Source organism: Myxocyprinus asiaticus, chromosome 15 (assembly GCF_019703515.2).
Source record: "Myxocyprinus asiaticus isolate MX2 ecotype Aquarium Trade chromosome 15, UBuf_Myxa_2, whole genome shotgun sequence".
Taxonomy (NCBI): domain Eukaryota; kingdom Metazoa; phylum Chordata; class Actinopteri; order Cypriniformes; family Catostomidae; genus Myxocyprinus; species Myxocyprinus asiaticus.
In genome coordinates, this window is record NC_059358.1 from 27900941 (window position 1) to 28036463 (window position 135523).

General features: G+C 38.6%; 6 protein-coding genes across 10 annotated transcripts; 2 read left to right on the plus strand and 4 right to left on the minus strand.

The window, feature by feature from the left end:
- Positions 1-27332: 27332 nt before the first annotated feature.
- Positions 27333-47916, minus strand: cd4-1 (CD4-1 molecule). The gene is made up of 11 exons (XM_051719510.1): positions 47787-47916; positions 37439-37554; positions 34389-34482; positions 34144-34296; positions 33901-34038; positions 33238-33495; positions 31675-32061; positions 30017-30274; positions 29824-29930; positions 29623-29669; positions 27333-28980 (listed from the first exon to the last, which is right to left on the minus strand). The coding sequence occupies exons 3-11, from the start codon at positions 34438-34440 to the stop codon at positions 28950-28952; spliced, it is 1431 nt and encodes a 476-aa protein (XP_051575470.1). The 5' UTR covers positions 34441-34482; positions 37439-37554; positions 47787-47916; the 3' UTR covers positions 27333-28949.
- Positions 47917-49093: 1177 nt separating this feature from the next.
- On the minus strand, positions 49094-61649 carry LOC127453274 (roundabout homolog 3-like). 2 transcript variants are annotated; one of them, XM_051719512.1, is made up of 10 exons: positions 61434-61649; positions 60344-60384; positions 59974-60135; positions 52268-52411; positions 51959-52180; positions 51557-51678; positions 51332-51434; positions 51071-51225; positions 50919-50986; positions 49094-49505 (listed from the first exon to the last, which is right to left on the minus strand). In XM_051719512.1, exons 1-10 carry the CDS (start codon positions 61613-61615, stop codon positions 49409-49411), a joined length of 1296 nt encoding a protein of 431 aa, XP_051575472.1. In that variant the 5' UTR covers positions 61616-61649; the 3' UTR covers positions 49094-49408. The 2 variants fall into 2 exon arrangements, with proteins under 2 accessions (XP_051575472.1, XP_051575471.1); XM_051719511.1 differs by having other exon boundaries at positions 51557-51804.
- A 550-nt stretch (positions 61650-62199) lies between these two features.
- On the minus strand, positions 62200-76911 carry LOC127453045 (ubiquitin carboxyl-terminal hydrolase 5-like). 2 transcript variants are annotated; one of them, XM_051719046.1, is made up of 20 exons: positions 76600-76911; positions 75994-76122; positions 75616-75679; positions 74976-75103; positions 73981-74126; positions 72777-72961; positions 72572-72666; positions 72225-72418; positions 70625-70696; positions 67768-67858; positions 67515-67640; positions 67252-67405; positions 66967-67141; positions 65622-65710; positions 65362-65490; positions 64475-64618; positions 64247-64389; positions 63928-64078; positions 63005-63089; positions 62200-62866 (listed from the first exon to the last, which is right to left on the minus strand). In XM_051719046.1, the coding sequence occupies exons 1-20, from the start codon at positions 76705-76707 to the stop codon at positions 62773-62775; spliced, it is 2502 nt and encodes an 833-aa protein (XP_051575006.1). In that variant the 5' UTR covers positions 76708-76911; the 3' UTR covers positions 62200-62772. The 2 variants fall into 2 exon arrangements, with proteins under 2 accessions (XP_051575006.1, XP_051575005.1); XM_051719045.1 differs by having other exon boundaries at positions 65305-65490.
- Positions 76912-78822: 1911 nt separating this feature from the next.
- LOC127453420 (prolyl 3-hydroxylase 3-like) lies at positions 78823-94301 on the plus strand. Its single transcript, XM_051719732.1, has 16 exons — positions 78823-79147; positions 79266-79450; positions 79723-79881; positions 80411-80597; positions 81394-81525; positions 82100-82242; positions 82407-82496; positions 82604-82656; positions 82740-82819; positions 87573-87700; positions 87820-87915; positions 88002-88152; positions 89362-89479; positions 90363-90438; positions 90583-90723; positions 93868-94301. The coding sequence occupies exons 1-16, from the start codon at positions 78844-78846 to the stop codon at positions 94033-94035; spliced, it is 2211 nt and encodes a 736-aa protein (XP_051575692.1). The 5' UTR covers positions 78823-78843; the 3' UTR covers positions 94036-94301.
- Positions 94302-98958: 4657 nt separating this feature from the next.
- Positions 98959-109008, plus strand: LOC127453365 (guanine nucleotide-binding protein G(I)/G(S)/G(T) subunit beta-3-like). Of its 2 annotated transcripts, none has more exons than XM_051719697.1 (9): positions 98959-99168; positions 101220-101346; positions 101647-101792; positions 102190-102253; positions 104387-104549; positions 104732-104798; positions 104906-105107; positions 105675-105891; positions 108217-109008. In XM_051719697.1, the coding sequence occupies exons 2-9, from the start codon at positions 101290-101292 to the stop codon at positions 108321-108323; spliced, it is 1023 nt and encodes a 340-aa protein (XP_051575657.1). In that variant the 5' UTR covers positions 98959-99168; positions 101220-101289; the 3' UTR covers positions 108324-109008. The 2 variants fall into 2 exon arrangements, with proteins under 2 accessions (XP_051575657.1, XP_051575656.1); XM_051719696.1 differs by lacking the exon at positions 98959-99168 and adding an exon at positions 100230-100376.
- A 2154-nt stretch (positions 109009-111162) lies between these two features.
- Positions 111163-116513, minus strand: LOC127453364 (cell division cycle-associated protein 3-like). 2 transcript variants are annotated; one of them, XM_051719695.1, is made up of 7 exons: positions 116367-116513; positions 115976-116121; positions 115384-115486; positions 112999-113588; positions 111811-112147; positions 111560-111639; positions 111163-111405 (listed from the first exon to the last, which is right to left on the minus strand). In XM_051719695.1, exons 2-7 carry the CDS (start codon positions 116111-116113, stop codon positions 111313-111315), a joined length of 1341 nt encoding a protein of 446 aa, XP_051575655.1. In that variant the 5' UTR covers positions 116114-116121; positions 116367-116513; the 3' UTR covers positions 111163-111312. The 2 variants fall into 2 exon arrangements, with proteins under 2 accessions (XP_051575655.1, XP_051575654.1); XM_051719694.1 differs by having other exon boundaries at positions 111811-112162.
- Between the last annotated feature and the right edge of the window lie 19010 nt (positions 116514-135523).

The following is a 135523-nucleotide window of genomic DNA, read 5'->3' on the forward strand; positions in this document are numbered from 1 at the left end:
TTTAGTCAAGTTCATGTTTATGTTTTATGTTTCATGTTTGTAGTTAGGGTTATTGGTTTCACTTTTGTAAATAAACTGCACTTGGGTTCTTCATCTTCACATCATCGTCTTCGTCATCATCATTGCCAGTGCCAGCACTCGTTACATTTCATTTATCAATTAACATCATACAAAGTCCAGTAAACATAAAAAAGCTAAATCGATATTTGGTGTGACCACTTTTGCCTTCAAAACAGCACCAATTCTACTAGATACACCTGGATACAGTTTTTCTTGGTTTTTGGCAGATATAAATTTCCAAGCTTCTTGGAGAATTTGCCACAGTTCTTCTATCTATTTCAGCTGTCTAAATTGCTTCTGTCTCTTCTTGTATCCCAGACTGACTCAATATGCTGTGGGGACCATGCCATCTGTTGCAGGGCTCCCTGTTCTTCTATTCTGTTCTATTCTATGTGCAAAAGTAATGTTTGGGAGTCTAAAATATGTATTTCCTATTGACACACTAAAGCTGAAAATATAAATAACCATCTTAAGACAAATGCTTTTGTGAAGCATCTTATGTGCCTAAGATTTTGCACAGTACTGTGTGTGTATATGCGTTTTATATATATGTGTGTGTGTGTGTGTGTGACCGAACAGAGGGCTTTCCCTTTACAGGAAATATAAGGAAGCTTTTACTCCAAATCAAGATTCAGTATGAAACACGTTTTTTTTTTTTTTTTTTACATCTAATCTAAATTCTTACTTAAGGTTTAATTGTAATCTTCATTTACAGCACAGTTTTTCTTGGCAGAATGGATTGTTCAAAACTACACAGCTGTGAATATATGAAAAAAAATGGACTGCAGGTGTTGGAGCTAGGTTTCATTTAATTTGAGGAACTGAGAATACTAAGATGGTAAATCATTTTCATGACACTGCCATAAAAAGACTCTCACTTGTGTAACAATTACATTGTCATGGTAATATTATGGAGAAATGTCAACAATATATCTGCACTCACAAGTAAATGCTCATTTTTAGGCACAAGAAAAAAAACCTGGAGCCTGGAGGATACACCAAGTGTGAGATGGTTGACTGTCAGTATGGGACTAAGTGCCTTTCTTTTTTTTTTAGCTGGACTTTATCTTGCTCCAAGGAAGTATATGGTAGATGTGAAATTTGGCACACTGATTTGAGTGGGTCTGAATAGACCATATTGGGGGTCTCGCAGTCAAACCCTCTACTGCCTCTAGCGACTTTTCTTTTGCTAATCATTTTTAACCCATTGATTTAGAAACATGATTTTTACCAGTTGTTTTCAATTTTGGCCATACTGATCATCATGTTGATGGTTTTTCCACTATCGCTTTTCCAAATCTTGTCCAATTTTGACTAAAATGGCTAAAAGATGATCTTTAGAACAAGCAACACAGAACTGACAAAACAGAATTTTGATTTTGACACTGTTTTAAAGTTGCACCAAAATTAATGGAACGATGGAGTCGCAATACCAAAAGTGTGGCTGCATGTTGGCAACACCTTGAGCTACTAAAGTGAAACATGGTAAGTGTTATTGTCCCTATGATCCAATCCAGTACATACTTTAAACAGAGTGACTATTTGCACTAGGTGTAAATAGCACCTGCCACACAGCGCGGCTATTTGCACTTAAATAGTCTGGTGGAAACATTGAAATTAAAGACAAACTGCGCCCTCAAATATTGCTTCAGTGCTGTGGTGTGGTAAGACGCTGATGTACTTTTCTCGTTTGAACGACCCAGGTTCGAGCCTCACTTTTGCCCCACTTTTTCCCATCCTGTTTCCTGTCTCCACTCCTAATATTTCCTTTAATACTAAAAATAATCGGTCGAGGGTTTGAGACAAGTTAGATCCAGGTAAAATTAACCATTGCTTTATTACAGTAATGTTGTAGTAACCATGTGTAGCAGGATAAGTGATTAACCATCCTATTAGCCCTGTTTGGGGTATGGCTTTGGCAGACCAATGAGGTGGGAGCTACCATACTATTTAAGGACCCTTATTTTGATGGGTGAATACTTGTTCTGGTGATTCTGGGTTCCTCACTCCATGGCGTTTCCGTTTCCATTCAATTAAGTTGAGGCTTTGCTCACGGTGTAATGATGTGAACATCTCAAGGCTAATGCTTATGTACAGTTTGATTAGAGCGGAGCTGGTGGCATGTGCATTGTGGCGAGTTGGCAGCGGAGGTCGCTTTCAGGTATGTCTTGTATTTATCTTAAATCTCTAGGTCGCATGTTGTGGGGGTATTTATTGTATTATGTTCACAGTAACCGCAACATTAGCAGGTGATTGAATGATGGCCGGTATACTGAGCCGCGGTACCTGTTGTGAGTAACCATACAACTTTGCGTCTGGTGTTTATTCATCCCAATCGTAAGTACGCCTCTCCCTTTTTCACATTGGGGCTCGGTAGATGTAGTTTAACTTTCGGTTCTTTTTGTTAAAGTAAGCGTGGGGAGTTGAACATCCAGATCTTCTCTAAGACAAATCCCTAGCCGAAGACGCTACATGTGACGCCGCTGCTGTTTTGCTTGCAGGCATTTGTTTCTGCTGTTTTGCTTATGGGCATTTGTTTCTGCTGTTTTGCTTACAGGCTTCGTCTTTGCTGTTTTGCTTTGCGGCTCGCTTGGGCTGTCTGTTTACCAGCCACGCATTTGCTGTGCTGCATATCAGCTTTACTTTGTGTAGTTTTGTTGTTTCCCTTTGTTTGCGCTGTGTCTTTTCTTTTTTGTTTTGTTATTTTTCGTTGCTACAGTGTCAGTTCATTTTGTTGCTATTTCTGTTGATTCGTTTTTGATTTATTTCAGGTTTATTATATTACTATTATGTTTTGCGACCACATGCAGTGTGAGAGGCTGTTTGCTAAATCAGTGCATTTCTCTGCCTCGAACCTGTTATTTCAGGTTCGTTTTCCCACACTGTCACCTTACTATTGATGTGGTGTGTGTTACTGTGTCATTGTTTCTATTGTATAGTGTTTATGATTTTCATTTTATTTTCTGCCAACAATCATTCTGGCATTACACAGGCGCTGTTGCATGTGGTGGCGTCAGTGGCCTGAGTGCTATAGCCACCACACCACGGTGTCTGTAAAATGTATTTTGTTTGTTTTCTTTCTTTGATTATCGTTTAGTGTTATTTCTGTGTAATCTCAGGTTAATTTGTGTTTCTTTTCTCTCCAGGAGCCAGTGAGGTCTCTGTGGGGAACAGGGGAGGCTAGCGGCCTTCATTCAGTGATGTGTGCTTCACAGGGTGCTGAGTGTGCTGCCACAACTTCCTTATGGTGTGTGGTGTTTGACAATTTGGTGTAAATTAAGGTGGGTTTGGATGACCTCCCAAGTTGCGGCTGGCCTGCTTTGTTCCCGCTAAGCTTGGCCCTGGAGAATTGTTAGTTTTAAGATTCTTATTGTGCTTCATGGGAGAGAGAATCTATATTTATGAAAAGTTTTTAATGATCCTGAAGCGTTATAATAAAATATACTTTTTGTATTGATACTCGCGTCTCACTTTCTCTTATTTCTTTGCCTTCAATTGGTAAAACTTACCTGTGTGCCCTTATTGGGAGTATTTCCCTGGCTCTCCCCCAGGGTGGCATAGTCAGATTTAACTTAATTTTGATTCACGTTTCCCTCCATTTGGGAATGCCACATGTTTTGTCGGCAGAAGCCACAGTTGTAATGCAATTAACCATGGTGTTAATATAGTAACCATATATAATTTTGTGTTTTCTATGATTTTACTACAAAATACCATGGTGATACTATGGTTACTGCAGTAAAACCATGGTTAATTTTTGTTAGGGAAGGTTAGGGTTAGGTTTAGGTGTAGGGGTTGGTATAGGGTGTCTGTGTGAAAGCTATTGATATTTCTCCACTTTCTGCCCTGGACTGTAAATCTCTCACAAGTGGTCTGTGCATATTGTATTCTGTACTTTGCAAGAGCTCTAAAGATGACAGTGACTAATGTGATGTTAGTAAAGATGTGTGTGCTTGTATGGCAAGCCATTTGAGCTTTTATTCATTCGCAGGATATGAATTGTTGAAATCAATTCAATTTTCACTAGGTAAAATTCTAATTCTTGATATCAAGAATGTAATTTTCACTAGTGGAAATACGAATTGTTGATATCAGTAATTATATTTACACTAGTAAAAATGTGAATTCTTGATATAAAAAATGACATTACTCGCAGAAATCACATTCTTGATATCAAAAATGGAATTTCAACTAGTAAAAACCACAATTCTTTATATTTGTAACTGAATTTTCACTAGTTGAATTTCACAATGATCTCTGATACTGTTGCAAGCCGAATTTACTTTTATTGATTCGCAGGATATGAATTGTTAATATCAGTTAAATTTTCACTAGGTAGAATGCTAATTCTTGATATCAAGAATGAAGTTTTTACTAGTGGAAATGGCAATTGTTGATATCAGTAATTGTATTTCCACTAGTAAAAATGTGAATTTTTTATCATAATGATGGCGCGTGGATGGCCGCCTCGGTGTGGAGCGCTTCTATTGTTTTGCTATTTTTGTTTGTCCTGTGTTTAGTAATCTTTTTTCAGTCAGTTTTACCAGAGACGAACTGCTGAACATTCCACAGCATACATCATTCAATCCTTTCCCGGATTTTGAATATTCGGACGTTTTGTTTGACATTTTAGTCGGAGGCGCGGCTGTGTTTAAACGCGCTATGAGACGCAGGCGAGGGAGACGAGCAGGCGCTAGTCAAACTCCATCGGCGGGCTTTCGAACAACGCTGCCGAGCATTCATCTAGCGAATCTCCGCTCTCTCCCTAACAAAACGGACAAATTACATCTCACCCACACAAACAAGGACTTCTCAACCTCTGCTGCCTTGTGCTTCACAGAAACCTGGCTGAGTGAAGTCATTCCGGACAGCGCGTTACATCTGCTGGGCTTCCAGCTGTTCAGAGCGGATCGCATCGGAGTTAACGGGAAAAACGAGAGGCGGTGGAACATGCTTTTACATCAATGAAAGTTGGTGTACAGATGTAACAGCGTTAAAGAAGATGTGCTGTCCTAATTTGGAAGCGCTCTTTATTAACTGTAAGCCTCTCTACTCGCCGCGGGAGTTTTCCTCGTTTATTCTGGTGAGTGGGTATATTGCGCCAAACGCGTGTTTGAATGCCGCGCTGCAACAGCTGGCTGATCAAATCACAAACATGGAACAACAATACCCGGACTCAGTTATTATTATTCTTGGGGATTTTAACAAAGCAGACCTCACACATGAACTGCCCAAATACAAACATTACGCACATTACATGCCCAACCAGATCCAGAAATATACTGGATCATTGCTACACAACAATAAAGGATGCATATCGCTCTGTTCCTAGAGCAGCTTTGGGACTAATCTGATCACTGTCTGGTTCATTTTCTTCCAACCTATAGACAGAAATTAAAATCAGCTAAGCCTGTATTAAGGACTGTAAAGAGATGGACCAAGGAAGCAGAGCTGGAACTTCAAGCCTGCTTTGACTGCACTGATTGGAGTGTTTTTGAGGCTGCAGACACCAATCTGGATGAGCTTACAGATACTGTTACATCATATATCAGTTTTTGTGAGGATATGTGCATTCCTACTAGGACTTATTTAACATTTAACGACGACAAACCATGGTTTACAGCAGAACTCAGGCAGCTTTGTCAGGCCAAAGAGGATGCTTACAGAGTTGGGGATAAAGTCTTGTACAATCAGGCCAGGAACACACTGAACAGGGAAATCAGAGTGGCTAAAAGAAGATACTCTGAGAAGCTGAAAAACAAGTTTTCAGCTAACAACCCTGCATCAGTGTGGAGTGGCATGAAACAACTTACGAATTACAGGACTCCTGCCCCCAACCCTGTGGTGGACCAACAACTGGCTGACGACCTGAATGTGTTCTATTGTAGATTTGAAAGGCCCAATCTCACACCCCACACCCACTCTGACCTTCACTTCACACAAAAACCAACACCTCCTGCAACCCCCCCTCCTGCTACTCAACCTGCACCTAAGATCTGTGAAGATGATGTGAGCCACGTCTTTCGAAAACAAAGGATAAGGAAAGCACAGGGCCCAGATGGCGTTTCACCTGCATGTCTTAGACCCTGTGCTAACCAGCTGGCCCCCATCTTCAGACAGATCTTCAATAGATCACTGGAGCAGTGTGAAGTCCCATGCTGCTTCAAACATTCCACTATCATCCCCATCCCAAAGAAACCAAAAATCACAGGACTTAATGACTACAGACCTGTCGCCCTGACATCTGTGGTCATGAAATCATTTGAGAGACTGGTGTTGGCCCACCTGAAGAACATCACTAGACCCTTTCTAGATCCCCTTCAATTTGCTTATCGAGCAAACAGGTTTGTGGATGATGCAGTCAACATGGGATTACATCATATCCTGCAACATCTGGACAGACCAGGGACATATGCAAGGATCCTTTTTGTGGACTTCAGTTCAGCTTTCAACACCATCATCCCAGCTATACTCCATAATAAATTACACCAACTCTCTGTTCCCATGTCTATCTGTCAGTGGATTACCAGCTTTCTGACGGACAGGCAGCAGCTTGTGAGACAGGGGAAACTCACTTCCAGCACCTGTACAATCAGCACTGGTGCCCCCCAGGGATGTGTGCTCTCCCCACTACTCTTCTTCCTCTACACCAATGACTGCATTGCCAAGGACCCCTCTGTCAAGCTCCTGATGTTTGCAGATGACACCACTGTCATCGACCTCATCCGAGATGACGATGAGTCTGCATACAGAAGGGAGGTTGAACAGCTGGCTGTCTGGTGCAGTCAAAACAACCTTGAGCTGAACACGCTCAAAACGGTGGAGATGATTGTGGACTTTAGGAGGAACACCCCAACACTGTCCCCCTCACCATTCTAAACAGCACTGTGGCAGCAGTGGAGTCATTCAGGTTCCTGGGCACTACCATCTCACAGGACCTGAAGTGGGAGACCCACATTGACTCCATTGTGAAAAAGGCCCAGCAGAGGTTGTACTTCCTTCGCCAGCTGAGGAAATTCAACCTGCCACAGACGCTGCTGATACAGTTCTACTCAGCAGTCATTGAGTCTGTCCTCTGCACTTCAATAACTGTCTGGTTTGGTTCAGCTACGAAATCAGACATCAGAAGACTACAAAGGACAGTTCGGACTGCTGAGAGCATTATTGGTTTTTATTCAAGACCTGGTTTTCCTATGAATCCCCTTTTGAAACCAGTAGCAGCAGGTTAAAAAAAAATGGAGGGAGACATTCCATGTGGGCAAAAACAGCTCATATTTTAAAGTTTTTATTTGTATGTTTAAGAAATGGAAAATGAGAACTTATTTCATTTTTTTATTTTTTGTTTACTGTTAAAAATGAAAACAATATTTGCCATATTTGGGCACCACTGCAATTCCCCTTTCATCTGATTGGCCAGCCCGTGCTGTCTTCTATACTGCCTTAATCCTTTTGGCCAGAATAACAGTTGGTACCGCTCTGCATATTTGGCTTAATTTTAAATATTTTCCAGAGACCACTCCAAATTATAAGTTTCTCTGGATTTACTATTTATAGGTATGTGTTGAGTAAAATGAACATTTTTTATTTATTCTATAAAGTACTGACAACATTTCTCCCAAATTCCAAATAAAAATATTGTCATTTAGAGCATTTATTTGCAGAAAATGACAACTGGTCAAAATAACAAAAAAGATGCAGTGTTTTCAGACCTCGAATAATGCAAAGAAAACAAGTTCATATTCATTTTTAAACAACACAATATTAATGTTTTAACTTGAGAAGAGTTCAGAAATCAATATTTGGTGGAATAACCCTGATTTTCAATCACAGCTTTCATGTGTCTTAGCATGCTCTCTACCAGTCTTTCACATTGCTGTTGGGTTACTTTATGCCACTCGAATTCAACAGACACTGGAATGGAATGGCTGCCATACATGTAGAGATGTTGATTTAAGAAACATTTGGAGTGGTCTCTTTGTATATATGTATATTTAAGTTTTATTATTATGCATTTTAATTTCATAACAATTTCATAATTTACTTGAGTAAAATTTAAGTTTTATTAATATTATCTAAATATCACTCAATTATTGTGTTATGAAATTGAAATGTGTAAATCTTTATATATATATATATATATATATGAGGTCTATCATTTTTAGTTAGATAACCAAGGTAATTGGTAATGCTGTCAACAGGGCTAAGAGACTGAATTCTAATATTTGCCTTAAATATTATCAAAATTCATGTCACCAGATTTTTAAATTGACGTTGTTTCTGAAGTCCACAAGATGGCGCAACTAGACAGATAAACCAGACAGCGTAGTGTTATTATTGAAAAGAACATTCCTGGGCCTCGTTTCCCAAAAGCATCGTAACTTAAGTAGTACTTGAAAATGCTCGTAGATTTACGACTGTTCTGGAGTAATGGTGCACAGCTGTGGACATTAAATATCACCTGATTTAAATGCCTATAGCTACACTTTATGCTTAAACTTTAATATCAGGATACCTATGTTTTATTTATTTTTTATTTTAACATACAAGTCTAATAATAATAATAAAAAATAATGAAATGCATAAAATAGTTGCATAAAAGAGTATATAAATGGATGAATAAATTAATTAGTAAACAAAGTTATTTGTGTGGACTAGTTGGTAACAGAAAAGTGGCATGATTGATGCAGACAACTTAATAAATTAAATTCAGAGAGAGAAGAAAAAAGTCAATAACTGCATGAAAATCGTCAGTGACTAATCCTCGTCTCCTCTTCCTATCTGACACCCAAAGGCACAATCGCCAGCACTACAAGTTGTGTAGCACCGCACATGAAGCATTGCTGTCACCGTTATCAGTGTTGGGAGTAAAGAGCAGACTTCCGCTTTATTGGTGAATGTCCCTAAAGCGCATCTTCTAAACGTCTCCTTATTTTGCGCTGTGTGATAACACGGTGAACCTCGTAATATTCAATGAATGCTTGTAATTAGCAGGATAACACACAGGGCCTCCGCTGTCTTCACTAATCCTGGAAGCTTTCATATCGAGAGAAATTTGTGAAAATTAAATATTACATATGCACGCCTGTTTATGGAAGCAGATTGTGTAAAAGAAATTGATCGTTCTGCACAAAATTATTGTATAACAATATGTAAATACAGTATGTAGTTAATTAGGTCGAATATTTAAGAAATGGTTTTAAACAAATATTAGCGAGACACATTAGGAATGATTGTAAAGTTACGCACAAATACAATGAAGTCACAATGACCAGCAGCACTATACGGTCACATTTCAGCACTTCACGTTTATGGACAGTGTCTCTCTTAAGTAGCACTTAAAGCGCATCCACGCTCATTCATGTTAAGTGCAGTTTTGGGAAACGTTCATAAAATCGCTCATATAGAAAATGCTCTTAACCGCTAAGATCAATCGTTATTGGGAAAGAAGGCCCATGTTAGTAACATGTTTGTTAGATTTTTATATCTTCTACTCCTTGTTCCTAATACCCAAACATTAATTTAGCCTTTGATTTTATGCAAAGCGATGGAACACGTTTTCATACATTTATCAACAGTACACAGATACAAGTATTTCTCGTTATTTTTATAGAAGCTTAAATTGGTTGTCATAATGAATATTATTCTGGAAACAGTTTGATTAGCAATTGAGTAGTTATTTTATTTATTTTTTTTTAAATGCTTTTGTTTTGAGTCACTCAAGCTTTTGTTGTTTAAATAATAATTTTAGTTTCATTTATTATTAATTTCTTATGTAATTTATTTTTATTTATTTATTTTGTATTTATTTATTTTTTTGCATTGTACATGTTTTGTTAGGCTTTGTAATTGAATGTTTATTTTGAATTTGATATGATTAAATGCCTATGACATTAAATGCCCATTCTTTCTGTCTTTAAGTACTCTTTGTAACATGAACAGGAAGGAAATCAAATGATCACATAATATAGTCAAATAGGTAACACCTTATAATAAAGTTTCATTTGTTAACATTAGTTAACTACATTTGTTAACTTGAAAAACAATGTGCAATACTTTTACAGCATTTGTTAATCTTGGTTAATGTTAATTTCAACATTTACAACTTCTAATTTAAAAAATATATTAGTAAATGTTAACATTAGTTCATAAAATATAAATTGAAAAAGAACGATGTTTTATCCACTAACATTAACATATTAATAAATGCTGTTAAAAAAAATGTCTTTGTTAATTCATGAAACCTACTGCATTAACTAATGTTAACGCATGGGACCTTACTGTAAAGTGTTGAAAAGGCTACCATTAAATGTTTTACATAGTAATCAAATCAAAACCAATGTAAAAACAGCACATTTTAAATCTACAAAAGCAAACAAACGTAAGAAATTATGCTCCAAACGGTAGATTATAGCAGTCTACAGGCATCGGGCCTGAGACTGTTGTGGCTCTGCAGATGGACATACCTCGATACACATCACAAAATCATACAATGTTATTAATATAAAAATAACATACACCTTGTGGTGTTGATATGAAAAATAAAAGTGTGGTTTATAAATGGCAGAGAAAACGGATTGTGGGGATGAATTAGCGGTTCTCTTTCCCCTTGCGTATCCCCTGCGAGGTTCCATACCTTTCTTTTTTAAATATTCATAAGGTACGTAAGGAACTCAAGTACTCCTTATTATTATGCACATATCCAAAAAGGAATTTATGATATCTGAACACATACGAATTCAATTACAGATATCAAGAATGACTGTTTCTACTAGTCAAAATTCAATTTTTGATATCAAGAATGTGATTTCCACGAGTGATGACGTCATTGTTGATATCAAGAATTCATGTTTTTACTAGTGTAAATTTAATTATTGATATCAACTATTTGCATTTCCACTAGTGAAAATTACATTCTTGATATCAAGAATTAAAATTCTAGTGAAAATTGAATCGTTAATATCAACCATTCATATCCTGCGAATGAATAAAAATGAATTTGGCTTGACATAGTGCTTGAGTTTGCATGCCTGCTACCTCTGCGGTTTCCTGTGCTGTGAAAGATGAAAACCTGCAGACATACCCCCCACACACATACTTTGGCTAATGTAGCACTCAATTATTTGACAGTAAAAAATACATTCGTTTCTGATTAAATTATTCATAAACTTCTTAATCTAACACTTTATTATTTTATTTATTTACTTCATTCTGGTGAACTCCTGAAGATCTACATTTCTGAAGAACATTGTTCAAACTCACCCAAACTAGTCAGCCTGGTAAATCTCCAGGAGCAAGACTGAAAAAAGACAGACTCATTATCTAAGGAATAAATGACGATGGACCGTTGAATTATTGAAAAATAATGCACACCCCAGGTGGTAATGCAGTCAGGATGCAGCAGAGTGACCGTTGCACCTTGGGTGTGCATTATTTTTCAATAATTCAACGGGCCAGAGTCAATTATTCCACTTATACCTGTAATGATGTGCTGGCAATGACAGGCAGTCGATGATGATGTGAAGAACCCAAGTGCAGTGTTTATTTACATCAACGTGAAATCCAGAAAAAAACGTGAACAGAAAACATAAACATGAACTAAACTTGACGACTATAAACTTGACATAGGACGCTGTACACCAACAACGATACATGCAAACAATACTTGACAATGGACAATGGCAAACATGAGGCTTAACTACATGGACAAGAGTAACAAGACAAACAAGTTAACCAATGAAAAGACAGAACTGATAACAAGATAACTAGACAATAAACCAATGAAAACAAGACACATGAACATGGAGGGAAACATGAAATCACATGACCAGGGGACCACATGACATGAAACACATGAACAAACACATTAAATATTACATATCCCCCCCACTAGGGGCGGCTCCCGACGCCCCAAAACGTGAACAACCAGATGAAACATGAGATAATCCCAAAGTTCTGTAGGTAGCTGGGGGGGAGGGTCTTGAGGCATGGCTTGGAAAGACAGGGCATGGAGCATGGGATCAGGGCAACACCAGTGGAAGGTGGAGCCATGAGAGGCTCAAGGGGCAGAGCCTTGAGAGACATGAAGGGCGGAGCCATGGAAGGCAGAGCCGTGAGAGACTTGAAGGGCGACACCAGGGAACTTGGTACCTGGAGAGTAGGCGACATTTCGAAGGGCCAGGGTGGAGCCGGAGGCATGGAGGACCAAGGCGGCACCAGAGGCTCGGAGGAGCAGGGTGGAGCTGGGGGGATCAGAAGACTGAGGCAGAGCCAGTGGGGCTGAGGACCAAGGCGGAGCCATAGGAATGGAGGTCCCCGGAGGAGCTGAAGGATCGGAGAGACGAGCTGTAGCAGAGCAAGGTGACCGACAGACCAAGGAGGAGCTGGAGAGACGAGGGACCCTGGTAAAGCCAACAGGCTGAAAGACCGCAGTGGAGCCGGGGGAACGTAGAGCTGAGGTGATGTCGAGGGATCAACAGGCCAAGGCGGAGACCAGGGCTCGGAGGGTCTAGGTGGGGTCGGAGGGTCGAAAGTTCCCCTTGCCTGAGAACTAAGGGTGGGCACAAGGGCGGGAATCAATTCCAGCTCAAATAGCCCAATGAGAGATGGCTCTGGAATGAACAAGGCCTGCAATGCTGGTTCGTTGGCCAGAGATGAGCCTGAGACCTTGCATGGAGCAGACTGAAGCTTGGCTGTGACATGGCATGGAGCACACTGTGACGTGGCATGGAACAGCCTCAGGCGTGGCTATGACGTGGCATGGAGCAGGCTCAGGCGTGGCTATGATGTGGCATGGAGCAGGCTCAGGCGTGGCTATGATGTGGCATGGAGCAGGCTCAGGCGTGGCTGTGACATGGCATGGAGCAGGCTCAGGCGTGGCTGTAACGTGGCATGCAGCGGGCTCAGGCGTGGCTGTGATGTGGCATGGAGCAGGCTCAGGTGTGGCTGTGACGTGGCATGAAGCAGGCTCAGGAGTGGCTGTGACATGGCATGAAGCAGGCTGAGGCGTTGCTGTGACATGGCATGGAGTAGACTGATTCGTGGCTGTGACATGTTATGGAGTAGACTCAGGGTCCGGGGCAAAAGATGGCGCTAGCTCAGCGACCATGAAGAGGAACTCTGGCTTGGCGGCCATGATGTGGAACTCTGTCTTGGCGGCCATGACCTGGAACTCTGGCTTGGCGGCCATGACGTGGAACTCTGGCTCGTCGACCATGACGTGGGACGCTGGCTCATCGACCATGACGTGGGACTCCGGGGTGATAGTTACACCTGTGGTGTAATAGTCAACGTGTATGTTTGCTGTCACCTCAGTAATATGTCAAGAGAAAGAGTGGGTGTTAAAATAACTTTTCACTGTTCACTTCTGAAGTACTCCATTGGTTCCAGTATCCAATTTATTCAGTTTAGCAGAAGAAAAGCTAAAGAAGATCATTTAGAATCTAATAACCTAAATTTGTATTATTTTTTCAATCATAAATGCAACTATTTTTACGTTAGACATAACCTCCATATTTGTGGTCTTCCACTGGCGTTTCAGTGTGATAGTTTTAAGAATGTGCATGTCATAGATTTAAAAACCTTCTGCATCAACTTCTGTCTTAGCTGGCATGACGCTCCTGTTCTACCCGCTCTGTAGGAGACTCAAACCCGCGTCTCCGGCATGGGAGGCGGGTGCGCTAACAAGGAGGATAAGGCTACAGCCCCTAACATCAGTCGCTAGTGCACCTCTTGAGGTCAGGAGAGTGAGGTTTAAACACATTGCACAGCTATCTATCAGCTGGCCACCGTTACACTGGCATTCATAATTCTTACTCCTCACAACATAGCTGATTTATCACTGAATTCTGAGATCTTAATCATATCGGGTTAGTATTTTGTTTGATAATTTTTTTTGTAGATAGTTCTACTATAGTTCATTTAAAGCTACACTATGTAACTTTTTTTTTGTTAAAAAAAATAACAAAATGTTATTAATCAGAGAGTGCAACAAAAATCCATTTTCCGAACCATGTCTTTACCCAAATTCACTTTGATAAACCTATAATAATAATTTATATTTTAGAGCTGTCGGGATGGATTTTGTGGGAAATTGCATAGCCTACATTCTCATTTGCCCTTTTTTCTTACTCAACAGGTAAGATATTTTATTGATATGGTTTATGTATAGTTGTGTAATCACTTCTGTGTGTGTGTAGTGAAATACAATAAATATACTGTAATCAGTGCAGAACTTTTCACTTGCTTGCACACGTGTGTATTTTTCTTTATAACTGCAATAATTTATATAAATAAGCACAACCAAAACAATGTTCTTCCGCAAGTAGAGGGCCAAAAGTTACATAGTGTAGCTTTAATGTAAGATAATATCAGGTATAGAATAAAAACTACTGAAACTGCAGTTTCCAAATTGATATAGTCTTAGAATGTTTTTGAAAATGCAGGCACTTCTCTACCTGAGCAATGAAATCAGTTTTAGTTGCTCTGCTGTCATCTAGTGGAGAGAACATTAACTTGCAACTAAGTTTATTTCCTTTGCCAATTTTGTCTTAATGACAAAAATCTAACCAACTCTACATGTTGTTTTTTTTTAAAAAAAAAGTAATCAAAGCCATATCTTTTATTTTTTATTTTTATACGGCCTCAAATGTGATAGCTGGCTTACTATAATCATCATAATGAAATATGGAAAATGAGTGTGTGTCTTACAACATGCCAAGCATTGAGTAATGTATTCAGAGTTACATATATAATTTCAGGATTTACAAATAGGTCCATATATTCAGATTTATAAATATATATTCAGAATACATATAATATTTTATGTAATTATGTCCTTATACACACATAAGTAATGGTTTATATATTTTTTTCACCATTTGTTTACATCTTCATGCATATAATAATGAATGTTTCATGCTGGACTTATATTGTTTAAGATTTAAAGTGTTGGTTTAGGTTACATAAAGGAATTTGAAAAGTAGCTGAAAACAGAACAGAAAACTTTAAAATGTATTTTTTTCAAGACATAATTTAACAGTCTTTTTAAAGTGTGTTAAAGTTTCCAAGACCGTTTTAATTCAAATAACAAAGAAAAAGGTTTTAATCTGTTTGTTTCATTTTATGAAGCATGTGCAATTTTTTTCACGATCATCATTCAAACGCAATGAGACTCGAGTCGCAGACATGAATTATAAGCTTCCTTACTGCTGCACAATCATAAATAATCATGTTGCGCCACTCGTTGCTGAAGTAACCTTTCTAATGTTCGTTCTGAACATAATGTTTTGACGAAGGTTTTACATTTTTCTTTATTTACCTTGTTTTTCAATGTAAATGACTAAAGCTTGCAATATGGTGAAAGCCTATATGAACCACATGCAACTTAGTTTATAGTGAATGTTTCTTTAACATTTTGTGAGAAGCATTGAATTGAAAAGAATAAACTGCTAAATTATATAAATAAAAAATATGATGACTGAGTAGCAGGCCTATAAGAGTATTGCATGAGTTCTAGCTAGAAACTTTGCATTTGACATCACTACAGAACCTATCCCTCTATGACGACACAGTGGTCAGTTAGAACTTCATGTGAACTGCAGGCTATATTGATGCTCACCTTGCACATACTTCTCAGTATATTTTTGATACATCGTCGAGTGCTAAAATGGATTTAGATTTGCTTTGCAAAATTTTTGCCAAACAGCAGGAGGTCAACAGTCTGCCACTGGCACCTCTGTCTGTACACGGAGTAAACCTACGCACACTGTGTACCCTAACATTGCCAGCATTTCAATAAGAATTCTCTGTTGCATCATTACTTTTTTTCTCTCTCTTTTTTTTTAATCCCTTTTCTCCCAATTTGGAATGCCCAATTCCCACTACTTAGTAGGTTCTTGCGTGGTTACCTCAATCCGGGTGGCAGAGGACAGGTCCCAGTTGCCTCCACTTCTGAGATGGTCAATCCACACATCTTATCACACGGCTTGTTGTGCATGACACTGCAGAGACTCACAGCATGTGGAGGCTCATGCTACCCTCCACGATCCACACACAACTTACCACATGCCCCATTAAGAGTAAGAACCCCAAATCATGACCACGAGGAGGTTACCCCATGTGACTCTATCCTCCCTAGCAACCAGGCCAATTTGGTTGCTTAGGAGACCTGGCTGGAGTCACTCAGCACACCCTGGATTCGAACTCGTGACTCCAGGGGTGGAAGTCAGCGTCAATTCTCACTGAGCTACCCAGGTCCCCCTGTTACATCATTTCTAAATGAAAGGTGATGTGTGTGTTTTTAAGACAGAAATATATTACTATTGTATACAACAAATCCTCAAAATAATAATAATAATAATACTGTATCATATTATAATGACAAACTGGACAACAATAAATAATTGTTGGGTTATAATATTAATACTGTAACAACGGAATTCCAAAATGTCACTGTTTGAAATAGTTTTGCACACCCTGTTCACAAAAAAAAAAAAAAGAAGAAGAAAAAAAGTGTTATATATATATATATATATATATATATATATATATATATATATATATATATATATATATGTAAATATTGCTTTTTTATCACTGTATTGTGGAAAACTGGAAAACATACATTATCTTTAACTAGATTTTTATTTCATTAAACATTTAGAATACTTAACAGCTGATAGGATGAATTTAAAATTATGTTTTAAAATCAATTTTATATAATTCTTTAAGCAAATATTTTCGAAATGAGGCTCCAGGTTGGTCGGTTACTGTGCGAATTAACTGTCAATTTAAGAGGTTTAAATGCAAGTTTATTATAAAAATAAATTAAATTAAGACTAAATTAAAATATTTACATTTAAGTTAAATGAAAACGTTTGAATTAAGAAAGCATAATGTAAACAAATAACTGCTGGGGTTCAAATATGTAATGATTACAATTTTTGTTGTTGTTGTTTTTGTTCTTTGTTTTTGCCTTCTGTGTACCATGGATCAGAATCCTGCAGAGATCTGCCAGGATCTGTATCTCATGAGCGGTAGCAGACTGAGCATGGTAAGTTACAGACATGGGCTGGGTTTCCCGAAGCACTAAGTAGAACGTTAGTAGCACTTAAGTAGTACTTAATCTCTAAGGCATGTTTCCCAAAAGCATTGTTATCTAAGTAGTTCGTAGGTTCGTAAATTAACGAGAGCTTTGAACCACTCTAAAGTCAATTATGTGCAACTTAAATGTATTTTTGCATCTTATAATGCCAGAAAATCTTATTTTCCCTATAAGCAATTTATGAAATGTCTATTATATTTGCCTCTCACTCTCTTTCTGTACAGACCAGAAAACCTGTTTTGTGCACTGTAGATCTTACACACACTGGTTCCTGACTTCCAAGGTGATTTCTTTGCTAAGAAGAAACCAAAGCCAAGGAAAGCATAAGTTTCAGTTGCTATAAGTTTGTTATCTATCTGTCACTCACTCGACATTGTGTCAATGTAGTGACACTAGGGGTCACTCTTGGGAGCCCCAAACACCTCTGCTTTTTTGAAAAAAGGCCAATGAGAATTGGCAAGTGGAATTTGCATGCCACTCCCCCGGACATACAGGTATAAAAGGAGCTGGTATGCAACCACTCATTCGGATTTTCTCTTCATCTGCTGGATTCTATGGCGCATTTCAGTGGTTTCTCCCCCTCTGCACCTGTGGAGTGCAGAGAACGCCCCTGGGCGCTTCGGCAGAAACAACTAAAAGAGTATATTTTAAAAAAGAGTATATTGTCTTTCTAAAAGAGCAGCACACACGGAACGTCTTTTTAAAGATGCCTTTCCTCTGTGTGTTATTCCTGGTTGCGGTCGATATCTCTGCTTCTGATGGCCACGATCGCTGTCTTACGTGTCTGGGTGCTGCCCACGCGGAGATATCGTTCGTGGATGGGTCTTGTCCTCACTGCGAGAACATGACCATGGCATTTGTAAGAAAGCAAGCCACCCCAGCGGCTCCCCGCCTCAGTCCTTCTACCTATGGGTATGAGGCCGTGCCGGTTAGCACTGGGGGCGATTTGGGGAACTCAATGGGACCACCTCCGCCGGGTATCCCCCCCACATACCTCCCATTCCCCAGCACGCTCGCTTGCTTCAGTCGGGCGCTCGGACGAGACCACCGGCTCATCTCAGGGCTAGTTCGACATTTCGTTCGGAGCCCGGGAAGAAGACGAGTTATCGAGCGCAGCATCGGAGAGCAGGCTCATCCAGTCGGATGCAGCAGCTTCGACTTGGCTTCCTCCTTCGGGAATGGTCGCCTAGTCCCAGGCCAACACGGAAATGACGGACATGTTTCCCGGGCGGCCACAAGCGTCGGGCTAGTGTGGAACCCTCCGCTCTCCCCTGACCCCTCGCGGCTCGACGATTGGTTCCTGGGCTCGGGGCGCCACCCACGACCACGCCCCGCCCCTGTTCTTTTCTTCCCGGAAGTGCATGAGGAGCTGACAAGTTCATGGGAGGCACCTTTTACTGCCCGGTCCCAGTCTTTCAGCTCCCCTGCTCTCGCTACCCTCGATGGCGGAGTGGCCAGGGGGTATTCGGTGATCACCCAGGTGGATAAGGCACTCGCGGTGCACTTGTGTCCACAGCGCCGCCACCTGGCGTGGGCACCCAAAACTCCCGTCCAGGGCCTGTAGGTTTACGTCGTCCCTGATGGCTAGATCCTACGGTGCCGCTAGACAAGCCGCCTCCGCCCTGCACACCATGGCTCTCCTGCAAGTACACCAAACCAAGGCGCACTAAAAGAACTGCACGAGGGTAGCTGCAAGCGCCCCTGTACTGAGGTAGGTGCTCCACATGTGCTGGTTCCCCGAAGGCGACCCATGTGATATCTTCTGCAAAAATTGTTTCCCTGACAGCAAACTGCATCTTCCTTGGGCAGAGGCCCCTCTGCCCCAGTCACCATGCTCTGTAGAAACTCCTCCCCCTTCGGGTAGGACCTACCATGGGACCTCTCCACATGACATACTTCCGACAAGACTCGGTAAGACCATGTGACATATTCCACTCAAAATACCCCCCCCCCCTTTTTGGGCGGGATGTGGTCTCCGAGGTATCTTCCCCTTGGGAGGGACACCCCCTGATGCAGACACTTATGGCTCCCAGTCAGTTAACAAATTCCACTCTTTTTGGGGAGAAAAGAGAAGAGGCCTCGGCTGGGCTAGCCTGTCCCTGTAGTTGGGCAGTCGACTTGATCCTGATGGACCGTTCGACGCTCATAAGAGTATTGGGGGAGATTACGTGACGGCCTGGTGCGCTGGCTACGAGGCACACAGCAGTCTGCCCATCACACACCGCCAGTTCATGCATCACAGTTCAGCTAGTTGTGGTGTTTTGTATAGGGACCCCTAATGTCACTACATTGACACAACATCGAGTGAGTGACAGATAGGGAACGTCCTGGTTACTTTCGTAACCTCCGTTCCCTGATGGAGGGAACGAGACATTGTGTCCCTCTTGCCACAACGCTGAACTACCTGCACAAAACCTGAATGGGTGGTTGCATACCAGCTCCTTTTATACCCGTATGTCCGGGGGAGGTGGCATGCAAATTCCACTCGCCAATTCTCATTGGCTTTTTTCAAAAAAGCAGAGGTGTTTGGGGCTCCCAAGAGTGACCCCTAGTATCACTACATCGGCACAACGTCTCGTTCCCTCCATCAGGGAACGGAGGTTATGAAAGTAACCAGGATGTTTTTCTATAATCAGTTTACAAACTGTCAATTAGATTTTTCTCTCTAGTTAATTTTGACTAGAAGATCTTCCTAGTGGACAGCAGATTTTTCACTCATCTCTTCCTAACTCTGAAGAGGCTGTCACCACTGAGAAGAGCGTCTTGACAAGACCAAGGAAAGCGTAAGAATTTTTTCATTTGCAGTTTAATTGTTTATTCAACATGTCAAATGTTCTGACATGCTTTGTTCTGCAAACCACTCCAGTCACATTTATTTATTAGAGTGATATATCGTCAGATAATGTCGATTTGTCTGTCATTAACTTGCGACTCGATTCTTTTGAATTTGTTCACCAAAATGATTGATTCACTGATTTGTTAAGTGACTGTTTTTGAATATTCTCTCATTATTTACTTGCACTCATGCCATCCCAGATGTGTATGTCTTTCTGCAGGTCCATACAATGCAAGTGAATGGTGATGAGACCCTTAAAGGTCCAAAAAGGACATAGAGGCAGCATAAAAGTAATCCATATGACTCCAGTGGTTAAATCCATGTCTTCAGAAGTGATATGATATGTGAGGGTGAGAAACAGATCAATATATAAGTCAATTTTTACTGTAAATCTACACTTTCACATTCTGGTGTGGAAGTGACTTCCACACATTCAGCCACATACTGGTTGGGGCTGGTCAAAGGTGGTGATTTATTGTAAAAAAAGGATTTAAATGTTGATCTTTTTCACCCACACCTATGATATCGCTTCTGAAGACATGGATTTAAACACTGGAGTCTTTTATGCTGTCTTTATGTCTTTTTTGGACCTTCTTAGTTCTGGTCATTATTCACTTGCATTGTATGGACCTACAGAGCTGACATGTTCATCTAAAAATTTTAATTTCTGTTCTGCAGAAGAAAGAAAGTTATACACATCTGGAATGGCATGAGAGTGAGTAAATGATGAGAGTTTTCATTTTTCTATCCAACTATCCATTTAAACCACTGACAACATACTGAGTTTTTCATGACCGAATCAAGTGTAATTATACTTTATTAATATTTGCGTCTACAAATCTACCAAGAGAATTTATCAGTGTTTAACCTCTTAAAGACGGGTGGTTCAAAAATGACCCACTAGCGTATTTACATTTAATTTATGTTTAATGCATGTTTAAACTGTGAAATTGTAAGTTAATATTGCTTTTACACATGATGTGCAGTTATAGCGTGTTACTACTTTACTGTTGACAAAGAACTCGGCTTTTGGATCTACGATCTGATCCACCCTCCTCAGCTTCAGTCACCATCGCTCAGAATTTGGAGAACATATGCTCCCAACTGCATTTTTTTTATCATTTCTGTTCAACTGCACATCCAGGGGCTCGGACCTGTCATTCAAACCGAGATGAGCCACCCTCCACAGCTTCGCTCACTGTGAGTTAGACCCTGGAGCACACACGCTCCCAATGCATTGACTTCTGCATTTTTCGCTGATTTTTCTTTTCCGTTCTCCCAGGGCGTTTAGCCTCTGCCTCAAGCCGAGAGGCACCACCCTCCTCGGCTTCAGTCTCCATCACAGAGGGCCTGGAGGAACGAATGCATTTTTTTCATCAAACCCCCTGTACAACTGCACATCCAGGGGCATTGACTTAGTCATTTTTTTCCACTGCTTTTCATTTAATTTGCATTGGGAGCAGGTGTGCTAAGTCAGTTTACATTTATATGGGGGAAAAATGAACAGAAGCATCTTTATTGTAAGTAAAAGTTTATTTCCATTGCAACATTTCAAATTGTAATGTTCTTTTCACGTTGTTGATAAAATGCATAAATATATATGGAATGCATTAAAATATATTCCCAGATAATAATAAAAAAATTATATCTTCATGTATATTTTGGTTTGTGTGGTATTTTTTACATTGAAATATAAACAAATCGTGTGTTTTGAACCACTTTGATAATTGGTTTACGTAGTTACTACAAGTGGTCTATTGGCACCTCCAAGTGACCTTTTTTTGGAAGTACACTTACATAAATAATTATGGAACAAAGAGTTTTGATCATATCGACTTCAAAATTGTGTCAGACCTTCATCAGACATGTGGCTTTGTATCAGATGTGTTTTTGGGCACTGCGCATAGTCTTGCATATTTAAAAATAAAAAAGTACTTTATAAATAATATTTGCAGTCACTATTCAAAAAAATATTTAAATGGCTCTAATTTTTTTTCATACAAAAATGATACATATTTACTTTTTAACAACAAATGTTTAAGTGTCTACTTTCAAACGAGCCCAAGTTTGTGTTTGTAGACCAAATGGTTCAAGAACTGGAAGAGTTTTACTTTGGTTATGTCGTTTTCAAGCTCATGCACAAAAAGAGTCTGAATGTTAAGACATTATAAGAGTTTTTCCCACAAATCAAAAAGCATATCTTTCATTTTGTGAACTGCTGTGCATGACTATACAAAAAAGACAACAATATGGCCCAAAAATGATTCGAAGTTCAATTATGTCCTGATGTCATTGTAATGTCATAAGTTACTTTTACTCATAATTAATCCAGCCCCTTTCTCTTGCTAAACAAAATTGCTGAACTAAAAGAATGGCAAGCCATCTCCTCTCGTTCAGATGGTCAGCAGATCCTGATCTTTGCTCGTCCTGCACTCGACCCTGCTGAAGCACCCCTAAATAGTATCTAGCGATGCCTGTTTGATTGGTTTGTATTTATTTTTTCATTAATTCTGTGTTAAAAAATCGCCTAACATGCAACACTACCGACCAGGAGACTGAGGTTAATGTAAAGAGATGGCTTCAGTTTGCCCCTGAAAGAGACTGAGGAAGGAGGAAGCGCTTGAGGAGAAAAGAAGGGCAGGACAATTTTTACTTACTTGTTTAGGACAGTTCTGACTAGACTCTCTCTCACACATACGCAGATAGAAATAAATGCAGCTATTTGGGTGGGCAATAAAATAACTACTGTGATCATATAAATGTATTGTGCTTTTTTAATCTGTAATTTGATCCCTTTAATTTGTTTAGAATGTGCATGTATATTGCATTAACGCGAGGCTTTCCTTTGGTCCTTTCTGCAAAATGTAGAACTGTGATACTTGGAAAACAGTTGGTATATTTACTTTTAGTTAACTGAACAAAAACACAAAATTAACAAAATTGTAATTTGTCTAAAGGACCTGATATTTATATATATATATATATATATATATATATATATATATATATATATATATATACAAAAATAAAACCTATTCATGCAATAGTTGTTTTGTGGTTTATTCTACATGTTTATGATTTGGGGATATTATGGCTGAGAAGAAATTCTGTGCAGAAATTGGGTTAGATGAGGCTTGGGTGTGGCTCAGTTATGGGGTTTCTGGTTAAAGGCTGGTGTTGATATGGTTTACATAAGGTTGAGATTCGGTACTGATATTATACATGTTCTGGCCCAGTGCAGGGCCGGTTATGGGCTGCTGATCGGCTGAGATTTAGGCCAGTTATGGGCCCATGCGTGGCCCTTGTCTGAAAATCCGGATCTGGGCCACTAGAGGGCCATAATCATTGATTGCTGTATGTGGGCTGAGGGAAAAATAAATTCATGCCACAGGCCAGTTCAAAAAGATGTGTTTTCAAATGTGACTCATTTCAAAAGAGACAAACAAATGTGAAGGGGAACATTATTCCATAATTAACATTTTAGGGGGACCAGAGATTGCCCAGTTACCCTTTGATTTTTGCCTGGACTGAGGGGCAGGCATCGGCATTTAGCCTAGTTTGTAGATCTCAAAGGCCTTGAAGAAGTACATAGGCTTAGGAAATCTGCAATGTAATGAGGAGACTGACTGTGTAGTGCTTTAACAACAAATTATACAATCTTAAAATCAATCCTGTAGTGAACTGCACAAGCTGCAGGTGGGACAAGTACCACTGATAGATTCCGTAATAAAGTGAGATACAATAGTCCAGGTGGGATAATATAAAGGCATGAACAAAAGTCTCTTTAATCTTTAAAACTGATAAAGAGATTTAGTTTAAAAATCATTCTAAGCTGATAAAAGCTGCCTTTTACAACAGAATTTATCTGTTTATCAAAACTTGAGTCAATTATGACACCAGTTATGACATTTCTCACATTGTCTTTCACATCATCACTAAGGGAGCAAGTATACAGTCCTGGCAGTCTTGTCTTTATATTAAGTTGAGCTGAATATAATAATCTCAGATTTAATTTCATTAAACTGGTGAAAATTATTGGACAACCAGCATTTAAAATTTTCCAAACAGTCCATAAGTGACTTTAGAGACTGATTATTGTTTTACTCTTAATAGAGTTTTTTCAGTTCTTTGAGAACTTTTATTTGTTTGGTTCAGTAAAAACAGTTACAGAGCCTGTGGACATCAAGAAGATAGGGATGGGCAATACCACTTATATTCTTTTCGATCCGATACCAAGTACTTTTAGGCCAATATCGCCAATATCGATACCAATACCGATACCGCTTTAAATTGAATTTTATGCATTCTTTGGATAAAATGAGTAACTTTATTATTACTTAATTTGTTTTTATATAATTATGGGCCTAAACAGAAAATGATTAGGCTGCTTTGTTTATCCTTTAAAAATGTGTTAGTATAAGCCACATATAAAACCTCAAAATTAACCATAGATATTATTATATGGTTACTATTACTAAAACCAAGTTACCATATGGATACTACAGTAATGCTGTAGCAAAACCATGGTTAATTGTATCAAAATCTTGGTTAGGCTACTGGCAAAAAGAAAAGAAAAAAGTGGTTACTACAGTCGTGGTTATACAATATTACTAGGGTAAATCCATGGGTAGTTTTCATAAGGGTATCATTTATTAAAGATCATTATCAATGTTTTAACAACTCTGAATTTAAATAGACCTGTAAAAACTGTCACACAAGCCCATTATAATATATGTCATGTCAAGGTTTGTCATTACTTAGTATGAATAACTCCAGATGCTGTTTTTCTGTCATTACCTCAGGAAAACACAGCTCTATGACTGAAAAGGGTGAGCGTGGTCTCTGGCTGATAGTGTATTTTAGCATTTCTGCGCATCAAGATGAGCGGAAGAAAAAATAGTTCCGGTGCCATGCAACAATTCACTAATAAAATTCTTTTTTTTCTTTCTTTCTTTTTTTTTTTTTTTTTTGCTTTTGAAGCTTATGAGATGCATTAATATTCATGTAATCTAAATAATAAGATCACTTGTAAAAAAAATTAAATAAAATAAAAAATAAAAAAAACATCAGAATCAATATTTTTATGTGAGGATCGATATTCTTGATACCACATCATTATCAGAAGTATCGATACTTTAGTATCGATCCGCACATCCCTACCAGAAGACGAATAACTCTGCCGAAAAGGCCACCCCTGTGTTCCACATCAGAGAGGAAATAAAAGTACAGGAAGACATCAGGGTTATAAAGGTGCAGAAAGACATCAGAGAAGTTAAGGTGCAGAAAGACTAGGAACACAGTAAACTTCTATTCAGTCCAGAAAAGCTCTCCAGCTGCTGAGAACAGTCAGCCAAGAATGGTAACAATATAGATAAAGAAAGGCTTTAGGGTTAAAGCAATAAAGTCTTTCTTTAGATAAAGTAGTAAAGAAGGCATTCAGTCAGTTAAAATTTAAAACAATTTGTGTGTTTCAAAAACAGGGAAGAGAAGATGGAAGGTTTGTGTCAAATGCGTGTCATGGCAGAACATCAGCAGGGCATTCAGGTGGAAAATCTTGACGCTATCTGCCTTGCCATTTCGAAACAGGTGATTGACAGTATTTAATAGTACTTCTCATTAAATAATTACATAAAATTACATTCTCAAAGATATGTGACAAAACTTATTGAAATACAAAAGGAAATGCTTAGGAGATTCAAGTTGCCTAACTAAATCAGACACCACCATCTAGGTTAAGAACCTTCAAGTGTGCTACAAAGGGAGGCTATTGCAACACTGGGGCACCTCTATCAACACCTAAAGAGTGGCATGAACTCACAATTGAGGCTCACTGCCACTGTCCTACTTCTGAAGGCTGGGGATAGCAACCAGTTCATTCATGATGATGTCAGCAGGGCCCTCCACAAAATGGTGCAAAACTGTGGTCCCGCAGGGGTCCTGAATGCAATCCTGGAGGAGGGGCTGAGGTAAGAGTTTTAGTAATCGAATAAAACAGGTGATAATCAATATAATATATTAATCAAATGGTCATTTTTTACATCTTTTTTTGTCAAAAACTATGACTTGTTAAAGTTTTGATGCAAGGGCTTGGTAATTCCAATAAGCAAGGTGAGCACATCAGAATTATCTGTTGTGCATTAATTGTTCTGGATATTTGTCTGCTCTGTCAGTCAATTTAGCTGTTAGGGAGTGTGATGCCCGCTGCCTAAAAGAAATGGCAGAAGTTTTGGGACCTTCCCAGTTTGTCAGTTCAAAGAAGAACTTCAGTGGTCACTTTATTGATGCCATCTCTAGATTAGCTGTTGATTCAGCTTAGGAAATCAGGTATTATTTTGTATGCTCTCCAAAATGTAATAGAAATGTTAATATTATATACTAAGTAATATGTAATCACAATCATACATTAAGTCTTAAGTGAATATATTCATATATTGTGTTTTTTCTGTGTTTCTCTGTGTGCATGATTGAACTCACTCCCTGCACCTGTGGAGACAAGAGTAGCCTTGTACAAAACCTTGCTTATCTAACGAGTAACTCAAACAGACAGTGTTGAGGAGGTTAGAGCTGTCACAAGGGTGGGGGCGCTAACCACAGAGAGAAACAAATTATACTGTGTGTGCTTCAGCATGTAAGAGGTGCAGAATGATTGAATGCAGCTGCATCTTGAGGCCTATATACGCTGAGGAGGTTGTAGGCTCGTTGCTCATTACCTGAGAGAATTCTCTGTATGTTTTTTGAGTCCACTTGCAAGTGTGTTCATTAAAAACTTATTAGAAAGGCACTGCAGTCTTTGAGTATTTATTACAGAATTTCCTCCACAAGGACTAAAAATAGACACATTTGGAGCACTCAAAAAACAAAAGCATCGGGAGGATAAAAAAAAAAAAACAAAAAAAAAACATTTGGAACACTAAAAAAAAAGCATCAGGAGCACTCAAAAAAACATTGGTCATAAAACATGCACCCTGTCTCTAAAATTCTAATATATTCATTTATATACAGTACATATCTAAAATGTGTAAATATATAAAGAAAAAAAAATCCATAAAAAAAAAAATATTGGCTGTTGTAATTATAGTCCCACATGATATTCAAAATGTATATCAGGGTATATTTCTTGCTGGCGTGGTGCACAGAACATCTAAGAACCATGGTATGGTAACTTGATGTTAAATATGTAAAAAAAAAAAAGAAAGAAAGAAATAGCACGGGTGCAATAACATGCAATATTTTCACAAAGCATATATATATATATATATATATATATATATATATATATATATATATATATATATATATATATATATATATATATATCAGCATTAGATGCTGGAAACGTCCCGCCCCTTACTGAAACAGAAAGTATGATTGGTTAGCAAATATCTACTCGCGTCTGAAATGAACGTTCTGATTGGTGGATCAGCTTAGTCGGACTGTCTGTCTTGCCCGTTCCATCAGTTGAGCTCCCGCCTCCTGCTGCTCCATGCGCGTTTAGAGATAATCTCTTTACACTTTATAAAATTATTATTATAATAATATTCACTCAACGGTGCTGCTGCATCGCGTTAGTAGATAATGGCAGCCATACGTATCATCACTTATTTTAGGTGGGCATACAAAAAATCCTAAGAAAGAGGGCGTTTAGGTGGGCAAACGGCGTATGCCCTAGACGACACTGCTTATGGTTACCATGGTAAAATTAGGAGCAAAGCCTGACAGAACATTTAACAATGGTAGACAGATCTGTAGATCCAGCCTATGAAGTGACCATGAAGAACATAAACCCCGAAGCAAGGTACTGTAAATACTGAATGGGTACATAAGGACAAGGGATAGTTAAATGGTCCCAAACCAGCTTTTGGAGGTGAAAACCAAAAACAATGAAATGGAGCAAAAAAAAACCAACAAAAAAAAAACATCTGGAGTATATTGTGAATATAGTCATGGCTGAAGAGTGTTGTTAGGCACGATGTGAATCGACACAGAATGTTGCAAAGCATCAAAAATCAGCTATGGGTGCTACACAGTGATACAAATAGTAGCTTAGTGGTCATAGCTGTGCTTTATTGTGAATAAACATAGCTACTGACCATCCAGGACCGGACCTGTCAGTTTTATAATAGCTGATAAGAGTCAGCTGGGATGTTCCAGGCCTGAGATGTTTGAGCAAAGACAGAAGATTACTGCCAAAAAATCTGATCATCCTGTCAGTTTGAGAACTTCACAAATTTAAACACCTCTTCAGTCCAGCAGTGACCATCATTGTCCCCGTCATCCAGCAGGCATAGTGTTGAGTAAAGGTCTTCTCATGTGTTAGAGGAGGGTCAAATGTACAAAACTCCAGGTACATCCATGCACAATTATTTTTTTCATACAGTAATTTATTGTACATTATTAGTATTTTTCTTTCTTTTTTTTTCTTTTTTATTAAGAATTACCAGAAAATAAAATAAAAAAAAAAAAAAGTTAATATATACATTTCATAGACTATTCAGAGCATAGGAGATAAGTAAGCAAGGTGGTCATCTTAAAAAAAAAAAGAAAAAACAGCAGTATATTCAAGAGATTGTAATGAGGTATGTTTGGCATTGTGGACAAAGTTGTAATCTAAAATGCATAGCATATCACAATGCCTAGCTTCAATTACATTTTATTGAATGTTTTTTTCTAGTGGTTCAATGTTCTAGGACATAACATCACATACTGTATCATGTTATTTACACCTAAAGAGATCAAGCATATGTTTTATCCTGCCTGTTATACTGCCTCTTATCAAGTATGTTCAAATATTTACAATGTGGTCATGAGAGTATGATACAAGATTAAAAAAAAGAAATACCACATCATCTGCACAATGAAGGCAGTCACTGGCATGGAAGGTTGTATTCAGACAGCTATACATCAAAATGGTTATTTATAACATCAGTTATAAATATGAAAAGTAGAAGATCCTCAGGTCTTGTAGAATCCTTTTGGCTGGGGACTGAGAGAGAGGAAGATAATCAAATATGATGATGATTTATATTTACATATGCGTGTTGAAAGGATAGCTCTCCCAAAAAAAAATCTGTCATTATTTACACACCGTCACATTGTTTCAAACCCGTATGCCTTTCTTTCTTCCACGGAACACAAAGCCCCTTTCACACATACAGCCTTTTCCAGAAAATTACCTGCAAATTTCAGGTTAGAGGTCATGTGTGAACATGACCTTTTTGAAAATACTGGTAAATTTTGCTCTGGCAATTTCCCTTAATGTGAAGTTTTATCATTACCTATTCATTTCCATACTGATGATATGTGTGAGCAGCACATGTGGTTCATTTACCAGTAAAGGCGTCCCATTGGTTTTCCTGTAATTAACCTGGTTGCATGTGTGAACAGGGCAGGGACTGACAGCTTCAGTCACCATTCACTTTCATTGGATGAAAAAAGATGCAGTGAATGTCCATGGTGTCTGAGACCCTAACAATATGTCTAAAATCATCTAGTATTGTCTGTTCCACGGAAGAAAAAAGTCATACAGGAACAACATGAGGGTGAGTAAATTATGACAGAATTTTCCTTTTGGAGTGAACTATATCTTTCAGTTCAAAACAAGATATCAAACGGCCACTAAACTCACTTTTTACAGCAGCAGAACCTGGTCTTGCGTCGCCTGTACATTATCATCTGTTGAGAAGAATCACAAAATCTATTTGAGTTTCATCTTTCAAAAAGTGTATGGATGACAGTCGAGTGTGTGTGTCTTTGTTTGTTTGTTGACAAGTCCTCTGTAAGAACTGGGGAAAACTCTGCTTTGAGTGCATAACATGGAGATATTAACCTTTTTGTATCTGCGAATGGCTATGATGACAATAACAAGGAGCAAGATGAAGACCACAGCTCCACTGCTGACGGCAACCCAAAGCCAGATGTCCACTGGAACTTTCTCTGCAAAACAGTTTATTGACAAAAGCAGAGTTACACATTTTGCAGCACCTGCATCACTCTTTCCCTATTTCTTTCACTTCTCTCACCAATCCTCAGGAAGAGCTCAGCAGATGTCAGCATCTTGTCATTTTTCCAGAGTTCACATTTCCATCTCCCTCTGTTCTGCAGTCTCACTTCAGGGATGGACAGAGAAGCAGGGTGAGGAGAGGAGCTGAGTGAGGGAAGAGTGGAGCAAGATGGACATTTCCATTTCACCTCGAGGTCAGAGGTCATAGGATTTCCTAATGTGCATGTCAGATTCACACTTACACCTTCATATTCACGAGAACTCGGAGAAGAGGTCACTAACACAAGGAGAAATGTAGACATTTCTTATTAAATAATCCAATTAAATGTTTGTATCAGCTATGCATTTACTCATATACACTCTGCATGTTATGTAACTGCAGAATGAAAAGACTCTGAAACTTCTATGTAAATATAGCAGAAGTCACAAGGGCTATATTTTAGAAACTATAAGGTTTTTGAGTCAAACGTCAGATGAAACAAATGTTTTTCTAGCAGTGGTTTTGTATGTTAGTTTTAAACACCTAGTTCAAAATGGTCTTAGAGGTGCACTGCATTTTTGTTTATTTTGCGCTAGACTAATACTGACACCTAGTGCATGCATGTACTGCATTTAGCTAAACGCAAAAGAGATGGTTTTCAGTTACTGATACCATTGAGCACTATGAGCAGTCAGATTAGTTTATTCCATGAGAGCAAGTGTCAAATAACAGAGGGGTTACAGATATAAAATGAGAAGAAGGCTGGTCATACTATCTTCATATGTGTTCATCTCAAATGAGTGTTCTTTTAAACATATGTTTTTAACAGTACTATTCATTTCTTCATGAGTAAAACATTTGAATGAGAAAAAATTACTGAGTGCCTTTAAATTAGAATACATTTTGTGAATTCTGTCCTCCACACTAAACGTCCAATATCGTCATAATTTTGCTAAAGCTGTTAGGTAAACAAGTAAACATAATATAAACCACCCTAGCATGCATTCAGGCAGGGGCCAGCTATATAATTAAGGTAGATTTTAACTAAAAAGTTGAACTGTGTTCTCAGGAAAATAACTATGACAACATGCCCTGCTATTGGGTCAACATGTGGGCCCATAAAATGTCAACGTGCATTGAATAATAGCAATAACAGTGGAAATGTGAAATATTTTTTTTTTTTCTAGCCAAGACTTATTATAATATATATATATAATCTGGTAACACTTTACATTATGGTTTTATTCTTTAGCATTAGCTAATGCATTAGGGATCATTAACTAGTGATATTTTAGCATATACTTGGTTTATGTTAATTTATCAAAATACTACTGTTCATCCTTTGTCCTTGTGAGTTCATAATGCAATAAGTAATGTAAACATATACAACTTTTAATGTAAAAAAATAATAACATAGATGTTTGTATACTGTATATGTCAAGATGAACATTATTCAAGATTAATTAATGCTCTAATGCTATTGTACATTGTTAGTTCATGTTAACTATTGTGTTAAATAATGTTAACGAATACAACCTTATGGTAAAGTGTTACCCGTAATCTCAATATTCACTGGAGTAAAAAGTCTGACAACTAGCCCCAGGCACCCCTATTTTTTGTTTTTAGCTATGTTTTTGCAATAATTAATGTGACTTCCTTAGTGTTACTTTATTCATTCATAGTGTTATTTCGCATACCCTGCAGAACCTCCACTTGTACGCTCCTGCTGAGGGTATTGCTCGTGAACTTCAGACTACAGGTGTACACCCCCCTGATCTTCTCCGATACAGGCAGCTTATGAATTGATAGGTCCTGGTCTTTCAACTCTCTTCCCTGGACAGTAATGGGTGCGCCATTTGTGACGTTCCATGTAATTGTTGGACGAAAACTTAGGCTGAGAAGAGATTTTGTAGTCTGATTGTTTTGGTCACTAAAAGAAGTGAAGCTCCAGCTACCCCCCAGGAGACCTTTATCAGTTAAGATGGACCAGGGGATGTTAGAGGTCAAAGAACAAGGGATGTCGACTGTAGAGGGGTGGTATGATACAGAGGTATAAATGGGATCTGGTGGAGAAGGGGCGAGATCTGGAGGAAAAGACAAGAAATCAAAAGAAAAATTAACACCACGCAGTGCAACAAAATGACCCACAAAGACAAACATTGTCACACAATATTCATATACAAGTTTTTTCCTTAAAGCTCCTCACTGTCCATCTTGTTTCTTTATTGTTTATTTTATTCATTGTTACTTTTTAAGTTTGGAATAAGTGTAAGGAAACAAAAACTCTCATTCTTATTCTGTATGGTTAATCAGTCTACTTAAAACAATTCACATGTTGACAATATCCAATTCTGCTAAAGAGTTCAGATTCTTAAAGTTATAGTCCGGGTTCAATACAAGTTAAGCTCAATCGACAGCTTTTTATGGCATAGTGATGACTACCACAAAACATTATTTTAACTCGTCCCTCCTTTTCTTAAAAAAAAATAATAATAATAATGGAAATGAATGGAGTAAAATTTTGGAGGGGTTAAAGGCAGAAATGTGAAGCTTCTAATTATATATACCACTCACATGAATTCTTTAGTTAAAACTCATGTATTATTTGAGCTGTAAAGTTGATTAAATCATTGTTTTAGGGTTTTACAGTTTACAGTGTTAGGCAATGAACAGCATACTTTTACATCAATAACAACCTGTTTACACGGTGTGATGTAAAACTGGTGTAAAACTATACACATTAAATAATAAGATTTACCTTTTACGATTACACAAAAATCGTTAAAATATTTGAAAGCGATTTTACCACACTAAAATCATGTTAACACACATATTTTTTACATCTTCTGGCTAGTATTTTAACATTTACAGATTAGCCATATTCACTTCCATTGTAAGTGCTTCACTGTAACCCAGAGTTTTGCTTTTTTTTTAAGTTGAAATGAACTTTTGAAGTATTCAACATCATGTCACAAATGCTGTCAATTGAGCTTAACTTGTATTGAACCCTGAATATTCCTTTAAATGTAAGAATCTGTAATTGAGTTACATGAAAACTGAATTAAAGAGCTGAGTGAAGATGAGAGAATGTAAAAAAAGACATTTAGGAAGCACACTCCTGTAGATGGATTAATACATTAATATACTCAGAAAGAGATATGCGGAGGTTGAGCGTAAATACAGTGTACAATGTTTATAAACATACAATACACAAAAATATACAGAGTACATAGAGTCAGTGTCTACACATGCTGTCTCACCTATAACAGAAACAGTCGTTGTTGCTTCTGCTTCTTGCCTTTTATACTTCACCTTGCATGTCCAAACACCACTGGCGCAACCGGGCACCTCTTCAACCAAAATTTTATTTTTATTATAAGAAATTCTTAGTTCACATGCTGAGTTTTTAGGTGGAATCCAAGTTACAGTTGTGAGACTAAGAACTGTACTGGCTTCCACTTCACAGTTCAGAGTCAGAGAGGCACCAACCATCACAGCCGGCACTTTGGGTATAGACACTAAAACAGAGAGAAAAAGATGTTGAAAAGTGGTATAAGAAAAAGCTAAAGGAAGTGAAATCTTATTATTTAATGTGTATAGTTTTACACCAGTTTTACATCACACCATGTAAACAGGTTGTTATTGGTGTAAAAGTATGCTGTTAAGAATTCTCTTTTTCAGTATGACGCAGGGTGGCGCAGTACACTAGTTCACATTATTACACTCTTTTATTGTAATTATTTCATTTCATTTATTTATTGAGTCCAAATTTAAACACAAAAGTAAGTGCCGTTTTCTCATATATTTGAAAAAGAAACAAAATAGGTGAATCATTTTAGAAGAGGCTAATAAAGGGATGTTTTCAATGCATAATTTGAAATATAAAAATGTGAAATGCCCTCTCTCTGTGAACTTTGTCTTACCGCGGTACAGTCTGTAGGTCTTGGTAAACTTTTCCATCAATACGTATTGTTCACAGCGAAAAATTTCAAAATCCGAATCCTCCACTGGTGAGATTTGTAGAGAGAAATCTGGTAACAGAGAGGCGCGCATCCAGGTCCCTACAGATGGCATAAATACATGTGCAGTTATAACAAACATGATAGCCTAATTATTATTTGAATATGCAAAAATGCATATACTCTTAAACAAAAATTGCACCTCACCCTTTTGGATCCCACTCTGAGGATTCCTGCTGATAATTTCTTTGCTATCTGACTTATAGTACCAGTTCACATAAACATTCTCTTCATTTGCCCTTTTGTCTCTGGGTAGGGTAACAGTCCCTCCTTCCTGAGCGTAAATTATCATGGGGATTTCTAACGGCACAAGAACACAAATTGCTTATATAAGCTTCTACTGATTTCATGCCATATACAATAACAACTGTCATGCTATTTGCCACACTTACCTTGTGCTTTGAGAAATTGGAGAAGCAGGGATATTAGTATCCAACACAGCATTATTCTGTCCTCAGAACAGATGGAGAAAGGGCCAAGGTTGATCTGTAAAACATTTCAGTAAGACACTTCTGATTTCATAGTCTTAGACCAATGCAATAGTAATGGGAAGCCTTTAGAAGAAGGAAGGGGCTTGTGGTGGGCTCAGATTTTTTGAGTGATTGAGAGAAAGAGTGAGAGTAGGGGATGGTGAGGGGGAGAAGAAAGCTTTGTGGTGGGCTATGGGTTACATACACAAAGCAAGATGAGTGCCAGTGAAGAAACTTCAAAGAAAAACAGTTAGAAAGGCAGCGAGAAGAAGCAGCCGAAAGGTGTGTCTGTAGTGGGCTGAGATTGTACGGGGAGTAGATTGTTATCCTGCTCATTTTCACCTCTTCACCTCCTCCTCCATAACACCCCCTCTCTTCCTCCCTTGTTCCACGAAAGGCGGATCTCTCCTCACTTACACAAAGAAAAAGGTACACCACATGGCGCTGCTGGTGGCATAGCAGTGCTGGGAGTGTGGTGTGCATTATGTCTGTTATATCTGATCTTGCCTTTCTTCTTGCACTTTTAAAATGTGTATGTGATTCACATAAATCTTTCTTTTTTTCACTCTCTGTGAAGAGATTGATACCCCAAGCTGTAAACCCTTTAGTCTGTGACTTTTATTTACGATATTGATTATATTTAAATATTTTTAGGCACACTTGATCAAATTAAAATCATTCTATAAAACAATCTTTAAAAATAACTGTATCCATAATTTAGATGTTCTCACGTGAAGCACATATTTTAGGTGAACATTATTTCAGGATAAATATAAGATAATGTAACTGCTGCAGTTTAATTTCCATAGTTGCACAGACAAAGTATACTACACAGAACAGTTTCTTTTCACATCAACATTATTATTAAAAGTATGAAAATTTTGAAGAATTCTAAAATAATTCATAAATAGCCCGACGATAAACTTTTATGGGTAGTGCGATACTAAATATTTGTGGGGCCTCACAGTCCAGGCTGATTATGCAAATATGATTTGGCTAAACATAAATTTTGTAAATCCCAGCATGACAAAGTACCTGTTTTGTCACATTGTCTCAGCAATGGAGAAGTGAATTCAGTAATCAGTGAAGTTTCTCAATGGTCAGTGGTTGCATCACAGAATGAAACCATTTGTTAAGACATGCAGTTATATTACAGTTATATTCCAGCCATCCGTACACAGGGTTGGGGAGTAACGAATACATGTAACGGGATTACGTATTTAAAATACAAAATATAAGTAACTGTATTCCACTACAGTTACAATTTAAATCATTGGTAATTAGAATACAGCTTCATTCAGAAAGTATTTTGATTACTGATGAGATTACTTTGCATTTTATTGTCATTTGTTTCATTTAATATTTAGTCTTTTCAGATGGAAAACATTTATACATATAAATGATGCGATCCAAAGTGCATTTGAACAGTGGAGAAACACTTTCTTATGATGTGTTTCATTCATATGAGCAGACAGAGAAGTTAGAAAGAAATAGAAAGAAACCTTGTGTAAATTGTCAGCTTTACGTTAAGCTAAAATGCTATTTCTAGCCATTTTACATGCACATGTTACCTGTCACGATCATATTTTTTTATCAAGAAAATTCACGTTGGATCATAATTTCATTTTTTCTAGTAAGACCTTTGATATTAGGGCAAAAATCATATTCTTGATAATAATTTTTGTATTGTTTTCCTGTAAAAATATCTAAAAATCCATAAAACAAGATCAGTTTGATTTATCTTGTTTTAGAAACAACACTGCATAAGATATTTAGGTTTTTCGGAGAATGTATTTTTAACATGTGTATTTTGTCTTACTGTAGTTTTTATAGTCAAAACAAGTGAAAAAATCTACCAGTGCTGAAGAAGTAATCCAAAGTATTTAGAATACGTTACTGACCTTGAGTAATCTAACGGAATATGTTACAAATTACATTTTACAGCATGTATTCTGTAATCTGTAGTGAAATACATTTCAAAAGTAACCCTCCCAACCCTGTCTGTACATAAGGTCTAAATAAAGTTTATTGCTCTGATTCTAGAGTAAAATTGTCTTTAATTAGATCCAGTGTATATCAGTGTCTCCAAAGATAGAATAATTAGTTAAGTGACGAGTGGAGCACAATGTGTAAGAAATTAGGGAAAAGTTTTAAAGAATGAGAAACAGAAACAGAGGAAAGAGAAGAACACAAAGAAAGATAAAAGATAGATGTAGATATAGAGATAGAGAGAGCAAGAGAGTGCACCTGAAGAACTAACCCAGAAAGACAGATGATCAGGGCTGTGGTCAGGATGGAGGTTAAACAGCAAACAGACACAGAGAGATGAAGAAAAGAAGGGAGGGGAACAGTACTGAGACCATGAACTTCAATTTCTGAATACCTTACAAGTAATGGACGGGAGAGGTTAAACATGGTTCGTAAATATTTTAGTCAATTAATGAGTCCTATTGAGAGAAATTATTCAAAATAAATTCTAAATGAATTTGGATATTGTATTTTTATATTTATTTTTTTCATTTTAGTACTAAACACAGAGCGCAAAGAAATCTAGATCTTGTTGTATTTGTTATTAATTGTTCATGTTATGATAGAACCAAAGGTAGTTCTGTGGCTCATTTTCACAGCTTCAACTTTTAATAGGAACTACATTTTTGCTATATACTTTAAGCCATAGCAACTGAACTGAAAAAGTATCATCCCTGTTCAGTTTACTTTACTTTTTACTTTATCTCATATTTAATCAAGTTTAGAATGCGGCTTGCATCCAGTTTTCTGTTTCTAAGGCAATGTGTCCTTAAGAAGAAAAAAACATAAAAAAAAAGACTTGTTTTTTCATATTACAAAAACAGCTAGAAAAGAGAAATAAATAAAAAAATTATCTGTGATAAATACTGAATAAAGTTAGCATGTGTTGGATAAAGATAATATGTGTTTAAATAAAATGTACACATACGTGTAAATATACTCACCTTTTGAGCAAAACACTGTATCGCTCCTCTTCAAAGTTGTGCAGCGGATATGTTCACTTACTGGCCAAAATATTTCTACTTAAACTTTGCTGACGCCTCCCCTCTGTCTGATTGGCCTAAGGGGTAAAAGAAGACGTCCAGTTATTGGCACAAGGCTGTTGAAATAGATTTTTTTATTAGTAGTATTTTATTTTATTTTTTTGGTTGAAGATTTTCCCCTCCTTCCACAGAAAATCTGAATTGTCAGTTATGAATGCTTTTGACAATGAAACTTTAGTACTTCTCTGACCGTATTCTTTTTGGTGTTCTTATACCAATTCAATAAGTCAAATAAATCCATAAAGCATAGGAAATTGTACCAAATATCAAATCTGTCCATGCATGAAATACTTCAATAAGTTGTTATGACAATAACTGCTGTATAAATTCATAGTGTTTTCTTTAATGATAAACTAGAGACATCGACACTTAATTATTCAGAGACAAAAAAAGCATATTCTGAGTAGGTCTTTCTCACCTACACTAAAAGACAAATATTATGCATGAACATTCAGAGATTAACAAATACTCTGAAACCCAATTTATTCTTCTTTATTTTGCGCTGCCATCGTTTCATTTTATGTTTTGTTTGCATGTTTTTATTTTTTTAAGTTGATTTTTATTTGTTTGCATCAATACATGGTATAATTGACTTTTACCGGGTCCATGTGCTTTTATATGTCAGTTTCCTATTAGAAACATTAGTGTTATGGAGCAATTGATAAGTTATTTAATTCAATTCCACATTGTAAAATTTGCAGTTTTTACTGCTATTTCTACCTGATCTAACCCAATGTGTAACGCATTGCACATTGGGTATAACCAGTTCATTTATTCATATGAAATAATATTTTTGACTTGAATACAAACAGTTCATTTAGATGCTGTCAGATGAAACATACTGTATTTTTAGGTTATCTGACAAATTGTTTTTTACAGTGCATTTAAAAAACACAGCTAATTAACATCTGTTTCAGCACCTAACCCTTCCAGAACAGAATAATTTGATGAAAACTGAAATTTCTCTCTATTCCTCTATTCTCAATTTCAGTTGTTCCATTGCCCTTTCTCTGTTGCATAAATGGCTACATTAGATTGTGTATATCATCTGTTTAAAGAGATTTAATGCTTCAGTCTAATATTCACCTGGCACTCGGAACCGGAGTGCATAACTGCGGCTCTGGCAAATGCTGGTGGAGTAACAGCATGTAACTACTGTTTACAATAAACAACTATTCCCATGTTATTACTTTTGCACAGGATCCTGTCAAAGATGCTTGAATTATATAACTTGTACAAATGATTCCATTGTGCTGAATCAACATATAACAACAAATCCAGACTTTAAAATGGATCACATTCTCAACTGTCTACAGCCCAAATTGATTTTAAGGGGAAAACTAATTTTTTTCATAAAAATTAGACCAGTATTGTTTGTTTTCTAAATTTAAATGTGATTTGTAAGGAAATGCTTAGAAAACAGAAAAAAAGGAACAGTATGTGAAAACACATGTATGACTTTTGTAACTTCATCTGGGTTTGAATCCTATGAATCCAATGGTTCTCATTTAAAACATACTCATGCAGCATGCAATAAAAAGGGTATCAAATGTATTTCAAATATATATGATTCCTTTTAGACAAAGCAATGGCTTGCATACATTGAAGTTAATGTTTTTCATATTTTATAACACAGCTCATGCTCACTACATCTCTCCTAGTTTCCTACATTTCATTTCTTGAAAAAACTTTTCTGTGTCACTACTAGTATAAAAGTAACCAAAACTATGCAGTTCCTTGAAGGATCTTGATTTCTCTGTTAAACAAAAATAGAATTGAAAGATAGAAGCTCATGTTTCATGATGGATCTAATTATGATCACTCTGGTCGATAAAAGAGAACAAAGGTTTTTGCTAGAGGCAAAATATAGATATAAAATTGATTATGTCAGTTTTTTTATGATCCCCTATTGTCAAGTCAGCAAAAAACAGCAAAATATTAATATACTTCCCTTCATAGCTCCTCACTATATCTTATATATCTGTTGCGTATAGGTCCATTATAACATTAGAAGCAACTTAACAAGTCAAGTTCCTCAAACTCGCTTACAAAAAATGTCATTCTTATTCTGATTATTGTGCTAGATTGCGCAGATGTGTTTCAGAGAGTTTAGAGGCCCGAAATAAGTCATGAGCAAGTCTTCCTTAAACACATTTATACAAGCTACAGTCTTAAGGTTCTTAAATCATTCTTTGTAGCACCATTGGTTTGACGGAATAACCCTCCTCTTGTGAAGAACTATTTTCCACTGTACCACTCTTGAGCTGGTTACTAGGTTTTTGGGAGATGAAAACATTTCTTCATGTTCTATTATAGGTTTTTCAGATCAGTGTATTGGTTTCTGAGTTCTTTAAAGCAAAAGCACATTGATTGAGTTCTCAATACATAGACAATAACAAATTATCTTTGGAACTTAAAAGTTCTCCAATAGTATTAGTATTTTAAATAATTTGGGTAGAAATTGGAGCCTTTAATTTTAAGAGTAAATAAAGTATTCCTCTCTAGATTTATAGAGAGAGAGAGAGGAAGAGAGAGAGAGAGAGAGAGAGAGAGAGAGAGAGAGAGGAAGAGAGAGAGAGGAAGAGAGAGAGAGAGAGAGAGAGAGAGAGAGAGAGAGAGAGAGAGAGAGAGAGAGGTACTGTAGTGAAGAGCATTTTTGACAGGGGTGGTTTGCAAAGGGGAACCACATTAAGGTTGAAACAAACATGTTGCCTGCCTCACATCTGTGTCTGAGGTTTCACCTCTCTGTCATTCTCTCTCTTCCTGCCATGCTCTGCTCATCTTTTTCACAAAAAAAAATAAAAAATAAAAAAAAATAAGTTAAACTTCACAAAGCTCTTTGTCCTTTAGATCACTGTTCACCTTAATATGTTGGTAGCTTTGAGGTTTCTTATGACTTCAGACTTTGCTATACAATAAAACCACAATTGGACTGGATTATTGATTTTCAGGTGTCTTTTAAAGTCAATTCTCATCATAGTAACTAGATTTCAGTTAGCATTTGGTGCTCATTTAGCTAGCCTTTAGTAGTATCTATCTATTCCTTGATTGTCTCTTTCCTCTCTGCCTCTGTGTGCTGAGCTATAAGGAAAGACCCAATTTAGAGGGATCCCTCATTACTCACATAGACTGAAAGGGCGTCAAGACAGCAAACATAATCATTACAGAAAGAATGAAAGATAGAAAGCAGGGAAAGAGGCGGTTGTGGGCGATTTATTTCAATATGTCCCATATAGGTTTTCGTTATGTGTTTCCCCTTCAGTAAGTCATTTCCCTGTGTATTTTGAGCGTGATAATGTGTTCTTCACCCACACATCCTACTAACAATATTTTTGGCAAATAATCTGCACTTTTTTCGTCTTGCGTACCAACTAAAATCTGCTAAAAGTAGAGATTGCACATGGAGATTGTGTGTATAGTGGGAGATTCGCTATTGCTGTCTGACTAACAGGGGATCCCTCACACAGATCGAATCCTTAGAAACTTTCAGTGATTCACACACATCTGCTTAGACTGTGGGCTGTAGGAAATGGTGAAAACTCTGAGGCGTGCATGCAGAGAACTGAAGAGGGTTAAGATGGATGCCATGAGGGACTGATGCATGCAACAGCTGCTTATTTTCTAATGTAAGGCTTTCACACGCAAATGCCCTGTTTTAGAAAAGTTAGTGGAAATTACATAGAAAGACAAATTGTTATAATCTCTTTTGTGCTTCTTTTCAGTTACAAACCTCTTCCATTTAATGAAGTAAGTCTTGTATGTTAAAAATGCAATCCTGGCTAAATGTCAGTGGAAAGAGTCGTCGAGAGAAAGAGAGAGATTACTGACATTTGGTCTGATGCTGACAAAAATGTTTATTTTTAGGTTAATGCACAGAAGATTAGATCATATTATATTGAGCAACTTTCGAAACTTGACTGTACAGAAGATGATTCTTTTCCATTACGTAATTATTACGTTCACGTCATTTTGTTTCTGGCTCTCTCACTGTTTTTTCTGCTGAAATCTGTAAATGGCCTATGTTATTACAAATATTTTCATTGAAATTCTTGTAAAACAAAGTCATACTTATTTTCTGGAATCTTTCATCAGCAATGTGATTTCCTATCAATACTTGCTAGCTTTTTCAGGAATATCTTCTTCTGAATGCAAAATATACATTTTGTTTTATGGTGAAAAACGTAAAACTTGTTAACATTTGGTCATGACGATGCCTGTTTACTGTATTGAGGTGAATGAGCCACCTGACATATGGTTTAAATTTCAAGATATATTAACTCAGCAAAAAAAGAAACGTCCCTTTTTCAGGACACTGTATTTTAAAGATAATTTTGTAAAAATCCAAATAACTTTACAGATCTTTATTGTAAAGGGTTTAAACAAAGTTTTCCATGCTTGTTCAATAAACCATAAATAATTAATGAACATGCACCTGTGGAACGGTCATTAAGACACTAACCGCTTACAGACGGAAGGCAATTAAGGTCACAGTTATAAAAACTTAGGACACTAAAGTGACCTTTCTACTGACTCTGAAAAACACCAAAAGAAAGATGCCCAGCGTCCCTGCTTATCTGTGTGAACGTGCCTGAGGCATGAGGACTGCAGATGTGGCCAGGGCAATAAATTGCAATGTCCATACTGTGAGACACCTAAGACAGTGCTACAGGGAGACAGGAAGGACAGCTGATCGTCCTCGCAGTGGCAGACCACATGTAACAACACCTGCACAGGATCGGTACATCCGAATATCACACCTGCGGGACAGGTACAGGATGGCAACAACAAATGCCCGAGTTACACCAGGAATGCACAATCCCTCCATCAGTGCTCAGACTGTCCGCAATAGGCTGAGAGAGGCTGGACTGAGGGCTTGTAGGTCTGTTGTAAGGCAGGTCCTTACCAGACATCACCGGCAACAACGTCGCCTATGGGCACAAACCCACTTTCGCTGGACCAGACAGGACTGGCAAAAAGTGCTCTTCACTGGCGAGTCGCGGTTTTGTCTCACCAGGGGTGATGGTCAGACTCGCGAATGAGTGTTACACCAAGGCCTGTACTCTGGAGCAGGATCGATTTGAAGGTGGAGGGTCCGTCATGGTCTGGGGCGGTGTGTCACAGCATCATCGGACTGAGCTTGTTGTCATTGCAGGCAATCTCAACACTGTGCGTTACAGGAAAGACATCCTCCTTCCTCCACCCACAGCTGGTGGCCACACCAGATACTGACTGTTACTTTTGATTTTGACCCCCCTTTGTTCAGGGACACATTATTCCATTTCTGTTAGTCACATGTCTGTGAAATTTGTTCAGTTTATGTCTTAGTTGTTGAATCTTTTTATGTTTGCTGAAAATAAAAGCAGTTGAAAGTGAGAGGACATTTCTTTTTTGATGAGTTTATATATATAAAAAAAAACAGCAGACTAGAATGTAATAGAAAATGTAATGTGTTTAAAGCCTCTTCCATAACAGCAGAACAACTACTGAGCCATATTTGATTTGCATGCTCTGAAGATGTTTGTTGGCTTCTTTCTCATTAATTACATTTTCTATTCCATCCAGACTGAAACTAAAGGTCAGATAGGAAAACACTCTGACAACATGTGTGGTGTGGTGTGTGTTTGTGGGGGGGGGACAAACTAAAGTGAGAGGATGAGAAACAGAGAAACATGCCTGTATGACACACTGTGTGAAAGAGGGAATCCTTCTCTCATTATATAAATCACTCACTCTTTCTGTAAGCATAACTGCAGTATTCAAACAAGGAATAACACAAAGAATAAACTGATAAAACACAGCTGAACTCTCCTATTATTACGCTTTTCAAAATGCCTGTTCCATAAAACACCTTTTAGCACTTTCTGTGTACACTAATGCACCAATAAAAATGAAGGCATCACACCCATAGTGATGTGACACTGAATCACTTTCTGACCACCCTTTAACCATTAAACACTCTCGTTCTTTATTTTGTCTAATTACACATTTGTTCACTCTTTGTGAAAATATGTAGAATCTACTTGCACCATTTATGTGTTCTGGAAGCAGGATGCTCGACATCACACTGTTTCATTTTTGCTCCTTGGTTGAGCGCTCAGATATATTACTATGTGCTTTATAATCCTCAACTTTATTGATGATTCCAAAACTATTGCTGCCTTGATTTTCATAATGTACAGCCACAGGTATCTAGTAACAAAAGGATGCTTGTTGCAGGATTTAATTAAATGAGGATCAGTTGGTGTCTGATGATTTTATCTACAGATACCTAAATATATTTTAAATCAGTTGTTAACACATATAATTACATTCTAACTAAATATTCTTAGGCTACATATAAGTGTTTAAGCTACCTAACTAGATGAAATAAGAAAAAGATATGTCCTAACTTTATGTGCTTGAGATTTCAGTTACATTTATGCTCTAAACATGTTACACCCCTGTGAAGAGAAAGCCTTCACAGAAGGGGTACAATGGACTAAAAGGCCCAAAATAACAACAAACACCACTACAGTACTTTCCTTAATACCTTTTTGTTGCTGTGCACTGAGAAATTTTTCTGATCCATGATTGTGTGAAATGATAAAAGGTAGATCACACAAGATAGATTTGATGTACATTGATCTAACATGTCGGAGAAAACCTGCTCTGTATAAAAAGGCCACCCGACACACTAAGTTAGCAGAGGGGGGAAATGCAGAATGCCTGTACATGCGATAATCTGATTTCCATATGGAATGGATTTGTTGTTAAGGATGTGCAAATTGGGCCCACATGGACTGTATACCAATCACAACAGAGATTCACTTATAAAATATGCCTGCACTAACATTGTACCTCCAACGTGTTCACAGTTCTGTTATTAACAGCAGCAGTCTTTAAAAATACAAACATATTACCAAAACGCCAAAGGAGTTATTTTGACTTAAATGTTACTCAAAATATAAAGTGCTATATTAAAAGAATCTGCATATATGATATTGCATATTGACCAATATATCATTATATCACTATAGCTCCCCCGTTGTCCTTTTGTCATAGAGTATGCTTGCGTTTATTACATGGTATTAAATCAAAACAAACTTGTTATATCTTTTCACTTTATTAATCCACTTATTTTTTTATTGCTGGTTAAATATTTAATAAAAATGAAATGTTTTTTATCGTCATTCATATTGGACAAGAAGAAGGCACATTTTCCTTATGGGGGCCTTAAGCCTTGTTGTACCCTACATTAGTGACTCGCGTGGCATATTACATATCTACATTGTCCAATCTCTCTTTCTTATGCAGATATAAATACATACAGTATATGTGCCAGGTGGAACTGTGGTATTAATTACAATACATATTTCCCTATGAAGAATGCAAGTTGCTGTGTATAAACTTTTTTTTATAGTTGATAAAAAATACTATATTTTCTGTCCCTGAATGTGCATAAGGATCCTCTAAAAGTTACAATACAACATGTTATTTTCTCGTTGTGCAGATATACTACATGATAACACAGAAGACTTATAGTTTAGATGGATTTTTTGACAGAGATCAAATTTAATGCTTGTGTGAGACACCAACCGTGCATGTGTCTAATGCGTTGCATTATCCAATGTAATGCATTTAGTATACACAATACATACACAAACAGCTAATGCTAGATTTTAAGATTGTACCATGATGATATTTATTCATACTACTTTTGATTCATAATTTCTTCATTATGTCTGTGTATGTGTGGGCAGGTTTAAGTGGTTTACGAGGACTTTTTTTAGGTTGCAAACTGGTAATTACAAGGGTATTATGCTATAAATGTGGTTTATGAGGACATTTCTAGTGTCCCCATAATTCAAATTGCTTAAACGATGTTTTTTTGAAAATGTAAAACTGAAGAAAGTTTTTTGTGAGGGTTAGGTTTAGGGGTAGGGTTAGAGTTAGGGGATTGAATCTATAGTTTGTACAGTATAAAAATCATTATGTCAATGGAGAGTCCTCATAATGATAGCTGCACAAACATGTGTGTGTGTGTGTGTGTGTGTGTGTGTGTGTGTGTGTGTGTGGAGGGCATTGTTTATGCAACTTTTTGTGTATGTCCTACAATTCAGAGTTGAGTTTTAAAGAGAAAATGGCTGGATACAAATTAATTGTCAAGGTGATAAACTATTATTTTACATTGTGAAATTTAAGACTGCTCTAGCTACAATAGTTGTCCATACGATTAAAAAATAGCTGTGATTATTAAAAATATGGCAATGGTACATTTTGACGTGTATGCTCTGTGCGCAGTGAGCTAAAAGCTCTCTTGTTGATTTGACTTTTTGGAAGATATTTTTGTAGATTTATTATGTAAATAGATTCTTTTTCACTAAGTGCAACATGCCTTGACAGAATGAGTAAAGTCACCAAAAAAAACCAAAAGTCCAACAATATAGATTCTCTGCCACATGCTTCTAATACAAGTGGGGTTTATTGTTGCGTAACGTCAGTGCATTTTCATGAAGTCAGTTATGCTGTAATGATTTCAAAATGAAAATAGCATGACAGAAAAAAAAAAAAACACAGACAAGCCATAAAAGAACTTTCTCCAGATATTTGCAATCATACTCACTTCACAGTATTATAGCATGGTAAACAAAAATGACAACTTGATATCTTTGACTTGCTTGCATGTTTTGCTTTGGAATTCTGAGTCTCTAAATTATGCACTGGAGTATGACTCTATGAAAGTTTTATTCACCTGAAGGTAGCACCACGATGGAAATAACGTAAATAAAGAAAACACACAGGATTTTATTAAGTGATGTTTTGAGCCATTCAGCTCTTCCTCAGACTTCACGTTGTTGTCCCCATGTGTGTGGTTCCTTTATTTACTTTTTTGTTTGATATTTGTGGATCCTGCAACCACATTTATAAATCTTTGGATGCGCATGCCTTTTTTCAATATTTTAATCACAAAGATGGACTCAATTTTTGTCTTAGTCTAAACAACCATCCTGTTTTTTATAGAGACAATATAATTTCATATGTGCTAAATCTCAGTGTTTATCTCTCCCTGTTTATCCTCACCAAGAAAATCACAAACAAAACCAAGTCATTAACATTAATGACGGCCATGTCTAAATAGTACGATTCTTTTCATAATCTTGTTTGTATTTCTATTAGAAATGAGTTGTCTCTGCAGTGAAAATAGAATAAATGTTGCAATTAATATGGATGGATTTTCACTAGTGAAATTGGATGGGGGAAGACGATGGTGTCTTTAAAAATGAAATAAAAATGGTTCATTGCATTTCAGTGCAAAAGACAGCACCAAACCCAGACCAGCCACAGGGAAAAACTTTCTAAAGCAGTCCATTACATGGAAACTACTGAATTAATAAATCGATTTTGGTGATTATGTTAGTGACTTAAACATGAAAAAATACCTCTTCCAAAATAATTGCTGTATTTAACCATCTAATTTTATGAATCATGTTTAATGTATTTCTGACAAAATGAGCATTTCTTCACTATTTCCTAAATGTACACTGTTTAACTGTTCAATTCACAATAGCTTTCTGCCTAAATGATCTTGTATGAATGAAATGTAACAAACTAGAAAGTATCATTTTACTGATTCTATACGATCGTGTGAGATTTAGTGCATCATATAACTGCTGAAACTTCAAAAACACAGACAACTTAGCTTAGCTAAACTTAACTACAGAACTCTAATATGAAAATACAATAAAACTTGAAGTGTTGGACACATTTTTCACTAATCATAAAGGAGTCAACAACATTGCACAAATTTCTGAATTCAAGTGCCTATATTAAGTCCTCGGCCTGCAGAACATGTCAAGTTTTGACGCCAGTGATCCTAAAAGTGACCTAATAAATGTTAATGTTACACATAGTGAAGGTTGACGCATTAAACTTTTGCATGTTTATGCCAACTACAAAGCATGTTATAAGAATCCATATGAACAAACACAGATAATAAAACATTTTTAAAAAAAATGTTTTAAGACATCCTCAAAAACAAATATTTATGTATAAATAACCTGTACACCAATACACCAAAAATAAATAAATAAATATTTTTTTGAATATAATTTTATTTGCTTGTTATTGTAGGTTACTCAACGTTTGTGTCAGTCAGAGAAGCGTCGCAACAAAAGACCTTTGACCGTATACAAGAAAACCTGTAGCAGACTGGCTAAATCATAATAAGTCGCATTGTTTATGTTGGTAATAGTAACAGAGCAATACTTACAGTGTGTGTTCTGTTCAGGATCAGAGAGCTACACTGACATTTTCTTCCAAACACAATCTGTCATACACACAGAACAGGAAACTGCAACGTGATTCGCACAGCTCTACACACATCTGTCTGTCTGTGGTATTGTGTGCCAGTGCCTAATGTCAGTGTTCCTTTTTTATTCCACTGGCCTTCCCTCTACATGTCTGTCACTCACTGCAGCAAGCCATCTGTAAAGCTCCTGAAAAACATCATTGCTTTTCCTCTAACAGGCCTGTCAACACAACTCGTATCTTTCATTTTCAAGTCACCCTATGCTAGCACACACGTTCACATGCATGCACACTTTCATACTTAAAATATTTAATTAGTTCAAATGTGACCTGCTCCATCATTTACACAGCATCTTTTGAGCCTGCTTTAAATTCTGTTAAAATGCAATGCCGCATAAACGCCAGATTAAATTAAGCCTGCTCCCACCTCAGTCCATATACTGTAGTATCAAAGGCAGTTCTGAGGCTAATTTGGTTCTGTGTGAAATGCAGCAATAGAGTAACATTAAACTTTGTTATTGTCATAATAGAGAATATTTCATAATTTAGTTTTATATTTTATATATATAAAACTAAATTATGAAATATTCTCTCTCTCTCTCTCTCTCTGTATATATATATATATATATCATAATACATTCTTTCTCATAACATTATTTATGCAACTGTAATTGCTGTGTAAATGCATTTCCATCACATCTGTGCAGCATTAAGCAGTCTGTGTAAATAGACCTTTTCTTGGTATATAGTATGCCACTTCAGATGCAGCTTCTGTGCCACCTTTACATTGAAAAGATGGCTTTGGATTCAGTTTCACCCAGAAACGCATTTATTTATTTATTTCAGAACCAGTTTGAGTTTTATTCACTATAAAAAGAAGAAAGTCTAAGCTTTCTAACAATATAATTGTTTTGTTTCTACTCCAAACCATTGTTGATATTTAATCATTTAAATGCTTTCCTTTAGTGCATAAAACTCAAAATGTGTCTCTAGGACAAAACAACTCAAAATGATGGAGCAGGGAATAAATATCCTATTAATTGCTACATGTCAAGCTTGTGTGCCATACCAAAATACAGAATTTTTGTCATTTGTTCTATCTGTTTTGACATCTGTGAACAGCTGTGTGTGTACAAGTATGTATACACCTGTGAACTCAAACAATTCCAGCTGCACCAGTTTAGGAGAAGGTAAATTCTGCTCAATAAAGCTATAGTGCAAATGTGGGGAAATAGAGACCACCCATGTACACAACCATCAGTGCACACATTCATGTTTGAAGAGTATTAAAATTTTATTGATGAAACAAAAACTGAAACATTCAACATTATGGTCATTCAACAGTTTGGTTCTGAAAACATTTACATTACATATTTAGCACAATATTGAAAAGGCAACAATCAACCGTGCAACACCATTCAGTCTAAGGTCTGTGTTCACGTTCTACAGCAAAGCTTACAAGTGCATGTCTCATTTGTTGGTATCAGTTGTCTGTACACAATATGCATTTTGAAAAGCACTGGCCCAGTGTGCCACATGATTTGTATCTCTCAGTGACTGCAGTCTTCCACTCTCCAGTACAAATCAGTTATATGGTTTTGGACTGTTGTGTGTTTTACATTGTTGTCTGGAGACTGGAACTGGCCTCACTCGCTTTCCCAACACAACCTCTCTCTCAGATCTTAAAAGAAACACATGTTATAACACATCATAAACAGTGATAAGACTGTGTTGTAGTCTAAAAAACATATTTTTTGTCTCATAAAGACAGAACTGCCCCTGAAAACATTTCAAAATAAATTAGTTGATACATATGGACTGTGTAAACATAACATCCCTTTTCACCTCAACAGTCAAATGATGGGGTGTCAATAAGGTGACATTGAATCAATTCTTTATGAATATAATGAAAATGACAACATTAGAACTATAAAGGATATAGTACAGGGACCCCAAAAGATTTTTGAACACTTAAGGCACAATTAAAAATGTATGAATGTCTTTGCATTATATATCAAAATACCAAACCAAGTGTCATTTATTGTAAAGAAACATAACACAAGCATTACTATAAAGCACAACATTTAAAAAAGAAGTTTGTTAGATTTCAGATTATTAAATAATATAAATTGTATAAAATTTAGACAAAATGTATTTGGATACTTTCTAGTTGTCAGACTTAGTGGAATATGTCTATATAAGGGATATTCCGGGTTCGATACAAGCTAAACCACGTCGACAGCATTTGTGGCATAATGTTGATTACCATAAATATTAATTTGGACTCACCTTCTCTTTAAAAAAAACAAAACTAAATAAAAAGCAAAAATCGAGGTTACAGTGAGGTATTTACAGTGGAAGTAAATGGGGCCAATTTTTGGAGGGTTTAAAAGCAGAACTGTGAAGCTTATTATTTTAAATTCTTCTGTTAAAACTAATGTATTATTTGAGCTGTAAAGTTGTTTATATTGTCTTTTTTGTTGTCATTTTAGGGTTTACGCCGTTATGTCGTCATGGCAATAAAGTTGTGAGACTGGATGTAACTTTACACAGAAAAGGTTAGTTAGCGATTTTATCACACTAAAATCACGTTAACACACATATGCTTTTTCTCTTGTGGCTATACTTTTGAAAAAGTGAGTATTTTAACGTTAATGGATTGGCCCCATTCACTTCCATTGTAAGTGCCTCACTGCAACCCATATTGTTGCTTTTTTTTTTTTTTTTTATGAAAAGGAGCGACAAATTTAAATACATTTTTTTAAATATTATACCACAAAAAAACTTGTACTGAACCCTGAATACTCCTTTAATGTGATGAATTACACCTGGTTACTTTGTCAAGGCACTAGCTGGTTAAATGTACTTGCAAAAATTACTAAGAAAGAGTTAGTTCTGGGAAAAGGTCTAGCAACCTTTATTTACAGATGCCACTTGGTTTGATTTTCTGTAATCTAGTGAAATGAAGTAGCCATGACATAACTGGAGATGGCACAGATGTGCAATATTGCACAAAAAGAAAAGAGAATATGCACAGCAAATTCACGGTGACCAAATAACTGTATCATTGTAGTATAATTGTAGGAGGAGGTACCTGTTGCATTGGCAGTAGTCTTTAGCTGTAAGAGGTTGCCGCATGGATCTCAGCTTTCTTACCCTCCTCTACAGTAAAGAAAGTAAGAAAGAAACCATTTAATAAGCCTCTTCCTTCTTTTCTGTCTTTCTTTTAATTAATATTTTTCTCACTTGTATTTGTTTGTTCCTCTGTTGGACAAGAACAGTCAAGATGATAAGTCCAATTAGAACCAAAGAACTTGCTCCTACAGCAACCCAGACCCACAGCTGTACACCTAACACATCCTTGGTCCAAGGTCCCTGACCAGGCCCTTTCACACTGGCGACTGTTTAATAATCATTACAAACAGACAGAACTGTTACCTGCAAATCTGGAATGGGATTCATAGTTCAGATTGCAAAGATCTGCAGTGCTGTTGTGCTGTGTTGTACCTGAAGGGCCAGCCACAACCTTCAACATCGTCTCGGCAGTTTGCTTCAATCCACCCTCAAACTCCACTGTACACACAAATTTACCTTCATCACTACGCTGCACCTGAGGTTGACAGAGAGAGCAAATAAGAGGTTAAATGACTCACAACATCAAATGAAAACAGATATTGTTCATGTCAATCAAATAAACAAACGTAAACACAGATGAGCATATAGGGCATTCACATTAATCAGGTTGATATCAAAGTTGGTGCCGAGTTGTCCACTTGTAAATCTGACTTTGGATGAATTCTTGCCATTCCACTGTAAGCCTTTGGCATATGAGTTTTCTAGTGCTGGGAAAGAGACTGTGGAGAGATGGTCAGCATTCCAATTCCCACTCACTACACGCGGAGAAGATGTACTGTTAGAGAGAGAACAGGGCAGCACTATGTTGCCCCCTTGAGGAACTTCAACATCTTTGGTCTGGAGACCTGATGGAGACCCACACATTTTATTCACAGCACAAAATGTGCAATTTAGCATTTTGCTACAATACCAAAATGGACAATGTCTAACATTATTCAAAAACACGTTTATGTTCAATAAATTTTGTATAATAACAACAAAGTTAAGAGGGATACCAACCAACAACAGCCAATGTTACATCTATCTTCAAGTCCTTGACCTGACATGTCCATTTGCCTTCATCATTTGAGGTTACGGGCTTCAGGGAAATTACTTGGTCACTTTTACTGTATTGCTGGCCAAGGGGACTCAGCCAATGTACTTCAGTTTGTGGTTCTCCTTCAATGTTACAGTGCAGCTCTACATCAGACCCAGGAGATGCTATGGGTGGTTCTGCAAAGACTGAGGAAGAAAAAAGGGGGTAAATATGAAAAATCAAGTAAATTTTATCATTTATATATACTTTTCTCTGTTGCTGTCCTCTCTCACCTGATACAACACGCACAGTGTATTTTTCCCCTGACTGCCTGCATGAGTAGACTCCTGAGTCACGTGTCTCCAGTTTGGATAGTTTCAATATGTTTCCAATTACATGCGCTTTAGAAATAATATGGGCTACAGTTTTGGAAGTACCTTAACAAATAAAGTCATTTATAGTGTGACTACTTGAATAACTGCATTATATTTTATTCAAAGCAAATAAAATAGTTATATCAATGGTTGTACAGTTGTGCTCAAAAGTTTGCACACCCTTGGAGAATTGGTAATATATTAACCATTTTTAAAGAAAACATGAGTGAGCAGGCAAAACACATTTCTTTTATTTCTTATGGGATTCATATTCAACTGTAGGTTATAACAGAATGGCACAATCATAAAACAAAACATGGCAACAAAGAAAAAAATGAAATGACCCCTGTTCAAAAGTCTGCATACCCTTAGTTCTTAATACTGTGTATTGCCCCCTTTAGCATCAATGACAGCGTGCAGTCTTTTGTAATAGTTGTCTATGAGGCCGCAAATTCTTGCAGGTGGTATAGCTGCCCATTCGTCTTGGCAAAATGCCTCCAGGTCATGCAAAGTCTTTGGTCGTCTTGCAAGAACCACATGTTTGAGATCTCCCCAGAGTGGCTCGATGATATCAAGGTCAGGAGACTGTGATGGCCACTCCAGAACCTTCACCTTTTTCTGCTGTAACCACTGGAGGGTCAACTTGGCCTTGTGCTTAGGGTCATTGTCATGCTGGAAAGTCCAAGTGCGTCCCATGCGCAGCTTTTGTGCAGAAGAATGCAAATTGTCTGCCAGTATTTTCTGATAATATGCTGCATTCATCTTGCCATCAATTTTCACAAGATTCCCGTGCCTTTAGAGCTCACACACCCCCAAAACATCAGTGAGCCACCACCATGCTTCACAGTGGGGATGGTATTCTTTTCACTATAGGCCTTGTTGACCCCTCTCCAAACATAGCGCTAATGGTTGTGACCATAAAGCTCTATTTTGGTCTCATCACTCCAAATTACAGTGTGCCAGAAGCTGTGAGGCATGTCAAGGTGTTGTCGGGCATATTGTAATCGAGCATTTTTGTGGCATTGGCGCAGTAAAGGCTTCTTTCTGGCAACTCGACCATGCAGCTCATTTTTGTTCAAGTATCGTCGTATTGTGCTCCTTGAAACAACTACACCGTCTTTTTCCAGAGCAGCCTGTATTTCTCCTGAGGTTACCTGTGGGTTTTTCTTTGTATCCTGAACAATTCTTCTGGCAGTTGTGGCTGAAATCTTTCTTGGTCTACCTGACCTTGGCTTGGTATCAAGAGATCCCCGAATTTTCCACTTCTTAATAAGTGATTGAACAGTACTGACTGGCATTTTCAAGGCTTTGGATATCTTTTTATATCCTTTTCCATCTTTATAAAGTTCCATTACCTTGTTACGCATGTCTTTTGACAGTTCTTTTCTGCTCCCCATGGCTCAGTATCTAGCCTGCTCAGTGCATCCACGTGAGAGCTAACAAACTCATTGACTATTTATACACAGACACTAATTGCAATTTAAAAATCCACAGGTGTGGGAAATTAACCTTCAATTGCCATTTAAACCTGTGTGTGTGTCACCTTGTGTGTCTGTAAGAAGGCCAAACATTCAAGGGTATGTAAACTTTTGATCAGGGCCATTTGGGTGATTTCTGTTATCATTATGATTTAAAAAGGAGCCAAACAACTATGTGATAATAAATGGCTTCATATGATCACTATCCTTAAATAAAAGACAGTTCCCTATCTGTCACTCACTCGACGTTGGTGTCGATGTAGTGACACTAGGGGTCACTCTTGGGAGCCCGAGACACCTCCGGTCTTTGATAAAAGGCCAATGAAAATTGGCGAGTGGTATTTGCATGCCACTCCCCCGAACATACGGGTATAAAAGGAGCTGGTATGCAACCACTCATTCAGATTTTCTCTTCGGAGCCGAACGGTCATGCTCACTGAGCTGAATACTACTGTTCATTCACCTGCTGGATCTGACGGCGCATTTCAGCGGCTTCTCCCTCCTCTGCACTGGTGCACTGCAGAGAACGCCCCTGGGCGCTTCGGCAGAAAAACTAGAGAGTATATTTTCTGAAAGAGCATTTTTCCCCTCTAAAAGAGTATATATTTCTCTAAAAGAGCGCACACACGGAACGTCTTTTTAAAGACGCGTCTTTTTAAAGATGCTTTTCCGATTGTGTGTTATTCCTGGTTGTGCTCGTTATCTCTCGCCTTCTAACGGTCACGATCACTGTCTTTCGTGTCTGGGCACTGCTCACGCGGAGACAGCGTTCGTGGATGGTCACATTCTCATTGCGAGAATGTGTCCATGGCAACGTTGCGGTCGCGGCTCGCCTTCGTAAGGAAGCGAGCCACCCCAGAGGTTCCCGCCTCGGTCCTTTTACCCACGGGTTTGAGGCCAGCGCGGCTAGCACTGGGGGCGATTTGGGGACCCCAATGGGACCGCCTCCGCCGGGTATCCCCCCGCGGACCTCCCATTCCCCAGCACGCTCGTCTGCCCCGATCGGGCTTCCGGGTGAGTCCGCCGGCTCGTCTCACGGCGAGTTCGACCTCTTATTCGGAGCCCGCGAAAGTGATGAGCTCTCGAGCGCAGCATCGGAGATCGGGCTCGTCCAGTCGGAAGCCTCAGCTGGGCTCCTCCCTTCACAGGCTGACGCGGAGATGACGACATGCTTTCCCGGACAGCCGCGAGCGTCGTTAGAGTGGATTTCACCACTCTTCCCTGAACCCTCGCGGCTCTGTGATTGGTTCCTGGGCTCGCGGCGCCGCTCAAAGCCACGCCCCGCCCCGTTCCTTTCTTCCCGGAAGTGCATGAAGAGCTGACAAGGTCGCGGGAGGCACCTTTTACTGCCCGGTCCCGATCTTTTCAGCTTCCCCGCTCTCACTACCCTCGATGGTGGGACGGCCAAGGGTTATTTGGCAATCCCCCGGTGGATAAAGGCGCTCGCGGTGCACCTGTGCCCGCAGAGCGCCGCCACCTGGCGCGGGTGCCCAAACCTCCCGTCCAAGGCCTGTAGGTTTACGTCGTCTCTGACGGTCAAAGCCTACGGCGCTGCTGGACAAGCCGCCTCCGCCCTGCACGCCATGGCTCTCCTGCAAGTCCGCCAAGGCGCTAAAGGAACTGCACAAGGGTAGTTCCGCCCCGGGATTGATGCAGGAACTGCGCTCGGCGACCGACCTCGCTCTCCGAGCGACGGAGGTCATGGCGCGGTCTCTCGGGCGGACGATGGCCACACTAGTGGTCCAGGAGCGCCACCTTTGGCTCAACCTGGTCGAGATGGGTGAGGCCGACAGGACACGATTCCTTGCTGCCCCCATTTCCCAGGCGGGCCTATTCGGCGACACCGTCGAGGACTTTGCCCAGCAGTTCTCGATGGTAGAGCAGTAGATGGATGCTAGCCGGCTTGTCCTGCCCCGGCGTGGCTCAAGATCCCGCACCCCATCTACTCATCGCCGAGGACGTCCCCCTGCGGTGACTGCACCGGCTCCGCCGCAGTCCGCCACACTGGCTCGGCCCCGGCGTGGAGCCCACCGCAGGAAGCCGACGCCACCCATCTCACAGCCGGCACTGAAGAACCCACGGAGGTCTTCGAAGCGCCCCTGAGACGGGCGACCCAGGGACAACGAAACCCGCTGCTCTGGAGCTGGTAAGCAGATCTTCATCTTTTTGTTACCTTTTGCATTTAATTGCGCTGCATGCCCAAGTGGCTGCAGTACTCAAGAGCTCCGCAAGAGTGGTTTCCTTGTTCCCTGGGTCACATATCCGGTGTGTACGGCTGGCATCACGACCACCGTCCACCAATCCATTTGGCAGGTTGGCGCTCCAGCGGCGGTCTCCCGCCCTGAGCGCCCAGCTGTGGCACAAATCCGCCCCCGATGTGACAGTCTCCACGGGTCATGAGGACAGGCCTCTTCCTCCCCTGTCCCAGGCTGTTCCGGGGGTGGTCACAAGGAGCCAGGTAAGTGCTTCAATGTCCTCGGACTCAGCACGGCCACGATGTGGTGTGGCACCTCGAGCTCCGCCCCGCCGGTACATCCGATGACGTTGTCCCTTTGGTCCCCCTTGTGCGGAACTCGGACGCATGGCTTGCGCTTTCCAGTCCGTCACGAGGGCTGGTCCGGACCATCCGACTCGGCTGCACGATTCACTTCGCCGGACATCCGCCCAGGTCCAGCGGTGTCCACTTCACCTTGGTGAAAGACGGAAACGCTGCTACCTTGCGCGGAGATCGCTACCCTCCTACGGAAGGACGCGATAGAACCTGTCCCTCCAGCCGAGATGAAGAAGGGGTTTTACAGCCCCTACTTCATTGTACCAAAAAAAAAAAAAAAGAAAAGGCGGTGGGTTGCGGCCAATCTTGGACCTGCGAGTACTGAACCGGGCCTTACACAGACTCCCGTTCAAGATGCTGACGCAAAGACGCATTCTAGCGAGCGTCCGGCATCAAGATTGGTTCGCGGCGGTAGACCCGAAGGATGCGTACTTTCACGTCTCGATCCTTCCTCAACACAGACCCTTCCTGCGGTTCGCGTTCGAGGGTCAGGCGTATCGGTACAAAGTCCTCCCTTTCGGCCTGTCCCTGTCTCCTCGTGTCTTTACGAAGATCGCAGAGGCTGCCCTTGCCCCGTTAAGGGAGGTGGGCATTCGCATTCTCAACTATCTCGACGACTGGCTAATCCTAGCTCACTCTCGAGATGGGTTATGCGCACACAGGGACCTGGTGCTCTCACACCTCAGCCGACTAGGGCTTCGGGTCAGCTGGGAAAAGAGCAAGCTCCTCCCGGTTCAGAACATCTCTTTTCTCGGTTTGGAGTTGGACTCAGTCTCCTTGACGGCGCACCTTACGAACGAGCGCGCCCAGTCGGTGCTGGCCTGTTTGAAGGCGTTCAAACAGAAAACAGCGGTTCCACTGAAACAACAGGTTACCCTAAAGGGAGAGTGGAGACTCCACCTTCAGGTGGTCCAGCTGATTTGGAGTCGCTTCAGTCAGGCACAGGTGCACCTGTTCGCCTCCCAAGAATCCTCCCACTGCCCGCTCTGGTACGCCCTCACCGAGGCCTTCCTCGGCATAGACGCGCTGGCACACAGCTGGTCCCCTGGCATTCGCAAATATGCGTTTTCCCCAGTGAGCCTGCTCGCACAGACCCTGTGCAAGGTCAGGGAGGACGAGGAGAAGGTCGTCCTGGTAAGCACCCTACTGGCCCGCCCAGACGTGGTGCTCGGACCTCACGCTCCTTGTGACAGCTCCCCCCGGGCAAATTCCCCTGAGGAAGGCCCTTCTTTCTCAGGGAAGGGGCACCATCCGGCACCCGCGCCCAGACCTCTGGAATCTCCATGTCTGGCCCCTGGACGGGACGCGGAAGACCTAAGCTGTCTCCCACCTGTGGTGGTAGACATGTTCACTCAGGCTAGGGCTCCCTCTACGAGGCACCTGTATGCCTTTAAGTGGTGTCTGTTCGCTAAGTGGTGTTCTTCCCATCAGGAAGACCCCCAGAGGTGCGCAGTCAGATCAGTGCTTTCCTTCCTGCAAGAGAGGTTGGAAGGGAGGCTGTCCCCTTCCACCTTGAAGGTGTACATTGCTGCCATAGCAGCACACCATGACGCAGTTGACGGTAAGTCCTTAGGGAAGCATGATCTGATCATCAGGTTACTAAGAGGCGCCAGGAGGCTGAATCCCTCCAGGCCATGCCTTGTTCCCTCATCGGACCTCTGTAGTTTTTCAGGGTCTACAGAGAGCCCCCTTTGAGTTTTGCAGTCAGCCGGGCTTAAGGCACTCTCCTTGAAGACTGCCCTCCTGACTGCGCTCACTTCCATCAAGAGGGTAGGTGACCTGCAAGCGTTCTCTGTCAGCGAAACGTGCCTGGAGTTCGGTCCGGGCTATTCTCACGTGATCCTGAGACCCCCGACCGGGCTATGTGCCCAAGGTTCCCACCACTCCTTTTAGGAACCAGGTAGTGAACCAGCAAGCGCTGCCTCAGGAGGAGGCAGACCCAGCCCTGTCGTTGCTGTGTCCGGTGCATGCTTTATGCATCTATTTGGATCGCACGCAGGGCTTTAGAATCTCTGAGCAGCTCTTTGTCTGCTTTGGTGCACAGCGGAAAGGAAGCGCTGTCTCCGAGCAGAGGATCGCCCACTGGCTCATTGACGCCATAACTATGGCATGTCTCGCCCAAAACATGCCGCCCTCGGTAGGGTTACGAGCCCATTCTACCTGTGGTGTAGCGGCTTCTTGGGACCTGGCCAGAGGTGCCTCTCTAACAGACATTTGCAGAGCAGCGGGCTAGGCAACACCCAACACCTTTGCAAGGTTCTACAACCTCCGGGTGGAACCGGTTTCGTCCCAGGTAGTGGCACGCAACATAAGCGGATAAGCCCGGGATAGCCAGCCGGGTGTATCGCTTGCACATAGCGCCTTCCACCTCCTTTTGAGCTGAAGACATGCGCTGTTAATTCCCAGTAGTGTTCACAAAAGTTGTTCCCTGGTTGACTTCCTCCGAGCCCTGTGGCAGTCGAGTTTTCGGAGAGACTCGCTGCCGGCCCAGTACACGTGCTAACTAAGAGCCCGGTTCTGGGGTAGGTGCTCCGCATGTGGCGGTTCCCTGTAAGGCTAACCCCATGCGATCTATATCTTCCGCTAGTTCGTTTCCCTACTGGCAAACTGCGTCTTCCTTGGGCAGAGCCCCTCAGTCTCCATGTTGTAGTAACTCCTCCCCCATTGGGCAGGATCTACCTTGAAGGCTCTCCACATGGTTGGAAAGACCATGTGATGTATTCTTCCACTTAAATATCCCCCCCTCTCTTGGAGGTGTGGTCTCCGCGGTGTCCTCCCCTTGGGAGGGACACCCCCCGACTAGACCTGGCGGTCCAGTCAGATAATCCCCCTTCTTTTTTAGGGAGTGGAAAAAGAGAAGGGGAAAGAGGCCACAACTGCGTTAAGCCTGTCTCTATCTCTGGGTAGTCGACTTGTCCCCAAAAAGGGCCGTTTGACACTCATAACTGTGTTGGGGGAGGTTACGTGTCGACCTGGTGCGCTGGCTATGAGGCACACAGCAAGTCTGCCCACCACACACCGCCAGTTCACGTAACACAGTTCAGCCTTGTGGCGTTTTGTATAGGGACCCCTAGTGTCACTACATCGACACCAACGTCGAGTGAGTGACAGATAGGGAACGTCATGGTTACTGGTGTAACCTCCGTTCCCTGATGGAGGGAACGAGATGTTGGTCCCTCCTGCCACAACGCTGAACTACCCGCTGAAATGGCCGGACCTTATATCGGCTCCTCAGCGTAAAACCTGAATGAGTGGTTGCATACCAGCTCCTTTTATACCCGTATGTTCGGGGGAGTGGCATGCAAATACCACTCGCCAATTTTCATTGGCCTTTTATCAAAGACCGGAGGTGTCTCGGGCTCCCAAGAGTGACCCCTAGTGTCACTACATCGACACCAACGTCTCGTTCCCTCCATCAGGGAACGGAGGTTACACCAGTAACCATGACGTTTTCTTGCATGATCAGTCATATTTTCAAAATCAATGCCAAAATGTAACAATTTCTGCCAGAGTATGCAAACTTTTGAGCACAACTGTAAATGATGATGAATCAAATGTTTCAACAAACTGTATTCAGAGGAAAGAAAAACTGATACCCTTCCATCGAGTTCCTTTTTTGCCAAAAATGCTAAAGATGCGAGCATCGTTAAATTTCCACTCTAAATCACTGTCTGGATGTACACCACACTTCAGGGAAATGTCACCCCCAGCATGCCGATAAAACACATCATCACATTCTCCAGAGGATATCCACAGGGCTGACAGAGAGAAGGATAAAGAGGAAGGGAGGGTTAAAGAGAGGGAGACCGAGAGAGCTAAAGAGGATGTAATATCAGTTTCATTTAATATAAATGACTTGTACATATAACCGAAAGAGTGCATGCTGAGTATTTACAGACAGTTTTAAAATCATAGGTATAGTACAGCTTGATTTATATTTTGCTCTATGAGTTTATTTATGCTCACCAAAGAGGAGAAAAAAGATCTTGAATGAAGACATTCTGTTCCTTAAATGTGAAAAAAAAAAAAAAAAAAATCCAAATGAAGAAAATATATACATTTTAAAACCAAAACAAGTTATAATTTTCAATGGCTTATAAATTACTGTTCATAAAAAAAGACTTGAGGCTTGATATGCATCGTTTTTTTTTCATCTAAGAAAAAAGTGCAAAACATCTATGTGGCATGGACCACAAAAGCAATTTCCTTCATTGTAGTTTTGCTTCGTTCTTTCATGATCTCATTTTTCAGTGAACATTTGGTGTAGAAAATTATGCTCATAATTTTAAATGATTAACAGTAAACTGATTTCAATAAACTGAGATAAAAAAAAATAAAATAAAAAAACATCAGCCAATTTCAAAATCTTAAGGATAAACAAGCTAAACAAAATATTTGATGCCTCCTAATCTCATGCAGACTTTAAAAAGAGACAAGCAAAATATATTATTTTTTATTTATTTCTTTATTTTTTAATCTCAGTTTTAATGGCCTAATGGATCTTCAATGTATGTTAATATAGGCAAGTTTCTTTTAGAGTGTTTATCGTGTGCCTGAACATTTCTGTTTGAATCTATAAACTATTATTACTTTTAGGATTAAAATCATTTTAGAAGTTGCCTATTTTAATACATCCAGCAAAATCTTATGTTTTTATAACAAATTGTGCATTTCGTCATTTAAAACATTCGATTCCCAAAGTAGCCTAAAATGTTTGCCGTTATTATTTTTGAACATTTTATTCACACACACACAGTATATATATTAAAAAACATTCAAATTAACTTAACGAAAAGATAAAATTATATAAATATTAATGATCACGACAGAGAATTAGTTTTTTTTTTTTTTTTTATTCTTTTGGTTGTTGAAAATTGCCATTCATGAATCGTTATTTCACCACATGCAACAAACCATAATTCATAGTTTTTACTCAAAATTATTTATTATTTTGTTTTCTTTTCCCGATTTCATTTTAGTGACTGGTTTAACTTAGGCATTCTATTATTTTTCAAAATTGAAAGATCTTACAGAAAGTTCTGATGTTTATACTCACGTCTGGATGCTGAAAATGATTTTTGTCAACGTTTGAAAAAGCCGTTCTGCACTTTTAGTCCAGCTGGCAAACAACAAATCTGCGTGTGAGAAAGATGCCAATACGCAAACCTGAATCTCCTCAAGAAACTGAAATGAGCTAACAGAGCGGAAGACGAAAAAAATGCAGTTTGGAGAGCACATGATAATGTATGGCAGAAAACGCCTCTGTCTCTCATTTGCAGTTCTCAATGGAAGTTCCTTAAAATGAGGGTTTGTTCCGAGAATTTACCTTATATACAGTATATTTACAGAATATATATACTGTAAATATACTGTGTGTGTGTGTATATATATATATATATATATATGCAATTTGATGCCATTCTTTTCTTTCTATGTAAACTAACAAGACAAAATAGCATGGGCACACTGATTTAGGTGTTAGGAGCTTTAGTAAAAGAACAGCTTATACATGCTGCAGTGCATATAAAATGCATTTTCACATAAGCTATCAATTGCTCTGGCTACTACACTGCAGTTTACTTACAGGTACCTTTCAAACAGTGAAATATGAGTGTTGCTAGACTAGTTAAATCTCGAAGCCACGCTTAAACTTTCCATTATTAACCAAATATGATTTGTCATTGGTGCTGTTTACTCACACCCCAGTTTCTTGCTTAAACAATAGAATGATCCCACTATCAATACTAAAGTTTATTGCTGACATTGCATTTAGCTGAAAAATCCTTAATCCACTACCACAGTAAAAATACACTTAGTCAAAAGAAGCAAAGAGACACATTTTTATTATTTGAAAGCAAAAAGAACAAAAGGAATACTCTCCTCCTCCCAAAAAAGGAGAACAAAACAAGAAGAAAAACAAGAAACCACACAATACCTTTTGCATTTGTTTTTTTACATTTAAAAAATCCAATATGTAATATTTAGCTGTTTTTGGTGATTTAGTGATATTTACTTGTCATTGAACATTTGCAGAACCATTCTGGAACATATAAGGGAAAGGAAGGTGGAGCTTAGCTCTAGAAGCGATGATGTCACAACAGCCACTATCCAATCAGGGGGAGGCGAAGGAGACTAGTTTGTGTGTGTATGTGCAGTAAGGCGTTGTACAACATAAGCGCTTCGAGTAAGAACACTGTAATCCCCATATTATTTTTAGTTTTCCCTCCATTATTTTTCTTTTGGCTTCTTGTGATCTCATGGGTAGTAATTATATTTGAGGGAGAAGTGCTTTGACTTTAAATGTCGCATCAGAAGCAGGTGTCTGTCTGGGTCTACTTTCCTTGTAGCTCTGGTGTGTGTATGTGTGTGAGACAGAAATGCTACACTAGTTTACTCTATTCCACCACTCTCCTGTAAAAGTACAGGTAGCCCAGGTCCTTGGGTGGTTTCTCAGAGGCACAAACTTTTTGATCGTTAAAGATTACCCACCTGTACAAAACCAAAAAGAGACAGAGAGATATTGAGAAACATTAATAGAGAGGGAGATGTTACTGTTGAAGAGCTGCATACAGTATGAATACTGAAATAGAGAGATTAGCCCACAGATCAAAAGGGGACTTTACTCACTGTTGGTCCTTCTTGATGTGGCACACATAATGACCACACATTGTGCTCGTTCCCATGTGACTGATGAATGCGAAAAGATCATACTCTTCAGGACAAATAAAAGGAAAAAACGTAAGGAGCATAAATTAGGGCGGGTTAGAAAAGTTTTATTAAAGGAATGGTTACCCTAAAAATGAAAATTCCCTCATCATTTACTCACCCTCATGCCATCCCAGATGTGTATGACTTTCTTTCATCTGCTGAACTCAAATGAAGATTTTTAGAAGAATATTTCAGCTCTGTAGGTCCATACAATGCAAACGAATGGGTGCCAAAATCTTGATGCTCCAAAAATCACATAAGTCAGCATAGAAGTAATCCATATGACTCCAGTGGTTAAATCAATGTCTTCAGAAGCGATATGATAGGTATAGGTGAGAAACAGATAAATATTTAAGTCCTTTTTTACAATAAAGTCTCCTCCCTGCTCAGTCAATCTCCACTTTAACTTTCAAATTCTTCTTCTTGTGTTTTTGGTGATTCACATTCTTCATGCATATTGCCCCCTACAGGGCAGGGAGAAGAATTTCTATTAAAAAAAAAGAACTTAAATATTTATCTGTTTCTCACACACACATACCATATCACTTCTGTAGACACTGAATTCACCAATGGAGTGGTATGGAGTACTTTTATGCTGCCTTTATGTTCTTTTTGGAGCATCAAAATTTTGGCACCCATTCGTTTGCAATGTATGGACCTACAGAGCTGAAATTTTCTTCTAAAAATCTTAATTTGTGTTCTGCAGAAGAAAGAAAGTCATACACATCTGGGATGGCATGAGGGTGAGTAAATGATGAGAGAATTTTCATTTTTGGGTGAACTGTCCATTTAAGCTCTTTACAGATAATCACTGTTTAATGAGGCCACACCAATAAACTTACTTCCTGGTCCATCACGGACACGTGGTCCTGGAGGAGGTTCCCGACTGGCTTCACTTCCTCCCTCGGAGCGGCCACCCTCAGACACATCCATGGACTCCATATCATCCAGATGAGAGAAGATCCAGTCTACAGCACGCTCTAGAACATTATTCTAACAAAACAGAACCGTTTTGAAAAAGTACAGACATGATCTGAAAGTGTCACATTATGGAGTTTATGATTTAATCATCATTAATAACAGTGTATAGGGCTGAAAATCAAATCTGTGCATCAAAGTTTTGCATTGCTATGATTCAGAAAGAGAGTTGATGTCTCTCACCGTAGCTCTGAGAGCACGAGTCGCCTGGTCTCGACTGAATCCCATAGAAACAATGGTTGCTAGGTGTTCTTCAGGTACGCTTTCTGTAGGTGTGGTGCCAGGGCCGGTACTAGAGCCAGGCAACACTAAAGGTGCGGAAAAATCTGCAGCCAATCATACACAGAGAAATGTTAGTGAAAATCTGCACACTACAATATAAGAGCATTGCTCTTTGATGCATGTATTTACCAGGGTCATCCATGTGTCCCATCACCCAGTTCATGGCAGCATCAATGCCAGTGTTGCCCGTGTAATACACAGCCTTACGACAGGCCTCCAGAGGAAAGCCCATTTCACACAGTTGAGACACTGTGGAGTCATCCAACACAGGAGCTGAGAGACATACAGTCAGAGAGATATCTATAGATGGGTCTTGATGTAAAATTACTAGAATTATTTACATAGACTGAACACAACCCAAAATGACACAATTAGATGATCTAATGTTTATTAAGTAAAATAAATTACATTGAAAACTAATTATTGAAACTAACTGTGGTTGAGCATATATATATATATATATATATATATATATATATATATATACACACATACATACACACACACTACCGGTCAAAAGTTTTGAAACACTTACTGATTCTTTATTATAATTTTTTTTTTTCTTCACATTTTAGAATAATAGTAAAGTCATCAAAACTATGGAATAACATAAATGGAACTATGGGAATTATGTTGTGACTAAACAAAATCCAAAATAAATCAAAACTGTATATATATATATATATATATATATATATATATATATATATATATATATATATATATATATATATATATATATATACACACACACACACACACACACACACACACACACACACACACACAAAGTACAGCTTAATTGTAACTTATGTAAGCATGTAATGGACAGTAAAAGCAGGCAAGGTCATCAAAGCAGAAAGAAAGCAAAGGAAGAAGAAAGGATGAAAGATAGGCTCAAGTGACAGACAGATGAAAAGACCAATGTAGTAGGAAAGAGGAGAAAAAAACAGACTGACACAGCAGTGGGGAGTAGAGAGAGTCGTCCTCCTCGTTGCCGTAGAAACCCAGGATACCTTTAACCTCCACATCTGGGGTCATGAGAGGAGGTGGGGCCACTTCTGGCAGAAGCTCCTCCCCTGGCTGCTGTCCCATGGCACGGAGTGCGCTCAGATCCAGTGTGTCTGGAACATCAATGCTCACATCTAAAAAGTGATCAGGTATATTCAATGATCAATAAAACAAGCTGTTTGAGTGCATTCATTTTAAAATGTATATTGTAAGAATCTAATGACATGAATAAGTATTAAACATAGCTGATTAAAATGTAATTTACCCAGCTTTTTAGGGACCCAATCCAAGCCAAAGGTGAATTTCTTGATTTGGATGACAAGATGGTCAGGAAATGAAGCAAAGCGAGTGATCCTGAGATGGAGAGACAATCAGATAAAAAAATACATACAGATGATGAGCGACTGAGGAGAAACAGTCTCCAGTAATACAAAAAGCTATTGGATAGTCTCTACACGACTAAAAAAAAAGAAAAGAAAAAAGACAAGGGTCCTTTACCATTACATACATACAGTACATAAAGAAGAAAAAAAAAAAAAAAAAATAAAAAAAAACACAACATGAAAACGTTGTAAAGTGAAACAAAAAATATTATATACAAAAAAAATTAAATGGGAAAAATTTAAAACTAATATAGAATACATTTTCATGACTCCACTAAAATAAAATTACTAGCTAAAATAAAATAAAAATGAACACAAATTAATTTGATTGTGATACACAGTATATTATAAAATTTGACATCTTTACAACCTGCCTTCACTTAACATGGAAATGCGACATGATAGCAATAACATTAGATGGCCCTGAGAAATGTACCCATTCTTTTGCATTCAGAATCTGCATACACCTTTTGCATAAGTGGGCCAATTTTAAAATATATATATCTTTGGCATGTTTAATGTGCGAGTATGCCGTAAGCTGGTTCATCATCAGATCAATCTGCAGATAGCTGAAGAGTAAAATGTGGATATTTCATTTTTCAAGTCCTATTTAGACTGTGTGCTTGAACTTTTTCTCTTGCCAAACACCCTTTAGGCAGTAGTTCCTTTTGATACATTTTATTTATTATGTTTGTTACATCTATTTGTTTGTTTGAAACTGTAAGTGTATGTGTGTTTGCATGTTTGTAAACACGATGCAGTCCCACCAGGAGACAAAAAAAGTGTGTGAGAGTATGGTTAAAGAGGCTAAATATAAGTTAAGTATTTTTAAGAAAAATTTAATTAATGGATGTACATAAGAAATCTGTATATCATCTTGTGTAAAGCTACAGTTGATGCACGGGTCAAAATTGACCAGCAAATGCAATATTTATGTTCATTTTTATAGTCCAGACCAAGTCACAAAGTTTGATTCCTGTAATAAAAACTATGTAGTATTTAAAAAAATATATTTACCTCAAAAACAACGTTTACTTTGACAACCCCAAAACACAAAATGTAAATATACTAATCTAAAAAAAAACACTGAGTAAAAACTAATGAAAAAATAAAATAAAAAAATGAAACAAAACTGAAAGGACAAATTGAAAAAACAAAAAACAAAAATTACTATAATAACCCTGCCAATAACATTTATGGAGGACTGAAAATTACTTTGTTGCTTACTTCGTGGCAGTGGTTTTAGCCTGCACTGCAGAGCTCCAGAAATCTGTGAGTGTTTCTGGTTCACTGAGAGCAGCCATACAGGCAGCAAATGGGATTTGAGCACGTGGTGCAGAAGGGGGAGGGGCTCCCGATGACTCCGCCTCCTCACGCCGACGCTCTGCTTCATGTAGCTCCTCTGATAAACAGGAAGTGACAAATGAGAGAAAGAATAAAAAGGAATAGAAAAAAAATGGAGAAAAAACAAAGTATGGATAGTGTTTCTAAAAACTCAAATGAATGTCTAACCCATGTTGGTTGCCTGGTCCATGGGAACAGGCAGCTGGACAATATAGTCAACTCGTTGAGTATATTTGGCCTTTTGTGACTGCTGGCATACGATTTTCTCCTCCACCAGGAAGCGGAAAGCTTCTGAGGGATTCATGCCAGACCGACAGTTCCTCTGGGCAACATAGATGAAATCAAAGAAACACAAAAATGTGTAAATGCACAAAAAAGTGGGAAAAAACAGAGAATTGAGAGAGGCAATGAGAGAATTAATTCACTATTACCTCCACCATATTTATAAAGTGAAGAAGAAACTCCTGTGCATCCTGTTGCCGACTGGTAGAGAACTCAGGGTGGCCTCGTCCAACCAGGGCTTTGAACATGCGAGGTGCTATACCAACCTGGTCACCCTGTACAAACAAAATAATGCAACTTGCAACTAGATATTGTTGGGAAAACGTTATGAAAGACTTAGCTGGAGAACTCTACATTCAGCCACAATCTAATGTCAAAACTTTGAATAAGGTGTAAGTGTACCCTGGGTTCAGTGGAGGCATTGGGGTCATCTCCAGGGTCTGGGGCAGGCTTAGAGTACTCTCCTGACAGAAGTCCAAAGCCCAGCTTTGCTCTGACAGAGGAAGGGAAGAGACATCTTTTGATTACTACATTAAATCGTAAAAGCAACTTTCTACTAACAGCGTATGCTTTGGTAGCCAATATGCATTAGAGACAAGTAACATGAAAAATGCCATGCTTTATTTTTCGTGAGAACTATTATGTTACAGCAGGGGTGATTTATAGCGACCTCTGCTGGGAGAATATTGCTACTGAAGCAACTCTACAGTCTTCAACAGGACTAAAGCTGAACACTTGGGCTGCCCCCTAATAGTCCACCTTTAGTCAATGAGAAGAGTCTTGGTCGACCAAGTTTTGATTGGTCGGTTGGTCGCAGAAAAAAAAAAAAAAACTCTTAAGGAAACCGACGAACACTGGTATTACCGCCAGGGTTGGGAGGGTTACTTTTGAAATGTATTCCACTAGAAGATTACAGAATACATGCTGTAAAATGTAATTTGTAATGTATTTCGTTAGATTACTCAAGGTCAGTAACGTATTCTAAATACTTTGGATTACTTCTTCAGCACTGGTAGATTTTTTCACTTGTTTTGACTATAAAAACTCTGCCAGTACAGTAAGACAAAATACACGTTAAAAATACATTCTCCGAAAAACCAAAATATCTTATGCAGTGTTGTTTCTAAAACGAGATCAATCAAATTGAATTTTAGATATTTTTACAGGAAAACAATACAAAAATGATCATCAAGTATACGATTTTTGCCCTAATATCAAAGGTCTTACTAGAAAAAAAGAAATTATGATCCAACGTGAATTTTCTTGATAAAAAAATATGATCGTGCCTGGTAACATGTGCATGTAAAATGGCTAGAAATAGCATTTTAGCTTAACGTAAAGCTGACAATTTACACAAGGTTTCTTTCTATTTCTTTCTAACTTCTCTGTCTGCTGGTATGAATGTAACACATCATAAGAAAGTGTTTCACCGCTGTTCAAATGCACTTTGGATCTCATCATTTATATGTATAAATGTTTTCCATCTGAAAGGACTAAATATTAAATGAAACAAATGACAATAAAATGCAAAGTAATCTCTTCAGTAATCAAAATACTTTTTGAATGTAACTGTATTCTAATTACCAAAGATTTAAATTGTAACTGTAGTGGAATACAGTTACTTATATTTTGTATTTTATATACGTAATCCCATTACATGTATTCCGTTACTCCCCAACCATGATTACCGCTGGTTGGAGGCTAGGTGTTACTATGGGGTAATTTTCATTAAGCAGGGTTAGGGTTAAGCCTACACAATAAAGCAAGACACCTTGATTTCAAACTTTTAACTTTATTTTGTATTTATTTTAACTAAAAATTCAAATGAAACTGGAAAAAAAAAAATTTGCAATTAAAATGTGTTGTTCAATTTTTGAAAGATGGTTTTACAACAGTTGTCAACATCTCTCTGGCAAAGAACCTACTTCATTTGTGCATTCTCTACCGGTCAGGTATTTCGTTATCCGGAAAATATATCGTGTGTGAATAAATTTGTGTGGCTCCCTCCTTCACGATATATATATATATATCACAATATCCAATTACATCGGCAACCCCTGGGCTGAATGATCGGTGAATGTTCTTGCTTTAGTGATTTTGCATTGAAAATTAAATTATTTTATTTTAAAAAAACAAAAAACTTAAACCAAATACTGTACATTTCTAAATTCAAATTGCACTCTAAACGAAATGAAAAACCAATTAAAATAATAATAATTAAAAAAAATAATAAGTAATCACTGAAATATAAATCATGGTTCGAGGTGAATGTATTTTTGTATTATTTTATGTATTTTGTAATATTTTACAGGCTGCAGAGCTGCGTTCACAATGAACTGCTCTGTAGAAATAAAGTGAACTGAACTCAAAACACCTCCTGAGCTGAGATGTCTGAGGTCATTTGCAGCACTCATAGACGATACTGTTCTTGCAACAAACAAACAAATTCAGAAGACAGAAACAGAAAGAGAACCTTTTACATTGCTTGTTCCACGAGGCTGCACGCCTCCGTTCAAACAGCGTGTCATACATGCGCATAGACGGCTTTTCTGTCATCTGTTCTTAATAATATAACAAAGTGTTTCTTCAAATGTGTGTTTGTGTGTCTACGGGCAAATTATTTGTAATATTAATTTGATAATAATAATAGCCTAATAATAATAAAATACATTAATGGGAAAACGAGCCAAATATCATCTTGACATCTCAAAGGCATCAGCTATTGGCGATCACTCTGACCATCGTCGATCCCCGAGATCGTCTGTTGGCACAACCCTAATGGGCATTTCTCTCTATAAATTCAAAAAATGTACAGACAGTCTCATCGCTGTTTTTTCGACACATTCAGAATCATTACAGCTTTTGCCGGTGTCGCTGCGTGAAGCGTGAAGCCTCCACACGCGCTATGTCTCCATGGCAACACGCTGAACAAGCTATGTGATTAGATGCATGAGTTGGCGGTCTCAGACGCGGAGGCAACTGGGATTTGTCCTCCGCCACCCAGACTGAGGCGAATCACTATGCCACCACGAGGACTTAAAAGCGCATTGGGAATTGGGCATTCCATATTGGGTGAAAAAGGGGAAAAAATCCCAATAAATAAATAAATAAATAAACGTGCGACAACTAGTCGACTAATGGCTTAAACTAACGACTATTAGTCGACTAGGAAAATCTTTGGTCAGGGGCAGCCCTATTGAACACACACTCATATTTTAAAGTATGTGTGCATTTGAGAGTTTGTGCTGCAGGTACTCACACTTGGGTCTTGAAGTCCTGGGTGGGGTCAGCGGGCGCCTTATCAAAGATCTTATCAATGTTGGAAACGTATCTGAGACATCAGAGAGTGAGAGGAGACAAGACAGCAGAATATAAAAACATTATTTCAGCAACATTTCCAAAACACGTACAGTACATATTCCCAACATTCATGGCATAGCTAATGTACAAATATAAAGATGTGCAAACTAAAAAGAATGGCATTCCCTGAATTAAACATAACACTGGCTGAAATACTCATGGAACAATAGGGCTGCACTATAATGGTGAAAATGATAATCACAATTATTTTGCTCAAAAGTTTATTCACGATTACTTATCACGATTAACTGAAGAAAAAAAACATTACAGGGCTGCACAATTTGAACAAAAAAATATTACTGTTGCCAGTGCTTAACAATTCTAAAATAAAAACATACACAAAATTACATTATACGGTAGCTCTCATGTTGAACAAGGTGTTAAAACTTCAAACTAGCAAAAAATTCCTTTTGACCAAAATTAAGTCATATTTTGCCCATGCTTTACTGCCATTAAAAGAGTTACTCTTTTGGGTGTGTTGGGTGTTCACACTTGAGTTCTCTTTTAAGATACATTCATTAAAATACTATTATTACTATTAACATTATTATAATATTCCAATACACACTAGTAATTACTAGTAATACATTAGTAACATATTGTATTTCTGTAATAATTTAGCACACAACATTGCTATACAATCTTAAGCCTTTATTTTTGCAGAAGGCTAATAATTTTATCAAGCCTTGATATTTTGAAGAAAGACTGTGTTGTCATTTCTGTATCTTACCAGCAGAGGTGACAGTGACAACAGCTTTGTGCTCCTTTTCCATACATGGTGAAATGCCCTCATCTCCTCCTCGGTCCACAAAACCTCAGTGCCATGTGGTTACTTTAGATTTGTTTAGACATTTGTAATGGCCAAACATATCTGGAATAACGCAAATGTACAACTGAGGTAAATCTGTAGCGCTTTAAATATAACTTGGTCTGCGCACGTTTGCAACACGCACGAACACGAACTCATAGCACAGCTGGATAACACACATAATCAGAGCACGAGGTGGAATTAATTTCATGTGCATCAAGCACAGAACTGCTTTGAGACTGCTATAACACTGTACCCTTATCCTCATGTGTGTTCAAAGTACGTGTAACAACTGAGTAGCGCACATACGACTCGTCGTAAACATCTGCAGTTCTGTATTTCAGCGCATGCTCAAAAGTGAAACAGTGATTGGTGAGTGCCAAACTTCTGTAGACAGCGTGATTGGTCAGTTGAGGTGAAAATGGACTTTGAAAGATTTTGTGATTTAGTATATCATCTGCAGACACAGCCTATAATAAAAAAATGAACCACAATTTGCAACTTTACCTGGCTGATCATTTCTGCTTTCTATCTCACTAATACTGTAGACAGTTATGCTTATTAACCGTGAGAGGCAGGAACTGTGATTGCAGTTAAAATACAATTAATTGTGCAGCCCTGTGAACCAACATGACATAAACACTAATACAGACACACACACACTCTCAAAAACAATCAGAGAGGAACTGACTTGGTCTGGAAGTCAGGGATGGTGAAGAGCACTTGCATGACAGAGTTGAGGTAGCAGCTGTTTCCCAGGTTCTTCATCCCAGTGAGACCCGGGCCCCAAAGGGGCCTCAGAGTGGTGCCCGACTCTTGAATCACCTCCCACTCTCCCACACGCTGGTTCACCGCAATCTCCAGCTCAGTCATGGTTCGTTCCGTCTAAAAGAGAGGAACAGCCAGACTTTCCAGTTGACAAAGCCCATCTTGCACATCTCTTCATATTGTCATATTTACCATGTGAAGAACGTACATACAGCATGCTGGCTGTACATAAGCAGTATGACTGACTTTAATTTATTTGAATGAGTTTACCTTCTCCATAGTCATCATATCAATGCCAAAGTGAGCAAGATGTTCTGGAAGCTTTGAATCCAATACCATATCATCTTCATCATATGAATAGACATCTGCAAAGACATATACATTACAAACAGTGTTATCATAAAAATATACTTTACGATAGAGTCAACATAATTCAACCAGATGTTTAAATTCCAGTAGGTTCTCCTGGTGATACCTGCTCCGTCTGGTGTTATTGTTCCAAGTTTGACAGTCAATGGGTATCCAGTCTGCTGGTAGTGCAGGAGGGCGTGGTTATTTCCCCCTGAACCATCGAAATATCTCCGCCCACACAGAACTTTTCCATCTGTAAGATTCATCCACAAGTTCTCCTGTAGATCACAGACTTCACATCTCCATCCACTGAAAGAAAGAAACAGCAAAAGACAGAACATCAGGGACATCAAGATTGAGTGCATATGTTTTCAACTGTTGAGGAGACACTGAATAGGGTAAAACATGTAATTAACAATATTCTTTTGAAGTTCAATGTTTTCAGTATTACAAGTTGCCACAACACACATAGGATGTGTTATAATCAGCTCCCTAGTTCAGTAGTCAGGGCACTGATCAGGGAGTCAGCCATTTCTAGGGCTGTCTCAATCACAAATTCAGTGCACTGAAATATTCACTCCCTAAAAATTCCCAGAGTGCACTGCAAAAACCAAGGAGCATCGTTGCTCACTGTGTTCCCTTACCGGAAATGTCATCAAGTCTTCTGAAGTCTCTCAAGTCGAAAGAAGACGAGCACAAGAAGTTAAAGCCTTATTTTCTCTTTAAAAGAGTTGTTGTTTATAATGTCTTTCGTCCAAAATGACCATGAAAGGGAAAAAATCTGATAAATATTAGAGTTGTTAGATAATACACCGCTTTATATTTTATGTCATTAATCGTTCATAATAATACACTTTTTAATTTCTACCACGAAAACGCATGACAGTGTCACTTATATAGTGATGCTATACATGATTGATACAGTTGTTTTAATACGCGAGCTCGTAATCACGTCGCTGGTGATTGAGTAATAAGTGTCCCAATGTTTAGTGGATGAACACCCTTGGCAGTGCCTGAATTTGTGTTCTCGATATACTAATTCACGACATCGGGAGCTGATTGAGACGCACCCATAGTAGACGCATAAGGTTGGGAACTCCCATTTTTGCCGATGTTTACACAGAATGTGTAAATCTGGAAGTAAATGTTTTATAAATATATCATTATGTAATTTCTTTCATAATTGATAAACAATGTACAAGTTTGTTTAATGTATGTTGAGATTGCTGTGCCCAAGTGCTAAAAAGGAGATTTAATTAGATAAAAGCCTTTTAAATGCAGGCACTGCTAACCCCCAAGAAAGATATTAAATGTGTGTTTGTGTGTACCTGGGAGGGATTTTGAGTCCATTGTCGAGTTGTTTGAGTTCAGCTGCATGTTTAGACTCCTGTCGTACCTCTCCATCCCACTGCTGCACCTGCAGAGTGTGTGACACTGAGTCTGCTGCCAGCAGCCCCGCCATCGACAGAGACACCTGCACATGCAACAGCACCACCAACACACAACAGAGAGAATCATCATCTCTTCCTTATAAACTTTAGCCTACATGGAATTATTATTGTATGCTTTTAATCGCTAAAAAGAAAAACACTTTATTTTTTCTGCTGAACACAAATGAAGATTTTTAGAAGAATATTTCAGCTCTGCAGGTCCATACAATGCAAGTGAATGGGTGCCAAAATTTTGACTCTCCAAAAATCACATAAATCAGCATAAAGCAATCAATATGACTCCAGTGGTTATATCAGTGTCTTCAGAAGTAATATGGTAGGTGTGGGTGAGAAACAGATCAATATTTAAGTCCCTTTTTGCTAGAAATGTTTCCCAGTAGGGGGCGATATGCATAAAGAATGTGAATCATCAAAAACACAAGAAGAATAATGTGAAAGTTAAAGTGGAGAAAATATAGTAAAAAAGGACTTAAATATTTATCTGTTTCTCACTCACACCTATCATATCGCTTCTGAAGACATTGATTTAACCACTGGAGACTTATGGATTACTTCTATGCTGATTTATGTGATTTTTGGAGCGTCAAAATTTTGGCACCCATTCACTTGCACTGTATGGACCTGCAGAGCTGAAATATCCTTCTGCAGGTGAAAAAAAGTCATATACATCTGGGATGGCATGAAGGTGAGTAAATAAGAGAATTTTCATTTTTGGGAAAACAATTCCTTTAAGGTGTAAACAGTTTGACAAGATGGTTAAAACACATCAACACCATATTTATCAACTATATAAAGATCACTGTTAGAACAGCCACAAATGTTTTATTTTTACACAACGTAAAATTGTTTTAAGAAAATACAAGGAAACTCACCCGCTCCTTAACAACGTCTGCCATGGAGGCTAGATCCTCTGATGTCACTTCCTGTCGGTCTGGGAAGAGAACCACCTTGACCTCCTCCTCATACTGCTCATGCTCAACATCAAATCCTCCCTCAATCCCTGGGAAATGACATTTGTTAATGGGAAAAGTAAAAGACTTCAATTGTAATGCATGAGAACAAATGAAAAGCTTTAAATCTTCTGATGTTTTATAAACTAAAATAACGCTGTCTGAACTAAATCGAATTACTAACTGTGATTTAAAAGTAACAGAACTTGACCATAAACATTTATAGCTTTCCTCTTGCGCTTTCTACAACACCTGTACACTTCTGAATACCAGTACCTCTACATAATGAACGAGATGTTAGACTACCACCTACTGTCTGTAAAATACAAAAGATTAACATCTTCATGAAGACAAGAGTCTCACTAATTAATTGAGTGACTCAGTCCTCATATAATTTTGTTTACCATGCAAAAATAAAACAAGCACAAAGCATAGAGCTTTAAGGTCCATCAGTTCAAAGCAGTTCATTCACATTCTGCAGAAACAATCCATGAAGTTGAAAGCAGAATATAATAATAAAATATGAAGCAAGGACAAATGGCAAAGAAATGCATGGGTTTACCTATGGCCAGTCTTGTGGGCTTCTTTTTTGGAGGATCATCCGATCCAGAATTGTTATCATCCTCCTGAGAAAAAGCCAGACAAGGTTAGTCTATTTATGCCATGGGAGTGGAAACAACTGCAAAAATCTTGTGCAATAAATTTTGTCTAGTTCATTATTGGTGACATTTTACTGTAAGTGTGACATCTCACAACAAAAATAATAAATAACCTATAGAAAACAATGACATTACTAATTAATTACTGTAAAAGACTTATAACACTAGACAGTCTATCTTACATGGTTTTTAGGCATAAATGCACAGAATAGTCCGTCATGTGTATTTGAATCATGGCATCGGGAAACAATCCTTTTGTCCCAGCACTTCTGTGTGCTTACCTGTGTCTTTCGGCTCCGTGTGATGTGCAGATAAGCCCTCTGACCGGTTTTGGCGTGGTGGCGGTCTACATACTTGCTTCCATAGCCGAGAAAGCTGTTCATGCATACATACAACCCGCCCTCACTGTCCTGAAACAGGTGGAAAGAGCTGTTTCAACAAAATACTGTTTGTCATCACCACGCGCACAATGTACGCAACACAAAATAACATTCACGCGCATGATATGGAAACAGAGAGACTGCCACTTGCAGAGGAAAATAATACACTTTGAAGCTCCTGACTTACGTTAGTGTAATAACTTGTTTATAGCTAGTGCACACTTAATATTTAAAGGGTAATTTAAAGTTACGTCTGGAAATGAATAGTTTATTTGAGATGGTAAACAAAAAGAGGTGCCGAGTCAACAGCGACGATGACTCGCGTGACATATTGACCTGGAACTCGTGCAAACTTGTGCACTGAATGAACGCTAGTTAGCACTTCTCCCGGCATTTCACAGCTCGCAAGGAAATTAAAGCAAACCAGTAATATAATACAAATACAAACGCAAACACAGCGTGTTCGGTGATTGTGAAGACGCATGCTGCTGCTGCAGCTGAACTCACCGGGTTGGAGAACGAGAAGGCGCACTCGTCTTTGTGAACACGATCTCCGGGCCTCGGAACCCGAATCGTAGACAGAACCGACATCAATATCTCGCTAACCTCCGTCATCTCTAGCTAAACTGATCTTGCCTACACACGCTTGCCCGCCTGGGTTCTGTGGCCCCAAGTCTGCGATCACCCACTCCTGAAATACAGTCCGGTTAAAGTCTCTGACAGTCCCCTTCTTTCTCTCTGTTTCCCCTCAATGAAAATTTACTGATGATCCAGTGTGTTTCATTCGAGGGAAGGGGCGCTGCACACTCTCTCACACGGCACATTACAGCAGCAAATGTTTGACCGTAACAAACAGATAATGCGCGCAAATATTTTTTCTCATTCAGAGCAATTATTGAAATACAAAACGTTGCCGTCTGCCTGCCAGTATGAATTAATTTTTTACATGATTCAGATAAATATTTGGTTAAAGAATGGTTTTCTCACAATAATAGTTAGTTATAATGACAATATGTAATGTACGATTCCTTATTTTTGATACATTACGGTAACCTAGGACGCCATGACAGTTGTCAACATGAGAAAGCGGAAATTTTGCCCTCATGTAAATAACGACACTGGCCTCATGCGGTTGGGAATGCAATTGCGAGCAGGTGACAGTTACTGCATTAGATCTCAACTTCAGAAGGATGCAGAAATGTAATGTTGTTTTACAGTTGATTGGAATTGACATAATTATATACTTCACTGGACATGGGATAAAAAAGATAAAGCTTATATTTTAACAATTGTTAAAATCAATGGGGAAGTTCCACATTCATAAAATGAAATGTTCTGGTTCCAAAACAAACCTTTTCACTATATAAATTATTTCAAACTATATTGTTGTGTTTGGCATTGATGTAAAGGCAAAAAGTCTATGAGAGCCATGAGATACATTAGTTTTTTTTCGTTTGTTTGTCCCCCCAAATGAACATTTCTCTTTGTATTGTTCTTGTATGCGGCAATAAAATAAAAATAAATCGAAGAGCAATTTTTACCTAAATAACCGTAAAAATAAATAAACAAATAAACTAACAAAAAGTCTTGGCTGTTGTTACTTTGAGCTCAGTTTAGACAAGGTTCTCCTGTATTTTACTGGCTTAACATAACTCTTAAAACAAAAATAAAATAAAACAATGAAAGAAATTCTAATACTTTAAAGGTAATACTAGGGGTATATATTCTTACTCTATTTGCAATCATAACCCAAAGGCCATAGCCTACCATCAGCACACACAGACAAGTCAAGTCGTTTTTATTTGTATAGCACTTTTCACAATGCAGTCACAATAGTTTCAAGGCAGCTTTACAGAAAATTATAAAGTAATGTCTGCAATGTCTTAAAATTCCCAGTGAGTCCTGTTCAGTGAGCAGTTTCATTGAAAAACTCACCTTAAAATTATTTGTCTTTAGACTGTGGCAAGGAACCCAAAACTCCACTATATGGAAGTTTTAAAAATATGAAAACTCTCAAAGCATTTACTCACCCTCATGCTATCCCAGATGTGTATAACTTTGTTTATTCTGCAGAACACAAATGAATATTTTTAGAAGAATACGTCACTCTGTTGGGTGTTTATGTTTTCTGCTCGGTTTAGTCCATGCCTTCTGAAGCACATTGATAGGTGTGGGTGAGAAACAGATCAATGTTTAAGTCATTTTTTTACTACAAATGTCCACTTTCACTTTCATATTCTACTTCTTTTCTTTTTTTGGTGAGTCGCATTCTTTGTGCATATTGCCACCTACTGGTTGGAATGGTCAAACCTGGAGATTTATAGTAAAAAGCAACTTAAATATTGATCTGTTTCTCAACCACACCTCTCATATCACTTCTGAAGACATGGGTTTAACCACTGGAGTCTTATGGATTACTTTTATGCTGCCTTAATGTGCTTTTTGGACCTTTAGAGTTCTAGCCACCATTCACTTGCATTGTATGGACCTACAGAGATGAGATATTCTTCTAAAAATCTTAATTTGTGTTCTGCTGAAGAAAGAAAGTCACACACATATGGGATGGCATAAGAGTGAGCATATGATGAGAGAATTTAAAATTTTGGGTGGATTATTTCTTTAAATTGAGATTTCCCTTCTATATGACTTCAGTTTTCCTCTTCCCTTTTTATTTCTGGCTGCCAGGCACGTATTTCCCCCATTCCTCTCCTCCCTCCCTCTCTCTCTCATCCAAACTACATTCCCTGCATTATGGCGCTGTGCTCAAACACATGCCCTGCTGTAAACGTGGCGTTGAAAGTTGCGTTCTTCTTCACTTTAAACTATGCAACTATCACTGCAGACACTGGACTGCCTTCAGGGAGTTTATCCGGACTTTTACCCCCTTACGATGAGCTCTATTACCGAGGGGTTCGGGCGTATTTTATGGAGGACTGGGAGCGAGCGGCGGAGTTCATAGAGAAATCCATTTCCACTCGAGACATGCTCCTGCGAACTAGACGAAAATGTCACGACGAGTGTTTAACAGCGGGAGATGACACGCTCTCCAACTTGGGTCTTTCTCAATTCTTTTCACAGCAGCACGAATGTTTTTGTGCATCACCAACACAGTGTGTTTCATTGAGTTGGAATGCAAAGACTATGTTACAGTGTTTGTTGTTGTTTGTGTGTAGACTCAGTAGAGGGTAGTTTCTGGGACCTGAGGACACTGGACTGGATGCAGCTGCGTGCTGAGTGTGTGAGGTTCTGCATGGGTCAAAGCGTCTCTCCTGCTGGCCTGCTCCCAGTATCTTCAGACATTGAGTATGAGTTTGGAACACGCAACCCCTACAACTTCCTGCAAGTCACCTACTACAAGGTACAATGACTGATCATTATGATTAGGTCTGTGTATGAAAAATAAGTTTTTGTCATCATGCAAAAATAATATACACTTATCCCAACATATCTGAATGGGTCTGGATAACTGAATCTGAGCAACATTTAGACTGGCAAAGAGTGCCTTTGTGCAAGCAAACCATGCAGTTAGTTTGTATAGACTTGAGAAAACCCTAGGTCAGCAGGTCAGTGTTCTGAAAGTTTGTAAACCCTTTCATCAAAGCTTCTTGTATCTCCTTCCATTCTCTACAGTTGGATAAACTGCAGAAAGCAGCTTCGGCTGCTCACACGTTCTTTGTGGCCAATCCGAGTCATCTGGAGATGAGGAACAACATCGAGAAGTACAGGAGAATGACAGGAGTGAAAGACGAATCCTTCCAGGACAGAGAGAGAGAGCGTGAGAAACACTGGGTGAGTGCAGAACAAGAGAAGATGAAAGGAAAGATAGACAGAGAGATTTTATTATTTTTTTTAGATGTAAACAGAGGAGTGTAATCACACTAGACAATAACTTTTAATAACTTTTAAAATTTAAATGGAAGTTCATGCACTCTGTGTGCATTTAACTGAGGTCTGACGAACTCTTTTAACCATAAGTAGTGTAATTACATTGCTGTGATTCATAATAGACAGTCTGGTTTCTAGTGTCTTGTGCAGGGTGTTATTTTGGCCATTTTTTTCTCACCTTGGCTGAGCAGGCTTTTATCTCAGTGCTAAATATGAACAGAGACTACTCATATCAATTAAATACTTATCCTTAACTTTACTCCCTGCACTCTTTTCTCTGATAGGAAAATTCCTCTATTCTTTTTTTTATTTTTTATTATCACACAGTCATTAGTCATCACTTTAACCACAGCAGCTGTCCTATACACCAGTTGGCTCAGTTTCTCTATCTGCCTATCTTCTCATCCTTCCTAACTTCCTTTATCTCTCTCAGGAGATGTATGATGCAGCCCTCCTGGCTGAGAGCTCGTCTGATTGGGTGAAGGCAGTGAACAAGTGGAAAGAATGTGTGAATGAGATGCTTAAGCTGACAGAAGAGTGCAGAGCTCAATGTGTGATGGCATCACAGGTCCTTCCAGAAGAGCCAGACACTGTACAGGGGGCTTACGAAAGAGCTGCAGGTGAAAAAGACAAAGACATTATAAAGAAATATTAAAGGAATTGTTCACCCAAAAATGAATCTCATGCCATCCCAGATGTGTATGACTTTTTTCTTCTGCAGAATAATAATACAGGTTTTTAGAAGAATATCTCAGCCCTGCTGGTCCATACAATGCAAGTGAATGGTGGCCAGAACTTTGAAGCTCCAAAAAGCATAAAAGACTCCAGTGGTTTAATCCATATCTTCAGAAGTGATATGATAGGTGAGAGTGAGAAACAGATCAATATTTAAGTCCTTTTTACTATAAATCTCCACCTTTGACCAGCCCCGACCAGTAGGTGGCAGTATACACGAAGAATGTGAATAGGCAAAAAACAAAAGAAGAAGATTGTGGAAAAGGAGTCGAGGACCACAGGAGTCATATGGATTACTTAAACATTTTGCTGCATTTATGTGCTTTTTGAAGCTTCAAAGTTCAGGCCACCATTCACTTGCATCGTATGGACCAACAGGGCTGAGATATTCTTCTAAAAATCTCCATTTGTGTTCAGTAGAAAAAGAAAGTCATACACATATGGGATGGCATGAGGGTGAATAAATGTTCAGAGAATTTTAATTTTTGGGATCTGGTTTAAGGAATAGTTTTTGTTTGTTCTATAATATTCACTTATTTGCAAATAAATGTATTCACATAATAGTGTAAATAGTTACATTACATATTTTGGCAACTTCTGTTACCATGTTCTTTGAATTGCATAACCGATTGTTGTGATGGCATAAACCAGTAAACATTCTGTCTTTCTCTGTCTCCTCAGCCCTCTCTCTCTCCTTGCTGTCATGCAAACAGACGTGTGTGTCCTTGGTGTCGACTCGACCTGGACGGGTTTCTGCTCTGGAGGACTTCCTGCCAATGCAGCTGGAACATCTTCATATTGCTCAGTACAAAGGTGAGATGTTATGAAGATATAAGCACTGATGTTGGTGGTAGCGATTTTGTTATTTGGGCTTATTTACATTTTTAATTCATTAATGTGTTGTTCTTCAGGGTTCATTTTTGGGGACAATGTTTTGTATTGTTTCTCTTTCACAAACACACATGACCCTTTGCTAAGTTCAGCCACTCTTGGTTACTGATAGGAATGAATAGGAATGAACCGGAGATTTCTGTGAACAGGATGATTTTCAGTAAAAGTTGCTCATAAAGTGGTAAAAATTTCAAGATTTGGAAAAGTAAAATAAAACCTGCATATATCCTCTCTGGGTTCCTTGTGTCACTATTATAAATTCTGCAGCAACAGTGTTTTGCAGTATTTTTTGAATAATTTCTGTAAAATTCCATGTTAACCCATCAGAACATGCAGGACTTCCATTAGACGTACATCCGAATAGAGCAAAAATGTGTCTCATAATATGCCGGATGGCAACAGTTGCTAAGGTAGTATTGGTCAGTAGTGTTTTAACTTGTAAGTTATTATTAATGCAACAAAACCATTTTCATTCTTTCTCTTTGGTGTCCCATAGCTGGTGACCTGAAGGGGGCAGTGGAGACCCTGCGCTCCTTGCTGCTCTTTTACCCCACAGATTCAGACTCCCTTAGTAACCTGCAGCTTTACACCCAAAATCTAGAGGACCACACGGTGGCTCAGGAAACAGGCCCTATTCAGGTAAACAAGATGATGGATGAACAGAGGGAGTAAATATGGCACATGGGAGATTGCTAGAAAGAATATGGTTTGCATTCATGGATGGGTCTGTCTATTTGATTAATTGTTGAATGGGTGAGTCAATGGTGCAGATCAATACAGACTTGTTATCTGTTTTCTTAAAGGAAATTGCCATATATGTCAGCAGAGCCCTGCAGGAGAAGAAATTGCTGTACTTTGGGATGGCAAACTTGGACTTCAAATTCAATGACCCGGTATATGCCTCTGTGTTGTTCTTTCTTAGTGTGTCACCCCTCACCTTTCATTCTCCTTTCTGAATCTAACCATAAAAGGCCTCAGTCTCACTGTCTGTCCCTGGCAGGATCTGTGGACACCCGAGGATGTTGTGCCCGAGTCACTGCGAGAAACCTTTAGGTGAGAAAAGGACAGGCAAAAATTATGGAAGGGGATTAGTGGGATAAATTAACTGGGAGCTTCATACCTTTCCTCTCTCTAAGAGTGGAGAAAGAACAACTTCATGAGAAACTGAAGCAGGGAGAGAAAGTGGAAGAAGTGGATGACAGTGGATTTTATGCAGGTACAAGGAGGGATGGGTATCTGTGATGATTTCATGATTTGATTAAATTCTGATTCTCAAGCTTTCAATTTAGATTTCCTTTTGATTCCCTATTGATAAATTTGGGTATATTTAATTTCAACAGGCATTTTTCAGTTATTACATAATCACCTTATCGCTACAGTGCATAAAATACATTGTGTCTCACGCTCAGTGTGTTTTTTTATTTTTTATTTTTATCCCCTTTTCTCCCCAATTTGGAATGCCCAATTCCCACTGCTTACTAGGTCCTCGTGGTGGCGCGGTTACTCACCTCAATCCGGGTGGCGGAGGACAAGTCTCAGTTGCCTCCGCTTCTGAGACAGTCAATCCGCGCATCTTGTCACGTGGCTCGTTTTGCATGACACTGCGGAGACTCCCAGCATGTGGAGGCTCATTCTACTCTCCGCGATCCACGCACAACTAGGGTTGTAGCGGTATACCGGTTTCACGGTATACCACGGTATGAAAATTGATGGTTATCATACCATGTACCTTTGCTTATCTACGGTATTAAGAATTTTTTTTTCCTTCCCTCCTCGTCTGCCTGTCAGACTCGTCAACTTGTGCCACACACACACATTCAGCGGAGAAAATGTCAGAGCCTATTTAGGACCGCCGAGGCAGATTTAATGATAATCTCGCAATCAGATAAATGCTTCTCATCTGCACTTTCGCACGAGCATAACGGAACCAGCTCGCGATCATGATCTGCTCTTCTCTCTGGTGTGCGCATGCAACAACCGGGCTTCCCTCGATATTGCGGAGCGCAGACCTCAAAACTGATGTGACCAATTTCAGTTCTAGTGAGACTTTTCTAGTTTAAAGCATTATGGAGGAATTCAAGTCAAACGTTTCAAACAGTAGGCAGCCCTGACATGCCAAACAGCACTGAGGAGGTAAAGAGCAACACTGTGCTATGCGCTAATTTTTTTTTCATTATGCATCATCACCTTTACAAAATTGTTTCACGATTTTACATGAGTAAAAGTAACTGTTATATTTTGACAAAATGTTATAGTTTCATATGAAATAATCTAAAGGTAGAATCTATTAAACCTCATTTTATAGCAACAGTGGCAGATGTAGTTAAAGTTTCAAGATGTGTTTCAGCTAGTATTTATTTTTTCATAAATACTATAATTTGTTATTATTATTACTATTATTTAAGACTAGCTGCACTGACCTAGTGTAATATTTACATTTACATTTATTCATTTGGCAGACGCTTTTATCCAAAGCGACTTACAAAAGAGGAAAACATAAGCGAATCATCTTAAGGAGACAGTGGTACGAAAAGTGCCATATTACAAAGTTTCACTAGCATCAGAATAGTATTTAAATCAGATTAAAGTGCAACAAGAATAATTTTTTTTTTAAAGACTGGTTAAGTGCTCATGGAAAAGATGTGTTTTTAGCCGTTTTTTGAAGACAGAGAGTGAGTCAGCTTCACGGATGGGGTTGGGAAGGTCATTCAACCAATTTGGTATGATGAAGCCGAAAGTCCAGGAAAGTGTTTTGGTGCCTCTTTGTTTTGGTACAACAAGGCGACGTTCCTTAGCCGACCGCAGGCTTCTAGTGGGCGTGTAGCTCTGCAGAAATGATTTTAGGTATGCTGGAGCAGACCCAGTGACTGTTTTGTATGCCAGCATCAGAGCTTTGAACTTGATACGTGCATCAACCGGCAGCCAGTGGAGAGAGACAAGGAGTGGTGTAACGTGCTCTCTTTGGTTGATTAAAGACCAGACGTGCTGCTGCATTCTGGATCATTTGCAGGGGTCTAATTGCACATGTAGGGAGGCCTGCAATGAGAGCGATACAGTAATCCAGTCTAGTTATGACAAGTGACTGAACAAGAAGTTGTGTGGCATGTTCAGAGAGGAAGGGTCTTCCTGATATTGTAGAGTGTAAATCAAATTTGTTATCGGTGGTTTTCTGACCGTTTTGGAAGGCGTTACTGTAGTTGCACCCAGCTGCACAGTGATGTTGTGTTCAACAGCAGGGTTGGCTGGAAAGACAAGGAGTTCAGTCTTGGCTGGGCTGAGTTGCAGGTGGTGCTCCTTCATCCAGGCCGAGATGTCTGCCAGGCAGGCAGAGATTCAAGCAATCACTGTGGTGTCGTTGGGCTGGAAAGACAAGTAGAGTTGCGTGTCATCAGCGTAGCAGTTGTAAGAGAAACAATGTGCCTGAATGATGGGTCCCAGTGATGTTGTGTATATAGAAGAGAAGTGGCCTAAGCACTGAGCCCTGAGGTACCCCAGTAAGTAGCTGATGTGACTTGGACACCTCACCACTCCAGGCTAGCTTGAAGGACCTACCTGAGAGATAGGAATTAAACCAGTCAAGCACAGTTCCTGTGATGCCCAGCGAAGAGAGGGTGAAGAGTAAGATCTGATGGTTGTCTGTGTTGAAGGCTGCAGAAAGGTCTAGTAGAATCAGGACGGATGATCTGGATTCAGCTTTCGCCTGTCTCAGCGACTCAGTGACAGACAGCAGGGCAGTCTCGGTGGAGTGTCCACTTTTGAAGCCTGACTGATTGTCATCCAGCAGTTTTTTCTGTGAGAGATAGGCGGAGATTTGATTGAAAACTGCCCTTTCAAGTGTTTTTGCCATGAATGGGATGAGAGAGACTGGTCTGTAGTGTTCTACTTGTGTGGGGTTAAGTGCGGGTTTCTTCAGCTGCGGGGTTACTTGAGCCTGCTTAAATGTAGTGGGAAAAATGCCTGTAAGTAGAGATGTGTTAATTATGTGAGTGAGTGCAGGTAAGATGGATGGAGAGATGGCCTGGAGAAGGTGAGAAGGAATGGGGTCAAGGGAACAAGTGGTGGGGTGGTTGGAGAGGAGGAGTTTAGAGACCTCAGTGTCAATCAGAGGAGAGAACATAGAGACAGAGGAGTTGCATACAGGAGACAGGTGTTTGACAGGGTGAGGTGCTGAGAATGTATTGCTGATGTAAAAAATGTGGCGAAGACATCTGCTGTCCGTGATGTGTCAGGTGGTGGAGGGGGAGGACAGAGAAGTGTGTTGAATGTTCTAAACAAGCTGCGAGTGTCTGTGGTGCTGTTGATCTTGTTCTGGTAGTAGGAAGTTTTTGCAGATTTAATGTTATCTGAAAAGTTGTAAGCAGAGACTGATACTTACCTAGATCTGCTGGATTGTGTAATATGTATGTTCTGTTTGAATTATGTTTGAAATTAGGAAACAAACGGGATAATAATGGGCTCATATAAGTAAATATGCTCTTCAATTTTTAAAAGGTGGGAGAGAAAACTTCCTGTCACTTTTGTTGTTGACGTCAACTTGATGTCACTTGATGCATGTCCTTGTACTTGAAAACCATGAACAAAACTATGCAGCATAAAAGGAAATGCGACCCAGAATACATTAAATACAGGTTACGTTTTTACTATGGTGGGTTGCCACTTAATTTCCAATGTAAAATCTGGGTCCCAAAGCAAAACCAGTTGAGAACCACTGTGTTAAAGGTACAGACAGGAGCAGTCTGGCTGCACTGTCACGCACCTACAGTATATGTTAATTGTTAATAATCATAGGACATTACTTTAAAAGCTCACACAGCTGATGTTATTTTTCATTTAGTAGTTAATGTAACATGCTATGCTAAAATGTAAACTAACATGCTTTAGTTATATAACATGTTATAGTTACATGCTATTTTATTATCATGTTTATAATTTTGTTTATTATTATAATTCTGTTAGCTTTCTTATTTATTGTATTTATTTTCAAAAGGTAGAATTCTTTTACACATACTTCAATTAAAAAAATGGTTTCAAGTTTAAATGATAATAAACTGTTTGCTCAACCAAAAAAAAAAAAAAAACCTTCTGTTTTCTCTCCTTTAAGGGTCATTGTAACTGATAATAATAATAATTGTGTAATACCGTATACCGTGAAACCGTGACGGTTATTGTACCGTGAAAATCTCATACCGTTGCAATCCTATACACAACTTACCACACTCCCCATTGAGAGCGAGAACAACTAATCATGACCACGAGGAGGTTACCCCATGTGACTCTACCCTCCCTAGCAACCGGGCCAATTTGGTTGCTAAGGAGACCTGGCTGGAGTCACTCAGCATGCCCTGGATTCAAACTTGCGAATCCAGGGGTGGTAGTCTCACACTCAGTGTTTACATTTGCATATTTCCAAATATTTTTGGCCATTACAGGTTAACAGTGGACACAATTTATTTTGAATGACCTCTAAAAGACAGGAGGCATGCTGCAAATAATGAGAAAACATTATAATGAGGTTCCATTTGTTAACATAAATTAACTACATTAGTTAACATAAACTAACAATGAACAATACTTTTACAGCATTTATTAATATTGATTAATGTTAATTTCAACATGTATTAATACATTTTAAAATTAAATGTTGTATATGTTAGCATTAGTTAATGCACTATGAACTAACAATGAACAATTATATTTTTTATAAACTAACAGTAAACCAATTAACTAATTTGTACAAATGGAATCTTATAGGATGTTTCCCAAATACATTTTGGCAAAAGTGTCCACACATCCACTGAAAAAGATGCATAGATTAAAAGATAGATTTGGGGATTTTAAGAATTGATGTCAGGTTGTTCAAATAAAGATCACATTAATCAGAAAAATTCTCTCTTCTTCATCCTGAATTTGATTCTCTTCCTCTCTCTTTCTCTTGGTCTTTCTCACTCATTCTGTCTGGCTGTCCCCAGGTGGTCCTGTTCCTGTGGTTGGTGTAACAATCACTATGGATGATCAGGTGCTGAACGGCACCAATCGTGTTGTGCTAGATGGAGTTTTATCCAAATCTGAGTGTGATCGCGTGATGCAGCTGGCTGCCGTGAGCTTTTCAATAATCATCCAAAAATCTGTCCGTCATTTACTGTATTGTTCTGTGAAATGCCCATCAGCCTACCAATAGAGAGCCTACCAATCACATTCTGCGTGTGTTGGTCATAGGTTGCTGCGTCAGTGGGTGATGGTTACTGGGGGCGACGTTCTCCTCACACACCTCATGAGAGGTTTGAGGGTTTGACTGTTCTCAGAGCACTTAAGGTGGAAGATTACTTACTCATGAAATATACTAGAATGATTTATAAAATGAGAGGAACACTTACCAAAAATATACATCTGTTTTCCAGTTGGCTCAGGAAGGGCTGGTTAACCAATCAGATGCCAGACTGCTGCATGAGATTGGGGAGACTGCTAGGGTTCTGATGCACTCATACTTCAGAAGTCACTCTTCTCTCTACTTTGCTTACACACACTTGGTGTGCCGCTCTGCCATCCCAGGTATAACAAATGTGTAGTGCTGTAACAGGTACTGTCATTTGCTCAAAAAAGTATCTGCTTCAGGACTTTTCATAATCCTATGAGAACTGATTGTAAACAACTTGATAACACTTTTCTAATGTCTTCCATGAAAAATGTTATATTACTTATGTTTGGGGTCTCAGAGATCCGGCTATAAAACATAAGTGCAATTAATTTTTCATGCAAAGATTTTATAATTAGTGTACAAATTCTTAAAGGAACAGTTCACACAAAAATAAAAATTATTTTATCATTTACTCACCCTCATGCCATCCCAGATGTGTATGACTTTTTTTCTTCTGCAGAACACAAACAGAGCTTTTTAGCTCTGTAGGCCCACACAATGCAAGTTAATGGTGACCAAAATTTTAAAGCTCCAAAAAGCACATAAGGCAGCATAACAGACTCCATAAGACTCCAGTGGTTAAATCAATGTCTTCTGAAGCAATCTAATCGGTTTTGGGTGAACAGACCTCAAATATAAATCCTTTTTCATTATAAATCTTGGCATCAGCAGTCTCCTTGGGGATCATGATTTCAAGCTCAATTACACTTTCTAATGCCATCTTGCACTCTGCCCATGCGTCAAGCACTGTAATCAAGCTTGTACAGTAAAAATTAGATGTGTATTAGGTCTATTCACCCAAAACCAATTAGATCTCTTCTGAAGACATGAAAATAAACCACTGGAGTCATGTAAATTACTTTTATGCTGCCTTTATGTGCTTTTGGGAGCATCAAGGTTCTGGCCACCATTCACTTACACAATCTTTGTGTTCTGCAGAAGAAAAAACATCATACACATCTGGGATGGCATAAGGGTCAGTAAAACATGAGAGAATTTTTGTTTTTGGGTAAACTATCACTTTAAAGTTAATTGTGTATTTGTGATTAATTTTGTATATTTGGTCAAACTGACCCCAAACAGACACAATATAACTAAAATGGATACCAGTCACAGTTCTGAAAAGTACATGTCTACTTTGTGGTACAACAGAGTGTTAAATCTTCAATAAAATTTGCCTACTGCATTTTGATTAGGTCAGCGGAACATATTAAAAGATGTTTTAGGGTCTCTGGGGTCAAAAACATAAAAACAGTAAAGATTTTAATAGAACGTGAGGGTTAAGAAGGAACGCTGGTTTGACCTCTTGCTCCATGGATATATGTGACTGTATGTGTGTGAAGGGCACCAGGAGGGGCGGACAGATCTTTCTCATCCAGTTCATGTGGACAACTGCATCCTGGATCCAGAAACCAGGCAGTGCTGGAGAGAACCTCCTGCTTTCACTCATCGAGACCTCAGGTACATGGACCTGATAGATGTAGACAATCACTAAAACAATCTGTTCAAATATAGAGACCAAACGGCACATAAACAAATTGTATAAAACCTGATCAAGTCTTGCAAGCCCCATTAAAGGAATAGTTCACCCAAAAATGAAAATTCTCTTATCATTTACTCACCCTAATGCCATCCCAGATGTGTATGACTTTCTTTCTGCTGCAGAACACAAATAGAGATTTTTAGAGGAATATCTCAGCTCTGTAGGTTCACATCATGCAAGTCAACAGGGTCTGAAACTGTGAAGCTCAAAAAATATATAAATGCAGCATAAAGTAATCCATACGACTCCAGTGGTCTTCAGAAGTGATATAATAGGTATGGATGAGAAACAGATCAATGTTTAAGTCCTTTTTCACCATAAATTTCCACTTTCAAACAGCCCTCCTAAGCACCTTTCTCTCCTAAGAGTTCTTCTTCTTTTGTTTTTGGCGATTCACATTCTTTGTGCATATCGCCACCTACTGGACAGGGAGGAGAATTTATAGTAAAAAAGGACTTAAATATTGTTCTCTTTCTGACCCACACTTAACATAGCGGTTTTGAAGACATTGATTTAACCACGGGAGTTTTATGGATTGCCTTTATGCTGCTTTTATGTGCTTTCTGGAGCTTCAAAGTTCTGGTCACTATTCAATTGCATTGTATGGACATACAGAGATGAAATATTCAAAAAATATTCAATTGTGTTCTGTAGAAGAAAGAAAGTCATACAGATCTGGGATGGCATGAGGGTGAGTCAATGATGAGAGAATTGTTAATTTTGGGTGAACTGTTTCTTTAAGTTGTTCAATTTAATGTAATGCACATGCCCTATAATTTGTATGTATCAATGCCTTTGCAGTGCTGTTCTTTACCTGAATGATGATTTTGAAGGAGGTGAATTCTTCTTCACTGATCGAGATGCCAAAACTGTCACCGTAGGCGCTATTTCCCAATATTGACAATTTTATTTAATTCAAATTCATATTCACCAGATTGTCATGAGCTCTCACCAAATTAATATAGCTGTCTTAACTCTATTTATAAATAATGTTTCACTGACACTGGCCTCTCTCTTTCAGGCAAAGGTTAAGCCAAGCTGTGGACGACTTCTTGGCTTTACATCAGGACCTGTCAATCCTCATGGTGTTACTGCAGTTGTGGCTGGTCGACGATGTGCACTTGCACTCTGGTTCACCACTGAAAAGCACCACAGAGATATGGTGAGAAACTGTAATGGGCTGTGTTCCTCAGACAGTATTAGTTCTAATTGTCATACAGCTACTAGCTAAAACTGTAGCCTCTAAAGCTGTAAGCTACTCATAACTTATTGTAGTTAAACTACAGTCAAGCTACTCTTGAAAAAAATAAAAAAAAATAAAAAATTATCTACACTACAAGCTACTAACAAAACGTAGCTAGCTACTCTGAAGCTAAGAAGAATTTTTTTTAGATATGTCACAATTATTATTTAATAACATCACCTGATAGTTATATATATATATATATATATAGAATAAGAGTGGCAAACCCAGGAAATTAGACATGGTTTTACAACAGTAACAACAGTTTAAACATAATATTTATCACAAAATTAACCATGGTTATTACAGTCATGGTAACTAAAATATTACTATAGTAAAACCAAGGTTACTATATACAGTGCATCCGGAAAATATTCACAGCACTTCACTTTTTCCACATTTGTTATGTTACAGCCTTATTCCAAAATGGATTAAATTCATTATTTTCCTCAAAATTCTACAAACAATACCCCATAATGACAACGTGAAATAAGTTTGTTTGAAATCTTTGCATATTTATTAAAAATAAAAAATGAAAAAATCACATGTACATAAGTATTCACAGCCTTTGCCATGACACTCAAAATTGAGCTCAGGTGCATCCTGTTTCCACTGATCATCCTTGAGATGTTTCTACAACTTGATTGGAGTCCACCTGTGGTAAATTTAGTTGATTGGACATGATTTGGAAAGGCACACCCCTGTCTATATAAGGTCCCACAGTTAACAGTGCATGTCAGAGCACAAACCAAGCCATGAAGTCCAAAGAATTGTCTGTAGACCTCCGAGACAGGATTGTATTGAGGCACAGATCTGGGGAAGGGTACAGAAAAGATTCTGCAGCATTGAAGGTCCCAATGAGCACAGTGGCCTCCATCATCTGTAAATGGAAGAAGTTTGGAACCACCAGGACTCTTCCTAGAGCTGGCTGCCCGGCCAAACTGAGCGATCGGGGGAGAAGGGCCTTAGTCAGGGAGGTGACCAAGAACCCGATGGTCACTCTGACAGAGCTCCAGCGTTTCTCTGTGGAGAGAGGAGAACCTTCCAGAAGAACAACCATCTCTGCAGCACTCCACCAATCAGGCCTGTATGGTAGAGTGGCCAGACGGAAGCCACTCCTCAGTAAAAGGCACATGACAGCCCGTCTGGAGTTTGCCAAAAGGCACCTGAAGGACTCTCAGACCATGACAAACAAAATTCTCTGGTCTGATGAAACAAAGATTGAACTCTTTGGCCTGAATGGCAAGCGTCATGTCTGGAGGAAACCAGGCACCGCTCATCACCTGGCCAATACCATCCCTACAGTGAAGCATGGTGGTGGCAGCATCATGCAGTGGGGATGTTTTTCAGCGGCAGGAACTGGGAGACTAGTCAGGATCGAGGGAAAGATGAATGCAGCAATGTACAGAGACATCCTTGATGAAAACCTGCTCCAGAGCGCTTTGGACCTCTGACTGGGGCGAAGGTTCATCTTCCAACAGGACAACAACCCTAAGCACACAGCCAAGATAACAAAGGAGTGGCTCCAGGACAACTCTGTGAATGTCCTTGAGTGGCCCAGCCAGAGCCCAGACTTGAACCCGATTGAACATCTCTGGAGAGTTCTGAAAATGGCTGTGCACCGATGCTCCCATCCAACCTGATGGAGCTTGAGAGGTCCTGCAAAGAAGAATGGGAGAAACTGCCCAAAAATAGGTGTGCCAAGCTTGTAGCATCATACTCAAAAAGACTTGAGGCTGTAATTGGTGCCAGAGGTGCTTCAACAAAGTATTGAGCAAAGGCTGTGAATACTTATGTACATGTGATTTTGTTTTTTTTAATTTTTTATTTTTTTCTTCGTTTTTTATTTTTAATAAATTTGCAAAGATTTCAAACAAACTTATTTCACTTTGTCATTATGGGGTATTGTTTGTAGAATTTTGAGGAAAATAATTAATTTAATCCATTTTGGAATAAGGCTGTAACATAACAAAATGTGGAAAAAGTGAAGCGCTGTGAATACTTTCCGGATGCACTGTAGATACTACAGTATTTCTGTAGTACAACCATGGTTAACTGTATCAAATACATGATTTCTGCCAGAAAACTATGGTTACTATAGTCATATTTAATACAATATTACTACAGTAAAACCATGTTTCAATGGGATGACAGCATCAACTTTAACTTAACTTTATACTTCATATACACTAATAAACTAGTAAACACAATATTCTGTATACCTGAATCGAAATATGGGGATAAACAACAGCAAGAGATTTCGCTTCAAAAAAGCAAGGCAAGGTCCTTTTAAAGCTGCAAAGGGCTCAAGAGAATCAGTGAATCACTTTTGTGAACTAGTTCACTTACATGAACCATCCAAAAGAACTGACTCACTAAAATGAATTGGACTTCCCAACGCTAAATATAAGGGAATCGTTTATTTTAACTGGTTCATTTACATGAACTGTCCGAAAGAACCAATTCACTTAAATGATTTGGTTTTTCCAGCTCTACATGAGATAGAGGACAGTTTAGGTGAGTGTGTTTACTCCCTCAGCTCCATTGCATTTGCAATACAACATGACAAATATAGTGTTTTGTGACGCTACAGTGCTACTCACTGGAAAATGTTGCTCATTGCTGGATAAGCTACACTATTGTGAAAGCTGAACTAATAAAACGCTACTGAAAAATGTAGATGAGTTAGTAGCATCACTACTTTTATTTACCTACTCCTCAACACTGGTAGTTGTAGTCTTTATGTAGTAACTTGTCAGAAACTTCACATTTGAGGCATGGCTGTCATTTATGTTGTATAACAAAACACGAAAGTCTCTTCAAGATCAGACCTTATTTTACTTATAAATCAAAAAGTGATGTTTTACAAAACCAATTCCTGAGGAAACCTATGGCTCAACAATTCTAATTTTCTTCCATGTTTTAGGATTACAAGCTGAACAGATCTGTTAACAGGCAATACGGACAAAAAGTGAAATGTGATCGGCTAACAAAGAAATAAAAGGGGAATTGTGCTAAATGTGTGCAGTTTGTTACATAACTCGTATGTTAACTTTGTTTCAGGAACGTGAAGAAGCTGAGGCCCTGTGGGCAGCGGATGGACAGAGTGTAGTAAAAGAGGAGAAGGGTGATGGAGAAAGCACCTCAACATCTGCCCGTAGCGGGAGGAGCCAAGTCAGAGAGAGGAGCAAAGAGAGGGAAAGAGTAACAGGCAGACGGGATGAACTGTAAAAGTGACAGGTGAATGAGCCAATCAGATGATGGACAGCACGTCTTTCCGGTGCCCATGGACATTGAATATCATGCTATCAGTGCGCCCTGTCATCTTTTCATGAACACTAGTTTATTTTTTATCTCAGACTGCCCCACGTGGTTATGTCTCTAGAGGTGTGAAAGTGTGTACTGTGGGTGTTTGTATCAGTACGGCACTGTGTTTTCATGCTGGATGTGTTGAAATATTATGTTTTTATTAAAGAATCAAGAAACAGTCAATGGGATACTTGGGATACGTCAATGTTTTTGTCTCATTTTATTATTATTTTATTTTAATAATTACTTTAATAATAAAAAAATAATAATGTACAATAATAATATTTATTTTATTGTTATTATAATTATATTAATGATAGTTCATCATTTATATTTATATCTAATTATGATTGTACATGTTTTATATTTTATAATGAATATATTATAAATAATTTTTTATAAGTAATTTAGGTTACATTTCAGTTTGCAGTGTTACACATTACATGTTAGTAGTATTACTTACTATAATAATACAATATGTAAGTACAAGCAGCTCTACAAAATAGTTATACAGTAAGTACAAGCAGTTCATTAGTATTACTCAGTAATAATTTAATATTATTACTTTAAAAACTTTATTAGAATTACTCAGTAATAAATAGAGTAACACACACTAACATGAACATTTTAAAACTAAATGCAAATTTAATTGAATATTAATAATAATTATTATGAAGAATTATTGATTATTATAATTAAGTATTGTTTTGCCTTTTTAACAGAGAAAGAAAGTGAGAGGAAGAGTAATGGCTATCAGAGAGGTACAAGAGCTGTCAGTGAGATTAAGCGACACTACAGTGAGTGAAGAGAGGGAGGGAGGATAAGAGGGGAGGTGTGGACGGACTGTGGCACATTTGCACTGATGGAACGAGTGAGGGACACAGAAAGGAGGGGGAGAGAGAGAGAGTTATGCAGAGGGGGTTAAAGAGATGGAGAGCGAGATTACAGATAATCCCTCATAAATGAGTGCATTTGTTTATGAAGTTTACAAATCTCCCATTTAGAGTATGGAATAATAATCCAGGCAAGAAATCATGTAATCATTCATACTTAGCTCCCCACTTCAACATGATGCCCCTTCCATTAAACCCAATACCACTGATCTTCCTCTAATACACCAAGAATCAGACTCTAGCCTTATTCATGCCTACCATTCACCCCCTCTGTCAATCTACATTCTGCTGTAAAAAGTGGGTATAGAATGGCTAATGGTTTGTGAAGTGTTAATCTCATCCTATACATCTGACACTCAGCAGGCCTGGAAAACTGTTAAGAAGTTAATAGCAAAGCAGATGCATGGACATACCTAGGCTCTTAGGTAAATGACTAAGACCCTTTTGACCCGTTTCCATTGAGGTTTGTCTATCACAGAGACACATTTGTGAATAATCTCTTGCTCCCTTGTGATACAACATTACACAACATGTTAGTGTTCAGGATTTTGATCAACTCTGAAGAGCAGGAATATTAATAGTGATAATTGAACAGTCAATGTTCCATTCTCATACATTTTATTATCCAGGATGTCTCCTCTAGAAAACTTTAGACATTTACTAAGAATTACTCTTTAATTCTAATTAAACCGGCAAAGAAAGGTTATTTGATTAAAATGTATATGAAATTCTAATGTTTTTCTGGAACAAGAAAGTTCAGAGTGAAATGGTACATAGTGTCATGTTCTGCTTGTAATGGACAATATGTAATATGTAATGCAGAATCTAATTGTAATATTTCTGAATGTAAATCATTTTCTGTCATGGTGGGGACCATTGACTTCTATTGTTTTATTACTGAGCTAATGACACATTCCAAAAATTCTGTCTATTATTAATATTTTAACATTTCCATCAAATTGAATGGAGTAATCTTTAAGTAGTGTACATATTATGAATTCAACATAAATGTGAAGTATTTAATCAAAATTAATGAGGAGGATGAACCTAAAACTCAATGGAAATGTTTTTAACAGTGCAGTTCAAAAGATAAAGCAAATATATAATGCTTTGGCATTAACAGAACTTTTTTTAGTTTATATTCTAAACCTAACCCCAACCTTAACAAAATCTTTTTGCATTTAGATTTTCATCAAGATATTATTAACCCTTAATGTGATGGTGTTTCGCTATACATTATTACATACCTTGGGTCTTTAGCAATCCGGCATGTATCTACCACAAATGGATCTACAAAATGCACAGATAATATCACATTTTCAAAAAAAATTTCAAGACAATTAAAAAATAATACAATGGAATATATTCTGATATATTTTTATATTTTGTTTTTCATATATCAAAGAGATGATGCAACAAATATAGAACAGTATTCGTTACTTCCACACTGAAATTTTACGAGACGTACTGTAACTGACTGTCAAACACACATTGAGCTACACTTAACACATAAGCAACACATATGTATTTTCTCAGGCACTTTTTTGAAGTGTAAATAGATGCACAACTTGCATAATTTCAGTAAGTTTAAGTCCATGTGTTACACTTGCTATAGTTTACTTCCATCTTGCTTCTTCATCAAATGTAAGTCAAGTCAATCACTGAAACATCAGCACCACCTTGAGTAAGCAATAGCATGTGTAATATGTATGTGTACACGCAAATGGGATACTGATAATTCACCACTGTCACACAGAAAATGATATATATATTACAATTTTGGTCCAGAAGTATGCATTAAAGGGTTAAGTATTTTTATTATGCCATTTTATTGTTGGCTTGTCTCCCCATGTATAGGTGATTTCAGGTTTTGCTATCCTTGTAGGCAAAACCTGACCCACACACACACTATCCTATATACAGTACAAACAGCTAACATACATAGACTAACATGACAATAAAGGGATTTTTACATGATATTGAACCTAATGCAGCACGGCACGTAAATTTTCCTCTGTGTTCATCCATGCAAAACTAAACCACTCCCTTTTGTCCTAATAGAATATAATCCTTTTCACCCATGGGTCGTGTTGTCCCCCCCCTCCTACTTAAATCGGGTGATGATTTTATCCACCATGCTGTGATGTTTTGTCTAGCTGAGGGAGCTGGGGGAGGATGAGATATATTTATGATTATGATAGTTTGTCAGATCTAAATCAGGACATCGAAATTAATTTAAGCAAAGCCTTAAATGTTGACAGGCTTTTAAGCTATTTTTCTGTTTAAAATTCTCTCTCTTCCTAGAGTGATGTGCATTGCTAGCTTTTGAACCAATGAACACAGAGATCCCTATTTCATTGTGGTGCCACTAGGGTTACATTGTAATGGTGACAGAATTGTTGTTACAACATAATACATTATTTACAATCAGGTTTGATTCAAACATGGTTAAAAATGGAAATATATATATTATATTATACTATATTATATTATTAGTTAAGTATAAAGCTTCTACTCAAAGCCATCTCTGGAGATCTGAACTCCAGTAACCTCAAAGTATTAATATAACTAATTTAGAAACAGTTTCCAAGGTTTGCACAACACCAACTTACAGTGATCTCCAACTGTTTTCATCTTCCTCTCTCTTTCTTTTCCATCTCTCCATCAGAATGACGTCTGTGAATGTTGTGGGTATCCTGCCTGCTCATTCATGACTAACAAGCCACTGCAGTGCCCATTTGGTGGCTTTTGACAAAAAAAAAAAAAAGGTTTTCTGGGACCTCGGTATTCAAGGGCTAGGGAAATATTGCTAATGGACATATTAAACCTCTGATCTGGCTACTTTTCCTTACCTTTATCAATATAATGTTTTTCAGTCCATTGTTAGTGTCTGATCCGTTAGTGCTTGGTCCCCCCCAATGGGACTCGATAGGAGAACATAAAATATGTTTTTTAAATTTTATGACTCAAAGGAGACAAATATTCCCTTAATAATAATCACTAAAAACGTCTTGTTCCGGGTTCAATACAAGTTAAGCTCAATCAACAGCATTTGTGGCATAATATTGATTACCACAAAAATTAATTTTGACTCGTCCTTCCTTTTCTTTAAAAAAAGTCAAAAGTGAGGTACTTACAATGAAAGTCAATGGGGACAATTTTTGGAGTTTAAACAAATTTGAAGCTTAAAATTTAATAAAAGCTCATTAAATATTCTGTTAAAACTTGTTTGTTTTGGGGGGGGGGGGCTGTAATGTTGTTTAAATTGTCATTTTCACGGTCGTTTTAGGGTTTGTTGATATTACATCATCATGGTAACGAAGCTGTAAAATGTGGTAAAAATTGGCTATAACATTACACAAAAAAAGTTTAGTAAATGATTTTATCACATTAAAATCATGTTTACACTCATACTGTTAATGTCTTTTGGCTAAATTTGGAAAAAGTGAGTATTATAACAAAAACATTGGCCACATTCACTTCCATTGTAAGTGCTTCACTGTAACCTAGATTTTTGCTTTTTTTAAAGAAAAGGAGGGATGAGTCAAAATAAAGTTTTGTGGTAAGCAACATTATGCCACAAATGCTGTCAATTGAGCTTAAATTGTATTGAACCCGGAACATTTCTTTAAGACAAATGTTTACATTTAGCCAATGTTTCATGTCGTTTATTAGTAAAAAATTACTGACATCCAGATTGAGGAAAAAGTGATGGATGGATGAATGGATGTGTATTGTTTCTGTTATCCTCTGAAAGCAAAACTAGTGAAATCTACCCTTTCTTCTCCCTTACCTGGCCCTTCATTTTCTACACCTGCTTTTCTGGCGCATGACCCCTTGACCTGATTCTCCCCACTATTTAGTTCTCTTGTCTTTTGCTCTCTGTTCTCTCCTAACAGATTTCCCTCCCTCTCGCTCTCTCCATCCCAGCCAGGCTTTATCCCTTCTGCCCTGATCTCACTTCATCCCCTCCAATCCTCATCTGTGCATCCCAAAAGCATCGCAGAGTTTACAGAGTGAGAGAGAATGAGAGAGTGATCAGGAGGTGCGTTAAGCAGAAAACCTGAATGAAAGACATTGTCCTGAAAAAAGGACAAGTGAAGAGAAGGAGAGCTGGGAGGGGAAAATACAAATAGAGTGGAGAAACATCTAAGAGGAGCAGGTAAGTGTTGGACATTTTCTACTCATTCAGATCTATCTATTGGATTTGTTGAACACTGCTTTAGGTTTTAATTTCAAACTTGGCCAAGTTACGAATATAACAATTAATTAATTAATTCAAATTCCTACGTTAAGCCAAAACCAAAACTATTCCACCGAAGTCAAACAGATTTAACCCTTAAGTAGCCTTTATAGGTCTAAAAGAAAATGCATGTTTTGTGCTGCAGTGACAACAGATATCTGTGACTTTTCATTGTTATATGTTGTGATGTTAGGCAATAGTGTAGCACAGAAGAAATGTCTTCAATATCTCTGTAGAGGTAAGATATTCTTAGTGCTTTTTAACATTGTATTATTGTAACAGAAGTGTTATGGATCATTTCTCTTTATTGTGAGGAATAAGGGAAAAAGGACATTTTATGAAATATTTTCAATCATTTCAAATGACTTAATTATTAACATCAGTCTTATAAATGCAAAGAATCAACTAGATGTTTTAAAACATTCATTAAAAAATAAAAATAAAGGTCTGGAAATGACGAATGACTGTAACATGATCACAGAGATTCAAATGATGGCTAGGCCACACTTTTACACCCATTCTCCTCTCTCTCTCTCTCTCTCTCTCTCTCTCCATCTATCTGTCTATCTATCTACCCCCACCTTACCATCACTGCTTTAGCTCTTATCCAGATGCAAAGAGCAGTCAATAATCGGATGAGAGCAAATTTGATTCAAAAGGCCTCCTTTAAAATCTCAGCAGTGTGGATTTAAACTCACTCTCTCCTGCCTCACTATCTCTATATCTCTCTCCCCCACTCTTTCATTAGTCCCTTTCTGGTTATGGAATTTTGGTGCTTTCAGTCTGGTTGGTGATAACATTGCCTTTCTGTTTAATTAACACTAATGACAAGAGATGAAAAATACAAATCAGCAATGTCAGGTATCGAGTTCACCTTGAGTTCGACAACAGAGACATTTTACCATTCACTGATGTCCATTCCGAAACAGCTCCCTCCCATCGGTCCACCTCTCTCCCACCGGTCCACCTCTCTCCCATTCATACCCTTCTGTTCCATCGCTTTCTCCTCTCAAACAAATTTTAGGCAAAAGTAATTTGGTCATGTGAGCCTGGGAGAGACACAAAGATTCGAAAATCAATTAAAGCAAAAGGAAATAATATACATAAATCTGGTCAGGCTTTGTAAGGTAAGACATGATATTCAGAAACTTGCAATATATGTTGTATATAACAGAAAAGTTATTTCGTATCAATACTAATTGTAATAGCAAACTGGGGTTGACTGCTTAGGTCTAATTAGTGCCAAAAGATCATCAATAATCTCTGAGACCATGATTTTTGATTCAGATCTCACCCACTGCTTGTGTCTTCTGCAGAAAATCTACTTATTTTTTTGACCATTGTTTCCGAGAGCTCTGACATAATTTGAATATTTGTTAAAGCAAATACACGCAGATGAATTATTAACTGAAACAATGATCACTGTCTACTGTTCACTTTCGTTAAACTATAATCTGTTTTTTTATCCTGTAAATGATTTTTTTTTTTTTTATGGGAGCAGGCTGATTTAAATCTACTCGTTAGATTTGATCCACCACAAACATTTAATACTTGTGTGATAAATTAATTTAACTCAAACTTATGTCCATATAAATAATGTATTTATGAACTAAGTTATTCATGTAGAGTAATATCTGACTGTTTTAAAGGAAATGTTTGTATGAATACAGAAAAAGCAGATTCTAATATGGCAATGTGCCTGCCTACGACCTTGTTTGTGGGTGTAAGGTTGCACAAGTGAAATTTTGCATGCTTTGTGAGGATTTGCAAAATAGGTTGAGGAGAGTTTGAATTGCAAATACCTGTTGAAGGGACAACCGAAGATATATTTCAACAAAAGCAAAAACAATGACCTGTGGCCACAGGCAGTAGGATAAATTGCACAGTCATAATCAAAACAACAGCTGTGATTACTGTGACAATAAAAATGAAAAAGACAGAAATAATTAATAATACTTTCTTCTCCCCAGCTTTCTCTTGGCTCTACTGATCTCAATTCCTGTCTGTATTTGTACTCGACTGTGCCTGACAACCATTGTCATGGGTGAAATGGAGCAACTGAGAAAGGAGGCAGAGAGCCTGAAGGATGAGATCACTGTTAGTGTCATTATCAAAGATCTTGAAGAATAACAAGAAAATCAAACCGTATATTTTACGCGTAGTAAATTTTTTATTCTAAATAAACTTTTTTTTTTTTAAATATTAACTTTTAGTAACAAACATTTAACATACTTTTAACTAAAATATTAGTTAAAAGTATTATAAAAACTTTATAAATATTAATAAAACAATTCACAGATTAATTCTCAAATATATCCCACAGTGGAGCCTATAGAATATGTTTTGGGATCAACTCTAATATGTGCTATGTCGCCGTCTGATGTCTCTGCTCTATAGGCAGCTCGTAAAGCAGTGCAGGACCTTACACTGCAGGATCATGTGGCAGGGACAGCTGTTGTGGGCCGTGTCCAGCTAAAGATCAGGAAGACATTGAGAGGCCACCTGTCCAAAATCTATGCCGTGCACTGGGGGACAGACTCAAAGTAAACAGTATCTTTTTTGCACACATACTATATACATTGGTATACAAGCAAGCACATATTCATACATTACACAGATGCCTCAGATGTAAAAAGACCTCCTTGGTCCCCCTTATGTTTCTACCTCTGATTGGGCTTTTTTTGAGAGTCGAATCTCAACTGGATTACTACACCAACATCTTAGTTTGCTTATTAAAAGAAATCTGAAAGGCTTGGAAAGGGATCAGATCATTTGTCTCTTGAGTTTGTGGTACAGCAGCTACACTTGAGAGAAGCACTGAATCAACTACTGAAGTCTTTTCATACCATTTGTTTCTTTTCCCTGTGGCTTCAGAACATGTTTATTTTGTAATATCGACCTCTATTGCTGTCTTTTTGTCTCTCATTGTCTTTCTCTCAGACTGTGTGTCAGTGCATCCCAAGATGGCAAGTTAATTGTATGGGACAGCTACAGCACCAATAAGGTATTACAATATCTCCTGCCTTTACCTTTAAAAAGCCATAATTCATTAACAACCATTGATTAAAAATTCTAAAACAATTGTTGCTTTGGTGGGTGTTGCTTACCAAAAATCAGTAGAGCACTTTAACTTGCTCTCATGTACATTTAAATGCAAATCATTTCTGGCCATGACTATTAAGAAAATTAGTACCTGCCAGTGGTCAGATTTGTCTGCAAGAGGGAGGAGGCATATTTAAATGATGTGAAGTCTGAAAGTAGGGCTGAAACAGTTTCTGTTTACTCTGAAGCAACGCAAATTCTGTTGCTACATTTTGTAAGTGAAAGACTCTGTAAACTGTGATGTCTTGTCTTGACTTCTTCCAGAAACAACCAGTAATCTCTGGTTCTGTAGCGGAACTATAGCTTTGGAATATGTAGTGATATTATTTAGGAAATATTTTGTATTTTCTCTTCGATATAGCCTTTATCCAATTCCTGGAGCTTGCACCAAACCCCTACTTTCTCACTTGCACCCACATTCTGAAAAAACAAGCTCCACCCAATAGTGCAGTATCTAAATTCATACATTTCACATACTTTCTATACATCCCTCATAAATCACTATACATCTCTATTAGGGATGTGCCACAGTGGTTGACTAATCGACAAGTCATCCAACAACTGACTAGTCTGTTAGTGGGGTTGAATTCTAACATTAATATTTTTAGTGGTGAGGTTTAAAGTTTATTCCATTAATGCACCACTGCTGTTACAGCCATCAAAGCACTCCATCAACAATACATTACAAGATGATCACTGTCAGGCAGGCGTTAAATCCTCTGCTGTGAATAATGCTCCCGTATTTGTGAGGTGCTTTGGAGAGATTAAAATCTTTGGCTGATTCTGTCTCACACTGCTTAAATAAATAGTTGCAGTTAGAAAAGTTAAACTGCTAGATGTGTACCCGCATCATTATCTTGCAGTTCTGAGCTTTTGAATGCGCAGCAAGGATCGCTCTGAAGCACTGTGGTTACATTGAAGCTTATCTTTCTGCGTTCAGGATGCGCATAAGCGGTTATGTGTCACTCTGTATTGCAGGAGACTTTCTTATTTCTTACTTTTCTTACTTTGATAGTTTTGTACAATAAAATGTTATAGTTATTTAGCCTATTTATTTAATTGTTAGTTGCCATATTGGAGTGCTGCGCTTAGCATCTGAATATCCCTCTGAAACGCATCTGATCGAGGTCATGTGAATATAACCAAGACTATATTATACATTATTATACTTAAAGGGATAGTTCACCAAAAATGAAAATGCTCTCATCATTAACTCGCCCTCATGCCATCCCAGATGTGTATGACTTTCTTCTGCAGAACACAAACAAAGATTTTTAGAAGAATATCTCAGTTCTGTAGGTCCATACAATCTTTGAATGGTGATCAGAACTTTGTAGCTCCAAAAATCACATAAAGGAAACATAAAAGTAATCCATATGACTCCAGTGTTTAAATCCATATCTGCTGAAGCAATATAACAGGTGTGGGTGAGAAACAGTTAAAAAAGTCCTTTTTTTTAACTCTAAAATCTCCACTTTCACTTTTACATCTGAAAGTCACGTGTGGTGCCTGTTTAGTTTCACTTTCACATCTGAAAGTGAAAGTGGAGATTTAGAGTTAAAAATGACTTAAATTTTGATCTGTTTCTCACCCACACCTATTATATTGCTTCTGGAGATATGGATTTAAACACTGGTGTCTTATGGATTACTTTTATGTTTCCTTTATGTGATGTTTGGAGCTACAAAGGTCTGATCACCATTCACTTGCATTGTATGGACCTGCAGAGCTTAGATAAAAATCTTCGTTTGTGTTCTGTTGAACAAAGAAATTCATAGACATCTGGGATGGCAAGAAGATGAGTAAATAAGATAATTTTTTTTTTTGGGTGAACTATCCCTGTAACATTGACTAGTCTTTCAAACAACCGACCAACTAGTCGATTATGAAAATTGGTAGTTTTGCACTTCTATAATCTCTATATCAATGTATTTCTATAATTGAGAAAGCTTATTTGACAGCATATTTATTACCAGATGCCAGAGGACTTAATCTCTTGAAAGTTAATTAATCATTGTTCCTGATGGTGGTCTAGGTGCATGCAATCCCACTGAAGTCCTCATGGGTGATGACATGTGCGTACGCCCCTTCAGGAAACATGGTGGCGTGTGGAGGTCTTGATAACATGTGCTCCATCTATAACCTTAAGGGCAAAGATGGTAATGTTAAGGTCATGCGGGAGCTCGCAGCACACACAGGTAAGAATAATTCATGAATCTTAATAGTTAAAAATAGCAGAGGCTTTATCTGGTATTTAAAACTTTCTGAGCCCCATAATAATAAATATAGACTTCTACTCTGTCTGAGAAGGGGAGTGAACTGTGAGCCTGTAGCTACCTGGGACTTAAGTGTGTGTTTTTCCTTTTGTTTTACAATATAGGTTACCTGTCTTGCTGCCGCTTCTTGAGTGACAGTGAAATCATCACCAGTTCTGGAGATTGCACCTGGTACACAGTCAAAAATCTATAAATTAAAAAGAGGAAGTAAATTATGCTGTAAATAATGCATTCACATTAACACTACACTACTGACATGACCTCTGACCTTTTTGCAGTGTTCTGTGGGATATTGAGACAGGATCACAGAAGACCATCTTTGCTGGCCATCTAGGAGACTGTATGTCCCTGGGTGTGGCCCCAGACTTTAACACTTTCATCTCAGGAGCTTGTGACTTCACAGCCAAACTGTGGGACATCCGTGACGGCCAGTGCAGACAGACCTTTGGAGGCCATGAGAGTGACATCAATGCCATTGGGGTAAGAATGATTTCGAGTTATAAAGATCAATTAGAGATTACAACCACAAAACAACCAGGGAAATATTTATTCAAAACATAATAAAACATAAGGCAAGCCTCATTTGCCTTGCACTATCATTCCTATTTCACATACTATAAGGTTAGTAAAAAAACATAAGTATTAAACTTTGGTACGTAACTGATCCCTTACCATTTTTGGTATGGACATATATGTTTCCTCCAGTGCGACTTGTTAAGGAGGGGTGTGCTATATAGATGATAAAATTTAGGAGTGTTTTTTTTTTTTTTTTTACTTGGGTCAGAAAGCCACCTAACAATCACTCAGAACACCCTAGTGACCGCATAGCAACACGCTAAAAACCACTCCAAACTCCTTAGCAATCACATAGCAATGCCCTGACAACCACCGACAACACCCTAGCTTCTTGGTGCTAGCACTACTCACATTTCTCCCCAAAATAAAAAAAATCTACAGTCTCAAAGAAATACACTAAATATTTATCTCCATTTTATTATCATCCATGTACTCAACCTTTCTCTCCCTCTTTGTCTCTGGCCTCTTCAGTTTTTCCCAAATGGCAATGCAGTGATCACAGGTTCAGATGATGCTTCCTGCAAGCTGTATGACCTGCGTGCAGACCAGGAGCTCATCACATACCAGGACTCTGCCATCATGTGCGGAGTAACTTCCATTGCTCCCTCCCTCTCTGGACGACTTATTCTCGCTGGCTATGACGACTTTAACTGCAATATCTGGGACTCGCTTAAGGCAGAGAGAGTCGGTAAGTAGCAGGAAATAGATGTGAACAACAGATACTGATAACAGCATCTGAGCTCTTTGACATTTATTTGGTGTATGAATTCATTAGAAAAATGAGATGCAAAAAAAAAAAAAAAAAAAAATCTTGTCTATGAAACTTTAGTTGACTGTATATAAAAAATAAAAAAATAAAAAAGCAATTACTGTACCTGTATCCAGTCATAAGGGGCACTGTAGTCACAGATATTAAGGTCCTTCCGCACTAATATGCTTTCGGTTGAAAACGCATTGATTTTGCTATGTTTACTTACACCTCTCTTCCATAATGGAACGTTTTCCTCCTCAGTAAACGGTGACTTTGGAAAACGCCTTCTAGTACCGCATACAATGATGATGTTAGAATATGGAAAATTGGGTTCTCAACCAAAAATGTATTAGTATAGATGTGGAATAAGAAATGTGAATAACTCTAAAGGAATATTTTGGGTTCAGTACAAGTTAAGCTCAATCGACAGCATGTGTTGCATAATGTTGATTACCACAAAAAATACTTGTCCATCCTTTAAAAAAAGTAAAAATCTGGGGGGCCTGGGTAGCTCAGCAAGTATTGACGCTGACTACCAGCCCTGGAGTCACAAGTTCAAATCCAGGGTGTGCTGAGTGACTCCAGCCAGGTCTCCTAAGCAACCAAATTGGCCCGGTTGCTAGGGAGGGTAGAGTCACATGGGGTAACCTCCTCGTGGTCACGATTAGGGGTTCTCGCTCTCATTGGGGTGCGTGGTAAGATGTGTGTGGATTGTGGAGAGTAGCATGAGCCTCCAAATGCTGTGAGTCTCTGCGGCGTCATGCACAGCAAGCCACGTGATAAGATGTGTGGATTGACTGTGTCAGAAGTGGAGGCAACTGAGACTTGTCCTCCGCCACCCAGATTGAGGTGAGTAACCGTGCCACCATGAGGACCTAGTAAGTAGTGGGAAGTGGGCATTCCAAAATTGGGGAGAAAAGGGGGATAAAATAAAAAAAATCAAACATTTAAAAAAATCTGGGTTACAGTGAGACACTTGAAATGGAAGTGAATGGGGCCAATCTGTAAACGTTAAAATACTCACTGTTTCTGGGGCTTGGGTAGCTCAATGGTAAAAAGATGCTGGCTACAACCCCTGGAGTTCACTAGTTCAAATCCCAGGGCATGCTGAGTGACTCCAGCCAGGTCTCCTAAGCAACCAAATTGGCCCGGTTGCTAGGGAGGGTAGAGTTACATGGGGTAACCTCCTCGTGGTCGCTATAATGTGGCTCGTTCTCGGTGGGGCGCGTGGTGAGTTGAGTGTGGATGCCACGGTGGATAGCGCGAAGCCTCCACATGCGCTATGTCTCCGTGGCAACGCGCTCAACAAGCCACGTGATAAGATGCGCGGGTTGACGGTCTCAGGCGCGGAGGCAGCTGGGATCCGCCACCTGGATTGAGGCGAATCACTACGCGATCACAAGGACTTAAAAGCACATTGGGAATTGGGCATTCCAAATTGGGTCAAAAAGGGAAGAAAAAAAATACTCAATGTTTCAAAAGTATAGCCAAAAGATGTAAACAATATGCACGTTAACATGATTTTAGTGTGATAAAATCACTTACTAACCTTTTCTGTGTAAAGTTAAATCCAGTTTTATACATTTGTTGCCACGGTGACACAACGCCGTAAACCTTAAAACCCTAAAACTACCATAACAATGACGATTTAAACAACTTTACAGCTCAAATAATGCACAAGTTTTATCAGAAGAACTACTGTAATGGCTTTTATTCTAAGCTTAACATTTTTGCCTTTAATCCCTCCAAAAATTGGCCCCATTCACTTCCATTGTAAGTGCCTTATTGTAACCTTGATTTTGTTTTGTTTTTTTTAAAGGAGGGAAGTGTCTAAATTACTTTTTTCTACATTATGCCACAAATGCTGTCAACAGAATAAGGAATATTATTTTAACTAAACATGTTAGAAAAACAATATTACCCCAATTGTTTTCTTAACCCAAACAGAGTTGTCTGAATGGTTTCATATTGAACAAATGTTGCACATATGCAAGCTTCTAGGATGCATTACAGCAAAATTAATGTTTTAATGTATTGTGTTAATTGATCATTGTAGTTACCTAGACAAAAACTTACATAAGCTGAATGAGAAAATTTGCATGTGTTACTGAGGACAATTATTAAGAGAAATCTAAAATCTTAATGCATTGTTATCTTGAATTCTAAAACATTTCACAACTATTAATTTTTTATGCTAACAGCTTAAATTGCACTTCATTTTCACTTCAAATGACTTTAAATATTTATGTTTGTTTTTTTCAGGAGTGTTGTCTGGTCATGACAACAGAGTGAGTTGTATTGGAGTGACGACTGACGGCATGGCCTGCTGCACAGGGTCATGGGATAGCTTTCTGAAGATCTGGAACTAAGGCGCTGTCTCGGAGAGAGGCAATATTAGGAGAATATGTCAAAGACAGGGTACAATGTAATCGATACAATTGAAACAGGACTATGGGAAATACTTGTATTAGTAGGGAGGGACAGGAATATGTTTGTTGTGCACAAGTCACAACAAGAAGGATTGTGAATAGGAAAAACTCATTCGGAGATGGGATGACTTGTAGAATAATCTTGTCAAAAAAATCATGCAATAATAGAAAAAAGTCTTTCAGGGATTGTTAATGGCAAAAGTGGGCATTTACAAAGCAATTACCTATTTGGTGATTTCTGAGGTAATTTTTGGATAGAGTAATTAGCACATGAGTGTGTTAGTGCATATAATAAGACATTCAACACTAGTTGAATGAAGCTTTTTGATATCATATACATAGTGCATCCCATGCTATCAAACCTATATGAAAGAGGCTGCCAAAATAGTTGTGCAAGATTTGATTATACAATGACTTCAGTCTACACAGAATGACATTTTCACTTTTATACAATGTCGTTTATGGACTATACATAGATCAAATAGTTTTCTTGTGAGATTGTCTGATTGAAGTTTATTTTGTTGAATTTAGCGTTAGTTTAAAAAAAACTTTTTTTTATATATATATATAGTGCACTGATAGTATCATCTGATTGTTCTTTTCTGCATATTCAGGCCAATAAAAGACTATGACAATCTTGGCTTTATTCATTCTTAACTATTTTAATAATTTGGATTACTGAACGGATAGATATTTGTTGAATGAGCACCAACTAAAGGACACATTGTAGGGGAATTGGATAAACAATTGCAATTGTCTTGTCACTGTACATGTTAATATTTCAAAACTTGACCAAAGTGAACATCAAGTATCTGATACCTGGAATCTGATACAAAATAGTCTAGGCAAAGCAATGATATTGCTCTGGACACCCTAAACAGATTTAGCAGATTAGTAATGTATTGTAATATTAATATAATAATATGAACTTATTACTGATACTGGGTACAGCGTGTTAATATATCTAAAATACATTTGTAAACATGGCTTCATTCACAACATTTGTATAGGCATTTTTATCATTGAACATTGACCAACTATTCACAAAGCAAAGATTTAAAGAAACCGTTCACCCAAAAATTACAATTTAACCAAAATATAACTCCTTTCACTATAAATCTTGTCATATTCAGTGTCCTAGGTGCTCAATTACACTTTTATAGTGTAGTGTATATTATACAAATTTATAGTGAAAAATAAGTTACATTTGGTCTATTTCTTCGGAAGACCTGGATTAAACCACTCGAGTCGTATGGATTACCTTTATGCTGCCTTTATGTCATTTTTGCAGAGCTTGGAAGTGGAAGTGACCCCACTGACTTGCATTGAATGGATATATTCACATCATATCTCCATCAAAATATCTTTCTTTTTGTCCCCCAGAAGAAACTCATATGAGTTGGAGACCGCATAATAGGGAGTAACTGAAGAGAGAATTATAAAATTATAATTTAAACTATTATGTGCCCTTTAAGTGCAGCCAGAAATATTGTAATTACAAATTCTGAGCACATGATCAGTTAAGCGATGTCGTACTTACAAGTGGGAAATTCAGAATTCTAGATGATACACGAGTTGCCGAGATGGGATGTTGGAAGGGGTGTGTCAACAGGAAAGATGATGGAAACTAATGATTTTGCAAATATATTTCAACTTCATACTTTATTTTTTTATCCCCTTTTCTCCCAATTTGGAATGCCCAATTCCCACTACTTAGTAGGGCCTCATGGTGGTGTGGTTACTCACCTCAATCTGGGTGGTGGAGGACAAGTCTCAGTTGCCTCCACATCTGAGACAGTCAATCCACGCATCTTATCACGTGGAGGCTCATGCTACTCTCCGCACCCCACTGAGAGCAAGAATCACTAATTGCGACCACGAGGAGGTTACCCCATGTGACTTTACCCTCCCTAGCAACCGGGCCAATTTGGCTGCTTAGGAGACCTGGCTGGAGTCACTCAGCACACCCTGGATTCTAACTCGTGACTCCAGGGGTGGTAGTCAGCGTCAATACTCGCTGAGCTACCCAGGCCCCACATACTTCAACAATATTAATTTATGTATGACAGTCAACTAATGACTCACCTTTCGTGGTTTAAGCAAATTAATTAATTTCTTAGATACCATGCCTTTATAAATCATATGTCAGGAAGTTTGGCTTCTTCAATATTTTGTTTCCCATTTGAAAGCGTGACATGTCATTGTAACAAATGCCCAACACAGAGGTACGAGCTTCCCAGGTCCACTTCAAGGCAGAATTACTTTAAATCTGGTTCAAGCAAAAGCTAGTAGTCCCCAGTAAAATTAGTCCCATTCACAATGTCCTCACATCAGCTTAACCCTAAAAACAGCGAACACATTAAAGCCCAAATAATACAATTCAATATTTTTCTTAAAAATATTGCTTGTATTTTCAAAAATTTTCAACAAACAATTCTTAGCAACAATATTTTAAGCAGAGAATGTCCCTCAAAATATAGTTAACATGTAAAAGATATCAACTTTTACCTTGAGGTCAGCGACATGCTCATGACATGCTCCAATATCACATTTAGATCATGACTGAGTTGATGCCAGTTTTTATACAATGGCACATGATCTCAGTATTTGCAGGGACCCCCTTTTCAATCATTTTTGACAGACATTTGACCTACTTGCTCAGTGCTCCCTACCCAGCCCCTCGAATATTTGCATTCCCCAGGATACGAAAACCTTTTTAGGGTAAAAAAAAAAAAAAAAAAAGAAAATGGTGACAATTAAAATATCAACTTCAATTTTATTTACATTAAAACACACAGTTTATTTACAAAAAAAAAAAAACACACAAAGAAAATTAGAAAATCAATTTAAGGCATGAAGTCGACATGAAAATGTATTATCTACATAGTGTTGGGTAAAATGCTCCGTCTGTCCATGCCTCCAGTTTGTCTCACTCATTCTCCTTGTTCAGTGAGAGAATCAGAGCCCTTCTGTCCATCTGGTTGAATCTCTGTTTTTCTGGGGTGGACACTTTGAACTTCATCTGAATGGAGACAACATGATACATTTGGGCTTAAGGTATAGTAGATGAAAGCGATAACATGAAATGGAAGTCATCAGTGAAAAGAGCACTTAGGTTCAACTAAGAATAGTAACTAAGGACAGCTATAACCTGAAGTTCCATCAAGTGCAATTACCTGTGAGTTACGTTCCCGGGGCGAATTGGCCTCCTTCAGAATTTGCAGAGGGGATCTGCCCTCGCCAATCAGAACTTTTTCTGTAACATTAAAAAGCAAATACCTTATACAACTTTGAGTAGATATTATTTTTTCTTTATTGAAAAACAAAGCTCAGTCTATAATTTCCATAATTATTAGCTAAAATATCTACCTTCAAAACCAGAGACCAGCAGAATTATTAATGATGCTTGGTGCACGCAGTCACTCACCTCTCTGCCTCTGTTTGGAGTGCACAACAATATTGTTATTCTCGTTGGTGGCAGTTTTTTTGGAGAGTGGTGAAGACACTGTTGTTTTTCCACGCCCTTGTTCCCCTCTTGCTCTGACACCAGAGGTTCCAAACCCCACGCCCAACCACTGGGGCTTAAAAACAGCCTGACTGGGGCTACGGGTGTCAAACTTTGGACAGCAGATGATGGGCTGTACATTTTCAACTTGGGTGTTGGTCACTGGGCTGGATTTGCTGGAGGCAACAGCTGCTTGAGGTGTTGGAGGTTTGGTCACCTCTAACTGCTCATGGATCTGCTCTGGAACTGCAACAGTGACCTGATGGGGGTGAGACTTAAAGATAAGAAACAGGGAAAAAAAAATAAATAATAATAAAAAAAAATATTTGCAACACATTTTAGTTCTAAAACTTAGTGAGATGTCTACTGCCAACATGGGCAGCTGCCTTCTATATGGCCAGTCAAACCAAATACATTCTTGCATAAAAACAAAACATGGAACAGGTGCCTTGGGGCACGTCATTAAATAATTAGTTTGAAGCTAATTTAATGGTGCAACATTCACAGACAACCATCTTGCGCATATTTACACTGAAATAAAAAAACAGCTCAGACTGAAGCAAAACCAAGTTAGTTGTGAATGGCTCCTAAGGCGGTATCCTAACCGAAATGGAACCTCATAAGAAAAGGATGTGGAATGTTCTACATAGGCAGCAACTCTGCATCACACAAATAGGGCTCTGCATGAAAAACGTGACTCACAATTTATTCAGAGGGAGTTTAACATTAGCATGTTGCCAAGCTAACGGCACGATAATCTAATTAGCATTAAATACATACATTCTTGGGTAAAACTGTCAATTTTTAATTATTAAACAATTTATAAGGGCTGACTCTAAGTTGCTCTGACTGCACTGAGAAACACATATCTCAGAGTTTGTGCTTATTTAGATATGCTTCTTCATTATTGAAATGTTGCATTTTACTACACAAATAAATCAATAAATAAATCGATAGCGGTATCTAAAGTAATGTAATACACGATACTAAAGTATCGGGATACACGATAGATCAATATATTATTTTACTTGTATAGACAGCTCACTATGTTTTGGAACAGTGAAAGTATATCAAAAATCTAAAAAATAAAATAAACGACTTGAAACACACCTGCTTGTCAGATGTCTGGGATGAGACATCATCCACCTCAGAGGTCATGGCAGCTTCAACAGCAGGTGTGGAGGAATCCGTGGATTGTGGGACAATAGAGACAAGGGCATAGGAGTGATCCTCATTCGGTTGAGTCTCAGCAGGAGGAAGGGGAGTCAGAGGACGCTCCTCCAGAGAGGATGAGTAGATGCCTTCTTGACATACAAGCGGACTCAAACTGAGCTCCTTCTTCATAGGAGAACCACCAAGAAACAGAGCCTCCTCCGCCTCTTCTAGCGAGGGCTCAGCATCCACCTCCACCTGAGTGTCACCAATCAGCACAAACGGACTGCTGCATATGGAGCCGTAGCCCTCTGAAGGAGAGAGAACCTCAGAGATAGACAAAGCATTTGTATGTCCGTTGAGGATGCCCGAGTCCTGTTCCTTCACTAGAGGAAGCAGATGCTCTCTGTCTTGTTGCTTCTCCACACTGGGCAGGCTGATGTGTTTGGTGAAAGAGACAGGGGGAAGGGGAGCTGCAGATGAGTCGCCATTCTTAATGTCGTTGAGAAAGAAGGTGCTCAGCCGCCGAGCAAGAGAAGTGACACTCACTGTAATGCAAATAAGGACGGACTCTTGAAGTCATGGAATGTCATGTGTGTTATTTATGCTTATGTCATGGTGGTTAATACAAAATAAAGCTTAAGTCTGTAATTTCTGTGCCACTAGTAAGGCTGCACGATTATGACACAAAGCATAATACTTCCCTTGACATTGTAATTGGAAATTTCAATGCTTATTTTTGAATGAATCAACTGCATGCCATTTTTTTTTTAAAGGCTCCACATCCAAAACAAGTCAACAACTTGTTCTGTATTACTTATAGTTGTATTATAGTTGTTTTACAGTTGTTTTGTCAGTAAATGAAGACAGTGCCTAAACAGTTAATTTCACATTGACCCTCCAAGCAAGCATGAAAAGCAAACTGTTATTCCAAATAAAAAAATACAAAAAAAAGCAAGCAACGGATGTGATTGGTAACAATGCTCAACCACTGCAAAACATGTTAAAAAGAACATAAAATAAAAACATTTGAAGCAACATAAGTAGACCTACATATGCTGCTAAAATTTACACCTTTTACAATTAGTTAATTGTGGCAGGTGTAATTGGAATCTCAATTATGTAATTAATTGTGCAGCCTTAGCCACTAGTGTCACCAAACGGAATTGCAAACAATCAATTGGGTATAGCTGCAGGCCAGAGATCTCCAAATGGGGAAGGAATCTCCAGAAGGGTGCGGGGTTACTCCAAAAGAGGGTAACACATCCACAGGCTGTTAGGGAAAGGGTTAGGTAAGGGGCTTCCTATATCTTTGCTGGCAGTTTGGAGCTCCCACTCCTTTCGGAGCTCTGTCTGCAGCTATACACTTCTCAAAATAATGAGTGCGTTTACATGCACAATCATACACTGTCACGTGAACACCTTATATGGCTTTTCTTTATTGGGTTATGGTCATAAATGGTTTAAGCAAGAGCTGGTTGGCATACCCAGTTTTTGCCCATTACCCCAATTTAGCATTGAATGTAAACACATTTACTTCCATGATAATCGACTTATCCAATGTGCTACGGTGAATAAGGTCTACTGGTTGAGCCCAAGTTGCTGTGTTGGGTAAGTATGTTTGCTAAAGCAAACTGAGCAACATTTTGATAATGCCTCAGTGTTAACGCTTTTTTGCAGAAATCAACCTATAAATGGCTTAATTTATAGGGGTCTTTCCATATTGAGCTGTGATAAGAGACAAAATGAGTATTTTAATGTCGAAAAGTTACACGCATTAGCTTTAAAGGTGCATTCAGCAATTTATTTCCTCAATTAAAAAGTTTTACTTCTATATAAATGAATAGTAATTTTGAAACATGGGTATAAAATCATGACCACTTATGTGAGATGTAGAGTTCAGTCATATCAGTAACCTTATAAAAGCTGTTTTATTCTACATGGGGCAGGGGCGCCTCATGGGGGCAGCCATGTTAGCATCACATGACCACCAGCTGAATACCACTCCCTTAAATCTCAGTAACTGCCCTGTTATTGGACATTTTCACTCATGGATTAAATTAATCCCGGTTTACTCTGTGAATTTCTACAATGGCATTGGTAACCGAAAAGCACTGTTTGAATGATGCATCCAGGCCACTAGGTGTCAGTATAAGCCACACTTACAAAAATTACTGAGTGCACTTTTACAGTGTGACTGATTTGTACGAATTCACTAAACTGCAAAAAAGCACACACTGTGAGAGGCCCCCATTCAGTTTGTGAGCCTTTTAATTGCATATGAATGAAAAACACAAACACATCTTCTGTATGACTCAACATGATTAAGTATTCTTATCTTACCCTTTATTGGGGTTCGGGCAACGCCAGGAGTGGGTGAGCGGGGGTCAACAAATACTGGCCCAACTGACTCCACTACAGGAAGAGGTGAGTAAGCCACACCCACCTACAAGAAAATAGGGAGTTTAATTAGTTCAAATTAAAGGTGCTTTAAAGATCTAATCTAACTCAGTAACTTTATGTCATCATGAGTTTTCAGGTATCAATCGACTCAGTTATGATGAGTGAATGTTTCCAATAAAAGGGTGGTTACTGAGATTAAGGGAGTAGTATTAAGCTGATCATGTGATCCTAACATGGCAGCCCCAATGAGGGGACCCTCTCTATGTAAAATTTAAACAGTAACTACTAAATCTCATGTGAGTACTCGTGATTTTATACATACGTTTCAAAATGATTCATTTCTTTAAGAGTAAATCTTTTTTATGAAGTAAAATGTACTGGGTGCACCTTTAAAAAACACTGCTCATGTGAGAGCCGATTTATATTTCACTTCAGAATCTAGTTTGTCACAAAGAAAGACTAAATGAAAGATTAGTTCATATTTTGGAGAGAGACCATTCAGATTTAAGGTCTTGTTAAAGTGCAGTTTTACCTGTATAGGTGTGCGGTCGACACCACAGGACGGTGAGCGAGGGTCCGCGAGCATTGATACACGCAGTGCTTTCAGTCGCTGGCTCGGATCTGGCTTTGGTGTTGATGCCATGGTCATCTTGCTTTCACTGGCACCCATTTTTAAGTCTTTTTTGAGAAGAAATAATAAATAAATAAGTTAATGAAAAACTGCGTGTTAAGTACTTCGCGTCTTCAGGGGAAGGTAGAATAATAAGTTATTAACTCAAAAGGTTAAGATATTGAAAATAAATGTCAGTAATTTACGAGACACTTGTTAAACATTTAGTACTATAATTCAATTAAAAATCAGTAGATCTCGCGAAGTAGCGTTATCAATTGTTTAAGTCATCGGTGCACCAAATCAAACTCACCTTAAAGCTCAACGTGTCCAAAAAACACAATACAATCTAACTTCTTTTTTTCTTCTGTCTCTTTCACACCAGATCAGATCAAATATTTCTGACTGCGTAGCAACAAAGTATCTTCTCTCCAAACTCAGTGTGACTCGAGCGAGAGTTTTTAAATGGGCCGTTCTTTGTTTTGAGCAATTTTTAAACCAACCAATAGAAACAGTCGGCAACGCGTCATACCAGGGGGCGTGGTTTAGCGTGGGGAAATGCGAAGCCTTGTTACCATAATTACTCATACTTAGGGCTGTTCGATTCCAGAAATTTGGGAATCGATTCCAATAGTCGATTCCAGACCCATTTAATCGATTCTTTTTCGATTCCGGAAAAAACAATAAGGCAAAGTTAAATCTCATAATAAACAGCTCACCACAAAGCGTTCTTTGCACTGTTTATAATAGCATGAATGACATTTACAATTAATAGGTCCATTCTAAAATTAAACGAGGGCCTGTATGCACATACCAAAGCGTGAGATAAATTTGAGGGAAGTTTGAGTAAATGCGCCTGTATTTCCATGAACTACCGAAAATAATCTTAAAAGCACCACTGACATTTTCCACTCATGAGTTCTTTTTTTAGAAAGAGGTTTATATTATAATGTACAGTAACTGTCCACTACCTTTTGTACACTGAATAAAATGTCCAAACAATACATTTCAGTTTTATTAAAAAATCCATTGTTGTACTGGTTTATACAATATATATATATATATAATAAAAGGTTTTAAACACTGTAAAAATGTCGAGAACGAAGCGTTAGATTCTCGCTTTTATAAGTGCAGCACATTGATCATTTAAACTTTAACATACAGATTTATTGATGTGAACTGGGAAGTAAACTCAACTCTGCCATCTTCTTATTGCAGATTTGTGTTGTGACATCGGGGTAGTTATTACTGTATGCCAATTTACTGTCACAAATTTGGCATGTTACTTGATTATTAGTTTAATCCAAAGTAAAATACCTGCAGACTATCCAGGTCTGGAAAGCAGGTGTGTTGAAGGATTTGTGGGACTACTTCATACAGATGAACAAACGGAGCGGATTTTACTCAGAGTCAGATTGATGATCGTTAAGATGCAGTCATTTTATAATCATTTTGTAAATTGTATTAGTGCTGGTAGGCTTCTAAAATGTGTAGTAGTTCAGTAGAAATAAACACAGTCCGAAAATATTAACCATTTCCCCGGAAGGAATCGACTCCAGCTTTGGAATCGATTCCCAGCCTTAAGTATAAGTTGCAGAAAAACAAACAGCCACTTAATTCGAAATTCAGTGCGAATTTTAAATGGTTAACTTTAGACAAGACAAAACTATCACATGCATTTAAATAAGTTGTTTAAATCTTTGTCGATTAATATTATAATGGGGGCGATATAACATAACTTCCAGTGTATGAACCACTGATCTATGATCAGTGTATGAACGTGTTTTTACTCTCTTCTGTCCTATACAACTGATAAACCTATTTACTATACAGTATATTCATACAGCTATAATATACGATATGTAACATCATTTGTCACTTCTTTTATTTAACTTCATTATCATTAATTAATTCTGCAATTAGTTTTTAATCATTTAGAACGTTTAATTTAGTGTTTAAACTTAAATTATCAAGATGTGTGTTTGTGTAGCAAACTTAATATCAAGAGATTAAAAGTCATGTAAATTACATGTTTATTAAAAAGAACACTATTTTAAATGAACAATTAGAACAAAGGGATAGTTCACCCAAAAAAAAAAACAAAAAAACCTCTCTCATCATTTACTCACCCTCATGCCATCCCAGATGTGAATGATTTCTTCTGCAGAACACAAATGAGATTTTTTTTTGAAGAATATTTCAGCTCTGAAGGTCCATACAATGCAAGTGAATGGTGACTAAAACTCAGAAGGTCCAAAAAGCACATAAAGGCAGTATAAAAGTAATCCATTAGACTCCAGTGGTTTAATAAATGTCTTCAGAGGTGATATGACAGATGTGGGTGTGAAACAGATATTTAAGTCCTTTTTTTTTTTTTTTTTTAACTAAAGCGAAAGTGAATATGTAGATTTACGATAGAAAAAGGACTAAAATATTTATCTGTTTCTGGGAATATAGTAAGAAATAATTTGAAGTTAAAATGAAGTTTTTATATTTCTTATCTTACAGAAAAATGAGAAATACACTGTCAACTGTGAATTAAATATGTTGTTTTTCAACCTTGCTGTCTTAAAATTATAATAATGCATCTGTCTCCATATATTATTCAATCAATTCAAGTTCTGCTTTAAATGGAATAAAATAACCTTGAAATATTTTCAGTCCCAAGGGTGGCTATGTGCTTACCATCAATTCACTGTACTTACCAATATTGCCTTCAGGACTTCAAAAAAAAAAAAAAAAAATGATTTACATTACTGCTGCCTGGCTTCAAATGTAAGCTTCCTCCCCAGTGGAAATGAACAACTGTTTAATTTCACTTTTACAAATACTTTTTTCAGATAAATGGGTGATTCTGTAACTATAGGCACTTAAAAATTTCTTCTTTCTATCTAAAACTGAATTTCATCACATTCCATCTCTACGCAATAATGTATTTCTTTTCCACAGCATTCTCAGAGAAATCTGAAATAGTTAATTACAAAAAATACATATTCTCTCATGGGAAGTGGTGGTTACCTTGATATTTTATATTCTTATATTTGGCATATGAAACCATAGATGTGAGAGCCAAGCAAAATCGGTTTGTCAAAATAAAAAATCAGATTCATATAAATCATTATTGTCCAGGACAAAGTGATTTGTCACATATAACTATTTTCTTTCCAGTACATTTATTCAGCCATTTACTTTTAATAAAAAGAAAAACATAGAGGGAGGTCACATGACGCCATGCGAGGAGCAGACGTGTAAACGGCGAGCTCTGCGCACTTTGCTAGTTTTTTAATTATTTTCATGTTATAATCTGGTGAGATTCAATACACCCAGCTACATACTTGTTCTTTGAGGTAAACATGGCAAAGAAGTCAAAATCCTCAGACTCTGGAGACATTAAAAGACACTTACGTGCTCAAGCTGAATCCTCTGAAAGGCCCGCAGACCAGGGACTCGGTTTGGACGATGCGGCGAGAGAAATCCAGCGTCAACTGTCCAACATGTTTGTGATGCTGATGAAGGTTGTTGCTGACTTGTAGGATCTCGCTGTAATACGTCGACTGATTATGGCAATGGAAACAAAATTCTTTGAGCTGGTTACAAGAGTGGCAGATGTTGAGAAACGGATCAATTATCTGGAGTCATCGGAAAGGGAATTATCCGCTAATCCATGGATAATAAGATAGACGTGGAAAGCATTTTGGAAAAACTGGAAGATCTTGAAAATAGGAGCCGACGAAATAACGTACGGATTGTTGGAATACCTGAGCATGAAGAAGGCAGAGATATGGTGAAATTCCTAGACGAGCTCTTCCCGAGTCTGCTCAACATAACAGGCCATAAACTGGAAATCGAGCGAGCTCACAGAGTCCCGGCTCGCGGATCTGCTGAGGGAGACAGGCCGTGATCAATTCTGGCCAAATATCTGAGATCATCCGATAAAGATCTCGTGTTGCGCAAGGCGAGGTGCAAAGAAAAGCTTTCTTGGAAGAATCACAATATTTTCTTGTTCCCGGACTTTGCGAATTCGACAAGAGAGAAATGTGATCGATTCAAGGAATGTAAGAAACTCTTACATCAATGGAAGATTGCTTTTGCACTGATGTTTCCGGCCAAGCTGAGAATAGATACTAAGGATGGCCACAAAGTATTTATGTGTCCCAAGCAAGCACTGTCCTTCATAGAAACAATAGGTGAGTAAGCCATTTAGTGTTTCTCATGTAGCTCCAGAGTGGATTAACACACTGTACTTACTCTTGGCTGTCTGAGGAAGCTGGGCGCCATTTTTGTTTCTGTTTGTGTTGGTTCCACCTAGCGCTGGAGTTTGTTTTGTGGAATAACACTCCTTCAAGAAACTTTTGCATTGACGGAAGATCACTTTTACACTGAAGTTCCCGGCCAGATTGAGAAATGTCTTTTATAAAGTTGACGGACTGAGTAAGTCATGGTGTATTTTTTTATGCAGCATCCGAGTGAATTTGACTCGCTCAATACACTCTTGACCATCTGAGGAACCGGGATGCCTGTTTTGTTTCTTTTGTGCTGGTTTCGCCTAGCAGCTGGAGTTTGTTTTGTGGAATAACACTGCTTCGGGACAGTTGTGGGTGAATCTGTTTTTTCTTTGTCAAGTCAAGTCATTTTTATTTGTATAGCGCCTTTCACAACACACATCATTTCAAAGTAGCTTTACAGAAGATCAGGCATTAACAGAAAATAAAACTGTAATATCTATAATGTCTTAGAGTCATCATTGTTTAGTTTGATAAAATACGATTGTGAATTGTGTTTAAAAATAAGTAATTAAATAATAATTGTATTTATAACCCCAGTGAGCATGCTGAAGGCGACTGTGGCAAGGAACACAAAACTCCATAAGATGTTGGTTAATGGAGAAAAAATAACCTTGGGAAAAACCAGACTCACGTGGGCCAGTTCCCCTCTGGCTAGCATCATGAATATAATGCCAATATTACTTATGTATAGTGCAAGTCATGGTTTAAAATTATTAAACTAAGTAAGTGTTAAGGGTCAGTGTTTAAACAAAGATTTTGTATGAACTGTAAGATTAATGACTAATGTCTTTGATGTCCATCCTGGATTTACTGCAGAAGTTCACATAGATGCAATTGTCCTTGTTAGTTGGCCGATGAAGGGTTTTGTTGGCAATTAATTGATAGTCTATGTATTCCATTTCAAGAGTGTAGTCCATCATTAGACTGAGGTGATGCAGGCAGAGATCAGTTAGGTGCATCGCAGTTCAACCTTGCTGGTAATTTCAGTGAGGTCTATCCTAAGTCCAAGGTTCAGGCAATGGCAATATGAAGTATCCCATGTCTTATGGTTGGAGTTGGCATCAGTTCATCCTCTGAAGTCCATCGTAATAGACTGAAATGATGTTTGGCTGGCACCGGCTGCTATTAGTCATCATCACACAGCAACACGTAGCAGTGGAGTCCAACACGAAGTAGGAATGGAGCTGGATCCAGCCGGTTCTGGTGACCTCAGGATAGGAGTCCTGAGGTTGAGACAGGGAAACAAATAAAATAATATTAGCATACATGCCATTCAATTTACTGCAGAGTTATAGATCACGATTGTAGGGATTTACTGGTTGTTTAGATCAGTGTTACTATCAGAAATAATTAATAATTATTTCTGTAGTTATTAATTAATATTTAAATTAATTAATTGGATCTAACTCATTAAAACCTCATATGGGGCTCCGGTAAATGTAGTGTACTACGTTTAGGAGCAAGTTTGGTTATTAGCAATAATTAATCATTATCAAAGATAATTACTAATTATTAAAATCAATAGAACATTGATTAGAATCAGTGTTCGCTTTTTTTAATCCTTTAAAATCAACAATTATCAAAGATAATCGTTAATTGTTAACATCAATGAAACATTAATTAAAATTAACACTAGCTTATTGATCATTCAAATTCAACAACCATCAAAGATAATTATCAATTATCAAAAATCAATAGAATATTAATAAGGATTAACATTGATGGGGCACCACCCTGGAATCAGGGACTAATAACCAGATAGTATAACAGTCTCAATATTAGATTGTTTTCTTAGGAAAATCGATGTCCGAAGAATATCGATTTTCGGGGAAAAAACAATGAATGAAGGCTTGAATCCGAGCACTGACATCCCGTCAGCATGACACAGGCGTATGCAAAACAAACCAAAACACTTCTCTTTGTAATATAAACAAAGTTTATTTATGCAGTAATATCAATTAATCATTAATACAATGCAGTCAATAAACTTCCGACTTACAACTACAAACTAAACAGTGATATGATTAGATATGGAAATAAAATAATCCTATAACACATAAGGTGTGTGTGTGTGTGTCAGTGTGGTTAGTGAGAGAGAGAGAGAGAGAGAGAGAGAGAGAGAGAGAGAGATGATTAAGTGACAGCCCAAAAGCTGATTTCGCGATAGTGGGAGAGAAAGCAGCTGTGCTCATCACTCAGAGACGTGGTTTTACGAGCGGGGCATGTAAAAGTCCTGCGTTATTTGACTCTTTAATGGATGAACTCAGTTTCTGTCTCACCCACGATGGCGAAATTGCACAATCCAATTTGGTTGGACCACAATACAGCAAAACAAATTCGTGATAATTAATACCCTGAGTATTTATAATGAGTGGACATGGTGGTCCGTAAAATGTACAAGCAAAAACCTTGAAACACAAGAATAACACACTATAATATTCTATCTCTGCCCAGACGTAAACCTCTTACTTGAATCACATGAGGACACAGGTAGAATGTGTTTTCCTCCGTCCTTTAACTTTGACCCAGTTCTTTGAGGCTCGGGTGATGACGGGAGGCCGTTTCCTCGCTCTGTCGGCGGGCGGTACGGCTGTTGATTCTCGGCAGGCTGGCGGAGAACTCAGAAATGTCAACTTGATTGAAGATGGAAGAAAAATCTTTAATCTCTTCACTTCTGTAGGCAAACGGATGAAGATGCAAATTGCTCAGCGGTCTCCTTCGGATCCGTTAGTGTTCGGTTGAACACAGAGTAATCTCAACTCATCCAGCGAGATGGAGATTGTATGGCTACAGTTTCAAGTCGGACATTACTTCCTTGTGCCACAAGGTTGCACCGGAGAACAGCAAAAAGCTACGTCCGTATTCGGTGAACTAAGTCGCTGGAAGCGAATTCTGGAAGCATTTCAGAATGATTTGAACTCCTGATGATGTCATGTTTGAGGGACGTTCTGTTGTGTGCCTCATCCAATAGGAGTTGAGAATTCGATCCTTTAGTGAGCAAGGCTTCATGGATTTGTAGTCTGTTTTGGACTCCCTTTGTTTGATTTTGGTGCGATTTTTATCAGTAAAATTTACGACATGGAATGTGTGGGGGCTGAGTTAGGTTTTACGACTTGTGTTAGGCCTGCCTTTGTCTTTTATCTGATACATGAGGCCCAACACGATCAATGTTTCTGGTTTCTGGTTCCGGCAGACCTAACTAATGGCACTTTTCCACTGCACGTTACGGTTCGGTTCGACTCGACTCGACTCTGCTTGCTTTACTTTTTTGAGCTTGCTTTTCCACTGCAGTTTAGTGCCGCCTCAATGTGGGTGGGATTATAGGCTGATCATTATAGTTGCGTCACCTCTACTGCCGTGACATCATCTTAAATGCGACACAAACATTACTGACCATAAACAATAACACGACCGCTAGCTGTTAGCTACTAGCTTATTGTGCTGCATAAAGCAGTTGTTGCATGGTGATTTTACACAAGTGTAACAGTTAAATTGGCCTGGTTGTTTTAGAAGCAAGCTTTCCAGTAGCTGGTCAACTAAATAAAGTGAAGCTTTCAAGCAGAATATAGAGTTAACGTAACAAAACATACCATGCTCCATCGTGGACTCCAACAACGCCGTGGCCGAGTCCAGGGCACTCTCCCTCCCATTGGCCGCCGGTCTATTGCCATAGATAGCGTCCATTTGGTCGAACCACTTCCACTTACTTCTGTTTGAACCACTCCGGCTGTTGTGGTCCTTGATGGTTCTGTAGTCACTTTTAAGTTTTTTTAACTTTTCACTACACTGTTGGTAGGTCCGGTGGTAGCCGTGTGTGGCCAACAGCTGAGACACTTCCTGAAATACTTTTTCGTTTCACGTCGTTTCGTTCGTCGGTAACGAGAGGAACGTATGCACCTCATTTATTGACCATGGCGTGGTTTTGCCATTTCTTTTTACAATTCGAAAGTCGTGTGAACAAATTATATTACTGTTGCTGTTGCTAACTTTAAAACTAGTGGGTTGATGTCCCGTGTCACAAATCCAGTGATGCTGGTAGTGACGATTCTCTCTGACCAATCAGTGATCTGCAGGGTTTTGACATCACATTTAGTATCGGCTCGCTTGGAACCTCGACCGAGGTGGTACTAAAAAAAGTATCAGGTACCAGGTACTATCCACAGTGGAAAACCCCCAAAAAGTGAGCAGAGTCGTGTTGAGTCGAGCTGTATCGTACAGTGGAAAAGCCCCATAAAGCAGCCTAATTGTGAGTTGAGGGATAAATTAGGTGTATGCCTGGCTAAATAGATGAGTCTTTAGTCTAGACTTAAACTGAGTGAGTGTGTCTGCATCTCGAACCGTGTTAGGGAGAGTATTCCATAGTTTAGGAGCCAAATATGAAAAGGATTTACCTCCTTTCGTGGATTTTGATATTCCAGGAACTATTACAGGCCAGAATTTTGTGATCATAATGAACGTGATGGAATATAGCGTGGTAGAAGGTCACTTAAAGAGCACCTATTATGGTTTTTCAAATATTACCTTTCATGTAGTGTGTTATATAGCTGTTTGTGAATGTAAAAAATTCTGCAAAGTTTCAAAAATCAAAGTGCACAACAAATGGAGTTATTGACTCCCAAAAGAAAGAACCGATGCTGAATACCTGAAATGAGTCGTTAGTAATTCCAGACTTACTTGTACCTGTACTAACCTATGTATTTGGTAACAAAAAAACTCGCCTCTGGTCTTCATTGGCTGCTCGCGAACAGCTTTGATCCGCCCTCAAACACACACTAAGCAGTAGACCAATCACAACAGACTGGGTTATCTGACCAATCAGAGCAGGGTAGGCTCTTTGAAAGGAGGAGTTTAGAATGAATCCTTTAGAACAGATCATTGAACGAGTCGTTTTTGACACTGGGAAAAAAAGGTAATGCTGCAGTTTAAATTATGAGCAAATTAAAGTGTTTTTTGACCTTGGATGAAGTTTGCATACCCTGGCAGAAATTGTGAAAATTTTGCATGATCAATCATATTTTGAAAATATGACTGATCATGCAAAAAAACTGTCTTTTATTTAAGGATAGTGATCATATGAAGCCATTTATTATCACATAGTTGTTTGGCTCCTTCTTTAAATCATAATGGTAACAGAAATCACCCAAATGGCCCTGATCAAAAGTTTAAAAGACCTGCGTAACAAGGTGATGGAACTTTATAAAGATGGAAAAGGGTATAAAAAGATATCCAAAGCCTTGAAAATGCCAGTCAGTACTGTTCAATCACTTATTAAGAAGTGGACAATTCAGAGATCTCTTGATACCAAGCCACGGTCAGGTAGACCAAGAAAGATTTCAGCCACAACTGCCAGAAGAATTGTTCGGGATACAAAGAAAAACCCACAGGTAACCTCAGGAGAAATACAGGCTGCTCTGGAAAAAGAAGGTGTGGTTGTTTCAAGGAGAACAATACGACGATACTTGAACAAAAATGAGCTGCATAGTGGAGTTGCCAGAAAGAAGCCTTTACTGCGCCAATGCCATAAAAAAGCTTACAATATTGTTACAATATGCCTGACAACACCTTGACACACCTCACAGCTTCTGGCACACTGTAATTTGGAGTGATGAGACCAAAATAGAGCTTTATGGTCACAACCATGTGGAGAGGGGGTCAACAAGGCCTATAGTGAAAAGAATACCATCCCCACAGTGAAGCATCTGGCTCACTGATGTTTTGGGGGTGTGTGAGCTCTAAAGGGATGGGGAATCTTGTGAAAATTGATGGCAAGATGAATGCAGCATGTTATCAGAAAATACTGGCAGACAATTTGCATTCTTCTGCACGAAAGCTGTGCATGGGACGCTCTTGGACTTTCCAGCACGACAATGACCCTAAGCACAAGGCCAAGTTGACCCTCCAGTGGTTACAGCAGAAAAAGGTGAAGGTTCTGGAGTGGCCATCACAATCTCCTGAGCTTAATATCATCGAGCCACTCTGGGGAGATCTCAAACGTGCGGTTTACATGACCTGGAGGCATTTTGCCAAGACGAATGGGCAGCTATACCACCTGCAAGAATTTGGGGCCTCATAGACAACTATTACAAAAGACTGCATGCTGTCATTGATGCGCTGTCATGATGGTGCCACTGATGGCTGCCTCGGTGTGGAGCTCCTCAGTTCTTTTGTTGTTTTTGTTTGTTTGTCCTGTGTTTAGTAATCTTTTTCCAGTCATTTTAACAGAGACGAACTGCTGAACATTCGACAGCATGTACCAGACAATCTTTTCCAATGTTCAGACATTTTGCTAAACATTTTAGTTGGAGGCGCAGCTCTGCTGTTCAAGAGACGCAGGCGAGGGAGACGAGCCGGTGTGCTGGTCAAACTCCGTCGGCATGGATTTCGAACAGCGCTGCCGAGCATTTATCTTGCGAATCTCCGCTCTCTTCCTAACAAAATGGACGAACTACATCTCCTCACCCGCAAAAACAAGGACTTTTCAACCTCTGCTGCCTTGTGCTTCACAGAAACCTGGCTGAGTGAAGCCATTCCGGACAGCGCATCACATCTGCCGGGCTTTCAGCTGTTCAGAGCGGATCGCATCATGGAGTTAAAGGGGAAGACGAGAGGTGGTGGAACATGCTTTTATATCAATGAAAGTTGGTTTACAGATGTAACAGCGTTAAAGAGGATGTGCTGTCCTAATTTGGAAGCGCTCTTTATTAACTGTAAGCCTTTCTACTCGCCGCGGGAGTTTTCCTCGTTTATTCTGTTGAGTGTGTACATCGGGCCAAACGCGCGTTAGAATGCGGCGCTGCAACAGCTGGCTGATCAAATCACAGACACGGAACAACAATACCCAGACTCAGTTATTATTATTCTTGGGGATTTTAACAAAGCAAATCTCACACATGAACTGCCCAAATACAAACAGCACATCACATGCCCCACCAGAGACAGGAACATACTGGATCATTGTTACACAACAATAAAGGATGCATATCACTCTGTCCCTAGAGCAGCTTTGGGACTCTCTGATCACTATCTGGTTCATCTTCTTCCAACCTACAGGCAGAAATTAAAATCAACTAAGCCAGTAGTAAGTACTGTAAAGAGATGGACCAATGAAGCAGAGCGGGAACTACAAGCCTGCTTTGAGTGTTTTTGAGGCTGCAGCAACAGACCTGGACGAGCTCACAGATACTGTTACATCATATATCAGTTTCTGTGAGGATATGTGCATTCCTACTAGGACTTATTTAAAGTTCAACAACGACAAACTGTGGTTTACAGCAGAGCTCAGGCAGCTTCGTCAGGCCAAAGAGGATGCTTACAGGGGTGGGGATAAAGTCTTGTACAATCAGGCCAGGAACACACTGAACAGGGAAATCAGAGTGGCTAAAAGAAGATACTCTGAGAAGCTGAAAAACAAGTTTTCAGCTAATGACCCTGCATCAGTGTGGAGTGGCATGAAACAACTCACAAATTACAGAAATCCTACCCCCAACCCTGTAGGGAACCAACAACCGGCTGATGACCTGAATGTGTTCTACTGCAGATTTGAAAGGCCCAATCTCACACCCCACACCCACTCTGACCTTCACTTCACACAAACACCAACACCTCCTGCATCCCCCCTCCTCCCCCGTCCTGCTACTCAACCTGCACTTAAGATCTGTGAAGATGATGTGAGCTGCGTCTTTCGGAAACAAAAGACAAGGAAGGCTTCAGGCCTAGATGGCGTCTCACCAGCGTGTCTTCATAATTAATAATAATTTTCTTTATTTATCACACATTTGCACATATACAGTGAAATTCTTCTTTTTTCACATATCCCAGCTAGGCTGGGGTCAGAGTGCAGGGTCAGCCATGATATGGCACCCCTGGAGCAGATAGGGTCAAGGGCCCAACAGTGGCATCTTGGTGGTGCTGGGGCTTGAACCCCCGATCTTCTGATCAGTAACCCAGAGCCTTAACTGCTGAGCTACCACTGCACTGTCTTCAAGCCTGTGCCCCCATCTTCACACAGATGCTCAATCATTATTCCTGTCCCAAAGAAACCAAAAATCACAGGACTTAATGACTACAGACCTGTCGCCCTGACGTCTGTGGTCATGAAATCATTTGAGAGACTGGTGTTGGCCCACCTGAAGAACATCACTGGACCCTTTCTAGATCTCCTTCAATTTGCTTATCGAGCAAACAGGTCTGTGGATGATGCAGTCAACATAGGATTGCATCATATCCTGCAACATCTGGACAGACCAGGGACATATGCAAGGATCCTTTTTGTGGACTTCAGTTCAGCTTTCAACACCATCATCCCAGCTATACTCCAGAATAAATTACACCAAATCTCAATTCCCATGTCTATCTGTCAGTGGATTACCAGCTTTCTGACGGACAGGCAGCAGCTTGTGAGACAGGGGAAACTCACTTCTAGCACCTGTACAATCAGCACTGGTGCCCCCCAGGGATGTGTGCCCTCCCCACTACTCTTCTCCCTCTACACCAATGACTGCATCGCCAAGGACCCCTCTGTCAAGCTCCTGAAGTTTGCAGACGACACCACTGTCATCGGCCTCATCCGAGATGACGATGAGTCTGCATACAGAAGGGAGGTTGAACAGCTGGCTGTCTGGTGCAGTCAAAACAACCTTGAGCTGAACACGTTCAAAACGGTGGAGATCATTGTGGACTTTAGGAGAAACACCCCAACACTGACCCCCCTCACCATTCTAAACAGCACTGTGGCAGCAGTGGAGTCATTCAGGTTCCTGGGCACTACCATCTCACAGGACCTGAAGTAGGAGACCCACATTGACTCCTTTGTAAAAGGAAAAGTACAGAGGTTGTACTTCCTTCGCCAGCTGAGGAAATTCAACCTGCCACAGGTGCTGCTGATACAGTGTACTCAGCAGTCATTGAGTCTGTCCTCTGCACTTCAGTAACTGTCTGGTTTGGTTCAGCTACGAAATCAGACATCAGAAGACTACAAAGGACAATTCTGACTGTTGAGAGGATTATACAATCCTTCAAGAACTATACACTTCCAGAGTGAGGAAAAAGGCTGGGAAAATCACTCTGGACCCCACTCACCATGCCCACTACCTTTTTGAACTGTTGCCTTCTGGCCGACGCTTCAGAGCTCTGAGCACCAGAACCATCAGGCACAGGAACAGTTTTTGCCTCAGGCTATCCATCTCATGAACAGTTGAATTGCCCCATTGAGCAATAACTATGTGCAATACACAGTTTAGTCTTTCTTATATTTATCCAACACATCCAACCTCTTCTGCCATTTAATTCCTCTGAAAAAAATAAATAAATTTGCACTGTACATAACAGATTTGTAATTGCACTGTACATAACAGATAACAGATTGTATTAGATTTGCACTACCCATGTGTATGTATGTATGTGTGTGTCTGTACGTATGTGTATAATTCATTTTATTTTTTATTATTATCTATGTCTTGCTGCTGTTTTTGTATTGTTTTTGTATTGTTGTACACTGGAAGCTCCTGTCACCAAGACAAATTCCTTGTATGTGTAAGCATACTTGCTGCATACTTGCAATAAAGCTGATTCTGATTCTGATTCTGAATACACAGTATTAAGAACTAAGGGTATGCAGACTTTTGGACAGAGGTCATTTCATTTTTTCTTTGTTGCCATGTTTTGTTTTATGATTGTGCCATTCTGTTATAACCTACAGTTGAATATGAATCCCATAAGAAATAAAATAAATGTGTTTTGCCTGCTCACTCATGTTAAAATGGTACATACTGTATATAACCAATTCTCCAAGGGTATGCAAACTTTTGAGCACAACTGTAAATCTATTGTATGAGACCTTTAATACAAAATTAGGCATGTTTAAAAACCATAATAGGTGCTCTTTAAGTGCTGCGGAGCTAGACCATTCAAAGCTTTGTACTTAGTTAACAGAATTTTAAAATTAATAAAGAAATTTAACAGGTAGCCAATGTAACGATGATAAAATGGGGCTAATATGATCATATTTCTTGGTTCTCCTCTGGCTGCTGCATTTTGAACCAATTTAAGTTTATTTATTGATCTTGCTGGACATCCTCCCAGTAATGCATTACAATAATCTAGTCTTGAGGTCATGAACGCATGAATTAGTTTTTCGGCAACAGCAACAGAGAGCATGTGCCGTAATTTAGCAATATTTCTTAGGTGGAAGAATGCTGTTCTACAAACGTTGGTAATTTGATTTTCAAAGGACAGATTGGTATCAAATGTAACACTTTCTTCGCTGTTGAAGACGATGTAACAGTACATCCATCGAGAGTCGAATTATATTTAAGCGGCTTATTTTTAGAGGTTTTTGGTCCAATAATTAGTACCTCTGTTTTGTCGGAATTGAGTAGAAGGAAATTATTTCATTGATACACTCTGCTAATTTGGAGAATTGTGAAATCTCATCAGGTTTTGAAGAAATATTAAGTTGGGTATCGTCGGCATAACAGTGGAAACTTATTCCATGATTCCTGATAATATCTCCCAGGGGAAGCATATACAAGGAGAAAAGCAGAGGCCCTAAAACTGATCCCTGTGGCACTCCATACTTTACTTTTGTTTGGTTTGACAATTCCTCATTTACACATATAAAGTGGTAGCGGTCTGCTAAATAGGACCTAAATCATGCTAATGCAAGTCCACAAATGCCAACATAATTCTCTAGCCTATTCAAGAGTGATCTATCGTGTCGAAGGCAGCACTAAGATCTAAAAGCATTAGAAGTGAAATGCAGCCGTGATCAGATGATAAGAGCAAGTCATTTGTAACTCTGATAATTGCAGTCTCTGTATTGTGATGAGGCCTAAATCCCGACTGAAATTGTTCATATATACTATTTCTCTGTAGAAATGAACGTATTTGGGAGGATACTACCTTTTCTAGTATTTTCGACATAAACGGGAGATTTGAAATCGGTCTATAATTAGCCAGTTCTCCAGGAACAAGTTGTGGCTTCTTGATAAGCGGTTTGAAAACTGCCATTTTAAAGTCTCTTGGGACATGTCCTAAGGATAGTGAAGAGGTTCTGAGATTACAGGGAATACCCCTTTTAAGAACTTGGTTGGTATTGGATCTAACAAACATGTTGTAGCTTTTGATGTTTCAATAAGTTTTGTTAGCTCTTCATGACCTATGACAGCGAAGGATTGAAGTTGCAAATTATGAGACACTGTTTTCTGAGGTACTGTGACAGATGATTACATAATTCCAATTTTATTTCTGATTATTTCAATTTTATCAGTAAAGAAATTCATGAAGTCATTACTCTTGTGCTGCGATGGAATATCTGGTTCTGTTGAGGCTTTATTCCTAACCAATTAATTTGGGGTTTGATTGTTGCACTAATGTTGGAATGTGGTCTGTATAATCTTGTTTTTGACACACAATTAATTTTTTCTATTATATCAAAATGTCAAATGTTAATATGAGTGGATTATCTCTCTCCACGTGGAATGTGAATGGGTTGGGGCACCCCATAAAAAGAAGGAAGGTTATTTCTTTTCTTAAGCGTAAGAAATGTGATATAGTGTTCCTTCAAGAAACGCATCTTTCCTTACAGAAAGCTGAAAAATTGTTGGAAGGGAATATTAAAAGTACAGAGGCAGAGCTGAAGCACCGAATGACGTCTGATGGCCTCAGAGAATTGACCTGATACTATTTGTTGCGGAAAGTGGAGTTTTGGTTATTCAGGGCAAGACAGTCAAACTTTGAGTCGGGGGACAAAGCAGGGAAGCTTTTGGCTAGATATATAAAGCAGAGAGAGTCTTTTTCTACCATTCCCTCAGTGAAATCTGCTGGTGGTGAAATTTTTACCTCAGCCATTGATATTAATAATGCCTTTTAAAGAGTGGAGAATGGAAAGCTTCCCCCAACCATGACACAAGCCCGGATCAGTCTGATTCTTAAAAAGGACAAAGATCCAAGCGAGTGTAAAAGTTACTGTCCAATTTCCCTGATCCAGCTAGATGTAAAAATTTTGGCTAACCGATTAAGTAAAGTTATGACATCTCTTATACATATAAATTAGGTGGGGTTTATTCAGGGCCGTAGCATCATCTGATAACATTAGATGTTTCATCAATATCATGTGTTCAGTAGTGAATGATCAGTCTCTGGTCGCTGCCATCTCACTTGATGCTGAAAAGGCGTTTGATATGGTAGAATGGGATTATTTTTTAAAGATTTTGGAAATGTATGGGTTCGGGAGTACATTTATTGGTTGGATTAAGTTACTTTATAGACACCCTGTAGCAGCGGTACAAACAAATGGATTAATTTCAGATTATTTTACTCTGGACAGGGGCACCCGGCAGGGTTGCCCTCTTTCCCCATTATTGTTCTGTCTTGCCCTGGAACCATTAGCAGCCACGATAAGAAAGGAGGATGATTTTCCAGGGGTGATGATGGGAGGTGTGGCACATAAGCTTTTGCTTTACGCAGATTATATTTTATTATTCATCTCTGACCCTGCTAGATCTATGCCGTGCCTCCACAGAATTATTAATTCCTTTTCCAAGTTCTCAGGATACAAAGTCAGTTGGTCTAAATCTGAAGCTTTGGCTCTGACAGCATACTGTCCAGTAATGGCCTTCCAGCCAGGCGCCTTCCAGTAGCCCAAACAGGGCATTAAGTATTTGGGTATTTTATTCCCAGCAAATTTGTCTGATTTATTTAGTTAATTTTGACCTTTTAATAAAAAGATTTTAGAGCGATGTGGACAGGTGGGCTTCATTACATTTATCTATGATTGGGAAGGTTAATGTTATTAAAATGAACTGTATTCCAAAATTCTGCTACAGTCACTCCCTATAGATGTCCCCCTCTCTTATTTCAAGCAATTTGATAGTATAGCGAAGTCCTTCATTTGAAATGGTAAACGTCCCAGACTACATTTCAACAAATTACATAGGCTGATTGACAAAGGTGGGCTAGGTCTACCCAAGATTTTGTTTTATTATAATGCGTTCGGTCTCAGGCATTTGGCTCATTGGTCTCTTCCACCTGAGAGAGCCCCTCCCTGGTTTTGTATTGAACAGGAAGTTCTTGCCCCTATTTTGCTATTGCAAAGCCTTTCTATCTATCTAACCAGAGAAGTTAAATCACACCCCATTATTTCGCATTTGCACTCAGTATGTACACAAGTGTCCAGAGTGTTTAATTAGGACATTAATCTAAATGTTGCCTCGAGTTTATGGCTGAACCCTAAACTATGTATTACTAAATCCCCTTTCTGCTGGACAGACTGGATTATGAGGGGGGTTAATACACTCGGTGACCTGTATGAGAGTGGAGTATTGAGATCTTTTGAAAATTTGATTAAACATTTTGGGATTCCCAGATCTCAATTCTATAGGTATTTACAGCTGCTCTGCACTGTTTTTGGGAGTAGCACCCCCCCCCCCAAAGCAGCAGATACTCTGGAAGTGGTGATTACTGCCATTGGAAAAGGTCATGAGGCATCAGTGTATTATTCCGTTAATTCAGAGTCTGGGTGACAGAGCTTCAACTTCTCTTAAGAAAGTATGGGAGAAAGATTTAAATTTGGTATTGGAGGGAGCGTGGGCTAGGATTCTAAAAAACATCAAGTCTACGTCTAGAGATGCAAGGGTGCGTCTGATGCAATTTAAGATTTTACATCAATTCTATTGGACCCCCTCTAGATTGTATAGACTTGGTCTCAAAGACACCCACCTGCTGGTGATGCCAATCAGAAGATGGGCACATAACCCATGTTTTTTGGGGGTGTGTAAAGATTCAAGATTTTTGGTTGAGGGTTCAGAATTTTATTTGTGAGGTGTTGACTGCTCAGGTTTAATTTTGCCCAAGGCTCTGTGTTCTAGGTGATGGGATGGTCATTGATGTAGGAGATGGTTTCATGAAGAGTTGGGTCCTGTCTGGTGTCATGATCGGAATACAAGTCATCCTTAGGGGATGGAAATCAGCTGGAGCACCATCGTTTTTGGAGGGCTCTCGGGGGGGAGACTGTGGAGGGAGATGGGTAATATTGAATGTGTGTGTGCATTCTTATTGCTTTTTATTTTTTCTCTCTCTCATTTCTTGTCTGTTGATTTATTGTTTATTTTGATGTCAGGCCACTGGGATGTGTGCGTGTTTGTGTTTGGTGGGAAGGGTTTAGGTCTATGTTATGTGATTTCGTGTTTCCTGTTATGTTTATTGGATTTGACATTGGAATCAATCAAAATTGTTAATTGCAAAAAAAAACAAAAAAAAACACACAAATAGATTTTCTGCTGTCGGAACAACAAAGTGTCAGAAGTTAAAGAATCGATAACCATCCAATCAGAAGGCTTCATCAAGCTGGTGACGTATAGACAACTTTCATCCAATCATTTGAGGTCTAAATATATCAATCGCGGGAGCTGACAGAATATGGGTGGGAAAAAATAACGCCAGCCACGTGCTGATGTCAACATCTTCGTCTTTTGCATTCTGTGAGCGTTTCAAATCAGTAAAAAAATAAAAAATAATAATATATATATATATTATATACATACACACAAACACAAAACACTTTTGCCGTTAATACACTCTACATGGCAGCAAATTTACTAGGAAATTAATATTTACATTATGGAGAAAAGATACTAAAGAAAGTATATTTAATTTTGCTCACACACACACACACACACAAACACACACATGTATATATATATATATATATATATATACAGGTGCTGGTTATATAATTAGAATATCATCAAAAAGTTGATTTATTTCACTAATTCCATTCAAAAAGTGAAACTTGTATATTATATTCATTCATTACACACAGACTGATATATTTCAAATGTTTATTTCTTTTAATTTTGATGATTATAACTGACAACTAAGGAAAAGCCCAAATTCAGTATCTCAGAAAATTAGAATATTACTTAAGACCAATACAAAGAAAGGATTTTTAGAAATCTTGGCCAACTGAAAAGTATGAACATGAAAAGTATGAGCATGTACAGCACTCAATACTTAGTTGGGGCTCCTTTTGCCTGAATTACTGCAGCAATGCGGCGTAGCATGGAGTCGATCAGTCTGTGGCACTGCTCAGGTGTTATGAGAGCTCAGGTTGCTCTGATAGTGGCCTTCAGCTCTTCTGCATTGTTGGGTCTGGCATATCGCATCTTCCTCTTCACAATACCCCATA

Excerpts from the sequence above, each read along its gene's own strand:
- cd4-1 (XM_051719510.1), bottom strand. The coding sequence starts at position 34,440 with ATGCTGTGTTGGATACTAATATCCCTGCTTCTCCAATTTCTCAAAGCA. Across the intron at positions 32,062-33,237 it reads AACGACTGTTTCTGTTATAG|ATCTCGCCCCTTCTCCACCA; the intron begins GTGAGACAGCAT and ends CTTTTCCTCCAG. Across the intron at positions 29,670-29,823 it reads CCATTCGCAGATACAAAAAG|ATGATAATGTACAGGCGACG; the intron begins GTTAATATCTCC and ends TCTTCTCAACAG.
- LOC127453274 (XM_051719511.1), bottom strand. The coding sequence starts at position 61,615 with ATGTGCTCTCCAAACTGCATTTTTTTCGTCTTCCGCTCTGTTAGCTCA. Across the intron at positions 60,136-60,343 it reads GATCTTTTTTCTCCTCTTTG|CCCTGTGGATATCCTCTGGA; the intron begins GTGAGCATAAAT and ends TCTCTCTGTCAG. Across the intron at positions 52,412-59,973 it reads AAAAGGAACTCGATGGAAGG|GTACTTCCAAAACTGTAGCC; the intron begins GTATCAGTTTTT and ends TTATTTGTTAAG.
- LOC127453045 (XM_051719045.1), bottom strand. The coding sequence starts at position 76,707 with ATGACGGAGGTTAGCGAGATATTGATGTCGGTTCTGTCTACGATTCGG. Across the intron at positions 74,127-74,975 it reads CAGACGTTGTTAAGGAGCGG|GTGTCTCTGTCGATGGCGGG; the intron begins GTGAGTTTCCTT and ends TTGCATGTGCAG. Across the intron at positions 65,491-65,621 it reads TTGGGTCCCTAAAAAGCTGG|ATGTGAGCATTGATGTTCCA; the intron begins GTAAATTACATT and ends ATCACTTTTTAG.
- LOC127453420 (XM_051719732.1), top strand. The coding sequence starts at position 78,844 with ATGGCGCTGTGCTCAAACACATGCCCTGCTGTAAACGTGGCGTTGAAA. Across the intron at positions 81,526-82,099 it reads TCATATTGCTCAGTACAAAG|CTGGTGACCTGAAGGGGGCA; the intron begins GTGAGATGTTAT and ends GGTGTCCCATAG. Across the intron at positions 87,916-88,001 it reads CTGTTCTCAGAGCACTTAAG|TTGGCTCAGGAAGGGCTGGT; the intron begins GTGGAAGATTAC and ends TCTGTTTTCCAG.
- LOC127453365 (XM_051719697.1), top strand. The coding sequence starts at position 101,290 with ATGGGTGAAATGGAGCAACTGAGAAAGGAGGCAGAGAGCCTGAAGGAT. Across the intron at positions 101,793-102,189 it reads CACTGGGGGACAGACTCAAA|ACTGTGTGTCAGTGCATCCC; the intron begins GTAAACAGTATC and ends TCTTTCTCTCAG. Across the intron at positions 104,550-104,731 it reads GGAGCTCGCAGCACACACAG|GTTACCTGTCTTGCTGCCGC; the intron begins GTAAGAATAATT and ends TTTACAATATAG.
- LOC127453364 (XM_051719694.1), bottom strand. The coding sequence starts at position 116,113 with ATGGGTGCCAGTGAAAGCAAGATGACCATGGCATCAACACCAAAGCCA. Across the intron at positions 115,487-115,975 it reads TCGACCGCACACCTATACAG|GTGGGTGTGGCTTACTCACC; the intron begins GTAAAACTGCAC and ends ATTTTCTTGTAG. Across the intron at positions 111,640-111,810 it reads CTCCAAACAGAGGCAGAGAG|AAAAAGTTCTGATTGGCGAG; the intron begins GTGAGTGACTGC and ends TTAATGTTACAG.